The 126,726-nt window shown below is 41.0% G+C and overlaps 1 protein-coding gene across 1 annotated transcript; it reads right to left on the bottom strand.

Moving 5' to 3' along the window:
• Positions 1-19,155: 19,155 nt before the first annotated feature.
• nova2 (NOVA alternative splicing regulator 2) lies at positions 19,156-121,251 on the bottom strand. The gene is made up of 5 exons (XM_050066612.1): positions 120,323-121,251; positions 117,486-117,554; positions 96,944-97,087; positions 53,013-53,179; positions 19,156-29,328 (listed from the first exon to the last, which is right to left on the bottom strand). The coding sequence occupies exons 1-5, from the start codon at positions 120,477-120,479 to the stop codon at positions 28,306-28,308; spliced, it is 1,560 nt and encodes a 519-aa protein (XP_049922569.1). The 5' UTR covers positions 120,480-121,251; the 3' UTR covers positions 19,156-28,305.
• Positions 121,252-126,726: the final 5,475 nt, after the last annotated feature.

A 126,726-nucleotide genomic window follows, 5' to 3' on the forward strand; every position in this document is an offset into this window, starting at 1 on the left:
GTTACCCCCTTTTATGCTAAGCTAGGCTAACTGAATGTTGGCTTTAGCTTTATATTGAGAACAATGTGACATACACGAGAATGCTATTTCCCAAACTGTCTGATGCAGAAAATCCAACTTATCCAATTATCTACAAAGATTTTTGAAGATTTTTTTCCCCCTAAATAATTTAAATCCAGGATGTGTTGTTCAGCATCTGGTAAAAAAGGAGACACTCCCACAAACTGGTTGCTGATTCGCTCTTTTGGTATCATTCAGTGTTTCCCAGCGGAGCAGGAAGAGATCTAAAACATGCAGGACAAGAGGTACTCCAGAAGAGATTTGGGAAACAGACTATTTAAGTTGTAAGCCAGTAAAAGACCTTGCCTACTATTCTGGACATTTCTGCAGCTAAATTCTTAATTCCTAAACGAATGAGTGATGAATTTTTCCCAATGAAATTTGCCTCATTGCATTTTGGATTGAAACCCTTAAATCATGTGTCATGCCAGAGGAATAAAGAAAGCTGCATTTCATCCTCTTTATTTCAAAGCACTTAGCCTGATCAGATTATCATTCAGTTATTAAATGACCCGAGACCGTAATACCCTAAAAGCAGAGTGGAGGAATGCAGAGATATAAGGTTACTTCAAGGTCACTGAAACATTAAATCTGTCTTGAATCCCACTTAGTCCTGATGTTTATTTTCGTTCTTCTGTTGTCCTCCTTTGTCCAATGTTACAATGAAAGAAAGAGCGAGGGCGGAAGAGGGGAAAAGAAGAAGACCGAAGGAAATAACAGAAGGAAGGTAGGAAAGTAGTGAGTAAGGAAGAAAGGCGACAGTTACTTTTTATTATAACCTGACTCTTCTTACTGTTGCTCATGCCAGTGCTGTTTGCTGTACCATCCTCCATATGTGCTTCTCTTTTTGCCATAGCAATCAAGGACTCTATCTCAACTAGGATTTTTATGTTCTCGTTGGTGTTTAAGAGGGGATTCATGTGCTCAGCAGAATCCTTGTTGCTGGCTCAGGTTTTTTTCAGACTTCTTCAAAGAGCAAAGGTTTTACCAGCAAATGCAAGATGAGTTTTAACAGAATATCACCTTTGACTGGTGCTTTCACCTGACACTGATATTGAACATTTTCATAAGAGTTTTGGGTGAAAGGTGGGATCACCTGCACTGTATGTAAAAATAAGAAGCTTTTTTTTTTTTTTGGCTTTTCACTTCATCTCCTTTATTGCTTTTCCACAGTCATGGGTGTCATACTGGCCCCCCAAACCACCTAACAGCATCAGCTCCCCCACCTGTCTGAAGATCAAAAATGTCTTCCTCCAGGATTGATGCAGTCTTCTTGTGAGCTGACGCACTTGTAACCTTGTTTTGACCCCCTGTTTTTGAATCTCAAAGGCTTCAGATTTGCATGATACAAACTGACAAACAGCCAATTGCAGGAAATGCCAAAATACAATACTGAGATGGATGCATGTATGTAAACACACACGCTTGGTTCCATCAGTGTTAGGTTTTGTTTGTCCATCAGTTTCAGTTAGGCAAACAAACGATTGCATCCCTCTTAACCGCTGATGATAAAACAAAACAAGAAGTAAACGTGAGAGAAAGAACTGCCTCGTGTGTGTTTTGTTGTTCCACTGTGACTGTGATGTGTAGCAGCCTGAGGCAGTCAGGACGATCTGCTGTGGCTTCTCTGTTCTCTGGCTGACTTCCACACATCACGAAAAGTCTAATGTCTCCCGACAGAGTTGGCGTGATGTTCTGGGGGTCTCAGAGACAGGTGGATAGTCCACCCCGCTGGGCAGAGCTGAATGTGTCGAGAGGCTGCTACACTGTGATTAAAAATGACTCTGTATAAGCTACCTGCGAGCGGTTCCTCTGGTTACCACAGAGTAAGCCTTTAGTTATAAAAACCCTCCACAAGAAAATGAATTGTGCAGTCTTACTATCAGGGAATGACAGACTTAGTGGTTTGTATTTCTTATTCTTCTAAACTGGGCTTTAACATCGATGCAACATAGAATGTTGGAAAACTAGTCTTCACTTAGCATGGTTAAACTAGAAAACTCAGAAAACCAGTACTTGGTTGTAACCAGTGTTGAGTTAAGCTCTTTGTTCTTTAGGCTTTTCGACTGGCACTTTTGGATGCACTGAGTCAAACATGCTGAGTTGATTTGTGTTTCCATTACCAGTTTAAACACACCCAAGATGGACCATCGCCAGTGTCAGGCCAAAGTGCCCCCGGCCACCTCCAAGTGGGTGACACTGACAGCCGATGAACTTTATAATCATTCAGTGACGATTCAGCGACATGTTCTTCAAAATCCATTTTGTCATCCTGTCTCCATTTTTAAGGTAACACTGTGTCAGACTTAGGTGAATTTAGTGGCACCTAGCAGTGAGGATTATAGATTGCAACCACTTGAAACTTCTTGTTAAAATTCCTTCAGTATTCATCATTCAGGAGGTTTTTAGCAAGAGACCAGTTAATTGCAGAGGTCTAATCTCCAAAACTAACAGACCAAGAGATTAAAACCGATAATAACACATATTAAAGCAGTTTAAATTTACAAATCTGTGTTTTTTTCTGTGCTATTTGGCACATCACAGACAGGTTGCTCGCCTAGCACCTGCTAATGTGTGCACATCTATTTTCTCTGATAATTCAATATGTGCTCACATTATTGCTGATCCAGATGTTTCGGGGTTTTTTTTACCGTGAGACGAATTATCCACAGAGGTCTCTTCCTCTCAGTGATTTTAACTGGTAAAATACAGATCGAAGCATTTTTCACATTAAAAAAATTTGTTTTTCTTTGACAATCTCAATGCAGAGGGGCTGCTGACTGTGGAGGCTGATGCAAAAATGTGAATGGCCCTGTCTAGAGCCAGTGTTTGGTTTGTCTATTCTGGGCTACTGTAGAAACATGGTGGTTCAACATGGCAGACTCTGTGGACCACTCTGTGGACCTGCTCCCTATGTTGATATAAATGGCTCATTCTAAGGTAATGAAAACACAACAATTCTTATTTTGGGGTGATTATACACTACAGAAAACATATTTGTCAAATTATATTCCATCTCTGCCAGTGTATCCCCATAAATACTACACACTGTACCTTTAAGCAATAAGGCGTAGATGCCAAACAAAATTGTAACAACAGCCTGAAAATCCTTGATGATAATTGGCTGGCTACCAACAACTGTTGCACAGTGTAGTGGTACACAGTGCCAAAGAGGGTGCTGCTTTTTAACATTATTGACTCTAGACAAGTGCATCATCAGTTAAAGACAAACCCTAAAGTGGGTTAAGAGTCAAGCCAAGCCAAAACATATGTATGGGAAATGGCTATTAGTGTCCCAGGATTGGCTGAATCTTGACCCATGTCTTTTATGGTACTGCCACTGGGGGGCGCCAGAGTTGGACTATCTCAAATATTATATACCATGCCTTTAATTTAACAATAGAAGATCTTTAGGAATTACAATACAAAATACAAATAGTGGCAGAAATGTATTATTCAAGGTGGTGGGGTTATTCCTATGAAAACAGCAAGAGCCAACATTCAGAAATGCTTTAAAAATGAATGGAACTGAAACAAAAGCTAATTGCTTGCTACCCTCGAGCTGTGCCCCAATTTTCCCCACAAAATTAATTTGTATCTGTCATGTTATTAATCTTTCTGCTAACAACAGGATGGAAAACACATATTAACATCTCACCATCATATGGTTGCTGTACTGGTTTTGCTGGTAGAGAGAGAATGCATTTTATTCATCATATATTTCATATTGGAGTCATATTGGTGACTCAAAGCAACAGTAGAAGTGAAGAGCCAGCAGATCACCATAGTACATTAAACTATTTAGTCTTTTTTTCCACCCTAAGTAGCCTAATGACGAAAGCCCCATTTTGGTCCTCAGAAGAACTGCGTTGTTTTCAGAGTGCAGGATGTGAGTAAGGAGGGCTGCTGCTTCCTCATAAACTGTGGAAAGACTAATGTGTCCTCATGGGTTTTTGTGATCTGCAGGGCCAGGAGCTCAAGCAAGGTCATTACTATATAAATAGAACAACAGCTACTATTATAAACTGTGTTTCTATGCACATATTAGAGCTAGAATGAGACCATGCCTCATGATATGAAGTAAATATGGCCTAACAGGAGCTATAATGTCACATTCATTGAATTTATACAGCAGTATGTCAAGTGTATATATGTATGCTGTAGACACTGGAGCAATCTGGGAGGGAAGCACCACCATCTTGACTGCTCTCCCTTTTAGATGTGTTATACGATCATTCATTTCAGCAGCTGTTGTGCATTTACAAAAAAAAAAGGTGTTTTACTATGGAAAAAAATCAGAGTATGAGTATGTTCAGTTTTCTACTTATGCATTTATTTTCATTCCCCTGGATGCACTGAAGGAATGTACCCATAAGTGTGTGAAAGGCTAGTGTCAATAAACACCTGCCTGCATACTGAATATTCAAATACACAACAATTTGATCCAAGTATGTTTTTGCAAACCACGGCCACTTCACAATTGTGCGTTATTATCTCGCTGAAATGTTGAAACCTTATGCATAAATGACCCTGTGGTTAATGTGTGGTGAGGATTAGGCACCACTTAGTAATAATTAGGAAAAGATCATGTTTTAGTTTAAAATACCTTGATCTGGGGGCACAATCCCTGCTGGAAGGGCAGCAATGTCTCTGTGTAAAACAACCTCTTTTTGTGGCACTATCTCAGCAGGAAATGCAGAGATATCTTGGTAAGGAAAAAAAACACTTTTCATGGCACTACAGGGGCGGCACGGTGGTATAGTGGTTAGCACTGTCGCCTTACAGCAAGAGGGTTCCTGGTTTAATCCCAGGAGGGAACCCTTCTGTGGGGAGTTTGCAAGTTCTCCCTGTGTCAGCGTGGGTTTTCTCCAGGTACTCTGGCTTCCTCCCACAGTCCAAAGACATGCAGGTTAATTGGTGACTCTAAATTGTTCGTAGGTGTGAGTGTGAGCGTGACTGGTTGTCTGTCTCTATGTGTCAGCCCTGTGATAGTCTGGCGACCTGTCCAGGGTGTACCCTGCCTCTCGCCCCATGTCAGCTGGAGGATAAGCGGTTACAAAAATGGATGGATGGATGGCATTACCCCTGGTGGAAAAACAGTGACAGGTCACTACAAAACACCCACATTTGGTGGCTAAGAAGCAACTTGAAAAACAGCAGTGATGACGTGCCAATAAACAACCAGTTTTGTTGTTCTCGAGCTATCATAAGCATGAACACTGTAATTTATTTTAACTCATTCCACATATAGTACGCCATCCACTGCCCCAGATACTCACAATAATACTGATTAATCCACTGCTGAAAAATAGTCCCCAACAAATGCATTATTTATGGGTTTTACCCCGTGATTACTGAGGACAGTTCCTAAAATAGGGCATTCAAAAGTGTTGATTATTGAGAGAGGAGGAAGGACAATCAGGTTTTCGTTCAATTTTGTATAGGATTGGACTAAAATTGAAAAGTGTATCTCTGTTTATAACTAAATGTTTTACCGATGCTCTTTTAAAGGTGTGAACAGCATCATCATTATGAGGTGGAAAGCATTTATATTTAAAGTTACAAAAAGAAAACAATTACTGTGAACACAGGACATTTCATTTTCTAAGTAACAGTGGGTTCTTGAAAAGGACATTAACAAGAATAAAGAACATAATTATTTATTTGAATGTTGGTGGGATACTCTGAGCCAGGCTGAAGATGTGTTAAATTTTAATCAGTTTGTGCATATGCATCTGTGTATGAGCGTTAAATCTCAGGTTGCTGATCAAATTGTTGCTGCAAAATTGATTTATTTGATGTATATATGTGTGTAAATTTGATTTTTAGCTGGTGGTATTGTGTAAATGCTGTTTTTGTTTTCTGTTGGGGTACAGATCTGGATCCTCACACTCTTTAGCTTTCACAGAATCTGTGACAGGTCACTGTGGAAAAGTCTTCTAAATGAGTAATATGTAAATCTAAAACATGCAGACGATCCGTTTCTGCGAGGAAATCTCTGCATCATTAGCATTGAGTTAATTTGGTGGAGATGAATCAGTTCATGTAATGTTTAAAACTTACAGATTAGGCTGGGCCTCAGCCTTTCCCAACTCATGAATAGCATTACAGTGAAAAAATATTTCTTATAACATACATTTCATTGCTGTATTACCACTAATAAACTAAGAGTCACATTAAATAATGAGCTCTCATATAAACACATACATTTGGGATACTTTGCTAATTTCTCTTCCCCATCTTCCTCACATAATCTCATTCACACACAGCTTCATGTGCTGCTCACAGTTTATATGTGTATGTTTACCTATAGAAGCTGCCTATATCCTTATTATGCTAATCTGTCCTTGTCAGCCCACACAGCAGCCCTGGATGGATGCTGCTCTCTGCCTCAGCTGCAAAACAGCATGATTTCTTCTTCCTATTTAAATCAGAGCTCATCCTGTGCTGCAGCTTTGGTGAAATCACAAGCAAGTTAAACAAAAAACTGCACATTTGAAAAGGCAGCCCAGAAACATTATCTGACCGTCAGTATACAGAGCCAGATAAAAAGAGTATTGATGTCCCTTGGTTAAAAAAAGTAGCCTATGTGATCATATGTTAAAGGGATAGTTCAGATTTTTTGAAGTAGGGTTGTATGGGGTATGTATCCACAGACAGTATATAACATACAGTAGATGTCAGTTGGCATGCCCCCAGTTTGGAGACGCAGGCTGGAGTCTGACATGGAAGCTCAGCAATCAGCTTCTGTGGCGGGGTCAGCAATAAAATGTATTTTAGCCACCTTAAAAAGTCCCATCTAAAAAGAAATCAGTATCAGTTTAAGTGTACGCTATGTTGACATTATTTTTTATTGCTTTACCTCAATGTCACACAGTGATTATCAACAGGAAAATTAAGCCTTTATATTGCTGTCTTTAATGCCAGACTCTTGTGAGCTAAACATTGATTAATTTATTCAACATTGCTAAACACAGGAGCTGCTGGTCTATAGCTGCCTTGATCAGTTATTAATTTTATGTTATTGTGTGACTTCGGCCTTTAAAAGGGTTAGTTCAAATTCACCAAAGTCACACAATAACACAGACTAACTAACCGATCGAAGCAGTGGTAGACCAGCAGCTTCTGTGTTCAGCAACTTAAATTACTCTTTTACTCAATGGAGTGGTGGCTGTGACCAGAGCACGGATGGGGAGCTGAAGCTGTTAACAGCTTCCCAGTTGAAATGGGCTGCCTGAAGGAATGGTAGAGCAGTGACAATACTCTCAATATGGCATACCCTTAAACTGATATTAATTTTTTTAGGTGGCTAAAATATGTTTTGTTGCTGACCCCTGTTCACAGTGTACATGGCTGAGCTTCCGTGTCAGACTCCAGCCTGCCTCACCAAGGCGTGTTGACTGACATCTACTGTATGTAATATACTGAATATGAATAAGAACCTCATACAACCCCACTTAAAAAAATCCGAACTATCTAAGTACTACCACTTTATCTTTCATTCAAGAGCTGTGATGTGGGAGGATCCTCAGTGGTAATAATGATACTACATGTTTATAAAATTGCCATCAATTTATTATTATTTTAACCTAATTTCTGATGTGTAGTGTGTATCAAAAAAATGACAATGAGTAAGAGGAAGATGCAGAAGGGGGAAATGCAAGTAACACATTTCAGGACACACGTCTGCATCAGTATTTAAAACGTGGTGAATAAAATTCACCAGAATGCAGATGCTCCAATTTTTCTGGTGCAGGATCCCCCACCCCCCCAATTCATATGTCTCTACTGCAACTAATGATTATTTTCAGTATTGATCAATCAGATAATTATTGTCTGGATTAATTGGTCAATCGTTTTGCCAATAAAATGTTAGAAAATTGTGAGAGATGTCCTTCCAGAGGCCAAGGTGACGCCTTTAGATAATATGTTTTATCTGACCAACAGTCTAAATCTATTCAGTTTATTATCATGCAACAAAGACAGGCATCATATCCTCACATTTAAGAGGCCTGGAACTGGCAAATGTGGCTTCTTTGCTTGAAAAAATCCCAAAATGATTATTCGATGATCAAAATAGTTGCCAATTAAGGTTCTGTCAATGACTAATCATTGCAGCTCTATGTGCCCCCACCCCAGTGCTGAAACAATTCTTACAGCCTTGTTGTGTGTGTGCGTCCACCAGATGAATGTAGGTCCAAAGTTAGCAAAGTTTTGGTCTCCATGACCTCCTGACAAAAATATCTGTCTCTTAAGTTGCCAGATGCTTCACTTTCTTGACCAGCTTGTCCCTTACTTTGTTTACTGTAGAGAAGGAAGTGGGTTTTTTTTAAGGGGTCTCACTGTAAACAGCTGCAACGCTGATGAGTGGGAGTGAAGCAAATCTGTAAAGTCGCAGACTGTAAAATCAAAACAGTAAGTTAAAAGATGCTAAAATACTCTGCAAGGCTGAGGGGAACTGGTAATTCTCTGTGGGTTCGTCACTATGAGCAACCCTTTTTTCACATTACACGCAGTTATATGATTTGTTGTTCTTGTAAAATGTTGATTAGAGCAGCTTTAAGCATTAGCTGTCATCCAGATGTGTCTTACCTTCAGTGCAACATGCTCCATTTTCTTTCCTGCAAACATCACAAGAGGACACAAGCTAGAAATCCGAGAGCAAGAGTAGAAATAGATTAGAATAGAGCTTTAAGTACTGAAATAAGAGGCACACAGAATGTGTAGATAAACTGCATTTTTATGTCACCTGTAAATAAAAAAGACACCAGAAGAAGAAGAAGAAGAAGAAGAAGGAAGCAGAACTTCTTTGCGTTCTGGTTTCGCTGCCACCCACAGCAAGACCAATTAGACACATCAAGCACTGCGTAGGCTTCCCTTTGTACCGTAGAAAATGTATTTATTAAAGCATAGGCTCCAGAACACAATCAAAAGAAAAGGAACAACAGCTGCAAGATTGCAGAACATATTATGTACCATAAAATTGATAAAGAAATCACTGTACACGCTACAGTGCTTTTTAAAATCACAGCTTTTGCAATGCAGTTAATAGAACTGATGGTCTATGTATTATTATTTTCACATATAATAAACATTCAATAAATCTCAAATATGTCTTCTTTTGGGAACATCTAGATTAATGTCAAATAAATGTATATTTGTAAGTTTGAGTTAGAAATGTTATCACAGCAGAACAAACAGCATACAAAAAGTACAATCATTGTTCAGTATTTAGCTCAGCTGACTGTAAATCTGAGAAGAATTATGGATGAAGGACGATGATGAGCAATTTAAAAAAATTAATATTCTGTTGGACCTAAGATTTCTAATGTCTCTTACATGATGCATACATAGTTACTCAAATCTGACCAGTGCAACCACATCGGCCTTTTCTGTTACATATATATGTAAGTGTATGTTCCACTTTTGAGGTCACTTAAAACATTTTGAGGTTTCATTGCAGGAAAATGTGTTACTGTTGGGTGATGCTCGATGAAATGCAGCCTACAAGTGCTGTAACAGAATTTGGGATTAAAGACAGGAGGGAATTTCAATTTGATTTTCACAAACTATCGTAAGATCACTTTTGGCTTAATGACTGCGTGTGACAATTTTACACCTCAGTGAATTTCGCTTTTTTGCTAAAATCTGCAGACTGTATGTATAAAGTCAGAATGTTAAGATGCAGTTCTTCTAAAATACTAGAATTTATCTTTCTTCGTATCTACAAATTGTTTTTAGTTGCCAAAAATATTCATTTTAATTTAAAATTGAATCATCATACAAATGATATACATTTTTAAAAGCCAATATTTTATTAAACTCTGAGAGAATCATTGTTTAAATTTTATATAAAATATATTTCACTACAAAACTGTTTTCTTTGAAGCAAAGGGAGTTTGGCATACGGTATCTCTTCGTTTCTAAAAGATCTAATCTGCTTTATAGCACTTGAAGGGTTTTATTCCAAAATACTAAATAAGCACTTTTATTGCAACTGATTCTGAAATGAATCATCCATTAATCTTTGCCGTTACTAAATATGTTACGTTTTTCCAAAGAGAGAAAAATAGTTGTGCATTCATGCCAACAACGTTTTCTCATGATTGATTTAAAGTAAGGCTCTACTGATATGCTATCAGCCTGACAAAAGAAGCCTCTTCTTTAAAAAATGAAACATTTTGGTGAGCCTGTTGAGAAGTCGCATTTTGAGAGCAATAACAAATTGTGAATCTTTATTCTAATTCCTCTCTCCGCACTGTCTTTAGAAAGACCTGCAGAGCACGGTGATGATAGTATGAAAGAGCAGATAATGTTGTCTGCATCTTCTGCTCACTGACTTACATGTTTCAGATTTGTTGTTTAATTTGTTTCCTCCCCACAAATTTAAATAAAACCCTTTGGAAAGAAACCCTTCGAGCGAACCTCCCTCCCCACTGTGGATTCAATTAGACTGTGTTGCTCAGCATGTGAATTGCAGAGGATTAAGTGATTGTGTATCTTTTAGATTCAAAACATCTGCTGTTTATGCTGGCAAAAGCTCCACCACTCTCATACTGGGATGCAAGGCAGGCTGTCGGAGAGGAGGAGAAAAGAGGTGACAGATAAATACAGGATGAAAATGCAGAGAGCGGCAAGTGGTAGTCATTATTTGGTTAATTGCTATGAACATTACTGATGGAGTATCATCTCAGTAAGGTAGAATATCATTGTTTCGGCCTAAATATTTTGAGATGTGTGTTTTCTTTAATCACACAGTGCAGACATGCAGTATGTTTAGCCCCAGGGGGGTGACAAACATAACCTTAGCAGTGCTCCTATTTGAGCTCTAACTGACCACAGAGTTATAGCAAGTGGGAGGTGACAGTGTATATGTGCACTAACAAGACAGATGTAACTTTTTTCACACACAGTGTTTGTTTGCAATAACTTCCGGGTAGAAAACCCCCACGTCAGGTTCTTAAAGTCAAGTGGTGCTGAGCAAATGCCGCCCGCATTGGTTAGTTTAAGTGTTTGCTATATTTAGAATATGTTCACTGCTTTACCTCACTGTCAGACAGCCCTTTCCAACTGGGAACTGAAGGAGTTACCAAAAAGCCACCAGACTCCACTGACAAAAACAATGATTTTACTAAGTTGATTAAGGGACTCAGTGGGTCTACCGCTGCCTTGACTGGTTTAAGGTGTAAGGTAAAGCAGAAAAAAATATTCTAAATAAAGTGTCCACTGACACTGACATTGATTTTTTAAAGAAGGGTGTCTTTGTACATGCCTAAAATACATTTTGCTGTGGCCCTGTCCACATTGCTTAGCTTCCGTGCCCGTAAGATGCCAGAGATGCTAGCAAAGCAACACAGTACATAAAATAAGCACAGCAGGAATGTCAGATAAGTTGGACCACTGTGTTTAACTATATATCTTTAAATGTTACAGTTATGGCTGAAACAATAACAGAAATAAACAAGTTTGCTGATTTTACCTATCTCAACAATTAAAATCAATGAATAGTTTTCTACCTGGAAGTAATTGTTGTTATTAGTATATGACGTCAAGACAAAAAGAGGCAAGTGAAGAATTTTATCCCCAAATATGATGAATGATATGTCAGCTGTTTAAAAATACAATGCAGATTTGTGGCTTAAAAGCAGCAATCTTGGATACCTTCACTATTTGAGAACACCATAGATTCATAATTTAGCAGCCAGCACCACTTCTTTCTAAAACAGATGTAGGACATGCTTCAACTTTAGATGTGCCACTGTAATATGATATATATTATTAACTTCCCCATAATGAATTAGCTGTAAAGTATGGTGTTGCTTTGTTGACACTGACCTCTCATGCAGCGCTTGAATTGGCATATAGTCTATTGATTGGTTTTCAAATGGCCTCAGCTCATTTGCTGGAGTGCTGTAGTAGTGGCCAGAGCTCTCCCCTTATGATCAAACAACATTCATCCAACAGCATAAATTTAACATCGAAGGATCTGCTGAAGAAGTAGCTGCACTACAAGACTGGTACACAGTCATCCCTCCCTCCTGTATGAGTTAAAGAAGCCACACATCATGAACCTTCTTTACCCTCAACTTTGCTATTAAACACAAAATTGTTGTATTCTTGCTGCTCCATTAGGAGCCATGAATACTCTGAAGGATTCATTACATTACTAATTTAAAATGATTACTATTAAACATTAACAGTTTAGAGGGGATGCTGACATTTCACTTGTTAATGCCGTGGTGCCCTCTGAAACCTTGCATGTCGGTTGTAAACAGGGTCTTCCCAGGGGACAGTGAGGGTGTTCATGGAAGCAGGGCAGAGAGACATCCAGTATTCATGGTCCCACAACATAAATAATTTGCTCTAATGCTCTCTAGGTTCCCCTTCATGCCTGCCTGCATTGTAGAATCATAGAGTTGTAATGCATCAGTATGTTCTGAACACCATGCACTGCAGTTTGCCATACCTGCACTGTTACAATATGGTGTAATTTTCTATGCTTGCTGCAGGCTTTGGTTTAGTTCATATACCCTCTAAACCTGCAAGTGGACAGCTCAAACATTTGGTGCTGTCCTACTTACAAAAGGTGCCACCATGAATGTCCACATTAATCCTCAGAAACAAGGACACAGCTTTATATTCCAATGGGAAAGCTGGAGAACACGATACAAAGCCCATATAGGCCCAGTATGGTTATAGAAATATAGGCTACATGTGCACGGGAAGAACTTTTTTCTCTGCAAGACGTGAACCTATCCAATTTATCTTCATTCCTACTTCCGGCAGACGTTCACAGGAACAACCTGGGAATTCCTGTGAACGTCTCCTTTGGGGTTTTCTGAGATCTATTCTTAGAGTTCAGATGAACGAGGGAACATGCAAAAAAGTGAAAAGTACAGATGAGGAGGGAGGGAAATCAATATGCATCCTCTAAGGGGAGAGGTGCATTGTTAGCGGTAGCAGGTGCTGCGCTAACACTGACAAAGACGGATAACTAACACTAGCTAGCATTAATTAAAGAGTGACTTTAGAAGAAGAGACATTTTTTGGTCAAAATGTTTGGTTTCATCTTCAATCACTCTGACTATCTGTGGTGGCAGGAAAGCAAAAGGTTTTGTGTTTCTGGGAGTTTTTAATAAATGCAGCAGCTGAGCGACAACAGTCGTATCTTGAGCAACACCTGAGCGCCCTAGATTCAGAGTCTTCGATCTATATGTTGGTACGAGGCCTAGAGCAACACAGCTAGTTTATCATGGTAGCTGTCACAGAGGCTCCTCTGTGGCTCACACCGCCGCTGAATCTGTGCAGGCTTTAGACTTCAGCACAAAAGTAGGTCAGCAGTGACTGAAGTACACTGAAACACCTTGAAAACAGTTCTGTCTATTTGTAGATTATTGAATCACACATAACAGTCACTTTAAAAATACACAAGTTGTAGATACCTCCAATTTTACTATGGATAATGTTGAAAAATGTCTATATTACAGGATGGGTGATAAGGCCTGTGGTTGAGAAAAGATAAACAGTTCAAATTACTGAATGATTGAGTCGCGAAATGTCATTTGATGCCAAGAACATGTATGTTTTCCTAATGTACAAAGTGTGTTGTAACACTGGTATGAGGGGCTTTCTTGCTTGTCTTGACTTTTTTCTGTTACAACATTTATCGTTTTTATGATCCCACCTGCTCTCGGAGAGCAACTTTTAAATTCAATTGACTGTCTTTACAGAGGCACAGATTCGCTCTAATTGCTGCTTGCATAAAGCATGGAACACTGACAAAGACAAAATGCAAACAGCAGTGACTTCTGTCAGTTCTTAGATACATCATGTGTCTTTAGCTGTACGTGGTTATGCAGTCATGCTTGTACATAAAAATACCATTTCATCTCTCTTATTGTGGGTTATGAAACCACTCTGAGCAACTTACCTCCTGTATCCTCACAGGCCTTTGTGGTACTGACACAACCTACAGCACCTTTGGGAGCTGATCTAAGGCACATTAACATTCATCACAACACTGGAGTGCATCTCAGTGGACAAATTTGGAACGATTGTTCAGTTTTTCCCTGCATATCTACCTCTTAAGAGGATGTTGACAGTTTGACAGAGAAATGTTTCTTGGAGGCAGAGCTGCTCTGGAGGCAGACGTAGTCTTATTGGTTCAGTTAATACTAAATAGAGCCAAAAAAGATCAGTCAGTGTGTGAGCATTACACACTACCTGGCAGATCAAACTCTTGCTGAAATACAGTGTAACTAAGCATTAAAAAAAGCAATGTTGTATTTTTTTGTCCTTATTCATGACCATAGCTGTCATCATTTGGGAAGTTTGGTGAGGCTAGGAGTCTACATTGGATTTGTCATTTAGCTGCAGTCGAGATGTCACAGACTAAATGACTAAAACCAGGGATCGCAGTCTTAGCCAGTGACATATGTGGACCATCTAATACTTCTTTACCACTGTCTATATTGATACCAGTGTCTGAAGACACAACCAGGTGCGAAGCTAAAGAGGCAGATTATAATAAATGTATGCATTTAGTATATAAAAAACAAAAACTAACAACCCAATTGCCAGAAAAAATGTTGGCATTGTACATTACTGCAAACCACGAAAACAAAACTTTCAACATCACTGTGGTTAATCTCCGGTTAGGGTTAGGCACAAAAGCCACTTGATTATGGTTAGAGAAACATCATGTTGTGATTTAAAATACCTGGTTTGGGGGGCACAATCCCTGCTGGAAACTGCTGGTTAAAAAACACCCACATTTGGCCTAAAAAGCCACTGTGAATGCAGCAATGACTCACTCATGAATAACAACTGATTTTTTTGTCTGCAGCATGGCAGGCGTCTCACCATTCACCATCCTCTTCACCTCCAGATGACAAAGTCAGCTCATATACTAGGTCACTTTGGAGATGTTATTATGATACGTATGAAACATACAAATGTAAAATATTCGTGGTTTGCAGAAACTGTATGAAACTGTAGCAGTTCCACAGTCTTTGGTATTTGCTATCATATTGTTTTCTCCAATTCATTTCAGCTGACTTACAGTTCCCCTGAGTTGACTGGATGGTTATTCAGATCACCTGTTGCACATGGTGTGGGGACCGACTCCTACCTAAGAACTGAGAGTAGCTTGGTGCATTTCCCCTCTGGGCCACTCAGGGTTTGACGATGTCCTTTCTTTGGGCTTAACAGAGGTGGGGAAATGCACACTTACTCTGATCCTCCCTCAACCTAAGGCAGACCTCATGTAAGCAGATATTGTCAGCCAGAAACTCTGGTCTTTACGACCCTTGGGACTTTTTGCTGTCCTGTATGAGGGTACTTTTGTGCAGATTTGTGCACATAATCACCAGTTTGAGATATGTTTCTATAAGTGAATATTTTTTATACTGTGTGGTTGGAATCTGGTTTTCAGGCTTCTTCCTGATCAGCTACAATTTGGGGAATCAGTACTAACACACAATGCCAAAATTTTCTTCTGGCGACTGGGCTGAAACAAAGGAATCTCATCATTTGTGTTTCAGATTTGCGTCTGTGCTCAAACTTCCTTTTGATCAAGAAAACGGGATCATTTATTTTCGAATATAATAATAATCATGATCGCTATGCAGTGCACAGCACAGATGAAGGCACTGTATAGTTTTGCTCCGAGTGTGTAATTGTTATTAGATAGTAAATTAATTTCATTTTACTGGATTTTAATGCTTTGGCTTTAATTTGTTATATTTACAGCAGACTTCATCAACATGCAAAGATTATATGAAGCCCAATAAGGGAACATATTCAGGGGGCCAGATTATTCTGGTGGAGAGCCACATCTGTCTCAAGGCCAACTGTCGTCTCCTTTACTCGCTGCTGACTTGTTCACTGGGCTTCAGCCTTATATGACTGACCCAGAAAAGTGTCACTCTGCAATTTGAGGTTTAAATCAACCAATGAGATTGTTTTTGCTCCCACAGCACTTCAGCCTCTAAGAAAAAAAAAGGTCCAATCTGCTCTATGCTATGTGGAAAATCTCCCTTTTAAATAATATGCTTACAGTCTGAGTACAAAGTGTAGGGATAAACATCTTGGTGTTTCTGTTGTAACAACCTTGCAAATATGCAGTATACATGTGTCATCTAATACATTGTAAAAATGTGTTGTTGTTTTTTTTAAATTTAGGTTACTTTTAGCTACCTGACAGACCCATGCATTTGCTTGTTTGCTGTGACCTAACTTATCAGGAGTAAGTAACATTGTGCATTTTATCATACACACTATAAAACACCACAAAACGCCGTGAACTTCTTGCTGGAAGCCGGAGGAACTTCTTTAGTGGCATATGGAGAAAGGTGTGTGGGAGGAGAGTGACAAGAGGTTGGTCGGACCATGCTGTGAATTGTGACTCCATTTCCCAGGGGGCTTTGCAACAACAGCTCAAAAAGCCACTAGCCGCTTAGCTGATGGCATGGAGAGGGCTGAGACGATTTGGCCAGAAGTCACAGGAGCTGATTGGCTGGTTTGTGGAATCATGGTGGATGCGAGGGTGCAGGTGTTTGTTGATCGGATGACTCTGGTGCACAGGAGGATTGTGGGTAGATGGATATGTCAGAGAGTTGAACCCCACCCCTTCTTAACTGTGATGCCTGTTGAAGGGAGGACGGTAATGTGTGAAAGCGGATCAAACCCTAATTGTCTTTCATTCTTGACCTCCACTAACATGTTGACCCAACTACATCGAGCCCTCCTAGAAAACCTCAGAATATCTGAATAGAAGCACATTACCAGGTGCCATGTTGGATCAGCTTTTACTGTTGAAACTTACCTCATAACAGTGTATCTACTGCATTATCCAAAGCTTTCAAGGTACCGATCTTGGTACTGGCTTTACAAACAAATGTCTGAGGGCTTACTCTTTAAGACTAAAGATGTTAATTTGCTTCAATGGTTTATTTTACCCATAACCATGTACAAATAAACAAAACCTTTACAGCTTTGTATGGTCACACATTTAGCATTCATTGGTCCATAAGCACTCCTCACGGCGACATGAAAACACTGTTATAAGACACCGACATTGATTTCTAGCATCGGCGTCTCAACGTTGCACTGACGTCACAAATGTACCATCCATTCTAACAGTTTCATTGCAAATAAAAATAGTCACATGCAATGATTGAAAAAAATTACATTACCTCATGTCACATAGAAAGTAAGCGAAAAGTTCCATCATTTAGAAATAAGTACTCTTCAGAGATTTGTCTCTCTCTCTCTCTTTTTTTTTTTTTTTTAAGTCCTAGACATTCTTTCAACAGCGTTGTTGGTCTCATTTGGGTTGTAAACATTAGTTACAGTGCCTAGCTTCATTCACCTGGCTGGCTTTGTAGCGTCTCTTAAGAGAATTGGTCAATCAATACTATCAATCAACTGATCGAGAGGAATTGGTCAGTAGTCAATCAATTGAATTTATCATGGAAGGACATGATCGTCTTTGGGCTCAGTTAGGGGCAACAGGACACCAGTGAGAGACTGCAGAACAGACTGAACAGTAGATCAATATAAGACACCCTGAGAATCACAACTACGTCTCTTTCATCTGTCATCCCTCCTCCCTACCCTCTCTCTTCCTCTATCTCTTCTTGTATGGAACGATCATAGTCAGGTGGGCGTGGCCTCGGTGGTTGAGGAAGATGGTTGGTTGGTAGGTTGGTTTGTTGTGGCGGAAGCCGGTTGCCGTGCAACTGGCTCCTTGGTGGTTGGCATGGAGACAGGTTAAGGTGGATTCTGACCTTGTAAGGTAGTATGCAGCACGTACAGTAGTATGAACAGTTGAATGTAATATGCAGCTCTGGAGAAAAATACATGAATTTAAAATGGTGATGCTGAGGAAAAACAAACAGAACAAGTGCACCTTATGAAGATTAAAGGGTCAGTTCATTCAAATTGCATATTTTCTCACTCAACTCTCGTGATATCTAACTATGCACATTTTTAGAGATATCTGTCTCTGACATTTCTGTCACCATCCCCCAAAAGTGGAATTTAGTTTTTTCTTTGGAGCTACTTTCTACAGACAAAACAGTCCCAAAAAAGTGAGGTCTGTTGTTTACCCAGAGCAACAGGGACGCTGTTTCTGGAAAGAAAATTTGCTGTTGTTTCCTCAAATGTATATTTCCAGTGTTTAGGAGTGGAGGCAGAAATGTTAGATGGACATCTCAAAATCTGGACAAACATTCAACTTTTATTTTTGAATGAAATGACCCTTTATAATTCAAACAACTTGAGGTATACTTGTTTTTTTTCTTTTCTTTTAAGAGCAACTAAAGAAGCGCTTTGTTTCATTTGCAAACATGTTATAATGTTGAAGTTGAAAACACCACAAATTAATAAAACAAAACCAAGCACACCTCAAGTTTGAACACTTGAACATCCATTCTAGATGAGTATTTCTCCCCAGATCTGTCAGCATGTAACAGTAGATTGTGACAGTAGTATGTTATCGATGGAGAACATCACATGGGGCTGACGTGGTGTGCAGCAAAGGATGGCGCAGGGGAGGGCGGTAGTGGTGGACAGTGATTGGTTGATTTGGTTGGTCAGGTGACTGAGGGGGTTATGAACAGTCGAGTTGAGTCAGATCACATGATGAGGGTTTGCAGCTATAACGTCAGGAGGTTCCATCAGGAGGTATGGAAGCCTGACAGGTTTTAGCTTTTGGTGGACACTGGACAGAACACCCACCCTGAACCCCACCCTCACATATCCAGCGAGCACTCACACACAGTCACACACAGAAACAGACATGCACTCATACATTCGTGGGCAGACAGACACAGGGACACACACACACACACACACAGACGCATTTACCCACATTTACCATATTTTGCATAGACACACATAAATAAACACACAGGTTTGTTAACTTAAACTCACATGTACATTCATGACAAACAAATGCTTTCACATTTCACACGCACACACACACACACACACACACACACACACACTCTTGCCCACCCCCAGACTTGCGATGTGTTACTGTGATGATGCAGAGTGTGGTGGAAGGTGAAGAATAAGACAACGGAAGACAGGTGATGCTAAAATGAACATTTATAATGACTGCTGTTGCTGTCGCAAAATAAGAATCCTTAAAAAAAGACCTCATATATATTAGCACTAGATTGCCCACTTCACTGGTAATCCACAAGTCAAGAAACACAACTCACTAGGTTTTTTTTCTCTTTACAAACACAATGCTACAATTACATTAAATATTCAATACTCTTTAAGTCAGTTAATGAATGTTGTTAAAAGCAACCACTAAAATACTAAAAATAAAAACAAAACAATACTAATATTAATTCACCTTTTTCCAGTCGTTCCCTTTTTCTTGTTGCGTTGTTATTTATTAATAGTATAATAATAATAATAATAGTCTGAGAAATAAATAGCTCATGTGGTGTTCTCAGGGCAATGGGGCAGGCAGCATAAATCAAGAGTGGAGCTCAGAGCAATGCGATGAAATGGTGGAGTCTAATCTCACGCAGTTAATACTTTCAAAATGTCTCTGATGTACAGGCGAAATATGGAGATATGCCACAAGTTTGGTTCTGCAGGTAGTAGGATGGCTGAGTGGCACCTGCAGAGGTTAATCATCTCTAAACTATCATTCTATGTTATGTAAACTAGGACTGTATTGCACAAAAGTTAGCAGCTCAGCTTCCTCGTTTTGTAGCCCGGGAGGAGCTTAGTTTCTTTTCTTTTCTTTTTTTTTTAAAATTTTGTTCTCGCCACCTCCCTGGGTGTCTTTTTCAAACCTGGAGGAGCCGAGTCGAGCTGTTTTCCACGATGATATGTCTCTAACACGACCAAGCATTTTCAATAACTATGGCTTGATGATAAAAGATACTAGCGCCACTACAACTCACTGTTAGGAAAACATCAACAAATGTACAAAAACAAGCCTACGTTGAGAATGGCTCGGACTACTTCTCAAGGTTAGTATTATTATTCGATGAGCACAGGTATCTAAAGAGTTTGCTAACCAACATGGAAGCTAAACAGCGAATACAGTAGGTAAATCAACACTAATAACAACAGCACAGGTTAACACAGTAGAACTAGCATAGCCGATTATACAGGCAGACCTAACTATCGGATACAGAGGATGAAGTGTAATGATCGTTACCGCGTCCACTAGTACCTCTTTATGCTGCCGGCCCCTTTCTGCTCAACACTTCTCTCTTTACAGCTCGGCAAAAATCTGACAAAAATATTTACAATGAGAGAGAAAAAAAATGAAATTGTGGAGAAACAGTTGTTTAGTGTTTTTTTCTTTTTTTTTGTTTGTCTGCATTTCTTTTTTATGTTTTTTTTCTTCCTTTCATATGTTTTTTTTCTTTTTGTTCTTTTTCGACTTATATCTCAGAGAATTGTCCCCAATGATGAGCAACAAACAAACAAACAAAAAAATCCAATCATATCAGCTAGCATTGCACAGTCTCAGAGAGGTTTTGGGGATGGAATGGAGAGTTATCGTCCAAACAGTTGGATGAACACAGAAGGGGGGTAGGAGGAGGAGGAAGAAGGTCAATAAAGTTCATGAGGGGGTGAAAGTTCAAAAAGTTCAAGAAGACAGAGGATGGCTGCGCAGCTGACGGTGCGTAAACACTCCCCACACCACCACGTGGGGGCGGTGCGTGTGTCGGCGTGCGTGGTTTGGATGTTAAACAACAACAAAAAAAATCATCATTAGAAAATGGAGTTTTTGAATCTTTCCCATCGAGAAAAATCAAATGGAGCGAGAGCGAGAGAGGGAGGGGGGGATAGAAAGAGAGAAAAAGGTGAGGGAGGGGGTAGAAAGAGGGGGAGGTGAGGAGAGTGAAAGGTGCCCCCAACACTATGGCACACAATCAATGAAGTCCCACAGGCTGAAGAGATGACAGAATTAGGAAAGCAGCTGGCATGAGCGGTAGGGCTTTTTTAGGTAGGTTGAGAGGCAGGACAGTAGGTAGGTAGCCAACCTGCAGAAGGGTTAATCCTTGTCGGGTTTAGCTCTGTGGGGGGTGGTGAGGAGGAGGAGGAGGAGTGGTGGTGGTGGGGGGCAAGGTGCTGTTCAGTTGAGGCGTCATGAGCGACATCATGTTATGAGGGCGGAGCATGCTGGCTTCATGGGTGCTTCCAGGATGGATGTCCGACACACAAGAACAACTCAAAGAAACGCTTGGAATGGTAGTTGTTGTTGTTGTTGTTGTCTTTTTTTGTTTTGTTTTTTCCTCTCTGTTCTATTTTGGCACTCGAGAGAAGAGACTCGTGGGAGGCGGAGGAGGAAAGTGTGTGTATGTTTGGGCGAGGAGGAGGAGTGGGCAGTGAAAGTGCAAAAAAGAGGGCATGGAACAGTGTGTGTGTGTGTGTGTGTGTGTGTGTGTGTGTGTGTGGGAGGGGTAAACAGGCTACACACAGAAATGGCATTTTGTTAAAACTGGTCTAGGTTAGACAGAGCATACAGTACAAATCAAAACCAGGAAAAAAATCAACAGAGAAGAAGGAACAGAAAAACAGTGATATGACAAATGCAGTCTACAGTTGCTGGTGCTTCGATGGGGCCCGAGTTGGGGGAGGAAGAGGGGGTGGAAAAGGGGAGGAGCGGGGTCCCATAATATGTCCTAGCAGATGTTTGAAGAGGTGGGAGGGTCAGTGGTGGGTGTGGGTGAGAGTGGGTTTGAGTTTGTGGAGGTGGCGGTGGAGGGGAGGGGCAAAAAAAAACAAGATCTGAGAACTATGTCAAAGAGCCACACCCACTGAGAAGCAATGAGGTCACCTGGCGAGCAGGTGAGAGTTAAGTTTGCATTCCTCTACACATCACAATAAAAACAGAAAGGAAAAGTAACATGACTAGCCGGCTACGTCGCAACACAAGACAGCACGGGCACGGAGCTGGCCTAAAGCAGACAAACTCAGAGAGAGGGAGAGAGAGAGAGAGAGAGAGAGAAGAGCATGCACATCTTAATACACTGCTGGATAAACACCTACAGTAAGGCTACACATCTACAGTAGTCTCGCACACTGACCCCCACCTTCAGCTCGGCCTGCCATGCACAGTAACAGCAGAGAGTTTAGTGCAAACATGTCGCTAGGAGCAGAAATGGAAATTTTTCTTTTTTTTTTTTCTTTTGGGGAGTTTTGTAGGAAGCGGGCCATCTCCCATGACAACATCTGTCAGGATACAAAACATGACCGCACTGGAAATACTCTGGTTGCATAATAAGGAGAGAGAGAGGGAGAGAGGTGGACAGACTTTGGCAAAATTTCTTTTTTTTTTCTGTTTGACACTGAAGCCAATAAAGCATCCAATTGAAGTGAGCTGGGAAAATAGAGAGAGAGAAAGAGACAGAAAACACACTGGCAATGTTCAGTGTTGTTTCTCTCCCCGAGATCAGAGCTTTGGATTGCATATTAAGGAAGTGAAAACACAATCTGTCCCAAATTCTGCAGCGAGGCACCCGAGGGAGACCGAGAGTGCAGCAGACAGACTTGTGTGTGTGTTTTTTTTAAAGGGGGGATTTGTAGGTGAGGGAGGGGAGTTTTCACCTCTCTTTCTCACACACTCTTTACCACTCTCTTCCAACCCCACTGAAATGCACTGGGCGGGTCGAGAGATGCTCCATGTCATATTTGAGGTCAATAAGGTGCATATCAATGACAAGACAAGCCAGAGCTCAGAGTGTGGGGGTTGTAAAAGGACAGACAACAGAGTTATACTAAGAGCTCAACACAGTGTGTCGAGGGTTAGTAATGTTAGAATACAAAAACACACGAAAACACACGTAAGCCTCTACTGCACGTCAATGGTCAGAGGAGTGATATGCAAACTTATGCAGAGGTGAGTACATTCATGGACAATCTCAGTCTTGATTTGAAATTAAATCCTGATTTCTTTCTGTCTAAAGTTAGGCAGCAACTGAGAACTTTTTAGTACAAGCTCGCTTAGCAAGTAGCAAAATAGTCTTAGGTTTGTTCGAGAGATTTATTTGTATCCCTCTGAGGATGGTTAGACAACTTAACGACAAAATACTCATTCTGTTGTAACGTCAAAATCAAACATTTTGTTCACCTTTGTTCCGGTGGACCAGGACTCAAACAACAAACATTTGAACGCGTGTAAAACAATATCAAAATGCTCTACCCTTATCGGCATGCAAAGATTTGTCTCCGAAAAAATGAATGACACACACTGCCTAATTTTTTTTTATCACTTCTTTTTTGTTTCTTTGATTTTTTTTTTCCTTTTTTAGTCCACGCTTCACTTTGATATCATGCAATATAGACGTGCAAAAAAGATAACATCTATTTCCACAAAATACATTTTCATTGTAACTATAAAAGGCTGTATTTAAGAATGCTATCAAGTCACATTTTTTATTTAGCATAATTATGCTAACCTATCGCTATATTGATTTGTCTAGCCCCAGAGTCATAGTGCTGTTGCATTCTGGGACGTGTAGTTCCCAGAGGACTGGCTAACACTTTGCTAACATGGCGGTGCGTCCTCTTGTGGCAGGAACAGAGAGGGCTTAAACAAACTGCTATACTGAGGCGCTTTGACAGTCTACTTAGTTCTTAAAAAGTGTCACATGGACTATTCCCTTCCTACGTAAATTATAAATATGGTTCATTTGGCACTTTTCACATTTTCTTAATATAAAAGTATGTCTCCTCTTATCTAATGTGATTTAAATCAACACATTTACAGTTTCACTCTGCAAATACCTATTTTGGCACAGGTTTAACTTGTTCAGGTTAGAATTACACTATTATTAACTTATCGTCAGCTTATAATAGAGCTTGTATTACACTGCCACTTGAGACTAGGCTCTCCAGCTAAAGGACAGATTTCGATATGTTTTAACCTTGTATTTTTAGTACATCAGTTATTATTAAATAGCAGCATTTTCCACAAATTAAAAAAAATTGTACTCATGTAAACCTACTCAACATCTAAATCCAAAGCTCCTACGGCAGACAGAGGATAAAGGACAGGACGACATGCCACTACGTGTATTGCTTCCAGTACTCATCACATTTTATCTCGATCCCCTAACATTAAGATAACTGAAGAGATTGGCCGCTGTGTAAAAGACAGACCAGGAAAAGATGTTTTCTAAGGTTGAATTAATGAGATGAAAAAGAAATCCGTCAAGTATAAATCAGCTCAACTGGCACCTGTTTTTCCACTGTAAACACACTGTGCTGCATCCAAAGTAATCTAGCAATGAGACTAATTGGACAACAAACTAAAAATGCTGTGTTTTTGACAAAGAATCTCAAACCAATGATTTACCATAGAAGCAGGTTTGTCCAAGGAATTAATTTTCAATTCAGTATTAATCTTTAAAATATTAATTTAAATGAATTCAATATTTAAGTCCTGTACAATTTTAGAAAAAAAGTATAAAATGCCTGTCACATGTTCCCAGAAAAGTCTACAAATTGTTTTTTTGTGTCTGACGAACAGTCCGAAACCCAAACATATTCAATTGATGATACAATGATACAAGCAGCAGATCGTCACATTTGGAAAGCTGTAATCAGTAAATGTTTGCCATTTTTGCTTTATAAATGATAGTTTGCCTGCTCATACTTGACCTAACATGCTAACTAAATATAAACTGTAAAATCATTACTCACTGCTTACAGCACAGTACAGTTCTACAGTGGAACAACAGCACACTATCTACTACTACAACAATCTCCCTATGGTCTCATGAGGTTTTTGCCACAAAATATCAAACATAAATCCAGTCAAACCCCATCAATGACAAAATATTCCCTCATGATATGTGTATGTTTTATGTTTGTGCAGCAAGGTATTCCAAATGTTTCTCTTCAGTATTATGAAATAAAACGCACTGATCCAAACTACAGCTAAGAGTGTTTGTACACTGTGCCCTGCCAGCCTCAACTCTAACTTCCTCTGCAGGTGTGGTCATTTTCTGATGGTGGTGCATCAGGGCGTCTCCGAGCCTCAGCCGCCCGAGGAGGCAAAGCGAAGAGAGACTCAATCTGTGGTGTTTGTCAGGGCAAGCAGCAGACATGCATTGATCGTAACACCAGACATAGTCACCCATGGAGCGATGTAGTAGGAGGAGAGGGGGTGTCAGGATGGGAGTGCACTGGAGGACTGAGGACGGGTGGGAGGGAGGGTGAGGAGAGTGTGGATGGTGTTAGATGGGAGTAAAGAAGCCTCCTTACCAAGCTGTGGAGATAAACCCTCACTGGCGCTCCAACAGAGAGTGACACATTCGATAGCACAGTGGAGGATTTTGGATCGGATTGGTTTAAAAAGAATTAAAAGTCTGTTGTTGTTTTTTTAATCTTAGAGGAGTTCCCTCCCCTCACCAGGCTGTTTAGGTCAATAAATCAAATGCACCCCCTCCTCCTTTTGGCATTTCACATTCCGTCACACTTTAACTCCTGTTGGACTTAAATATCTGTCCAGAGATTTGCCCATTGGATGTACAGTACATTATCAATTTCAACTGTTTATGAAAAAGACACAGCTGCGATAGAAAAGTGAATTTATAATTTGTTCCAGTCTCTTTAATCTGCTACTGGACACCTAACACTCCCCCAACATCCCACCCTATAATTACAAAACACTTTTCCAGGACAACAGGTAAGTAGAATCTAATTGATCTCAACTCGTGACCTCAATTGATTGATCCTCTTCATCGACCTAGTCTCTTTCTCCTCCTTCAGTATTCAGATATGACGTACATTTCTGTTGAAGTTCTTCATATGCATTCTACATATATTTCATATATGTGTTTATTTTTCCCTGCCATACAAAAACCATCCAATCGCAATGCCATCTACAGCACACATCCCTGACCTCATAGGCAGGGAGAACCGCTCCCTCGCTTCACAGTGCATTAAGACAAAAAATTCAGTGTACTCCGATTGTAAAAAAAAAAAAAAATAATAATAATAATAACACGACACAAACAAAAAAATTAACAACAAAAGAAACAACAGCATCTTCAGCAGCCTCCTGGGTCTACAGTGGGCAGTAAACCTGTTGCCATGGGAGACCTGCAGTTTGCCAGAGGCAGAAACGAGCTCAACTCCCTGGACATATGTTGAAAATCTCTCATGTCTGCCCTTTTACCTCATCTGCAGTCGGACGGTTGCTTGATAAGGGCAAAGATCAGTGAGGCTATTAATCTCCTTTACTGATATGCATGCCGTCTTACAATAGCAAATCGACTAGTGAGGCTTGCAGACGAAAAATGTTCCCTCGTCATGTTTCAGTGTTACGTTTTTCTCAATGTTTGCATTTCTCAGTAGTACGTTGTGAGTCTTAAGTGCTCTTGCTTGATCTAGCCTGTGGTTTGGGTTCATCTAAAGAGGACCACAGGCTGAGCAGTAACAGTTCATCTGAGAATTTGTCTCAGCTCAACTCAATTATTCATTTCAGTTACAATTTTACATTGTAGGCAAACTGTAACAGGGCATTTTACTACAGATTTAGAACAGCGGGGATATTTTGGAGCATGAGCTAGGATAGCCGAGCATGATGACCAGGCGTTTCAGGATAATATAGCTGCTAAGACGCTGCACTGCAGCCTGTGGTGTGAGTGGTTTACAGATATTTCCTTGCTAATCTAGAGGTCTCACTGCAGTCTGCATCATAGATATGGTGAATTCCCTTTTCTAGCACCAAATATGGCATCATAGTGTTTTGTTTCAGTGTGTGTGCATGTGTGTATGTGTGTTCCCTGTTCTGCTCGTTGACTGGATATATAAGTTGATCCTTCACTGTATGATATTAATGCCTGGGGCGGCTTTCTTACTGGACTTAAATAAGACATATATTACACTATGTGACATTACTATTCATCTTCAATCCACTTAAATTAAAACAAAAAGATTCAAATCAAAAATAGTCTCATTTACATTCATGTCAACCTGAATTCACAGATAAAAAAAAAACGAAACAACTGAGCTTTTTATGGGTGAACTCATTAATAAATAATGACGATGGTGATGATTCCTATCGTAATAATCATGACAATATCATTAACAGAATTATCACAGCAGACTGCAAAAAATGCCATAGATCCTGTGTGTTTGCCGCAGCTTGCACAGTATCACTCTCGTCGGTTTCGCACTACGTGAGGTCATCAGCGTGCGCCTCGGCATTCTATCTCAAACACTAGAGCTGCGTATGGGGGGGCGCTATGTGCCGTAACACCCCTGCGGCGCTGCACTGCTTGTGGGATACATCACAGGGTATACAGGGGGTTGGTGTGCAAATGAAGAAACGCCCAGCTGATTCTCTCCCCCCACACCCCTCCCCAATTTCACTTTACCCTTCCTTCATCCTCCAGAAAGAAGGGAGGAGGGGGGAGGTGAGATCATAGGCAGGGAGGGGGAGAATGAAAGGGGCTGGGGGGATTTGAGGACGCTTCTTCTCTCACACACCAGGTTTAAGTTTGCAGTCTTGCTCATTATAAAACCCTTGTAAAATGGGGAAAAGGGGTGAGGGCGGGGCAAGGCTGTGGGCAAGTAGTGAGAGAGGCTTTGGGAGGAGGTGGGGAAAGGGGCTGAGGGGCAAATCAAAACTCGAAGAAAAACAAAAACCCTACGGGAAGGTGACGGGTGTGGGCTGCAGGGGGAGGGAGGGGTGAGGCTTGTTTCCATAAGGGATTTTGGGTAGGGGGGGTGGAGGGTTGTACCCTGTAAATGCAAACCCTCACCCCCTCTGCGCCCATGCCCTTCCCTCCCTCCCCCTACTTCCTGTAGCCTCTCAGGCAGTCGGCCTGTCTACATGGCATTCAGCTTTGTCCACACAATACACAAACGGACAAACAGACAGCTTAATTTACTAAACAAAACAAAACAAAAAAACAATAAAACAAAACAATAAAAAATCCCGAAAGGTCAAGACGTTAAGTAATAAAACCTTATTTACATGTTACACATTTTTTTCTTGGTTTTTCAGCGTGATAACTCGCTCCTCTCCCTCCTCGTCTTCTCAGCACATTTTTGCTTCGCGTCAAAAAATTTTTTTTAATAGAGAATACTGAAAACACGCAGAAGAAAACGGCGTGGACGATTCCTTCTGACATTCTTGCTCTCCTCTCCTTTTTCCATTCTCACTCTCACTTTTTTATACTCCTCCCCCAAGCCCCCACTCTTTTTTTTCCTCTTTTCCTCCTCGTTTCTCATTGGCTGTCAGGTTTAGCCCACCTTCTGTGGGTTGGTGGCGCGTACCCCCTGCTCATAGGTGATTCGCTGGCTGATCAGGTACTGTGCAGCCTGCGTGGCAGCCTGGGAACCCGTGATGGTCACCTTCCTGTTCCGAGTTCCGGGGATGAACTCGCCTTTCTTGGAGATCTGGATCCTGGCGCCAGTCAGCTCCTGGTACTCCACTAGCGTCTTCCCTCCTTTTCCCAAGATGGCTCCTACCAGGTTTTCTGGCACGGCAATCTCGACCACTTCCTTTGCTCCCTCTGCTAGCTTCTCTGTGGCCAGTAGAGATGATGCCACCAGGGGCGATGCAGCACTTAAGTAGCCATTGGTGGCCCCCGTAGCAGCAGCAAGGGATCCCAGGGAGAAGCCTCCGAGACCTGCCGCTGGATGAGCTGCACTTGTGGACGCATCACTTGCGTAGGATGCTAACAAATTAGCTGCAGCAGCTGCTGCTGGGTTAGCATTAGCTGCTACAGCTGCTAACACCCCTGAGGCTGCAGCGGGATTCAGCCCCAAGCCCAGGGAGTTGGTGTTGTAGCCGTAGCTGGCCAGGGTGTTGAGGGCAGAGGTGATGGCCAGTAGGTCATTGCCTGAGAGGCTTGACATGGTCGTAGGGAAGGCCCCGACCCCAGCCAGGCTGGCCTGGCCGAGCAGAGAGGAAGCTGTGGCTGCTGCAGCAGCTGCTGCGGCCGGCATGACCTCTGTTGAGTTGGCATATGGGGAGCCAGTGGGGTTGGAGTTGGCAACAGGCCCTGTGATGTTGGAGTAGGAGATGTTGAGGCAGGAGGAGCTCTGTGGATCCTCCTGGATCTTCTGGACAATGATCTCCACAGCTTTGCGGTTCTGCTCAGGCTCCCCACTGATGGTGACCACACGTTCCTGCAGGTTGATGCCCTCTGGCTTTTGGGATAACTGAACCCATGCCCCAGACTGCTCCATCACTGCCTTGACTGTCGCTCCACCTTTACCGATGATCAGCCCTGCCGTGCTGTTGGGGACGATCAGCTTGGCCTGGTGGGAGGGACAGGGAGGTTGGAGAAAAAGAGAAAATATATACAGATTATTGCTGTGTGACAGATACAGTACAAAATGAAATCAACTAAGTGAAGGGAAGATGTACAAGAAGGAGCAAGAGTGATAGACAGCTGTTTCTTATGTTTTCTATACTGCATATATTCAATAGAGAGAGACACAAATGTCACACCTGACTAAACATGTATGATAACAACGCTTCTTTAATTCAAAATACAGTGAAATGAGAAACAAGAATTATGCAATGGAGATTGGCGATGAAAAATCTTTCTTTTGTCATGCAAAACACGATCAAATGGTGCACACATCGTTTGGCTCAAGAGTAGACATTAAAGGCAAGGTCAGTGCTGAAAAGGACTTTGTCAGGGACTGCTTTTCAGAGGTGTCCTCGAGAAGGACGGGAGACAAAAGAGCGAAAGAAAAGACGCAGAGGGAGAGAGACTGAACCACTTTGGAATACAGAGAGAGGAGGAAGGAGAGAGAGCTCCTGATGTACTGTGTGTGTGTGTGTGTGTGTGTGTGTGTCAGCAGTGTATGGACGTCCTGAAGGACAAAGATCTGAGACAGACATAAAACATTATGGATTGAGCAATGACCGTTTCTCCACCACCTGAACATGTAAGTAATAAAGCGTGTTTTTTTCCATTTCTTTGGTACATAACGGAGAGAAAAGAAGAGAAAGAGATAAAGTGCAAGTCGGTGAGAGAACAGGTGATGAAGAGGTAGAGAGAGGTACATAGAGTGGGAGGGAAGGATGCATGAGAGAGAGAGAGAGAGAGAGAGAGAGAGAGAGAGAGAGAGAGAGAGAGAGAGAGACAGAGAGACAGAGAGAGAGAGAGGGAGGAATTCTAAAGAGGCTACTTGTGTGAAAAAAATAACATTGACTCCCAGGGGTCAGTGTTGCCATGGAAACACAGCTCCAGCATTCAAAGGGTAGTGAAAGGGAGTGAGGCGATGACACACACACACACACACACACACACACACACACACACACACACACACACACACACTCTTTCCATGTCCAAACCCAGCACAGCATATTTAATTTCACATATTTGCATGTAGGCTACAAATGATGTATCCTTGTTGTTATACTATTCTTTGTGATGCACTTAAATTTTTTAGTTACTGAGAAATTGTTACATAGTATACTAATTGTCTATGGAAGACTGTAACTGTAACATAAACCTAAGCATGCAACTGGGGTGCAACAAATTATTTTTTTATGACTGATTAATATGTTGATTTTGATAATTAATCTTTTGAATAGTCTACAAAATGGCAGAAAAAAAGTGAAAAGTGCCCATTATCATTTACAATAATATAAACACTTGTTAAGCTACAGTTGTTTTCTTGAGAAGAAAAAGATGAACCAATGAAACAATCATTATTAGTTAATTTTGCCCAGCTGTCCAACAAGAACTCTCTGAATGAATTAGATAAAAAAGGGTAGAAAAAAATATGGTTCTCATTTCCAAAATACATTTCAATATTATTGCTCTAAATAATGAAGGGTATGTGTCCCCTGTGTACCCCCTGAAATCTATACTTATAGGTGCAATACTTTGTTTTCTACCGTTTTCTCAATTTTAAATGAGTGAGTGAAAGCAAATAGCGATCTGTTCAGGTTGGCTGCAGTACCATCATCGCCGTATCTCTCAATACTCAGCGATCAGCAAGAATCTTTAATATCAAGGGAGATGGGGCACATTGTCTAACACTGTGTTGCGAAAAGATGAGCACTAAACCTGACTCAATCCAAGAAACTATAGTTTTTCCCATGGGCAACCAAACTAAAGTTGAACCCTGATGTCTATATTTCTCTGTTGCATCATATCTTATGTCTATAGGTCTGACCTGAGGTCTGAATGAACCTGTTTATGAAGGGTTCGCTGTTGTTCCGTTGACGTAAGCATTGAGTGACGCATCGCACTCTGCTGCAGCACTGAGCTCCATGCACAATGAAAGCATCACTCTGCTGAATGGAAACAGAGCAGAGGAAAGTGTGAGACGAAAAAACTTCTGCTGCAGCTTCTGTTACTTTGCTCTTCAAAACAAACTAAATGATAGAAATTGTTGCAGTGAAGTCGTTTTTCACAAACAAGGACACCTGCAGGAGATGTTATCGACTTCTGCAGCACATTAGCCGCATCGCAAATAAATGTGGGTGTGTGTACAAGTGGCGCGCTTTCTCCTCTTAGCATTGATCCCACTATCTGCAGAGCAAACTACCACTGCTATCTGCTGTCTGTCTGAACGTCGAATATTCATATTGAGAGCAGAAAGAGAGAGTGTGGGCCATAGGAGCAGGAAGAGGGAGGGCTGAAGAGATAAAAAGACTTGGCCTTGATAAAGAAAAGAGGACAATAAAACAAAAGAGACAGAGAGAGAGAGAGAGAGAGGGAGGGGTGATCGATTTAGTGAACTGAGAGAGAAGAAGACGAGATGCGCAATTTTTTTTATTTTCCGTCTTTCCATGCAGAGAGAAATAAAGGAAAGTGAAAGGGAGAGAGGGAAAAAGAAAAATGCTAAGAGAAAGGAATCAATTCAACTTACAATACAAAAAATGCGAAGGCCATTCCAATTACCTCCCGTCTCACCCTCTCCTTTATCCCTCCTCCCTCCCTACTTCCCTCCCTCCCTCTGCTTGCTGCAGTTTTAAGCCAACCTACATCTGCGTGGCAGCAGCCTCGATGCAGCGCTCTGTTGCCACGCCACATTCCACAGCTCGCTCTCTGCATCGCAGGTTTCCGCGAGGAGGAAGATGAATTTACATAGAAATAGAAAATTAGTAAGAGGCATGCAGGTGGGAGCCGATAATATGAGCGACTTCAAAACTGCAGACAGCGTCAAATATTCACTTCTCGCTGCTTTGTGTTTAATATTTGAGAATTATCTTTCCCCCGCTAGTGTTTGTTTGTGAGTTGTCAGTGTGTCGCTCGGTGGGATTAACAGGTGCCATTTTTCCTTTTTGTTCATTCATCTTTTCTCTCAGAACGAGTGGCAGTTTGTAGCCCGTTTCTATTGATTACTGTGAGGCACGTACACAGCAAGGCTCCTTCAACATGTCTGTTTACGTCCTGCTGCTATCAGAGACTCAGCTACAATCTGCTGTCCTGTGTAGATTAATGAGAAGAGCAACGTGCTAACAAAGTGTGAACACTGCTGGGGCTGAGCCACTCTATTTTCTGTTTGTTAAGCTCTGAGGATTGGCTCCAACGTCAAGCTACCTTTTATACAAAGCGAATGTACTCAAAATCACATAGAAAATAATCCACTTTATCAATCCAATTAACTGTTATGCATTACATGACACCAAACTCTTAAAATCTGTACATCAAAACCTTTAATAATTACTGTTATTCATTCATTTGGAGACAAGTTAAAATAGCAGTGTGTAGGATTGTGTGCCATCTAGAGGTGAGGATTGCAGATTGCAACCAGCTGAAACTTCTCCCATGTGCCAAGCGTTAACTCCCAGATAGGATTCCCTCAGTGTTTTTACCAGGAACCGAATCATCCGCAGAGATCTCCTCCTCTCCAGAACAAATGACTAAATCTGGTAAAAACACTGATTAAAGCAGTTTCATGTTACAAATCAGTGTTTCTTCATCACCGTGTGGCTCATTGCAGACAGGCCACTAACCCAGCACCTGCTAACGTGTGCACTCCCTTTTTTTTGAAGATCAAGACGTTCAGGATTTTTTTTTTACCAAAAGCCGGTGATGTATAAACTCTTCAGACAAAAATTTGCCGATCATTTGTCGACTGCAAACATAATGCAACATCTGAAACATGTAAGTAGCTACATGCCCATTAGCCACTTAGCACAATAATTACTGCTTTGCCGACAGCGTCATTAACAGGCTCAGTGTGTGACGTGCACTTGTAGATTAAATACAGGCCTATATTAATGAAGGTTCATTAGTATGGTTTTGTATTTCTCTGTAATGTAGCACAGTGTTAACAATATTACTTAAGCATTACTTTCTCAGACCTTGAACCCAAACCATTGTGTTGCCCCACTCAAAATAAGTAATTGCAACTAAAGGCCCTAAATGTTGACTATTGGATGACTAGGAAAATTCTTAGTCAGGGGCAGCCCTACATAGTTATTATATTATACTACATTTCTGCCAGTACATCCCCTAAATCCTACACACTGGACCTTAAACTACTGTACTTGAAGTACATTAACACAATATGGTCAAATCATCATACATCTGCACAATCCTCTACATGCATTATTCTAATGACTGAAAATGTTTTGTATATTGGTCAACATCTGCAACAAATTATGCAATTCACATCAATGCATACAACAAAAGCAAATGACGCCATGGGAATGTGCACACCTCATGCAACAGATGGAAATATTCCCCCTTGATTTTTTATTATGGCAGGATATCAGTTTCAGCTGTAAAAGGTCTGCACAGGTTTCAACTACTTGGCGTTGCAGCTGAAGTCTAATTTTGCATTCAATCACATTTTTATTTAAGTGGCGACATTTTGTGGATGGTTGTTTTCACAGTGATGAGCGAGTGGTGGTGGGGGTAAAAATGGAGACGAGAGATAAAAGAAGTGACAGGCAGCAAGAAAGCGAGAGAGTGAGGGAGGGAGCCAAAAAGATTTTACCCATGAACCCTTTCATCCTCTGCACTGAAACATTCTCGCACACACATGCACAGAGTGTTGGTGGGAGGATAAACAGTGGCGTACAGTGATGTCTGATCCCTCCTGGCCCTAATGATCACATCTACCATCTTTATATCCAACTGATTCTCTGCTAATGAGCTTCTCCGTTTGCCTCCACTCCTCCTCCTCCGCCTGCTCGGCTTTCTTTCCTCACGTTTCTCTCTTTCCATATTGTCATTTTTCTCTCCTTCCATCTAATTTTTGCAGATTTAAAGAGGTTTTTAAACCTCTTCTTACAAGGTCAAACACACACACTCCCACACACACAATCCGAAGAGCATTTTATTGTGAAATCATCATTTTCATCCTGGTTTTATTTAGCTGATGCTGTTGGTTCGGCTCGCTCTAATGGCCGACTCAGCCAGCCAGCCTCCTACCTACCCACAATCCTCTGCTCCCAGCACCTTTCTGCATAGCCGCCACAAAGAAGAAGATTATGTGACAGTTGGCAGCATTCAGGCAGTCGCTCCAACAGTGACGGCTCTTTCATGTTTTTTTTTTCCCTCAGCTGTTCTGATTTAATGCTTTTTTTTGTGAAGTTTTCAGGGTTTTTTTTTCTACATTTTCTCATCTCTGGTGTCTCCCTTTTTGTTTTTTCTCCTTGAAGAGCTTTCTATCTGTTGGGAGAAACTTTTCCACAGAGGAGAGGAGAGGAGAGGAGGGTTTGGCATCCATCCAGCTGCTGACTAGAACGTCCTGTTGCTGCAGCTGCTGGGTTGAGGTCGAAGGTCAAAGCCAATCTCCTGTTCATGAATACACTCAGGCAAACACTGTGAAGGAGCAGGGATGGGAAGTGTTGACTTCAGCAGGGATGCCGGCTTAGCAGATAAGCCCAAATCAATGTCAACAGCAGAGTGGGGTGATTTGATTCAAGATCAATTTGGAACAAGTTCAGGGTTGGACTGTTGGTGGTTTGTCAATGCCAAAACTGTCAAACTGCTAATAGTTTATACTTTGAGCCAACAGTGTTTAAAGGTCCAGTGTGTAGAATACAGGGGGGCGGGGGTATATTGGCAGAAAACAAGAATCATCGTGTCTTAATTAACTTATCATGAGCCGTTTAAATTTACATAGGGGTCATCATCCACACAGTCCACCATGTTACACCGCCATGTTTCTACAGTAGCCCAGAACAAACAAACCAAACACTGGCTCTAGATGGGGTCATTTTCACACTGGGCACAGTAATTAGCAGCCCCTCTGTGATGAGCAGTGTCAAAAAAACACAGTTCTTACAGGAAACTGCTTTCCTCAGTGTTTTTACCAGTTTCAATCACCTACTTTGTCTGTTTGGAGAAGAAGAGACCTCTGCGAATAATTTGGCTCATAGTAAAAACTTCCTGACCAATGAACACCAAAGGAATTCCTAACGGAAGGAGTTTCAGCTAGTTAGAATCTGCACTCCTCACTACGAGATGCCACTACATCTTACATACTGCTCCTTTAAATGTGCCTGTTTTTATTGAAACAAATTTTGACACTAATTTGTCTTTGCTTGTTTTGACCTGACGGGGCTCAGTTGCCATATTCTTGGGTTTTGGGTGTCATCTAAATTAGTTTGCGTGAGCATGAGTCAAGGTTGTTCCAGTTAAAAGTTCTGTATGTAACTCTGGAGAAAGATATTTGATTGTTGAGTCTTATCCACAGGTTGTCAAATACTGAAGCTTTGGGTTAGTGGTTTGATCCAACTACCAACCCAAAGTGTTGGTATTTGCAGCCTGTTCTCGTTCCGAACTTGTCACATACCGCCGCTTTGTCAGTGACTTCAGCAACAGACACCTGATGCCAAGAGCAACCTTTCACAGTGGTATGATACGCCCTAGGGTGGCGTCAGTTGGCAATGCGGCCACATAGAACCTTTTGCAGTGTTATGATACGCTGCTGGTCAGGCATACGGCACCTGCTGCGGCAGTATGATGTGTGGACGGGTGGCATCAGTTCATAACACAGCCAGACGGCAGCTGTTGCTGCAGTATGACACACTGCTGCTCAAGTTAATATATTGCCAGTAACGACATAATATAAGGAGCAGGAAAATTCGTATAGGGCAGGTGGGAGGGGTGATGGATGGGTCCAACAACCCTGGGCTTTCAGAACCTAATCATGTGCTTTTGCTGACGTCCCAGCATTGGTAGCGGCGTCCAGGAATGTCAATAGCATAGGCAGAAGAATATGCGTGATATGTAGATGTAAAAGGCAACTGACAAAGCCACAGCATGTGACAACTTGGGATGAAAATGCATTGGAATTTGACAACCTGTGAATAAGACAACAATCAAAAAACATTTTAGTTCACTGAAATAATAAAAACTAGACTTCAGAAAAAAAGAAAAATAGGCTAACTGAAGAAAAATTGTGTACGTACAAAACTAAGTAAAAAAAAATGCATAAAATAGTATAAAAAATAATTTTAAAAAACTAATACTAAAACCAATAAAAACTAAACTTAAACGATTTTTAGATATAGAAACTGAACTTAAACAAGCAAACCCACTCTGGAAACTAACTGAAACTAAACTGAAGTTAAAAAACAAAACAAAATTAAAAACAAAATTAAAATAAAAACTTATACCAAAATACCAACAAATACTAACCCTAGCCTGAATCCACCTTAAACTGGTCAAAGCATGCAGCAAATAGAACTTTTACACGGCAGACACTTTGATATACCGTAGTAGGAAAAGCACAGGTGCATTCAATACCATTTGAGATAGTTACATTCCACTTAGGGCAGGCTGTGGTATTGTGCATGCTGGCTCACTGGAAAAGCTCACTACAACACTTAATATGACTGAGCCATTGTTGATGTTATCAGTTTCACCTGTGCTTTTCCTACTATGACAGGTCAAAATGTCTGCTGTGAAAATGTCATTTAGTTTAAATTCAAAGTATTGCAGCTGCTTCCTGTCATCAGAATAAGGAACGTTTAATTCCTTGTGTGCAGCTGTGTGCTTCCCATCTACTACTGTGACCTTTCTCCCTGCATTCAGCAGACTGAGTCACTGACCCTCATGCTGTATTTTTGTTGAATGAACGTCATGGTATGATGAATGAACAAGCCAGACCTCTATTTGTCCCTTTTAATACTACACTATCATTAATTTGTTTTCTTCAACATCATCCACAACTCCATTTTGCTCCATGATTGGTTCAGCTTCTGGTGCAGCTGAAGTCAACCTTCTTCAATCCAGTGGTTGGGATTTCTAAATGAATAATCAATGTACAGAAAAGCAACGTAACTGAACAATTAAAAATCTTTCATCCTTAGACAATAATTCTCTGATACATTGGTGATCTGCTTCGCTTAATATTACCAGGTAGATCAGCCATATCGAAATCCAATCTGATTTTCTTAAAGGTATACTTTGCTGATTTTCAACCTGTATCATTTCAATGTGGGTAGTATGTGTAAATGAACTGTGGTAAACTTCCCTCCATCTTACACCCAGATCACCCTGCTCATTTCTCAGCTCAGACTGCTGGCTGTACAGCTGCTGCTGGAACCACAGATTGCTCACTGTAGGCCTACTTCAGCATTTTCGTATGCACGCCACGCCACCAAAGACATAAAGAGTATAGAGGCAAATTGAGAGAGACCCACCTCTTTCTCTCACTCTCTCAAACTCTGATCAAACTGTAAAACTAGGCAGTGCTGATCAAATATAAATCAAGATTATGTTACTGCATTGTCTATTTCTCACCTAAAATACCTGTATAATAGAATGAAGACTGAAAATACTGAGATCAAACGGTAAAGCTCAGCAGTGTTGATGAAGTCTGACCCAAGATTCTGTTAGCGATGGTAGTTCCAGGTTTTCTACCTTTGAGCAAGAGCAAATGTCACAGCCCTTTTCCTCTGTTTTTTTGTTTGTTTCTGAAGCAAAGTCAAAAGTATTTTCAACTTTCAATTGCATACACAGACTTACGAAGTTTTATGAAAATGCCATCTTTCAAGCAGTCAAATACTTCCTTGAGTCCTGGCAAAAAAACTTTATTCTACTCTGAAAATGACAGCCTTTTTCTTTGAGCCATGTTCTGATTAACACAACTTTTATAAGGCCTCCATCACGCCTTCTTTCTTTACTGTCATCATGTTGAGAAACAACCATTGCTACTGCATGCAACACACATGCTGCTGGCATAGTGAAGACAAAATATTGGGGAAAAAAAATTGCAACTGAACTGGAAAGATGGAACATACATTCATTGCCTAACAAAGTTGCAGTAAAGTCTTTCTGTTGTCCTGAAGCTGACCTGTTGTCCTCACAGCCTGTAAGCAGACAGACAGGCGAAGCAGAGGGGGGCAAATGTCTGCTTCGCTTCATCAACCAAAGCATGTAAGTCATTTTGTGTATCTGTAAGTTTGTGTGTGTGTGTGTGTGTGTGTGTTGCATAGCCAAGTAGTAGTGATAAGCTAACAGGGTGCTGAGGTCACCGAAGCATGGGAATCGGAGAGAACAATGTCTCATTTAACAAATGAGGAAACATGCAAACTGTTAACAAACATGGCAGCATACACATACATGCATAGACACACACACACACACACACACACACACACACACACACACACACACACACACACACACACACACACACACACACACACACACACAGTATGTTGCAGTAGTTTGTCAGGGTTTAACCTTGACATGCAGATGTATTCACACAGCTTCAGTCCGCTGCCTCCCTGGCGTCTCTCCTTTCTGTCTGTGTCCTAATTTTATGAAACACAAATCTGGGCAGAAAAAGCTGAATTCAGTAAAACCTTCTGAGCGCTGACAGAAAAGATTTTTCCGTTCTCTGAAGGCTGGAAGTGTTTCAGTTGGCGGAGACATTGTGTGACAAATAGCAATCGAAAATAAATTTGTTGAATGCATAATGGCACAGCCTCTACATGATAAATCGCTCAGTTTTATTGGTAAACACTCTGAAGAGTTTTCACTTAAAGCTTATTCACCTTCAGATAAAATATAACCGCCATGAGCTAAAAAACAATAACTTGATGGGGTTCAATCAGGGTTGTGTTGATGTTTTCATTTGAGAGTTTTGCTTGTGCATCATCCCACCTCAAAGAGTAACAAAAATCTGTAAATACATTTAGAGTGCATAAAAGTTTACATGCCTGAATGAAATAAACCCCACAGATAGATATTTTTCAACTGTGTGAGATAAGAATAATTTGACTTCCTTTAGACTCACCCGTACTTGTAATCAACCTGCCGCAGTGACTTCCTGCTGCAACAGCCACAGAAAATAACAACACCACTGCACTTTTGAATAGGTCCTGTCAAAAAACACTGCCGGACGGTTCAGTTGTCAAGTCAAAAGTAATATGCACCTTGTGTCAAACTGAATTAAAATATCACCAAAGTACTTTGAGTTTGAGCTACCACCTATGAGCGAAGCATACAGGTGCAGCTAAGCAGATTGATGTCAGCAGGCAGCTGCATCACCAAAGCCGGCAAAGCACCATTTTAGAATGTTTATTGCCATACACCTGTGGATGAAACTATATCAAACTACTAAGTTATTTAACACTACAGTACTTGCTAGATGGGCGGCAACTGACTACAGACCAGTCAACACCGTGGAAGACTTGGGTCTAAGGGACGTCCTCAGGTTGGCACGTTGTCACAGCAGGTAACACTAGTGCCACGCATACAGGACCTGTACAGAGAAAGTAAACTGAACCCCCTGAAAAGTGCTGTCACATTGACCAATCTAAAAGTCAAGATCATAAAATATATTCTTTTGCATTTATTTGATTCCCAATCAAGACACTCTGGCAATAACTGCTTTTACGTTGTTGTATGGACTTCAAAACTGCTTTTAAATGCATAATAATGGAATTTTAATGACTGATTAATGATTGAAATTTGGGGATTAATCGCAATTAAAAAATGTAATTGTTTGACAGCCTTAATTAAATGAATTCGTATTTTATTTTCACATATTCTGGCATGTTTATATATGTCTGAAAATGTTTTTCTTGTAGGTCAAAGCAGTTCAATCTTGATTTACTCGTATATTTGTAACCTGTTCCATACTATTAATTAGAAATAGTCAAAATTGTGATTATATGCTCCGTTGCGGAGTACTAATGCACATACCTGCTTCCTGAAAGTTAAAACTCTTCTATTTCCCTCTAATTCTCTATATTTTTTTCCTCCCTTTTCCTCATGTTTCATCCCTCCTTCATCCCTCCATCCTTCCATTCTTTCCTTTCCTCATCTGTCTCTCACTATGTCAGAGCTGTGTTGGTGGTGATGACGAGTCTCTTCTCGTCCAAACTTTGTGTCGCGTTCCATCCAGGTCACAAGGCCGTCTGTCAGTGCTGTCACTACAGGCCAACACACACACACACACACACCTACAAACACACACATATGTGTGCAAAGATGCACACACGCAAAGACACACATTCATTCACAATTTCATTCCTACCTGAAAAAGGTGCCTACAATCCCACGTGTAAAGATAAACAGATAAAAACATACATAAAACAACACACAGATACACACGCTGGGATGTAAGTGCACACCTACATACACACACACACACACACACACACAGCAACTAGAGGACAGCAGACAACTGTTGAGGCTGCAGGAGTTTGAACTTTGAAGTCTTAAGCAGGGGACTTTAGCTTAATCTGCCTCCTCCTGATCCACAGGCTTAGTCGCCTCTCTCTCCTCCTCTGCCTCTACCTCGCTCTCGCTCTGTCTCTCTCTCTCTCCCTCATCACCCTGTCATCCGTCTTTTTCTGTCTCTCTCGCCGTCTTTCTTCTTCCATTCTCTGGCCTGTCCAGGAGCACAGAAACCCCCCTGCAGGTTAAAAATAACAGCAGGACAGAAGAGCTGGGGTACAATGACTGACAGCGAGGGGACATAGTGTTAACTCGGATAAGAACATTCATGTATACATGCGCACACATCCACAAATAAATCCACACACCTTTATATATAGTGCTCATACCACACAGAGATTTCAGGGCTCTTTTCTGACTTCTTAACCAGGATTTTGGAACATTTTGTTCCTGGTATGCAAACAATACACACATGAACACACACAATATATAGTCTGTGTACATAGCAGGCACACATGGGGAAGGTTAGGGCTGGCTTACGTCCTGTAATGTTTCAGTTTGAGTGATCTCCTGGACAGATTTTCCTCTCCTGAGAACATTAAACTGTCATCATGCGCTTATAGATGCACACACACTCGACATGAAATGTTAAAAAAATTATTTTACTGTATGTGATTTTTCTTGCCTTAATAAGTTCAAATGTAAAAGCAGCCAAAGAAGCAGGTCAATTTCAACACACTGTTTACAAAGCAAAAACTAAATATATTTGTGCTTCAATAATTCAAAACACAACTGCTTGAATCATTAAACATGCTCCTGATTTGTAAATTAAAATTAAGCATTAATGAACGACTGCCAGTTGCCGCTTCAGACTGTGAATCACTTTTTTGGAAACTGTTAAACATTGTGTGTGTTTCCTTTAACGGGCTAGACCCTCTGCTGGCTCCATCATTACATGCATGGTGTGCAGCCAAGACTCGCTCAAACCCACAGGACCCAAAGTTTCCAGAGATACAAAACATGTCCTGCTGAACATCGGGGATGAGTGCAGACTTTGAATTGATGCATAATAAATCTAGAATATTTCCACTTGATGCTGAATATGAAGTAAATATCATGTGTTGTAACTTCAGTGAAGTATACGAAGAAGCACATGATAATGATGGGTGAGCTTTCTGTTTAAGCGGATGTAAAGGTCACTAGCTTCTTACATCATTTGTAGAGAACACCATGCTGCAGGTACTTACAGATAGTGTACAAGGGTATTAAAATCTCTCTTTAAAAGACATAAAATCTGTTTGTGTAATGAACTGTGAAATAATACAATGTCCCATCTTTGTCTCCTTTCTCCCTTCCTTCTTTCCCCCTTTCTGTTCTTGGTCTTTACATAATCTCCTCCCCTCCCATATCCCTCTCTTCTTCTGAAACTTTATTGCGAAAATTGCACAGTTGACTGCACCAGGTATGACAGGCAAAGCTGACGTGGCACAAGTAAGGAAGCAGACAAATAAAACCCGCTGTAGCAGCTTCAGATAATGGATAAGCATGAAGATAACGACATCAAATGAAAATAGGTGACCTAAGGCATCTCTCTCTCTCTCTCTGTCTCTCTTTATGTATCATTTTTGTCATATGGATTACTGTTAATTTATTATGTTGATTTGTTCTGTACGACATCTATTGCACATCTGTCCGTCCTGGTTTCTACCATTTTTTTCCCCCTGTTAAAGGGGTGTTTTTGGGGAGTTTTTCCTTATCCGCTGTGAGGGTCCAAAGGACAGAGGGATGTTGTATGATGTAAAGCCCTGTGAGGCAAACTGTGATTTGTGATATTGGGCTTTATAAATACAGCTGAAACTGAAGGCATCTATTGGCACCAACCATGTCATGCTATTCTGTCAGCAAGGGGCTTAATAACTCTCCATAGTTAGGCTAAGTGTTGGCGAGGGGAAAAAGTGGCATTGCCAATTTTCAAAATGGTGTTTTTGCATAGTTGTGCATACTGGACTCCCTAAATAGTTTTGGAATTGCATAAATTAGCACATTATAAACACAAGTTTTGAAAATGGTGATGCATTTGTTCACTCACGATTTGATATTATGGTTTAATGCCTTGCAGTGATTTCTTCAATCAGTGTTTGATGCTTACTTTTCTTCATTCATTCATCTGAGAACATTTTATTTCTCTCCTGGTTTTGTTTCAAGGGTAAAGGAGGAACATAATTGTTACAGTCTGATTGAAAGATTTTTTCTCTGTGTTTTGAAATAAATGACCTCACCTCTAGTGTTTTGTAATCATATTGACTATATGTATGCAAAACGAGCACAGCCGGGATGACTCTATAATACAGGATTTGGTAAGGGTGGCTGGAGATATTAGCCAGGAGCTTATTTGAAATTGCTCATTTTGGTATCACAGCTCCTCTAAGAGTGGATTGTTGAGGGTGGTGCTGGAGTGGGTGAGGATGGATTTGGAAAATTTTGTCCCCCTGTCCATAATGCATAATGATTGGCCTGGCTGAAACCACTCTTAAATGAGGCATATTCACCACACCGGCTAATTTCTCACCACTTTTCTTGTGCATCCCCCCCAAATAAATATGTCTCAAAGAAAAACACATCAAAACTACAACAAAACAACAGGAAACAAAGAAGAGAATGACAGGAAGTGAAAGAACAAACAAGATGTCACATCTGAACTTGATTTTTCTGTGTGTGGTGTTCATGTGTGTAAAACAGTGCAGTAAAATATAGCAGAGATAATATAATGCAGACACACACACACACACACACACACAGAGAATGTTATTCTGCTGACTCAGCAGCGAGGCAGAGACTACAAATCACAGAACTGACAGGGAGATAAAATGTTACGAAAGAAGGCAAGAAAGACACTGTAAAAGACTGCTCACGTGTGTAAACCCTGATAACAAGTCAACAAAACACAGAGGAACAGAACAGATGTATGGGTGAGTTTTAGTTATTTATAACTTTAGTGACTTATAGATGTTAAGATCTGAGCCCAAATGGATTTGAAAGGATTCAGATTCAATAAAATGCTATCAAACCCCAACCTTGTTCTTTCATTCACTGATCAGCAACAACAACACAGAACTAATCCTGACTGTTGGTGTGTTTGACTCATTTTTTGGCTGAGGCTGAATTATTTCCTTCTCGCCAGCTAAGCGCAGAGTCTTACACTCCCACCTCTTCATCATCTGACACAAAGTGAGCCAGACTCTACGTTTTCCTGACATTTATGGCGAACTTCCTGTGTAGGGATTCAAAAACAGGAAGTAGGAAACAGGTGTTCATGCTGGAGGTGAAAGTTCACAGGAAACGGCCCCTCTCTCCTGCAGGAAGTGGCTGGAGGGTGTGGCAAGGACAACAACCAGACGAGAGTGTAAATGCTCGTATGTATGTGTTCACCGTTCAGCGAAACAACGTCAAAGTACTTCTGCAGTTTTTAGTCTGAATAAAGGCCAGCAGGGCCAAATATAGCCCCAGAATAATACCACAACAAAACCACAGGCCATTTACAGCTGATCTCACAGGGGACGCAGCTCCAGCTCTGCAGCTCACTTCCAAGCACCATAATGCAACAATAACAGACGAGAGAGCATGTTTTACTGCCAATATGAATACAATATTGATGCAGTAAGTAGGTGATGCCTCACTACATTACACATAAACACAGTAAGGGAGGTCTCCAGAGTGCTTTGGCTTTTATGGAACGATTGTTGATGTTTGTGTGCTGTTTTGCTTCAAAGACTGAATTTACAGAACACCAAAACAACAGCAGGTAAACAGGGATGGATCAAAACTAGCTGCCTGGTTACCTGAAACATGGTCCTGGTGTCTGTGACGTCACACAGGTTAGAATTTGGATTCACTGCCTGCCCACAGCTTGTCTGTTGTTTGAAACCAGAATAGAGGAAAGCCAAAGAGCAAACTGTTACACTTATGTCCATGTTACACTTATGGCGGCAGTAGCTCAGTCCATAGGGACTTGAACAGGCGACCCTCCGGTTCCCAACCCAAGTCCCTGTCCGGACCAAATATGGAGCGTGGACTGGTAGCTTGAGAAGTGCACAGAACCCCCCCAACCACTCGGGGCGCCTGACATCTCTCCACTTTGTGCATGTATAGGTCCTGTTTGTGCATGTGTGTGTCTTTCGGACCTGTGTGTAATTGACATGTCATGGAACACATCATAAGTGAGGTTTCCATCAAAAAACATAATCAAATCTAACCTATAATATATATAATAGTGATATTTCATCTAAATTGCTTTATTCTACATGTCTCATTTGAAATGTCACCCATAAAAGACCATTTGCACCAGATCCTGCAAAATAAATCCTTTTAAAAAAAGCTAATAATGGCCACTGTGCCAAGTTACTGTTGTGTACGGTTTATTTGGGAAAATGGTCAATATGCATATTGCAAATTTAGTGTGAATATACAAAAATATGGTTATTTCTTTTTCAGAAGTCATGTAAGAAGATTTTGGTGTCAGACGCCTGACACCAAAAGTCACCTTTCACGGCAGTATGATATGCCGCTGGGTGGCATCAGTTTGTAATGGAGTCTGGCATAACCGTTCACAGAGAAATACAGCTGGTCAGCCGGATGGCCCCTGTCGCGGCAGTATGATACGCTGCTGGAGTGGTGTCAGGTTGAAACACTGCAGGTAGCGACACAATAGGAGCTGGAAAGCCCCTATAGGATGGGTCCAACACAAGCCGAACTTTCACCCAGGAGCCTGGTTTTTGTTTGCTTCCAGTGTGACTGTAGCGCCAAACCATGACATTTTATTCTTATCCTAACCATGTGCTTCTGTTGATGTCCCATCATTGATAGCAGCATCCCAGAATGTCTACAGCAGACGCAGGGGGATACCTAGTGTGTAATATGTACACGCGGAAGTCAATATGGCAACATGTGACGACTCCGGATGAGAACGTGTTGTTATATATGGTTGATGGGGGTCATGCATTTTTCCCCCAGGCACACAGAAAAGCTTTAGGAGAAATATTTGTAGCTTTTGGGAAGGTTAAGATTTAAAAAAAAAGGCCCTAACAATAGCCACCATAAGCTACTGGTCATACCAGACCAAGTAAAGTAAATTCAACTTTTCCTTTCTAAGAGGGTTGGATTGTTAATCAAAAGGTTACACAGTCTCAATTTAAGCCTGAACATCATAGTAATGGAACAATAGTTTTAGAAAATCTGCAACACAAACATGTCAGAACAAAATTAACCATTGAGACCCTATTTTTGGGTGAAAAATAACAATTTATTTGCATTTTGTAATTGTATAGATTAGTTTGAATTCATTTTAAAACCAAGTCGGCCTCTGGTGGCCATTAGAGGAACTGCACGTGTAAACAGATGTCCATTAAGTTTCAAGTGAATATTATATCTGTCACTACATCACATCACACTTGCTGTCATTTCCCTTTTCCAATTCATTTAAGATGAATGTCACAATTCCCCAAAGCTGTCTCTCAGCCCCTTTGAAACTGTTCTGCTGTTCTGTTTAAGGGTGATTTAGTGCATTTGGAAACCTGGGTGTAGGGAATGTTAAAGAGCACCTTTCCACTAGAATACCTACATCAGTGCAGGTCTTTGTGTTTCTCTGCAAGAGCTTTGCTTGCATAACAACTGCCCACAGGCTTTATTTTGTTATGTTTGTTTACTGATTTATTTTCATTTATACCCAATATAACCCCTAATCCCTTATTTAAACATTTGTTTACTATTATAATTATTGTATTTTTGTTAATGAATATAAAAACGAACCTGAAATCAAAGTTATCAGTGTATTTTGGGACACTGAAGTCCAGTCTATCATTCAGTACTGCACCACGATGCCTATTTAACAGAGGAAGAACAGTCCCTAACTTATTTTTAAGTATTGAAAATCCTTTGTAACATTTTGTGCGATTTTTTGAGAGCACTTTTCATTCCTGGCAAACTATATCAACTATAACTATTATAGTTCATTTGAAGTGTAACATATGCCACAGTGAGAACAGAGTGGTGTGATGTTTTTAGAGAGCGTACTTGGGGGGGCGTAAATAAAAGCAAACAGAATAATAAAAGTCATAAAATCTCTCAATAAATTCTCCTCATCCATATGTCATGTCAGACCTCATTAGAGGCTGTTAAAGAATGTATTCAGCTCATAAATCTTCTTCACTGCTCTGTTGTCCTGCTATGTGGCCTTGAAGCACAGTGTGTTGCCTTTCGGTGTCGTCGCTGCTCTGTTTTTCTTTCTATCAGCAGCTGCTTCTTCCAGCGAAGCTCTCTGTCACTCTGCAGCTGTCGGCTAACAAGAGTTCAGATCTGCTTCCAGCTTTCAGTCACCCACTCAGCCAGCCAGACTCTTGTTTTTGGCTCACTTTGTCTTCTCTCTCTCTGTCTGTCTATCTTCATGTCATCTTCTACACTCTCCGTCTCCCCATCATCCTCCCAGTCGCTCGTTACAATTCTTTTCCTCTTTTCCATTTTCACAATATCACAAACAACCTTCAGATATTTCTCTTCTCTCTCCTACCCTCTACCCTCCTTTTCATCTCTCGGTCAGTCCCAGGGGTTAACCAGTAAGGCCACCAGCACATGCTGCAACAGCCGCACTCTTGACAAGAAGAAGAACACATTTTGTTCACAACCCGAAATAGTAGACAATGGACACCAATTCATCTTTCAGGGTCACACATGTGTATGATTGTGTGTGTGTGTGTGTGTGTGTGTGTGTGTGTGTGTGTGCGCGCAACTGTGTGTATCTGTGTGTGTTGGGAGTAATGTGTTATTATAGTTTGTGGTGACTGACTATAGAACAACCCTGATTCCAAAAAGTTTGGACGCTGTGTGAAACGCACATAAAAACAAAATGCAAATCCTTTTCAACACAGAATTCAACATGTCATGTTTTTTCCTTTACACACCAATGCAGCAATTCGGATTCATTTTAAAGCAGTAAAACTACACTGATAAGGAAACATATAACATTGCAATCCTTACCATAATGTATTATTATTATTATTATTATTATTATTATTACTACTATTCAACATGTTATGGTAATGCAACACAATATGCTCAAAATCAGCTTTTTGTACCTAATGTTATTATTTCCTCATAAAGTAGAAAAAACAATTTACACCGCATTAAAATGCCATGATGATATTCTTCTTATATAAAATGTTATTACATAAATGATTATATCTATAAAAATACTTATGCTTGTTGTGGTTGTTCTATTACCTAAAATTAGGTGTGCTTATAAAATCAAAATAAAAATAATAAAATTTTATCCACATCTTGTTTCCTTCAAATTCCTGCGACATCTTAACCAAACTTTAAAATCAGGTCCTTTGGGTTTATGTGATGCACGACTGCATGAACTCTCTTTGAGAGGTTTGGGCATCTATGTGTCCACCACAGTTGGTCGAAGAGGTTATTTTGGTGTGGGGATGTCTGTCTGTGTTTGTGTGTGTGTGTGTGAACATGAGTGTATCTGTGTCGTCAAATGCTGCACAAATCCATTTAGTCGCCTCTCCGACATGGTATAAATAGCCTGAAGAGCAACAGGGGGATTCGCCCTCTATTATAAGGGGCTAAATATCAGCAGCTATTAGCCTGCTCGTCTCCCCACGGCTGCTCGCCTCGTCCCAAACAGCATTACTCAACTGTCAGTCAGCCTCAGGCTCAGACGCTCGTGATGCAGAAGATACAAACTGAATGAAAAAAAAAAAAAACAAACATCACACATGTTACGGCTGGTACTCTCAGTCTGGTTAAAGAAATAGATTGCATTTATTGCACATCTGCACTTATAGAGTAATATCACTCTCACGCCTGTAGGCTAAATGAAGCTACTGCGAGAGGCTGCTTAGCTTAGCACTAAGAGAGGAACAGGGTAAAATAGCCAGCCTGGCTCTGTCCAGGGGGGGTGGGAATCACCAGAAACCAACACTTTAACACACTTTACAACACTTTACAACAAGTTACAATATTATCCTGACTTTAAACATATATTGTGATATATTCAATTTTTTCAACTGCAAATTTTGTCAACATCTGTTTACTCTAATAAGGTAAATGTTTTCAGTCTGTTAATCTCACATAATCATTTTCATTGCAGTAAAATGTATCTTGTGGACTGACAAATAAATAGATTTTATTGTTCTAGTGTGCTACCAAAAATTTGATTTGTATTTGCAATATCTATAATCTATTTAAAATTGTTCTTATTTCTAATTTATACAAATCAATACTTGGCATTCGCGTATGGATAAAATATTTCCATACAAAATATTGTGATACTATGCTGAACTGATATTTCCCCTCATCCCTACTGTCCAATAGAATCATAATTCACCAACCAGCACATCTTCAGATGTTATGGACACCTTATATCTGATTTGTTAAATCTATATAAAAACTGAAATATAAAAACAACTATTCACCATTTTATAGAGGTTATTTGCTGCATGATTTTTTTTGGCTCTACGCAGTAACTTCCTGGATTTTCCACTGGTTGCCTGGCAACTACAACCTGAGTTTGGTGTGGAAAAACCTGATCGTTCTGCACAGAGACCTGACCTCAACCACATCCAACACTTCTGGGATGGACTGCTGACCACAAGCCAGGCCTTATCGCCCAAGACCAGCGATCGAATCACTGAGGCTCTTGTGGTCCGATGGGATGCTCAGGAAGGGGATGTGAAACAATTACAGCTGCAACAGTCAGGTGTGCACATACGTTTGGCTAAATAATATATCCTCCCAGCCTGACAAGAATAACATTAAGAGCAATGTTTTAAGAATTAAAATTAGAGTTTGCAAACACACAAAAAGTCACCATATGTGCAAGCACAATCCAATACTGTTATCTGCATGAGCCTTAAAGAGCTTGTTGGAGTTCAACTGTGCAGAGTGTGTGTGGGCTGGAGAATTGAGTGTTGGTGAGTAAGTGAATGTGTGTGTGTGTGTGTGTGTGTGTGTGTGTGTGTGTGTGTGTGTGTGTGTGTGTGTGNGTGTGTGTGTGTGTGTGTGTGTGTGTGTGTGTGTGTGTGTGTGTGTGTGTACCCAGTATTGATTAATTATGCATAAAATTCTCTTCATAACTGCACCTCAGAATTGTGTGCTCTGCAAAAGAACGCTATCTCCGAGGGCTCTGCGTGTGTGTTTGTGTGTGTGTGCACAGAAGTCTGATAACTATAATTATTCACGACTATCAAGGCGTAGCACTCCTTCCCCTCCCCAGACCCCGAAATCTGCTTATGACAGAGAATGAGAAATCACAGCAGGGAAAACGTACGTAACACTAATGCAACAGCAGAGCGCAGAGACGAGGAGGAAAAAGAGAAACTTCTGGGGACATTTAAAAAATGTATATTTCCTTCTTCACTCTGCAGCAGATGCTATCTTTCCATTTCCCCCCCTATGATTACCTCTTCTATTTATTTATTTAGTTATACTGCTGTTAATTTTTTTTTACCTTGTTCTTTAAAGTCAATAATAATATATTGACTAAAAGTCTGAGTCGTCTAGTCAACATATTATTTTTCTAAAAGCCACTGCATTGTACGTGTGTGTGTGTGTGTGTGTGTGTGTGTGTGTGTGCCCGGTTGACTGCATTGTCTGGCAGGCATGAACAGTCAATAGATGGAAACAATGCCAGACCTGACTAATCAATAGTGAGCAATCATGAAGAGAGAATGATGATTATCACTTAAACAGATTGGGATCATAATCAATGGCTGAACTAATTGTCCTCCATTACACAGCTGGTATCGGCACTCACATTTAGCTGTACAATCAGCAGTGGAATGAGCTTCATGTGAACGATTAAAATTTAACAAAGTTTCTGAGCAAACACCAATCCAACAGTAGCTCAGTCCGTGGGGACTTGCCTTAGCAACTGGAGGGCCGCCGGTTCAACTTGTTGTACGAACGTAAGTACAGAGTTTGGACTGGAAGCTGTAGAGGTGATACTTTGCCTTCTGGGCTCTGCTGAGGAGCTCCTAGGCAAAGGCACCGAACCTCCAACTGCAAGCCTATCCCTCACTCTGACATCTATGAGTGAATGTGTATAGATCCTGTTTGTGCAAGTGTGCGTGTTTTGGGCCTGTATGTGTAAAAATAACAATAATATATCAAACTGAATTTGCTTTCGATCCATAAAACATGTCTTCTTTATCTTCTTCTTCATCATTGTGACATCATTTATCAAAAGTTTTTGCTGTAAGTTAAGTCAGTAAGTTTGCTCCAAGTTTCTTTGGAAACATGACATGTTGGTTTCATGTGCACATTCTAAGCTTTACGAGTATCAACTACTGTTCCGAAGTAAAATAATGGGAAAGCCTCAGGGGGGCTGCTCTTGTTAAATTCTAACAAAACAATTCCATTTTTTAATCTTTGTTGAAGTCACCGTGTGGTGCAAATTGAACAATTTTGATATTTACACTTGGTGTAATTTATCAAAGCATATGAACACAAAACACCAGCATCATGTTTCAGCTTTTCAGAGTGGCAGATTAATTTTTATTTTTTTTGGTTAATTACTGTAAAGACATTATAACATTAGAAAACTTTCACGTTTGATGCCCCCTAGTGGTGTTAGTACACCCTCCCACATCTGACAGTGGTCAAAAGAGTTTTTAAATTTCTTTTAAGGAGCATAAGAATCTCTTTGCGGCTAAAAGGTTAAACAGCTATGTGACAAAAGACAGAGCTACAAACACGTATATAGTTGTAAAACTGCTTGAATAATATAAATGGTTGAGTGCTTTGTGAGGATAACAAAACAATGTTAAGAGGACACACTCAGTTTGGGGATTTTGGGCTACTTTGCTTCCATAACATGTTTTTTTTTTTTTTTCAGAATAGTGAAAGGAAAATATCTAACATGCACACTTCGGTGTTTATTTCAGTTCAGATTTCTGTTCTGGAACGGAATGCAAATTAGTGCGTATTCAATTAGATAATGCTTTATTTGCATATTTAAAACTAAAATTCCAGAAAACTTGTAATACAAATAAATAACCGCCATAGCCTGATTTATGGAACATTTTATTCCTACAAACATGACGAAAATTGATTTCTTTTGTAAATGGCTAACAGCATTGTCTGATTTATGAAGTGATAAAAAGAGATATTGACCTGTTCTGATTTCTTCTGGAGGTGTATGTTAATTAGTGCATATTTAATTAGATCATGCATCATTTACATATTAAAAAACCCCCCAATAATTTCAGAAAACTTGTAATACCAACTAATTGCCTTAAAGTAAGTAATCAACTGGAGAAGTTTCATGATGATATCTATCACTTTAAAGTTCTACCAACTTCTGTAGTGTCTCCCCTTAAATAATCATCACGAAAACACTCCTACAACAATCCTAATTTACTTAGTAGGATCAGTAACAACAACTCAGCCTCCAACTCTGAAACTCACAAGGACCGAAGTCCAAGTAGGGACAGAGAGGAGTGAATGAAAAATAATGAATACTACAGGAAGTCTGTGGGATGGAGAGTTGAAGCTCCATGTTTTTCATTAAGGCATGTCTTACACTACTTGATATGTGTGTGTGTGTGTGTGTGTGTGTGTGTGTGTGTGTGAGTGAGAGTGACAGACAGAGTGATCAGGACACTCGCTCACACTTCCTCTCTCAGCAGGAAACTGTTTCCAGTTGGCATGTGGATGTTTAGGTTACTGGGTTGGTTTGTCAGAGTGTGTGTGTGTGTGTGTGTGTGTGTGTATGTGTGTGTGTGTGTGTGCGTCATTGCCTACAGCTCATGTCACATGTGGAGTTTACATGTTAACACCTCACACACTGCATCATGTTTAAGAGGATGTCATCTCTCTCTGCACTCTCTTTTTCTTTTCTTTCCTGCTTTCCTTTTTTTTAGTATCTTCTTTTCTCCCTCACTCTGTCTTTACCTCTTTCTTTTTCATTCTTGTCTCCTTGACGCTCCTTTCCCCTTATTTTTTTCATTTTTCACTCCCTCTCTCACTTCCTCCCTCATCTGTCTACATCTCTGTATGGTCGCATGTTGTTTTTCTTTTTTTTCTGCCTCATTCAGTTCCACTCAAACAGAAAATCACAACTTGACCACAGAACAGAAACACACACAGTTTGTGGTTCCAAAGGCAAACACTTCCCCTCACTCTCTTGCTCATACACCTGAAGAGGAGCTCTCTCTCACACACACACACACACACACACACACACACACACACACACACACATACAAACCTACTAATAAACACACACACACAATTGTAGGGATAGCCTCAGCTGCTCTGTGATTTCCTGGGATAAGACAGAATAAATAGAACAGAATAGATGGTCGGACTGACCTGTTTGACGCGGTCGGGGTTGACGGTGGTCTGTGGCTGCAGGATGCTGACCGGCTCTGTCTTCTGGGTGCTCTGAGGCATCTCCCTCACCTTCTCAGCGATGAAGTCATGGACGCCGTTCAGCGCCTCCACTGTCCCCTGGATCAGACACACCCGCTCTGTCGTCCCTGCACACACATAGACAGACAGGTCAGTGTAAGAGTTTAACTGATGACAAACAGTACTCTAAGAGGATACAGGAATCATCTTAAGCAACTGGGGAGAAGATTATACCAACGTGTTTTCCATCAGCAGTACTTGTAAAGTCTTCACTGAATTTTATTGCTGCTCCAAATTTGTGTCACTTTGACGAATGTGTTTCCAGTGTCCAAGCATGTAATGGAAAGTGGCAGCACTAGAAATGAAGCATGAAGAATGCTGTTCTTCTGTATCAATATGCCAACTTTTACACAAAAAATAGTTTGCTAAATTTAGGATTTTTTTTCAAAAAGTGTTCTGTTCCATTCATGTTTCCTCATGTAAAGATCCAAACATGTTCCCACAGGTGGGTGGAAACTCACAGAGGGCAGGTAAAGGTTTGATGTTGTGCAGGATGCTGTCCTGATTTGGATTTGAACACTCAGAATTTTCTATTTTCATCATTTTTCATTTTTATGTGCAGTTGAATGGAAATGAAACCAACCCTGGCTCATGCTGCTTTTCAAAAAATAACAACTGTGAGATAAGAAAAGATACCAGGAAACTGTAATGACCCCCGCTGGGAAATTACACTGCTGCAGCAGCTAGAAGTAACAGCGGAGAGGGGAAAAAAAACAAAAAAACGCTGAATTAGAAATCGAATTGAAGCACAGAAAAAGGAAATGGGTAGATAGATAGATAGATAGATAGATAGATAGATAGATAGATAGATAGATAGATAGAGATTGTGGCGGAGAAGCAGTCAATCAGTGCAAGACAAAAATAAAGTGGAGAAATACAGGTGACACAAAGTCAGTCTGGAGAAAAACTAAGCTGAGAAAAATTGCTGTTCTTGACCTCACATGTAGAATCCAACATTCAGAAAACATCTGAGTTCATGTTTCCACTTCTCGTCTTCTCCTGAACATAACAGTAACTTTAAGTTTGTTTCCAGGACCTGGTCCAATCAGGAAATAAATTCCCCGGTCACATGAAAAATAAAACAGGCTGCTGTGATTTCTAATCGTCTGCTGCAGTTTGGGCACAACATGTGCGTAAACATTATCAGCGATATCTTTAAGATCTAGCTCCACATCAGCCCCACATTAACTGCCTTAACTGTATTACCCAAATCAAAGAGCTGCAGGTTAGGAGGATTTACGCTCCACGTCCTCAGCAGGAGAAACTGAGATTTATGCTTATTATGAAAACACAGCTGAACATTTGCGGTGAATATAAGAAACATATGGGGGAAAAAATTGTGTTTGCATTCGCTGTTTTACATGTTTGTGTGTGAGCATGAATATACTATGTTATAGCTTATGTACTTCCTGTTTCTCATTTTACCCAGGAAAGTGTGACCACACACCCAATGTGTACAACAGTGGAACCTGTAGAAAATCAGACATTATAAACACACAGTCTGTGGTCGCACAATGACACATTTTTTGTTGTCTAATGCTGAAAATGAAGTTTGGACTTGAGTTTTTACGATGTTTGCATTAGTGATGTGCACATTTATTAAAAAGTCAAATACATGTCACTGCCCTCAGTAATGATGACCAGATAAGAAGTCAGTTATACATATTATTAAAGCTTTTATGCAGTGTTCATAATGCTTGATGCAAAGTGCAATACATTTCAGCAGCATTTAAAATATTATCAATGAAAAATGTGGTTGATGATTTCAACTGGCTCTTATAATATATGCAATATTTTTTTTTTGGAAAATATTGAACCTTATAGATGAACTTGTGCTCAATTTTGACTTTTTTTCTGTGTGTTTTCTTACTTTTGGACTAGTTGACTAATTTAAGTTTAAACTTCTCTTTAAACGTCAAGGAACTTAGTTGTTATGAATATGCCCAGTTTGCATCCACAAAACATTAACAGTGTAGGGATCATAGTTTATACAAAGTCCCCAAATTTTGGAACGAGCAAAAGTAAATGGCTGTTTAGAAAATTTATAGAATTAAGGGGTACAAGTACTTATGTGTTCACCAAATGCTCATGTGAACACCCTAAAAACCTTTCCATGCCGCTGTGTTCAGAGGTTTAGATGTTTTTCCTGACATTTTCAACCAGCTCCAGGCAGCAGCTGGTTTCCATTCATAAGGTCTCTATTAATTTTTGTCAAAGTTATATCATCGCTGTGCAGTAATGCAGTTTAAGTGCAAGTTGAATTAAAAAGTCTTCACTGCATTACCTCATAAAAATACTGCTTCTTTGTGAAAAAGTAATGCAGTCTCACACAACTCCATCAAGCTTTATAAGTTCCTTGATTTACTGAATAATAAATAAAACCAACGGCTTCATGTCTAAAATACAACATTTTGCAAAATCATTAGCTGTGATGTTAAATATATGTGACTTGTAGTAAGTAGGCTAAAATATGCTGAACCACAAGTGTGGTCCTCAACAGCTGGAAATCAGCACATTAACTTCAGAGTAAGTGTTTGAGCCAAAACAATGACAAGCGTCTCACTGTCCAAATACTTTATGACTTCACTGTTTATGAAAATATCGCAGGTCAATACTCAGAGAGAATTAATACATCAGGGCTGCATCCAAAGAGGAGGGACGGTGTTGACAGATAGACAGACAGACAGACAGAGGAGAATCTAGGCCAATGCAAAGCCTCTCAGTCCTCTGTATCTCAACAACACACAGAGTAAATCTCTGTTTGGCTCTCTCTCTCTGTCTCTCTCACCCTTTTAACCTTTATTCTCTCCCTCTCTTTTTCCCTTTCCATCTTGCTCTCTCTCTCTCTTCCTAACTCTCCTTTCTGTCTTCCCTCTCTAACTCGCTTTTATCTTCTTTTTATTTCCCCCATTTCCTCCTCTTCCTCTCCCTCCTCCATCTCTCACTCTCTCTCCCTTGACTCCAGTATTTAGTGGGATCTGCTCTTATCTCGGCTCAGCAGCGTGTCAGTTTGCGCTTCCTGTCTCCTCCCTCTCCCTGCATTGTTGGACTGGCTCGGTTTGGCCCGGCTTGGCCCTCTGTGGCTGCACTGGGAGCAGATCGAGGGAATGAGGGACAGAAGCTGCACGTGTGTGTGGGGGTTGGAAACTGATGGTACATCAGTGTAAGGGTTAGACTTCAAGAAGCTAAATCAAAGACCTTTTAAATGCTGCCTGGCGTTCAGTAAATTTCTGAAACACTGCTGGTCAAAGCAGATTGAAGGATCCCTCTGTACACAGACATGTTACGTTTATGAAACTAAAAAGATACATGGAAACATAAAATCGTGAGTAGATGTCGACGGCATGTTTTGCATTAACAAAAATTCTGCACAAATAAAACTTCATAAATGTTCTTTCTCATGACTGATTTAAAATATGGACTTGAGGATTCTTGCACACTGTGTAGACAAAGAGTTGAGGGTGTACAGGGTTGAAACAACAGGAGCTAAAAATAAAGCACACATATTACACTCAGGCATTTGCAACATTTGGCTACCTGGCTATGCTGGACCTTTGTAATGCCTGTTACCATTACAGGCATATTAATTCCCGCTCCTATTTTTACAGTCTGTCGACAGCAGTGACAAACAGTTCCTGTTGACAGCAGCTGAATGCCTCAGTTTGGCCGAGTGAGCGTAACGTCAAGCTAACACAAACACAGGCTAGTTAGCATGAGATATCGGGTGAAGCCACATGCTAACACTTTGTTGGTGAATATTTCAACCTCATTCTGCATCTAATTCAGCATTAGTGAGTGACAGTGTGTGTTTGTGTGGGTGTGTCTGTGCGTGTGTGTGTGTGCTGATACTGAGGAAACTGGGCTTCGCCTCTCCCTGACAGCTGGTGCCCTCTGGGTAATCTGGACTCGTCCAATCACAAGCAAGGATTAGCAGGCCATTGTCTTGGCATGAGCGTGTGATTGTTTCTATGTGTAGCTTGTGATCGTGTGTGCATGCATTTGTCTGTGTGTATGTGTGTGTGTGTGTGTGTATGATGAGTGTGATTGTAGCGGCAAAGGCCACTCTGTCAGTAGAGATCACACTGAAACTGCTGTACAGCTGTGCCACTGCAGCAGAGACCTGCTTCATTTCATTACAAAATATGTCTGTAAAGATCACTTAATACTCATATAATAAACAACTGATTCTATCTAAGGTGCTTAATGTATCCCGAGTGCAGACATGGGTATTTAAATGCCTGAACTCTGCAGTGATAAGGTGATATTATGGTCCATCTAGGTGTTGCAGTGGTACAACGGTAGGTTCATGCAGGAGTGGAAATGATTTATTGGACATTAGCCGCCCTGATGTCTTCTTTATCATGCAGCATACACACAGACATCCATGCCAAACCAGCGACAACACCACGGAATTTACACGTCCCTTAGCGATTGAGACTGAGCTCGGTTGGCAGTAACTTTGGTACTGGTCCCACTGGTGCAAGACATCACTGTGTGTGTGTGTGTGTGTGTGTGTGTGTATTTGGATGTAACTTTTGCATTTCCCTTGTAAAATGAACCTCATCATTTGACATTTTAACGGTTGGAAACCTTTTTTCCGAGCCTGACGCGCTGCAGCTGCTGAGGCAATATCTGTTGAGTGTTGTTCAGACTGCGTTTACATAACCAGTTTGTGAGACATTTTTAATGTTGCTTGTGTAGATGCCAGAACATTGCAAGCAGAACAACATTACGCTGTATATTCACCATTGCTATTCAAAACATGTATGAACAAAGTCAACTCATGCCTTTCTTCCACAAACGGCAGAAGCCAGGATCGCCAGACAAATTAAAGGAACAGCAAGAGACTGTTGTTTATGACCAAATTACAAACAGGCTACGTGACTGTGGTGTAATCCCCATCATGTCCTGCGTCCTGCTCTACCCAGGCGCCATTCCTTACCTAGACCACAAAGGGTATTTCCAGTAGGTGAGAATGCTTCTGAAACAGACAATCTCCTGTTGTGTGCTACATGTGAAAGGGAAACACAGCACAACAACCAGACCTGATTCTCCAGACATTGCCTGGAGTCCATTTGAGAGAACAGATACCAATTTAAAATTCAAGATACTTTCAGGTGAATCTAGCAGTGCTGTCAATCCTGATTGGTCAAGCATATGTGTGGTTACATAGTAACAAGGATTACTACAACAAACACAAAACAACAACACAGGCTAATCAATACCACTGAGATGTGTATTTCAAACAAACATGTCTGACTCATGTAAGGCATTCTTAGTAAGGAAGACAGAGTGAAGACACAAACCAGAGTGTACACAATGTTTGGGAAAACTGGAGATGTATTGGAGGGATAAATGATACAGGGCTGGGGAAAACATTACAAAAATGAAACAAGATTATGAGAACACCACAAATTAAGGACCACAGCATAGAGAGTGGAGCAAACCACATAATAACAAGAGTCAAGATTTGTAAAAGATACAAATACAAAGAAATAGGCTCCAAAATCTCACAAGCTCTAAAATATTAAGATGGAAAGTTTCAGGTCAGAAGGTCGTTAAGTTTCTGAGATGAAACACCTACGACATTGTCAGCAAGGGACCAATAAAGGCAGCGGTTTGACTTCCACTGAGTCACAGATATCAGTAAAATCATCATGGTACTGCAAAACAGTTTCAGTTAGTAATTGGCAAATGTTTGGTAAGTAGTTTACTGGATGCAGTTTGCAGTGTCAGACAAATCTGCAGCGTTGAGTGCAAACAGTACAAGAGGTTCAATTACTGGAGTTATCATTTCTATCAGAGGACGACCACGATTACAAATAAAAAGCAGGAGTGTGAGATTCACACCAGATGCAAACTTCAGTTCGCAATTTCCACAGTGACCAAGTGACCCAACACCACTTTATTCGACACTAGAACACTCATCATCATCATCCTCATCATCGTGATCCAGGCAGTGGACCCTGGCAGTTGTTTTTATTAAAGTCTAACTAGCATGACTCACTCCTTCCTCCTCTGCTCTCCTCCTCCTCCTCCTCCTCCTCCTCTCCCCGATGATCAGAAAGGCACCGGAGGCAGCAGACAGAGAGCACAGCAAGCTGCTTCTCCTCTGATTTCTGACTCACAGGAACACACACCAACATATGCACGCTCAGTATGACGACGCATACTGATGCTGCTGGATAAACTGCAGGATGAGCGACAGTAGATTGTCCCTCGGTGCTAAAAATCAAACACAGAGAGCTGCATGTTAACATGTCAGAGATCAAAGCAACTTGATTCTGCAGTGGGAGGGGACGCATTCGCCCTCTGCTGCTTGAAGCATGAAACACTTCAGAGAGGAAGGACAGAGGGAAGATGCATAATGTTTGAAAAGCAACTTGCATTTCCAGCCTTTGTTACAGCATTACAAGACAGTTATCTAACAACAGCAGAACTGTCCTGAGAGTGTTGTCGTTACAGTGGCTCTTCGCTCTAAAGATGGCTCGGTGTCTCTCGGCCTGCTAATTGCAATAGAGCAGTCAACCTGCAGCCAGCAGCCGTGATTCACTCCCTCCAGATGGGGGTGGAGAGAGCTGGCTGCTCTGGGCTACCGCCGCTGACAATAAAGGCACATCACACTGCCCTGAAATGTCACACTAATTTCTAGTGCTTTAAATGTCAAAAGCCAGGATGTAGATTTTAGACTTAGTGGTATTAAACCCCAGAATGCACAAATTAAAGAGGCACTACACCAATTTTACACATAAAGTTCAGGTTGCTCGTCGTGGACAGTAATACGCAGCCTGTGGAGACAGTGGTATAATGTCTTCTGTGGATCTGCAGGGACTTTTTTTAAAGTAAGAGAATAAGCGCTTAGTGATGTCATCGTTTGCTGACTTCAAATTTATAACAGAAAGCTTGACTTACATACTGTGAGTGTTTGAAATATGTGGACATTAACCAAGCAGAGCAAGCCTGATGCTATTTAGTTGCATTATGGGAAATGTAGAATACAGCATGTTTGGACTTTGAATTAAACTAGTGACTAAAAGTTGTGATTTTTACCATTTCTTTCAAGCCTCCCAACTTTGGGGAATTCCAAAGACCCCTTCAAATCAGACCTTATTGGTAAAAAATGTCATAATATCAGATTATATAGTACATAACATTGCCAGGCTTATTTATTGCATTTTTTTCCCTAAAAATATTTTAGACATTTGTCATTGTGTAGAATACTTAATGTACATCTTTGCAAGTACATGATATATTTGTTTTGTATTCTAACAGAGTATAACTACAACTTGAAAAAATAAAGGATAATTCTAGCCTTTGTATATTAGTATGAGTGGGAAAAATGTTCTGATCCTGTGAATTAAAAGATAAGTTCAGGAAGAGATTTGAGTGTTGACAACCTGCAGCCACAAACAAGGCCACTAAGAAGTCCCCTTTATGTAAACACATTTACAGGCCTTGATGTAAAACTTCTGTGACTTTCCTCAAGAAAGTCAGAGAGCTTCCATGACCTGAAAAAATGTTATTCCTTCGTGGTTTATTAATGCTGTTTTTCTGCTTAGGCATCTAAAGGCATAAACAGTCTGTTTGTTGGGCTGAAAACCGCCAGCTAGTGCAACTATTGTGTGAAACAAGTTCTATTTTGGTAAATTCCTGCAAGAACAAAAAAAAAAAATCGTAAATTTTCCCCTGAGAGTCCTTTAAAGATCCCCAAAGTTCCCTGTTGGGAGTGAGTTTCTTAAACTTTTTTAATATTTGAGAAATGTCAGCAGAGAATGGACGAGAAGAGGAGACAAGATGTGACAGCATCGCCAGAGGTCTTGTGTTCACAGGTACATGATGTTCATCCCCTGCTGTGCTGAGATGTACAGCTTTTTTACTTCTAGCACCACTCTGATGGAAATAACATCAGCAGGAGAGAGAGAGACAACTGATAGAAACAGATAGAGAGGTTCACACGACTTCTGTCACATCCGAACACCATCAAGCGAGGGGCAGGGAGAAGGAAAGACAGAAAAATGGACAGAAACACAGAGAGGGAGAGGCAGATCGGCACAGAGTCACGATAGTAATGTCAAAATGGAGTGACACCAGAGAAAGAGGGAGACAAACAGAGACGAGCAGAGAGACAGACAGAGTGGGATGCACCGAGAGAAACCTTTGTGAAACCTGTCACAACAAAGTAACATCAGAAAAACAGAGAGGAAGAGAGACGAAAAAGACATGGTGATTCTGCGAGATGTATACAGAAATGTAGGCACAGAAAGATAAACACATACATGTAGTGTTGGACATCACAGAGACCCTTTCTAGACACTTTCACTATATTGGGTGAAAATATTGTACTGTAGCAACATATATATATATATGTCTCTGAAGAAGATAAAGCTGTCAAGCTAAAAGTCATAATGCTTTTATAAGAGATCTGAAGGTTCTCAGATTAATGTATATACAGAAAAATATGTCATGAGCAACATACATGGTTGCTGTTATTTATTTATTCTTATATTTTCTATCTCTGCCATTTTTTCCTCCTTTCCATCTACTGGATTATTTGGTGCCACAAGCTGAAACTGTGTGTGAAACAGATGCAGAAAAAATACTACTGTAAAGAGACATAAAGAGACAAAGACAGAGGGATAGATGGAAAGACAGAAAACATTATGAAGATGAAAATTAAATCCAGGCTAAGGAATACGGAGAGGGAGAAATAACTTTGATTTACATTAAAATAGAAAAATCCATCTCGTAGTATAAAATAAACTCTGAGGCTCCATCCGAGCTGATTGGAAGCACAGTGAGACGTGGCGGCTGGTTTAATGTAAGCTCATTAAACAGATCTCCTTAGGCTGCAGATAAGCTCAGGTTAACGGGCTACCTTTGATCAGATCTGTTGGATTAGCCAGCTGTTAGAGGTGTAGCTCAACACCTGGTTGTTCCGGAGGGTTAAAGAGTATATAAAATGGCTTATAGGACTACAGACAGAAGGGAACTGACTGAAGTTGAGGAGATGAAGGTCAGCTGGAGATCCTGATGTCAGCGTATCATGTGTCTGTTCGTCACAGGCTCATTAAGTTTCCACCAAGCTGAATATTTCACTTTCACCTGCCTCTCTTGCGAAAAGGTTCACTTTAGGGTTGAGTTTAAAATCAAAAAAGTAAACTTTTCCAGCACTTAAAACTTCAAAAATTAAACAGAAGATTGGTGCAAAAAGTGGGACATGTCCTTGTACTGACATTATGAGTCAGTGTTTCACGTTTCAAGTCTCATTCAAATGCAGTCATTTAAGACTACTGAAATTATTTAGCAACTAGCGGCGTGCCATATAATATCATTCACGATAATACGGGTATAAGTTTTAATATGACATGAAAAATTCACATCATGATACTCACAATATTTCAACTTGTTTACATATTGACATCATTCTACGCATGACAACAAGAGGCATGGCTAAAAGCGAAATTATTACAGACTCCGCGGTGGTTCCAAAAAGAGGCGCAGCTTCAGTAGTGTGGAATAAACTGTGGCGTCATTAGGCCTGGGCGACCTGATTTATGAACAGCTCAGGACTTCTCAGACTCTTTTAGCGACTTTAACGCTCAGAGGGAACTCATTCAACGGCTCCTCCGGCAGCAGCACAGTTTCTCTCCCTCTCCCCTCTCGTCGTGTGCGCACGGCTGCAATTCTTTGTTGTTAAATTAAATTAAGAATTTACCTTATTGCTTATTATAAGGTTGATTGTCAGAATTTACCATACCATCAACAATATTGTTATTGCAAAAATACCCTGAAATATTGTGATATTATCTTAGGGCCATATCTCCCACCCCCATTAGCAACCAATATTATGTGTGCCAAGGGACGTTATTACCGAGATAAACCAATATCTATCTATTATTAGCTCTGAGACAGAATCAATTTTCCTCAACAACAAAACAGCAAAGGTTTAATGACAAACATTTTAACTGAGCTTTGTCAGCTACATGCAACATTTGGTTTCTCTTGACATTACTGTGAGACTACACTGGTTCATTCCAACTGTAAAGGGAGTTATTTCCTGTTTTGTGCCGCAAAGCCGCAAAGCACAATTCCCACAAGAAGCTGTTCTGTTGCACACAGATAAAGATTTAAGACAGAGGGCTGAGGAGGCTGACAATCTCCTCCTCTATAGCCTAAAGTTCTAAAATGTATATTCCAATGATTTATTGATGTTTCAATGCTACATGTGATACCTCTAAATCCACAAATCATGACCTAATATTTCCTGGTGTCACACGATAAAGAGCCCTTTTCAAACTCTGCTCTACAATGAAATTGCCTAAGATTCACTGCAGCCCCTCGTAATGTGGAAAAAAGTGCTGACGATGACCAGTAGGCCTCCATCAGTGAGAGATGGATGGATTCATTGACTGACACCCCAATAAGCCAATGGAAACGACCGCAAAGACCTCAGTATCCAATTAAAAAGGTTATTTGGCCTAATGAGCAGCCCCAGCTGTGGGAACAAAAGCAGAGGCGGTTAACCGTACAGACAGAAGGAGGGATAAAGACAGAGAAAAGAAAAGAAAGAGAAAGTAGTGTGATTTATTCTTTTCACTCTTACTGACTGTTAGAAAATTGAAGACTGGTGACGATTGATATACTTAAAGATAGATAGATTCATAATATTTGTTGCATAACTGCTTCTGCAAAGTTTTGCCTGCAACTGTAAAGCAGCGGAGGAGGCGGTCAGTCTCCCCTTGACTGATTCTGCTCAGTTACCTTGGCAACTGACAGTCTCACCCCCTAACCAAGCATCCACACTTGCACACAATTGTGACTATACACCAAACACACACTCTTTCATGCAGCTGGGCAGCTGTTGGTGATGTCATGAGTTGTTCTTCCAAAAGGAGAGGGAGAGAGAGAGGGAGCATGACTGCATGTGCTGATGTAATCAGGAGCAGTAAGGAAACTTGGACCTGTCCACTGCTGCAGCCGACCAAGTCCTCATCAGGGAGATAAGAGGGAGAGGAGGAAATGAAGGGAGGGAAATAGGAAAAATGGGAAAAGGAAGGATGGGTAGATGGAAGAAATAATGATTAAAAAGAAGGAAGGAAGGAAGGCAAAACAAAAATGTAAAGAAAAAGAAATGAAAGAACAAAGAGAAATCAGAGCGTAGTCCAACACTGCAGCTTATGTGGATGAAAATGTGATGGTTGCTTTGTAACAGGCTGGCAGTGAGTTCAGTTCGTCTCCCCCGAGTGCTACAGGGCTGTAATACACACTCTCCCACTGGCTTCCACATCATTTACACCAGACAAAATCACGGTCAATTAGGGGAAAATGTATTAAATCCTGGAGTTACTGTGGTCAGCTGGCACAGGACGCGGCTTTGACTGGTCTTTACTGATTTTTTAATGACTTTAAAAACAACAAAAAAAGAAAAATAAAAGTTTCAACAGTCTGCGGTGCACACAGTCTCAACATTAAAGGCCCTCTATGTTTCCAGAACATTGCTTCTAATACAGCTGAATGTTACTTTTTGATAAGAAAAACCATTTCGAAGGCATTTGTTGTAAACCATGCACGCGCTATGTGCTTTATACACTACAACACTATAAACACTTTAATGGTCCAGTGTGTAGGTTTTAGAGGGATATATTGGCAGAAATGGAATATAGCATGATAAGTATGTTTTCTTTAGTGCATTATCACAAGGAAATCAGAACTGTTGGGTGTTAGTTACCGTTAAATTAACCATTTATTATCTACATAGAGAGGGGGTCCTTGTCTACAGAGTATGCAATGAGCCAAACAGCAAGAAGCACTGATTTGTAACGTTAAATTGCTTTATTCAGTGTTTTTAAATCTCTGGGTCTGTTTGTTTTGGAGAGGAAGAGACCTCTACGGGTAATTCCTTCCTCCCAAACAATGAACACTAAAGGAATTCTAACCGGGAGAAGTTTCAGCTGGTTGCAATCTGCAGTCTTCACAGCTAGATGTCACTAAAGCTCCCTAAATGTTATAAAATGTTCCTTTAAAAGGGATGACAACACACTAATCAGCAGTGTTTAAGGATAATGAGACACAAAGATGCACAGTACAATGAAAACCCCAAAAGTGCCTGTAACGTATGTCTCAATCCAAAAATTGCTATGAGAAGTTCCAAAGAAGTCTCCAAAAGCTAAACACCAAGTATCCCAAAGAGTGCCACAAAAAAAAAAAAAATTGTGCAAATTATTTTGGTACCAAGAAAACCCCCCTGAAAATATCACAATTAACCTGCAACTTCCACAATATGCCACAAAATACCACAATAAAACTACAACTGTATATATTTATAACAAACTTATGCGCAGCTTTCTTGGTGAAACATGCTCTCAGAGAGTTGTGTTTAACAATAACGTTATGTTATGCATCACTTCCCGTTTCCTCTTAATGTTATGTTACCCGCCACTTCCTGTTTCCTCTTGTTAATTCCGCTCTCTTCTTCTCCTCGTTATTTTTTTAAATCACTTTTTGAAGCAGCACCAGGAACAGTTTCCTGTCAGCCTGCCCTCCCTCACCTACCCTCAGTGTTTCTGCTCACTCATTCTCCCCTTGTCTCTCCCCTCTCCTCCACCTCACCTCCGCCCCCTTCCCTCCTTCTCCTCCTTTATCTGTCCTGAGCTCCGGCAGTGACGGAGCACTCGATGAGAAGAATAAGGCAAAGCTCTCTAAAGAATAACAAAAGAAGCTGGAAGAAAAAGCAGGAATTCCACTGCTGTGATGTAATGCTTTTCACTTGGAGAGCCCTGCTGCTCTCCATCCAGTCTCCACCTCCATGTCCTTCACTTCTCCAACCCATAAAGTCCCTTTGCTGGGCATCTGAACGCTTCATAAAAATCCACTTCTTACATTCGAGGTTTGAAGCTATCTGGAAGTAATCGCAATTTTGAAGGAAAATTTCAGAAACAATGCTAAAATCAATCAAGATATCTGATAAAATAGATGTAGAGCACTGTAAAATCATAGATTATATCAAGAAAAAGGATTTCAACACACGTAAAAGAGTCTTTTAATGTAATGATAAAGTTATGCTAACAGCAGCAGCCATGCACTGGCTGCAATGGGGATTTGAATGTGACCTTCTTTACGGGAAACATTCCTTACTTCCCCACTTGCTCCTAACTTCATGTTCCACTACATGCATTATTTTCAACTTATTTATATGTTCAGTTTGGGTAATTTGGGACTGTTCTGCAGTAGTTCCTGATTCTGTGTTCGTGATTTGTTTTTCATTTCACCAAAATAAAAGAGGGGATGATCATTTCCCTGTGACAAACAGCCTATTCTCACAATGTCTCTGCACTATCCACCCTCTGCTCAGCTTTCCTCCCGTTTCCCATCATCCTCCCCCGCCTCCTCGCATCTCTCCCTCCCTCTCTTTCTTGTCTTTCTTTCTTTGGCAGCAGGATTGGTGTTGCCCAAGTGACCCGACCCATGCCGAACAAACAGCTGAAAAGATGCCATGACTGCCTCTCCTCTCCTCCCCTCTCCTCTCCTCTCCTCTCCTCTCCTCTCCTCTCCTCTCCTCTCCTCTCCTCCTTTTGGCGTCTTCTACCTGTTCTTACACTTCTTCTCACAACTTAATTGTCTATAATCTCCTACCACCACTTCCACCTCAACCCCTTTCTCTTCCTCCTCCTCCTCCTCCTTTCTTTCTCTCTCCTTCCATCACTCTGTTCAACCTGCTGTCACATTCATCTGAGCGCTGCCAACCTGCCCACAGCAACAAGTAGAAAACAGAGAATAAAATAAAGCAGAGAGGAAAACAAAAGGAGCTCAGGAACAGTTTGAACCTTTCAGACACTTACAGAGAAAAATCTGTTGCAGAGGAGGAAGAAAAAAATCAGACCCCACTCTAACGCTTCCCCTAAAAACGAGTTAGTGGAGCCCAAACTGATGTCTTAGAATTGGATGGTTTGTTTGTATCATACATAACACTTTCTCACTCCCTACTCATGTCATATCACTGCTAGAAGGTGCCTTGGTGCTTTGGTATCTGATTCCGAGGGCCAGTGACCAAGCGTTGGTAAAATTTGTGGATATGGATGAAACAGAGCAGTACCGCCAGAAATCGTGGGGGCAGTGTAGCGCAATTCAATTGAGGTACAAACACAGAACACAAGAAAAATGGTAAAAATGGCGGAAAGGTACTCATTGGTAATATAGTGAAAAGGTTCTCTTTACACATGTAACACTGTATGTAAAGGACTCACAAACCTCCACCATCTACAACGCTACTAAGTACAGTAACAACTTCCTCCACTGTTGCCATGGTTGTTGCTTTGTCAAACTTGTGACTCTGCTCTCTAGCGCCATCTAGTGGATGTATCTATACCAACATAAAGGATGCATGAAGTTAGGTGGGCAGTCATGTTTACAATGTTTAAAATGTTTGAAATATGTTTTTGTACATAAAGGGAGTCGAAATGAGCCTTTAGAGTTAGTAACAATCTACAGCTAACGATGAAGTTACACTACAGAGACTTACACTAACATTAACCATAACCATAACGCCCTTTTTACACAAGACACACCAGACTCAGGAGCAATATAGTCACATGTCCTCTGACGTGCAGGAGCAAAAACCTGGCAACAGCTTTTCACACTGCTGTGTTCTGTTCAGGCTCAACAACTTCAGCATACTTCAAACTAAATGCAGGAGAAGCTAAATTTTGGAATCAGCAGCTTTACAATCCCCTCCAGGTGAAACAAAATGTTACAACCAGGACACAGGAAGTGATGAGAACAGACAGCTGTAATAACGTCTTCCACTGGGTCTTCCCCTTAGACCAACACACACATACACACACAAAGACACAAACACATATATTCTTGTCTCAAGTCATTAAATGGCAACACTGCAGGAACTCCTCTACACACTCGAACACATTCATGGAAAGAACGTGGACGCACTCACACATACTCAGCTCTCAGCTCTCCGGCTCTCTAGAAAGTCACACATCTCACTATGTAACCACAGACAACTATATATACACACCTAATCACCCGCGTACTCATCTGTCGTCCACACACACACATACACACACACACGCACGCACACACACACACACACACACAGCTCATTTGTGTCCTCGGAGGGCCTGCATGGTAACTGGACCTCGTGTGAATTCTTGGTCGACTCAAACGAGTTCAACACTGTTCTGATTTTACTCACACCCTCTCTCTCTCTCTCTCTCTCTCTCTCTCTCTCTCTCTCTCTCTCTCTCTCTCTCTCTCTCCCTCTCTCTCTCTCTCTCTCTCTCTCTCTCTCTCTCACACACACACACACACACACACGCACTCACACATGCACACACACACATGCACACTAAGTGACTAAGAGTCACTGAATAATGAAGTGACAGAAAGAGAGAATTTCTTGCTTCCCTCTCGCTCTTTTCTGACCCCAGGTTCTTCTCTCCCTTTCTGTCCCTTTGCATTTCTTTTCCCCTCCTCTAGTCCGTCTCATTCTTTCTTTTTTCTTTCTTTCTTTTTGCCCTCTTCGTTCTCTTTCTCTCTGCCTCTATAATTTCTTTCCTCTACTTCTTCTTCTTCAGAAGCTAAAACTTATTCTAATGCATACATGTTTGTGCTTCCACTGCATCTGAAGAACCAAGATGACTGAGCCAATTAGAATGATAATGGATTGTGTTTGAGACATCATTTCTGAACATGACAAGAAGACAACCACAGAGTCACTGTGTTGATCTCTGTAATTTGTGTGCTGTGCTATCGTTTTTTTTTTCTTCTGTTACTACGATGAAGGAATTAACTAATTAAGTGGTTCCATCCAATGAAAGTTAGCTTCATTTAATGTTGAGTATCTGCGATTTCAAGTCCCAATCTGGGACTATATTCCTGGATAATTAGCTGCGCAGTGGAAACTTCAAGTACTTCTTGGGCTATCAGAAAGTGGCTTTTTGGGTCTGGAGACCTGAAATAAGTTCCTGCAGTAGAAACAAAGGTAAAGTTCATGAGTTCCTGAGGAACTACCACATACCACACTGACCTTCTGCACAGCTCTGAGTGAGTGTGTGTGTGTGTGTGTGTGTGTGTGTGTGTTTGTGTGTATGTGTGTGTGTTTGGTTTCTTTGGCATAATGTACGTGGTTACACACACGCACACTCACACAGACACACATTATAGCTCTGATACTCTGTGTCTTCAACTCGTTGAGTGTATCTCCCCTGTCGGTATCTGGTGTCACACAACTGCCTTGATGGAGCCACACCTGTCTTCTTGCCCAACACACACACACACACACACACACACACACACGCACACACACACACACACACACATACCCCTCCTTCTACTCATGCCCACGCTGCCCGGCATCCCAAAGACTAAAAGTTATCTAAACATTCCCCACCAACCTCTGCTGGAGTGTGTGCCTGCATGTGCATGTGTGTGTGTGTGTGTGCATGTGTGTTGTGTTCCTGTGCGTTTATGTGAGCATTTGCCATTTCAGGGCTTAAAGCCAAGATCTGCGTTCATTATTGTATTTTTGTCTTATTAGTATGCGTATATCTGTCTATCTTTGGCTTGTGTGTGTGTGTGTGCCTGTATGATGTGGACAGTGTCAGCTGGCCTAAGCCTCCTTGTCCCCACCCTCCTATAGCCTCAAATCCCCCCAAATCCATCTCTGCTCCCCATGTGACTACAACTGCCCCTTTACCCCGTCAGCTGCCTCAACACTGCTGTCAGCCTCTCTCTCTCTCACACAACAGACACACTCATACACCTTTCTTTGCTTTGTCATGTCTGCCCCTTAGAGACCATTTCCTTTCTTAGTTGGAAGATCATTTATAGATTAAAGTTTAAGTCCTTCAACCCTTTCTAAGGTTTCATTTCATTTCACATTTCATTGGTTGGAAGAAAAGCCAAAGTGTGTGTCTTAATTAAGTACTCAATGCTTTTTCCAACTGTGTTCTAATGATGGTGCACAGATACTTTTCACAGTATCAGCTGATACATGTAAATGTATTGAACATTTTGAATTTTGATACTTGTTGCAAAACATGAATGACAGTCTTGACACCTTGACACTCCGTTACAGTAAATACACTTTTGACAGTTGCCCGCCCCACGACACTTCTCTTCAGTACATTACCAGCCATCATGTTTAAGTTTATATTAATAAAGATAAAATATTCATTTTTAACGCACAAATTCAGCATCCCACTTGTAGGTCACCTATCAGTCCCTCCAGGATCTCGCAGCCAAAAACCCTTGAATTTGCAATTTTTTTTGTGATATTTGCGTAAAATTCCGGCAAATGACAAAAATTGCAGCTAATGACAAAATGAGAAAAAAAATGTGATTTTTTTTTAATTACTACCTCAAACAAAACAAGTTGTGTAATCACTTGCTATAATAATCATACTGAATATTACAAAAATAACTGCAAATGTTTTTTATAGTTCTCTTCTTTAGTTTTATTTAATTATTTTTCAAACATGGACTCCAATAATGTTGCAAAAAATCCTGAGTGAATATTGTAGCTCTCAAACCAGACAATGTGACTGTCATGTACATGTAAGCTGCATCTTCTGTAAACATAACATTTTAATACATTCAACACGTATTGTATGCATTTAAATAATGCAAATTCTTATGTTAGTACAGAGCGTTTCTCCATACTGCAATGCCATTAGCGCATTTGATGACGTGTCTGATGACATTTCAAATGACACCGCATGCACGCCGACTTCCGGTCGGCCGGAAAATGTGGAAAAACGCAGAAAAATCGCGGGACTTTTGAAGAACTGCAAGCCCCTGCAAATATTGCGGACTTTCGTTGAATTTGCATTGATTATTGCAATCGCAAGATCGTGATTTTCTGGAGGGACTGACCTATGTAAGCTCAATATGATGTTACAGAAATGTCACTGACAAAGGATCAGTTCATCTTTGAAGCAGAAGTAGCCTACGTCCCAGTTACCTCTACAGGCTTGTGCTGTATTCATGTGGTGTCAGAATAATCCGAAAGTTTCCGATCATATTTCATGGCTCTGACTAGTTTCTTTAACTCTTTGTAATCATCAACGTGTTGTTTAAATGCTCTGAGCAACATGTTCTTTTGTAGCATCCAGGGTGCTTCCACATTACAACTTCAAGCTAATCCACACCGGAGGAGGAGGGCCTAATTGCACCATTGGCTTTAGCTGGCGGAGGTCTCAACTCCAGTCTCATTTACTTGGTCCTTGCTCGTTCACTCATTGCCACTGCTGCACTACGTTGCAACGTTTTCGGGAGATGATTTGTTTGTTCATTTTTGTCCATGTTTTGAGGAAAAGAGCCTTACAGTATTAAGGACAAAATTAGCTTTACTTCAAAGAGTAGCACACTCTCCTGAGCACAAGGATTTTTTACGAAGGAACTAGAAAGGAAGTGCTAGACTTTTGTCCCTAATAGGGCCCAAGCACCAAACCCCACAGGTCCTTAAAATCAACATCACTGCATAAAGCCTAGTGTATACATGATAGTATATGTGTGTAGTATGGAATTGGGACCAGGGTACAGTTTATAAAAGTATATGTGTACTGGAAAATTAAATTTCACAACTGTCCAAAATATAACACACAGTCAATAAAGTTATTTTGTGTCTTACATGATCTTTGAAGTTCAACAGTAAAACAAAAAGAAACAACAGCACGTCTTCATGCATTGTGGTAAATACATGTTGACATTTGTGTACATGGTCGAGAAAGAAGAAAACACTAACATCTCTCTCTCCATCTTCATCATCTCTCTATCATTCCACATTCCTCTTACTTCCTCTCATTTCCTTCCACTCTCTCTTTCTGTCTGAACACACCCATTGTCTCATGACTCATGCTACTCGGAAACTCACACACACACACACACACACACACACACACACACACACACACACACACACACTCACACATACAGTATGTAGCCGTCAGTGTGTCTGTGGAGTCGAGCTGTGTTGTTTTATGAGAATCACTTTATCGGCGTTTTCACAACTTTGCAGAGCTCCGGCTGTTTAAACCCGACCCTCCATACAATCCTCTCTCCCCTTAACACCCATATCATGACATCACGTACGCCATGCAGGGAGATAATGGAGGCCCTAACTCTACTAATGTTAGTGCTGTGCTTTGCTCATTGAGTTTTACTGGACCACATAATAATGACAAGAAACTCCACAGCCTGGTTTGCCCTGTGGGAAGCAACAGATAAGTGCCTCTAATTTCCAAAGTCAACATCCATAAAACCTGTGATGACTCTAGTGTTAAGGCCCATTCAGTACATTTCAAACACACAAATCTGAGGTATATTGACATACTTTACATAACTGAAGAATTATTTAACTGCAGGCCTATTTACTCCTATTGTACAAATACTATAGATGTAAACAAACCTTACACGGACAACATAAATAATTTTTTAAAATACATTAGATTTACCCCAATACTCTCTGCAAGGACTTTAGTTTTGTCCAAAAGTTGCAAAAACACACACATCAAATAAAGATAATCTCTTTTTAAAGTTGCATTCTGTACTCTTCTTCTGAACAGAGAAAGAGAGAAAAAGGACAATGAAGGAAACACTCTCTCACCCCCACACGCCTGTTTGTGATTGGCTGCAGCACCATATGATGTATTCTACAGGGAACCAAAGCAAGGGCTGCTTAACAGCTCATGGCACGTGGATCAGGGTTTGACCCCTCTGGATACACACACACACCAGCACGCACACACACACCCAACATTTACTCAACAAAGCTCGTCAACCATGGAGACCAGCATGCCTGGTCTTTTACATCATCATCACCATCATACACAATCTGGTCCCCATTTGTTACAGCTGGGACTGTGTGTGCGTGCACATGTCTTTGACTATGTTTTTGTGCATCTGAGATCATGTATGCCCGTGTGTGTGTATGTGTGTGAGCTGGGACTTGGCTCAACAGTGAGGACACGTAGCCTGAGAAAGTGAAAACTGTGCAGAGCCTCACACACCAAAACATGCTCAACTATACTTGAACTTGGCCGGCTCGTTCCTCCGTGCACTGCTAGTAAAACCACCTAAGAATTTACACTCAGATACACACTTCTCTTCCAACATGACATAAATCCACATTGGGAAAGCAAATAAAACTCTGTGGATCTGGCTGAGGTGAAGGACTTGTACTGTAACTAAAACCCAACTTTTACACTGTGAGAAACTTGATTAACAAGTGAGCAGAAGTGGGATTGTTTCCTCTCAGTCTGTGTGAAGAAGGAATCTGACTGTCAGTGAGACTGTTGGCCAAGAAAAGCTGTCTCTTGACTTTTGTCTGATGTCGTCTCATGTCACCAACAATAATTTTGAATGGCTTCGGCTAATTTTCAGTTTCATTTTCTCTCTAACACAAAGACTAACAAGTAGTGTCACCTGCTGTGATCCTGATCGGTTTACAGCACACTTCTTGTTGCATTTAAGCAGCTTAATTATCCAGCTGCAGATCAACCAGCTCATTAAAATCATCTAATGGCATGAAGGCTATACTGAGAGATATGGATGAAATCAAGTAATCAATATAGAGCTATTATATAATCTTGAAAGGTTATTATGTTTCTTTATCTCATCTCATGCAAAACAAAGTTACATTTGCCACATGAATATATCACGTATTACATAGTGGAAGTGCCTCCACTCGAGCCTGGCTCCAGAAATGATTGAATCCCCATAGACACCCCATGTTAAAATGCCCAACTTCACAACAGAAATAAACATGTTTATAGCCGGAGGTGGTGGGGGCGGGGGTTCATATAACCCACCCATTTACATTTTATTAAGGCTTAAAGTTACACATATCTAAGGGCGGGGCCACGTAAGTGACAGGCTGTGTGCAAGGCATTGCTGCAGTGTGCAAGTCAGATCCACCCCTCACTCATCCACAGCTCCACCCTCTCATCTAAATAATCCCAAATGTCAAACAGGAGTCCACAAACCAGTGGGTGACATCACAATGGCTACGTCCATTATTTTATACAGTGTATGCACTCCACCAACAGTTTATCAGTTGACCACACATTTGAACTATTGTGGACATTTGACTTAAACCTGTACATGTATCAGTCCCTCTTCCTAAACCGAAGTGGCAGATTCAGTCGCTCATGTTCACCTGCTTTTATGATATTTTTTCAGTCTGAGAACATACAAAGTGTTTCCTCTGCAACCCTCCTTCTCAGATTCTGTAAAGCGGAGCCCAGCGGCCAAACTGTAACACAAAACCACCCAGAGAAACACTGCCAGGTCACTGTGTGCACCCTCTGACAGAAGAACATAAAAAAAAACAGATTTACAGACTGTAAAAGTGCAACAGTAATCTCAGCCAGAGTTATAGAGATGATTCATTCTGCTGCTGGTCAGTCATCAGAACCATGTTTTAGCTTAAGAGTGCTGGATCAGGACGAGGAAAGGAGAGACACGAGGTCAGACTCCCTACACGTTTCTGTGTGCAGACATGAAAACATGATGGACATGTCTGTAATTAGAGGTAAATGACAAGAGTTTCTGGTGAAAACTGGGGTAAAAGATGCTCTCTCTATTTCTTTCTTTCTCTCTCTGTCTCTCTCTCTCAGTGTTGTGTGTAAGTAGGCGGAAGAAAGTGGTAATTAACAATCAGCTAAAACACTAATTAGCTCCCTCTCTCCCTCTATCTTATATGCCCCACTCTCTACAGAGTATCAGTGCGGCTGTGCATGTGTGTATCTGCACGGTTGCATGTGTGCTTGTGTACTTCTTCATGAGTGTGTGTGCACCATAATGTTGTCTGCATTCAAGTGTGCATGTGAGCGTGGAGGGTGGGGCCTGACTGGAAGTGTGACCTCATCTTTATTAATGACAACCATATGGAACGTGATTGTATGATTTACAGCATGATGTAGAGAACAACAGCCGGCTGCAGGCTGGAGAAAGATGAAAGCAGAGTTCTGCAGAACGTGGCTCAAGTTTATTGATGAGGGGACACACATGAAGGGATTGATGGCTGTTGGGAAACACTCTGGCTGTGAACAGACAAGAAAAAAAAATGTGGCAGAGTGGTGTTCTTTAGGGAGAAATCTGCAAAAAGATGTTTTTTTGGTGCTCAAATGATTATTTTTGTGCTTCGCTGTTATCATCACTTGCTGTTATTTTGTAGAAATAATGAGCTATTGTTTGCGAAAGCACAGTTTGTAGCCTAATTATTGTTCTCTTCTCTTTTGCTGTGATCATTAAGAAATGAGGACTGTATTGACTGTGCTATTAATTTGTCGACATTCGTGCCTCTTTGAATGTAAGAAAAGACTGAAACAGACAAAAAGAAGTAAGCAAGCAAAAAAAAGAATTAAAGGAACAGTGTGTGACATTTAGGGGGATTTACTGGCATCTAGGGGTGAAGACTGCAGATTGCAACCAGCTGAAACTTCCCCTGGTTAGAATAATGTTATAAATCAGTGTTTCACCCATGCTGTTTGGCTCGTCACAGAGTGGCTGCTAGCTCAGCACCTGCTAATGTGTGCTCATCTTATTTCTGATCCAGACCTTCAGGGCGTTTTTATGGGAGCCGAATTACCCACAGAGGTCTTTTCCCTCCAAAACAAACGTACCCTATGATTTAAACCAGTAAAAACACTGAATAAAGCAGTGTCACATTACAAGTCAGTGTTTCTGTGATGCTCTCATCGAGAACAATTACGATGGCTGATGCAAAACATGAGTGGCCCAATATAGAGCCAGTGTTTGTTTTGTCCAATCTCGGCTACTGTAGAAACGTGGCAGTGCAACATATACGAGGACCTGCTCCCTATGTAGATATGAACGGTTCATTCTAAGGTAACAAAAACACAACAAATCTTATTTTCTGTTAATTATAAACTTAAAAAAACATACTTATTATATTATATTCCATTTCTGCCAATATATTCCCCTAAATCCTACACACTGGACCTTCAAAGAAAAAAAGGACAAAATGGAAAGAACAAAAGTAAAAAAAAAAAAAAAAAATACAAAACAATTAAAAAATACAATTAAAAAGGAAGACAGGAAAAACAAAGGAAGAAAAGAGGCCGTCAGATGTTAGACAGAAATAGTATCAACCTGTCATCACTGCTAGGTCGAAGGTCATGAACCCCATCAGCCAATCAGCACCTTTCTCTGTGGGAAACCATGTGACCAACACTGAATCCTGTTTGTCCGTCTGTCTGACCATAAACATACACACTGTCACATCTGTATAATCCATGTAGCTATGCACTCTTGACACTGGACAGAACACACGTATGCTGACATGCCAAAACACACACACACACACACACACACGCACACACACACAGTAATCAGGCTCAGAGCTTCATAATTAAAGTAAGAGTCCAGCCGGTGTGTCAGAGAGACGATACGACAGCTGNGTGGGATGGGGGACTCGGGGCAGCTGTGGAACCAGCTCTTTTGTGAGGGAGGGGTGTGTTTGTGTGCATGTGTGTATGTGTGTGAGACAGAGGGGTTAAGGGGTCCCAGAGGGCTACCTTTGTCCCCTTGCCAGAGATTGGGGGTCTGTAAAGATGAAAAAAATGCAATTTCACAACTGGTTCTCTCTCTCTTTCTCTCTCTCATCAATGAGGCTCTTTGTTTGCCGCACTCACCTTCCTCCTCCTTAAAGGGAATGCCACTCCTGCATAAAGCAGGACTCTATAGTGAAGGAACCTGCTCCTTTAAGAGCACACTGCACAAACACACAAACACACACATCTGTGTTAGCGAGTGTGTGTTTCTGTGTGTGTGTGTGTGTGTGTGTGTTTCTGTGTGAGAGGTACTCAAAGACATTAGCAGATTTAGACCTTTTAGATCTGACCCCTTTTGTGCAACTGGAGGGATGTTGCCATGACAACCACCAATGCTAAGTGTCATTGTTATGGAGGGCCAATCAAGATGGAGCACATATGTCGCTGTGGGTGTGTATGAGAGTGTGTTTGACTAGCATTGCATTTGATCTCATCTCAAATGTTTTGCTAATAGATAAGTTTCAATGTTGTATCAATACTTATTCAAACTTCTACACGTTGTGTTTTTCCTGCACAATCCTGTGATGTTGTCTGGTAGTTTGCTCAAATAATTTCGTATTATGCCCCGTGAGAAGCTCTTCCTGAAAAGCTTTACTCATTATTCCTCTGCATACACAATTTAGGATGTTATTAAAAGCTGACACACAAATTACAGCCTCAACTTCCTACCAGCGCTGCTTATTTCAGCAACTCTCAAGGACAGAAGGCGAGAGGATCTGGAAGCCAACCAAGACGGGAAGAAAGACATCTCTCTGTCTCTGTCGCTCTCTTACACCTGCTAGGGAGGAGAGAGGGAGTCTGAAAGGAGGTGGGGTGGGGGGTGGTCCTCCTCGAGGAGAGCTGTCACTTTGATTCTCATCACCAAGGCAACGGGTGTGCAGTCCCACAATCCTCTGCTTTGTCCGGTGGGGGTGGGTATGTGTGTGTGTGTGTGTGTGTGTGTGTGTGTGTGGTAGCTGCCGTGCTGTGCCTCTACAAACCTGCATTACACACACATACATGCGCACACACACACACACACACACACACACACACTCCAAGGCCTGGCACTATCGTCATTGCAGGTCGTGAAAGCAGCAAATCGCCATGGTGACACAAAGACAANTACAAACCTGCATTACACACACATACATGCGCACACACACACACACACACACACACACACACACACACACACTCCAAGGCCTGGCACTATCGTCATTGCAGGTCGTGAAAGCAGCAAATCGCCATGGTGACACAAAGACAAATCTAGCTATGTCTGCTATTTATGGGAAAAGAGAGAGAGCAGGCAATATTGTGCAGCCAAACTAGCTGAAATTGCACTGTGTGTGTGTGTGTGTGTGTGTGTGTGTCTGCACATGATAAAGATGTTTTATGAAGAGGGCCGAGCCACGTTGCTTAGCCAAGCTCCTCATAGAGAGCAGCTTTGTCATAAGAACTGACAGATTCGAGTAGCTGGTTGACAACACACAGAGAGAGAGAGAGAGAGAGAGAGAGAGAGAGACATCCATCAGTTAAAGTCTGCTGACTTAGACTCAGCCCGCGGCGTTGTTTTTCAAAGTCTGGGTCGCAAACCCACTGCTGGGTTGTGAAACATTTTGAAGGGTCGTCGAGGGGTCACAACGAAAACAATATTAACCAATTATTGTCATCTATCTCCCAGTCAAACAACTTTCCTGCATTCCCCACTGTAGCTTTAACATCTAATTGCTGCTTTTAATTTAAGAAAGCATGTTTATTATCCTCAAGGTCCGATACAGTCAAATAAGAATTCCCAGTCACAGCATCAGCAGGCTGTGTCATTGCTGATCAACAATAATCATATCAGTAGTTTTACATTTAATTAAAGTTAATATAAGCATGCGGAAGTAAATACTCTAAATGTGTAAAAAAAATGAGTAGGAGGGGTGTATCAATCCATCAATCTTGATTGATGTAACAAGGCTGAAAAATCAGTGACTTAAACCAACAGTGAATGGGAAAAAGTATAAATAATAAATGTAATTTTAATTTTAAGCTATGGTCAGAGGAAACGTCTGCTAGCTGCTAGACTAACTTATGCACTGTAAAAGTGCTAAGGCTAACAACACTGTGGGTGACTAGCAAAAAAAAAAAAGACTATGAATGTATGTATTTATGTTAATACTGGGCCAAATTTTATACTTTTGTAAAATGATCTTGTTTTGATCACTCATGTTTTATGGCTGTTGGGAGAAGTTCGCCTTCAGGGTTTTAAGAAAAAGATGATAATTTGGGTTCAAATGAAAAGATTTCTTTCAGCAAGGTCTTTTTGGCAGAAAGCCATGTTAACTCATCCCATGTGGGATTTTATGTGTGTTAGTGGAGTCAATTTAAAGTCAACTTTACTTACCTTAACCTGTTACAGTTATTTATATTATTTATGTGTTGTTTTTATCTTTTATGGCCAAAAGCAAAAAAAGGGAAAGGGGTGGAAGCTTATCCTGTAACTAATTGTTGGGGTTATGATATTGTCTCATATCGATCGCAGACCCCTGATTTATGTGGAATCGAATTCACATACTAATATCACAACATCATGGCAGATGTTGCAAGTATCCTATCTAAAGAAGTGACACAATATCATAGCGTGATGAAACTATTTTGATCCCTACAGGGTAGAGTACTTCAGGTGGCCCAGAAAAAGCAATATGAATGGTAAACCACTGACCCACACTGCCCTATGTCACTGCTTTCTGCTGCCATCAGGAATGTGTTTTAGATTGTGTGTCCTGAGTGTGCTGCAATTGCATTTTATAAAAATGTGTTGTTGTTTTTTTGACAAAATGTGCCTTTGTTGTGTTTGCATTTGACATTTTCCAACTCACTTGCCTCAAACGGCCCCTTGAGGGATGAATAAAGTATTTAAAATGATATTGAATAAAGGCATGATCATACTGACCAATAAGCTAAACTGGTGATTTTGTTAAATTTGGATTTCAGTGTTAAACAAATAGGCTACACTCTGCATGGTCAGTGCAGGTTCCAAACTACGTGCTGCTAATATCTGTATGGTTGGTGCATCTGTTTATAATGAATGCAGTAAAGACTCAAATTTGCACAAGTGAATCAAAGCATATTAATTTTATGCATCTTAAAGAGAGGCAACAGCAGCTCCAGTTTTCTGTCTGTGTGCACCACATACACAGCAACATGCAGATTTAACAATGACACAGTTTCGCACACAGATTGCAGAGTACAGCTGTACACACACACACACACACACACACACTCTCGCTTCTGAGGCAGATGGGGACACCCTCTCTCCCTACCCTCCCCCGTCCTCCCCCCTGCTAGCTTGACCGGGGTCAAAGAGCCTATTGTCATACAGAGCGCCTTGCCTCCACCTATTGTCTGCGACAGTTGGAAACCCTCAGAGCTCATACAAACCTCTGTACACTCAACTGCTCCTCCTCCTCCTGCTGCCCTCTCCTTTCTCCTCTTTATTTCACTCTCTCTTTTGCTCTCTCCTTCCCCTTCTTCCTCCCCCTTCCTCCTCCTCCTCCTCCTCCTCCACCCCCCCTCCTCTCTATGTGCTGACTGGACTCTTCAATCTGTCTCACACATGCACACAGCTGGACCGATGCAGACAGACACACAGGAACAAATGAACAAATGATCAGCTGTGCTTTACTTAGTTTACTCAACCTCGCAGTAACTTCTAAGATTTGTTTTTCATATTTTCAGCATGTATTGAACTTATAGCTCTTATTGATGTTGCAGGCATTCAGTCAGATGATTAGATTAGATCACATGAATCATTAATGATCCTTGTGGGAAAAGTGGGTTGCAAGACATAATAATGACTGTGAAGCAAGTAAGAATAAAATTTAAGTAAAGGTAGAAAATGTCAAGAGAGTGACTAAAAGCCACTGACAAACATATTGACAAAAGTGAAATATACAGAAGAACTGTATAAAAATGAAATTATAATAGAAGGTTTGAACATAAGATCAAATGCACACAAACCACAGTTCTTATTCAAATCACGCTTACATGCAGCCTAAGCCCTGATTAGAGTTTATCATCCGTCTGACAATCAGAACATGTGCAGTGTCCCTTTTTTGTGAATGCAACATCTAGGTCATGGTGTCTGGTGACCTTTGTCCACCACAGCTTGAAAAATAAAGCAAATCTGATGCATTTGTACACCCCGACAAATCAAAAATATTGAGCTGAAATACTGACATATAGAGCACAGTTTTTATTTAAAATTGGGGAGAGGGACATGTAGGAAGCAGAGGGTTTGAGGTCCTCCACCAGGGAAATTTTGAGCATCGAACACTTAATCTTCGTTGTGGTGGTTGAAATGTCTTAAATTCTGTCCCTATAAAAGACCTCTGCTACATGTTTTATCTGCTGTCATGTTTTATTGTGTGGGGCGAATGCATATGTTCTACATATATAGGAAGATGTGCATCCTGCATCCCCCCTGAAATCTATCCTAATTTTACCTTATGCGTAAACGTATTGCTAAATCAGACTGAAATTGAAACATTGACACAGTGCTCATGGAAACAAACTCAGTTTCAAACTCTGATTAGTCTTCTTGTTGGAAATGATTTTTCCACATCTTGAACAGACCAAGTGACTCACTGCTGAATGTCTTTGACAGCTTTAAACAGGAGTCCAGCTGTGTGTGAGCTGTGTGTCCTGTCAGGCTGGAGGCCTCGGTACTGCTGCCGTTTGAACAGCAGGAATATGGCCGGCCTTTGCAATGACACTGCAGTTTGAGTGGCTGCAAGGCGCCATGATGCTGTGAGTGGCAGGTGGAATCTCTTTAAGTCTATATCCCTCTCTCTCTCACACACACATTAACACACACATTGCTGGATTCTCACTTCAGTCCCGCACAGGGAGGCTACATGTTTCTCTTCTACTCCTCCTCTCACTTACATAAGCAAAAAAACGAGTCCCTTCTCTCATCGCAGACGACAAAAATGCTGTCCCCGTTTTTTATGCTGAGCGGAATCCTCTTCAGTGTGCCTTCATTTTTTTGTTTTGTTTTCTGTCTGTTTCAGAGCTGACTGAGATGGCTCCAAGCCGACATTTGCTGCCATCGCAATTTTGAAAAGAATGCTGCTTTTGCTTTGCTCCCAACACTGGTGATTTGGGAATTTTTCAGTTTATTGTAGCAGTGCATACGAGCATCTGCTAAATGCTCAAGATGCGAAAAGGAGAAAAAAGAAAGTCTTTCACCAAGTAATAGGAAAACAATTCTCTTAGTGCAGCGAAGGACGTGCTTTGTTTGTTACAACAGTACAAGATAAAAGCAATTTGAAATCCACATTTTGTTCAGGTTTGTTCTGACATCATTAAAACAGATGACTTCTTCTGTTGGGCTGTGAGCTGGGGCTTGCAGATAGCTGCTGGTCTGTCTGTGTGTATCTAATATTAAAGGATAAGGCTTATGGATGTGAATCCAAGTGAATCCCATTCATCACAACAGCTCTCAGCCTGGGGGGGGCAGCACAATGATTTATGGAGTGAGAAGAGGAAGAAGAAATAGACCCAATAAATTTGCAGGGTTTAATATAGTGATGATATATTTTCTGATAAAATAATTTTATTTTATCAATTAATTGTATTTATTTATTTAACCTACATGTAACCAGGGGAGTCCCAATGAGGTTACAAATCTCTTTTTCAAGGGAGACCTGGCCAAGAAAGGCAGCAACATGAATAAAAACTCATAGCTACAGACAGAAAAGACAAACAACACCAAGAGTGACTTAATAAAAGGGACGTAAAGCAAAAGAACCTCTTAACTCAAATGAGAAGTTTAAAAGAGTTGATTTCATAACCAGGCAATTAAAAACATTGACATCATCAAAGAATCTACCTCAAGTTCTGACTAAAATTTCGCAATAACTAGAAGTGCATCTGCTCAAGGGTTCACAATCAATTCTGCAATGTCAAGACGACAAATCTTAATTTTACTTTTCATTATTAATACGAAAAGGAAATTCTTTAATTTTGTTTTAATTTTTTATGATATTTAAAACCAATTTTGCCAACACAATCTTCTTCACATTTTCTGGCGGTTAAATCTAAAACGAACGGTAGTCTCACTGGGGTTTGTTTGATACATGTACTTCACCTCCTGCTCCCCTACGTGGACTTTCTTGCTATTTAAACTACAGCAGCTTGGAGCATCAAAAAAAGCCACCACTCGATGCATCTCATACTGTCACTAAAGGGTGCCTCTGTTGGCATCTCATGCCAAGGGCCACTGACCAAGTGTCAGGATTTGACAAGTTGGGAGTGAGACCGAGTTGTAAAAAACACATAATTGTTGTTACTTGCTAGAAAAGACCTATGAAACAGCTCTTAACATAAAAGTTTTCATGGCTGAGTTAATCAATGCAGTGCTACCTAAAGTTAAAAAGGTGTGAAATAGTCCTTTAAAGTCATATTTAGTATACTGATCACTGTTCAAGAACTTTTACTCCTGCCAGACCTGACGTCATGTCCTCTTGTCCTCAACACCACAAATGAGATTCAGGTTGTCCAGAATTGTCTCAGAAAGACACACACACACATGCACGCGCGCGCGCACACACACACACACACACAGACCTGCAGTGATGATCAATATCCCAAAGATATGACTGTGTAAGTAAGTGTGTGTGTGTGTGTGAGAGAGAGAGATGTGTGTGTGCACTGTGGGAGTGATGAGAGGCAGTGAAAGTGTTTGAGAGGGTTTATGACAGTCGTATTTCACTGGCAGACTGCATTATCCTACCACTTCCCAAGGACACACACACACACTCTCACACCTTCACTCTCACTCACACACACACATTCTCAATCTTACCCATACCCACACACTCACACGCACTCAGTGCGGCATTGATCTGCGGGCTGGCCGGCCATATTCCTGCTGTTCTATTTATGGTTTGCCTCGCTGGGACCCTCAACACTCCTTTATTAAAAGTCTTAACATGACGGCAGCAAATGGAGAGAGTGAGAGAGGGAGCACTGAGGTGAAGGAAAAACAATATTGATTACCAGATTCTTCTCTAATTATCATTTCTGCTGTTTTGACTCCTGCAGGCCACCATAGACAGAGACAGAATAACAGATGGGGAGGAAGCAAAGGAAATCTAAGAAGGCAGAGTTACGGAAAACAGAAAATGGAAATGCAAGCTTCATTAAAGCAGGTGGGTGTATCCTGACGCCCTATCTCAGCCGTCAGTGTGGCAGATGTGGTGCAGATCGATTAGTCATGCCTGTCTGCCGGCAGCAGAGGACTGACTGATGCAGCCTGCCTGAGAGCTGCAGAGGTGGAGGAGGAGGGTCGAGAGGGCCCAAAGTGGCTGCTCTGCATCTGACAATCACGCTCCACCTGCTCTGTCTGACATCGGCATGTTACTGAGGTACATGTAAAGGGGGCAGATAATTAACATTAGATTTACCTTCCAGAGCTCAAGCTAACTACGGGAACAAAAATGTGGGCTGCCAGGGCCGAGTCGCTCATGACCTGGGCCTATCTACTTGAAAGAGCCGGTTAGCATCATGGATAAGCTAATATTAGCATTTAGCAGACGCTTGGAGCGCCTGGCACAGTATAGCCAATTGGAGGCATTAACCCATCCACTGACTTCTGACAGATGACTTTAAAGGTTTGTTTATTTCACTGCAGCACGTTACACTATTGATAAATGAGAGTAAATATATAAATAAAAATTTTAAATAGATAAATACATGAGTGAATTAATTAACAAATAAATTGATTCATGTACAAATTAATAATAAATAAATACACAAATGTATAAATACATAAATATATTTAATGTCTCATTAAATTTGTTATTATTTATCTATGGTTATGGTATGATAATTAAGCATTAACTTACATAATTATAAATGTATTACTTTTTTTCACTTAATTATATGATTTTTTATTAATTTAAGTATTTAATCACATAATTATTTATGTATTTATATATTTAGTTGTGGCCCTTAAAAACCTCTATATTTACACAGCTTATGGGTTTTTGAAAATGGCAGTTGCCAGCACTGCATTGGCGCATGTGTTCGACCAATCACCTTATACTCACATCATTCAAGGGGCCTCTTATGCCGGGAGAGTATCTACTCTAAAATAGGAGCTAAAAAAGGCCCTCAAAATGGCATTCTGAGAACCACAATCGTACCTAGTTCTTGCAGTGTGGACACAATAAACGGGTAGTTGCAGAACAATGAAAAAGTTCCTCCAGTCTGTAAACGCCTCATATAATAAGACAAGCATATATTATAGTATATCATCAGTAGCCTGTAGCTCCTCGTGCTTCAAAGGTTGAGTCTTTGAGGTGTCTGACAGAGCTGTATGTCAATGCCGTATTAACCTTGCTGGGACTGAGGGGTCTCATTCTGCTCGAGTTCATGTTGGAGAACATCAGTGACCCTGCCAGGGTTCAGGGTTCAGCTCCCACCGGAGTCTCCGAACACAGAAACACACTCAGAAAGGCACTTTAGAGGGAAGCAACAAGCTTCCGCCACTTTTAATTTGACCTTTTCAACTACAGAGTTCCTCTTCTCCAAACTGTGGGTCTATAGAGGAAAAAAAGAATTCATCATCTGAAGGTTATTATTCAATTTCTTAAAAAATGGAGCAGATAATCGAAAATGGGATCTAAAAAATAAGTGCTTCAAGGTCTTGGTCTTGGTATTTCATTGCTATATCAAATAAAAGATCATATCACAGAACAAAATTAGAAACTGATAATACAGTCTGTTCATTGCAGCAGATAACATCAGCAACAGACTGCTTACTTTCCTTTGAAATAAAACGTTAATAGTTATTCTCTCATGTTTTTATTTTATACAAGCTACAGTTTTCAAACATTGCAGATCAACACTCCAACCTCCTCTTAAAAAGCTGCTGTTTTATGAATCCATTATGTAATCTGTGTCTCTTATGGCGGCCTGTGAGGGCAATGGAAGTGTCAAAGCTGCAGTCTGACTCTCTCTGAGTGCTGTGATCTGTCCGTCAGCCTGCATGGCACGGACTGGTACTGAGGCATTACTCAGCCTGTCTGCCTGCTGGCTGACGTCACACACCCTAACAAATATATAAAAAAGGGTGCTGGTGTCAGTGTATCATTTCTTAAGCTTCAGCTAACTTTTACATTCTATACATACAGCAATAAAAGCTAACTGATCCCTCTGGCCTTATGAAAATGGAAAGTCGTCTCTTCAAAAAAAAGTATTAAAAGTGAAAATGTCAAAGACTGTGACTTAAGCTTCTCAAATGTGAGGATTTCTCTCTGTTTTATGTCATTGTAAACCCAAATTATATTTGAGCTATGAACTATAAATTAGACAAAGGGGGACAGTTAAAGATTATCAGCATTTCTCTGTATTTTCTACAACAAATGGTTGATTGATTTAAAAAGCACTTTGGAGACTGCATTTTTTTAAATCTATTTTAGAGTTGCAATAATTGATGGATGACTCCATTAGCCTAGTTGTCAACTATTAAGTTAATCACCAACTAATTTGATAATCGATTAACAGTAAAAAACAAACAAACAAACAAACAAAAAAAAAAACAGTAATAACTCTCTGATTCCACTGTGAATATTTTCTGTTTTCTTTCCTCCCGTGGACAAAAGAAAACCCTTCAGGGCATCATCTTGGGCTGTGGGAAACACCAATTGATATTGTTCACCATTTTCTGACATTTTATAGAGAAAACAACTAATCTAATAATCAAGAAAATAATTGACAAATAAATCGACAATGAAAATAATCCTTAGTTTCAGCCCTAATCTCAATATCTCAATAATAATCAAGGACAGTGCACATTAATTGACATCAGTATGATGTAATTTTCAACAAACTGGTACTTTTCATCAGCAGTCCCTAAACAAGTTGATTATGTAAGTTAAAAACAAAGGAAACAAAACACTGATAATAACCATACCCTGAATCAGAGAAGTCATTTTCCTGACACAGTGAGGGGTTTCCATTTTGGCTGAGCCCTGATCAGCTGTGACGCCCGCGCTCAGACAGACAGCAGACACTTTAACTGGTGTCAATTTGCCGCAATAATTTGACATATTCAGACGGAACCAAAATAGGAATCTAATTTGGTGGAAATCATCTCGTTATAACTGATAAACAGCAGACATTTGTAATGAATAAGTCGCTTAATGAAGAGAGGAAATGGCTAACAAACAGGAAATTCATTACAGTTGCATTTGTGTGAGTGTGTGCGTATATGAGTGTGTGTGAGAAGTAATGTTGCAGTTTTCCATCTCTCAGTCTGAAAGCTCAGAGCTGTGTAAGAGGCTTAGAGCGCTGAAATCAGTAATGTTGATAAAGGTTGGGGGCAGCGTGTGGGTGGGTGTGTTTGTGTTTGTGTGTTTGTGTGTGTGTGTGTGTGTGTGTGTGAGTCAGGTGTGTGTTAGTATGTTAGGTCATGTGGCCTTTTGCGACAGATGTGTGCTGGTTTTGTGTGTGTGTGTGTGTGTGTGTGTGTGTGTGCAGATGGGATATTTAATACTGAAAACTGCAATCATGGTGTGGGATTAAAGACAAAGCTCTAAAATGGTGGCACGCTGAGACAGAGGACAGACAGAGGAGACAGAGAGATGGACTGTAGAGAAAGAAGAAGAGAAGAAGAAAGGATTGTCAAATGGAGCGAGAGAGAGTGAGCGAGGTAGAGTTAGAGGCAAATGGACGACAAAAGTTTGTGGAGACTCACAGTTTCAGTTTATTATTTGAATGTCCACATGCTTGTGATCGTACAGTATAGAACACTACCATGTGACTGACTTCATCAACTATCTATTATTTTCACATGTGACTCAGTGGAGCTGCACTGTTGTCTCAGCTGCTAATGAGAAACTAATGGTCTCTGTCTTCTCTGCAGTCGTGTGAATGTGAGTCAAATGGGAGTATGTGGTCGTCGTCTTTCAGGGCGTCTCATTAACAATCAGATTCAGTTTGGATCGGGCTCACTAAAGTGGGTTATATGTGGTGGTGAAGTCACCGCTGCAGGAATGTGACTGCTCTAGGACAGCTACAAATAGAAAGTGATATTATTGTCCACACGAACACAGACAACAAACATACAGAGAGAAAAGATTACATTCCTCTCAGGTATTTGGACTCTAATGATGACATCAGGTCTCTTTGTCTCGTTGTTTACAGAGTGAGAAGTGAAGTTTATAAAGACTGATGATTTTACAACGGACACTTTTACTGGATGTTTTGGGAACTTGTCGTCCTGTGAGCTCAGAGGATTAGTTAGTTTATTTTAGCTCAGCTCAGTGAGAACTGCACTCATAAGGCTTAAGGCTTATCAGTTTGAGTTTTTATGGATTTTCGTGGACAAATATTTTCATGCGTTCCCAGTAAAAAATATGTTTTAAAACTTCAGTTTTCACCTGGATTTTTGTATTTTTTAAAGGTCCAGTGTGTGGGACATACTGTCAGAAATACAATGTAATAAGTTTGTTTTCTTTAGCATATAATTACCTGAAAATAAAAATAGTCGTCTACACAGGGAGCAGGTCCTCGTCCATCGAGATCACCATGTAGCACCACCATGTTTCTACAGTAGCCCAGAATGGACAAACCAAACACTGGCTCTAGATTGGACTATTTTCATTTTTGCTATGGCCACTGTAGTTAAAAGCTCCTCCTCAAATGCAGGAAAGTGTCAGAAAAACTTTTTTTTATGAGAAATTGCTTTTTTCAGTATTTTACCATTTTAAATCACCGGGGCCATTTGTTTTGTAGAGGAAGAAACCTCTGAGTATTTCTGTTCCTGGTAAAAATCCCCCGAATGTCTGGATCTTAAGTTATCAGAGACAAAAGGTGAGCACACATTAGCAGGTGCTGGGCTAGTGGCCCATCTGCGAAGAGCTGAAGAGGGAAAAACATTGATTTGTCACATGAAACTGCTTTATTCAGTATTTTTACTAGTTTTAATCACCTGGTCTGTTTCTTTTGGAGAGAAAGAGACCTTTGCGGATAATTAGGCTCTCGATAAAAACCTGCGGGAGTTCACGCTTGGCACATTGGAGAACTTTCAGCTGCTTTCAATCTCCAATCCCAGATGCCTTAAGTCCTACACGCCGCTCCTATTAATTTTTAAATCAGATTTTCCTTAATCATGTAATATTCAGCGTAAACACTGATACATTCCCAGATTTTCTTCAAACCTTAATTATATTGGTCTCAGCTCTGACAGCAAGAGGAATGGAATGAATATATTTGCTGCTTTATGGTTCTTGTAACGGCTCCAGAATGTTCTCATTTTTTAACAAGTAATGGAGTTTTTTTTTTTGTGAGCAGGATTCAGACCTGCTTTATCAAGTGTCCCAGTGAGACAGTCAGACCAACTGAGCGCAGTCCAGATGTCAGATAAATGTCTCCCTACATGATTGGTATGAAGGAATTCTTGCAAATATTTTGCACAAAACATTACTGCTGAAAAAACTTCCAGTTTCAGTGTAACCTTAAAAAAATCCTGCAGAATGTGCCCTCCTCTCTGCTCTCCAACATCAGTCACAGTTTCTAAAAACTTTCGTCACCATTCACATCATTATCCCAGCATCTGTCTGCTGTAACACTCAGTGAGACACTCGGCCCCGAGGCACTAAAACGGAGCTGTAGCCATAAAACTGCAACAGGACAGAAGAAGGAAACTTTGACGGCATCGATACTAATTCATTTCCAGCTTTTAGTTTGTCTTTATGGCTTTGCCTCCGTGTCTGACCAGAGGTCAATATCTCAGTGGCGGAGGAGAAGCAGAGGAGGAAAGCGGGTCGATTCTAATTATAAAACAGGTGTCGTGAATGAATATTTTATGTGGAACGGCAGCGGCTGTGTTTGTTCTCTTCGCAAACTGATGAACCAACGGATGCAGCCGTCGCGCAAGTTTCATCTTAGCTGGCTGCTTGCTGAGCAAATGCACTTAGGAAATGAAAATGAACTTTTTTTTTCATATGTTAGCAGAAGCCAGGAGAAATAAAGACTCACATCGTAATATTACATCACTTAAAATGACGCAGGCACACATTTAGTATGTGTTTTACAAGTAATTAATGCTGTTACAGATAATTAGCTGATGAGTCACTGAAACCTGTTAAAGGAATAGTTCAACATTTTGAGAAACACATCCTGAATCCAGCTCTGTGATTAACACAAATACATGAGACTGATATCCACCTTTGTTTCTCACCCTCATGAAGAAGGCAAATAAGTGAGTGTTTCCTGAACTGTTTTTATATTAGGAGTTTAACTGTTCATTTTTTTCATTATAGATCCGTTTCCCACAGTGTTGAATAATTTCTCAGAAATGAGAACGTACAGAGATAATACAGCTTCTCTATTGTCTGGGCTTGTTAACACACACATAAACATACACAGACATACAATCCTTGTTTTTAAATGTTTTTTAATGCTTTTTTGCTCTCGTTTTTCACCGTCTCTTGCTGATTGCAGCTCTACAGACGCAACGTTGTCATAACATTCTGTTATGTCCCTTTGTATCCAGTTAGCCCAGAGAGAGAGAGAAAGCGAGACAGAGAGAAGCTATATTTAGGAGCGGCACTGCCTTGTACTGTATGGGTATGTAATAAATCTGTTGTGCCATAATAGTGAATGGTGGGTCGCACTGCACAGTGTGTGTGTGTGTGTGTGTGTGTGAGGATGAATGGTGGCCTGTCTCGTCCCCCCGTACTGCTGCTCCTTGCTACTGTAATTGGTCGTCGGCTTAAGTGCTGCTGCTGCACTATTCTCCAGATAGATGGGATGGAGGGAGCGACGGAGGGAAGGAGGGGGAGAGGAAGGAGGGAGAGGAGGCAAAGGGAGGGAGGAGGTGAAGGAATAATGCAGCCAGGAGAGGGGGGGGGGGGAGAAATGATTGATCGGCGGGATGGAGCTGTATCGAAGGATGCATGAATAAAAAGGGATGTGAGGTCGGGAGAGAAGGAAAAGAGGGATGGAGGGAGAACAGTGTGATATATGAGCGGAGGAATGTAGGCTGAGAAAGAAGAACAGGGTTCATGTGAGTTTCACACATTCTCTTCATGATTTTTCCACCCGTACTTCGTAGTCTGTCGCATCTGTTCAGTCTATAATTATGAATTAAACAAACTAAAAGTACTATGGGGGAGAATCTATCTTCTTCCATGTGCTTATTTACTCCCCATGTATCTGTTTGAAATGCTTGTTTTGACCTCACAGTTGTTTACATCCTGTTACCTTGCTTTTCATTGTCTCTGCTACTCCTTGGATTTTCTATTTTTTGCCTCATGTTGTGTTTTTCTTTTCCACACAGCGTCCTCTCTTGTCACATTAACTTTGCTACTGCAACAACTAAATTCCCCCTGGGGACAATTATTGAGTTAATTTGAAAAATATTATGATACTGTCTATATTTAATATAAAAATCCAAATTTTGTTTTTATCTTAACTTAATCTTTGTTTCTGGTTCTAATTTGTAGGATCCTGCTTAAGATTTTGCCAAGTTTCTGCTCTTGAAAATGCTGCCAAACACTGTAAGAGTTTTGTGATACAGAATTTGTGTGTTTGAGCCAGAGGTGCTTTATTTTAGCTGAAAATGATGATCTCATTTTGGAATCACGTCTGTGTTGAAATGTAAGTTTTTCTTCATCTTGTTTTGGCTCGATGCAACTTCTGCTCCGTGGGACTTAGGCAAAATTCTCAACATCCCTTTAACTGAGTTCATATCATTCCTTTAAAGTCTCCAGACGAGCGTACATCTGATTGCATCAATCAAGCCTATGAAGTTTATTTTGAAAAGAGAATGGTATAAGTGTTGACATTTTGGCCAAGCATAAATCTTGCAATGACAAATCTACACTGATTTCTTAGGTTATTTAAAGTTCAGATTTTCTGTAGTGGTGTTGTATGGAGTGCTTATCCAAAGTCAGTGTATTACATACAGTAGATGTCTGGCAACATGCCCCGAGTTTGGATAAGCATGCTGGAGTCTGACATGGAAACTAAGAAATGTATTGCTGTGAAGGGGTCAGTAAGTTAGCATATAGCTACCTAAGCCACCTAGCCACTGAGAAAAACACTGTCAGTTTAAGTGCATGCTATATTTAGGATATTTTCGCTGCTTTATTGTAATGTCAGACAGCGATTTACATTGGAAAAATGAAGCTGTTATATCTTCCTTTTCAAAGCCAGACTCCATTGAGAAAAACTGTGATTTAATATTGCTGAACACAGGAGCTGCTGCTTTACCGCTGCCTTAATTTGTATCTTGGTTTTGGTGTTTAAAAGGTTTAGTTTGGATTTACCAAGTCACATAATAACAAACTAACTAACTGATTGAAGCAACGGTTGACCAACAGCTCCTGTGTTGGGCAAGCTAAAATCATTGCTTTTGTCAATGGAGTCTGGTGGCTTTTACAAGAGCACAGATGGGGAACTGAAGCTGTTAAGAGCTTTCCTGTTGGAATGGGCTGTCAAACGAAAAGGTAAAGTGGTGAAAATACTCTCGATACAGAGTACACTTAAACTGATAACAATTTTTTTAGGTGGCCAAAATATGTTTTGTTACTGACCCCTTCACACCAGTACATTGCTTAACTTCTGCGTCAAACTGGGGGCATGTTGACTGACATCTACTGTATGTAATACACTGATTACAGATAAGAGCCCCATACAACCCCACTTCAAAAAATCTGAACTATCCCATTAATACCCCCAGGAACATTAAGATGAAATTTCCCAAAACTTCAATGACCTCTGCCAGGCTTTCCATGACAGCTGGGACTGGGGTGGGGGGTGGGGGGGGTGGGGGGGGTGTACGCATGTTGGGGAGTAGAGGGGGAGGAAAGGAGGGCGACTAATGTCTTCCGAGGAGAGAGGACAGGAATGAGACGCTTTGGCCAAGACACAGCAGTAACTCTCTACTCTCATTAGACTGGCCCTGTTATTCCCAACACACACACACACACACACACACACACACACACACATGCACACAGACGGACCCTTGCAGCAGGTGGGCCTTTTGATTTGTCACCCAGGAAGAACCGTGTCTCATTTACATACAGATGCCCCCTTCAGTGCTTAGGAAGGGTGCACACACGCACACACACACACACACACACACACACACACACACACACACGCGCATACACACACACACACAGATTCTCCCTTCTTCCCCTCTAGACTGAGCCTCATACAACCCTCTCTTTCTTTCTTTTTCCTTTCTTTCTTTCACTTGTCTCCCTTCCTCTCCTCCCTCTCATCAGTTCTTCTCAGGTCTGCAGTAATTTTGATGAAATAAAACCCCAGGAGATTGCATACCATGTCTGCATGTGTATGTGTGCCTGCATGAATGTTTTTGTAGATTTATATGTACTTCCTCTGGGGAGGAATGCAAACTCCATGGATTAACTGTATGTGCTCATGCAAGTTTTTTACTGTATGTGTTTGTAGTTCTGTCAGTGAATTCATCATTTGGTTCAAATGCCTTTACATGTGTTTGTATGCGTGTGTGTGTGTGTGTGTGTGTGTGTGTGTGTAAGTGTGTGTACATGTGTGTGTGTCTCTGTGTGTGTCAGTGTGCGTGTGTGCATCTCGGAGGCTCTTGCACCTTGCATCTGTTCTAGCTGGCAGAGCTTTCAGGAGTCTTGTGAGCCGGTGTCAAACAACGGCGGCTTGTTTGCAGACCCCAACACTGAACTGATACACACATTCACACACTCTAACACACACGCACACACACACACACACACACACACACACACACACACACACACCAAGACAACAAGAATGAGAACTGAATTTCTAACCAGATAAATACTTCACGGTGGAGTTAAAAGTAGAGGGGGAAAGAGAGCGTATATGCAGCTGGGCTGAACAGAAGACAGAATGCTTTTAAATGAAGCTTCACAGGAAAATTATTCACAATGCTGAGTGACTGTTATTTCCAAAATGCATCGTACTGGAATTCGTGTTTCAGATAGCCAAAAACTTTGGATGTTTCACTTAATTCAAAGTAAAAGTGAAGCACCAGAACTAAATCTTTGCTTGTTGAAGCAAAAAAAGTTGCAAAAAAGTGGCATTTTCTTGTGTGAACACCTCGAGTGAAGCTACAACTTGTATCTAGGTGTTGCTAATTGTATTATTTCTTTACTTTTCACATTTTCTGTTTCTTGTTAAACTTCTCATCAGGATTGTCTCTTGAGAGTCCTGGCCAAAACTGCACCAAAATTACATTACACAAACCAGCACATTTTGTGTCATTAAGGTGAGAAACAACAGATATAAAAACGCTTCCTTTATCCTCTGTCTCATTAAAATATGCATCCAGCAGCTCCGTGCGTCCCTTTGCACGCAGAAACCAACATGAATTTGTGACATGATTCCCGGGCTCAAGCTCTAAGACGTATTTCAGAGCAGCACACTGTGTGTCCAACAAGTCTCTAGCAGAGCTGGAGAAACCTCATGCTGTGATTGGCTCAGGGGCAGTGATTACATCAGAGGCTCCGTAGGCGCTACGACAACACTGAGAAGTCTCTGGGAGTTGAACTGGAGGTGTAATTGTAAAGCACGACTGCTGACGCCTTATTTCAGAATGTGATTTTACCTCCGGAGGTTGTTTTACTTTTAACAACAAAGCTGGGGGTTGCAAATAATATTTCAAAGAGAACAGTATGAATGGTAGTAATACATTTGGGTCATATAAATGTGTTTCACCACACTGAATCATTCTGCCACCTGCGACTGAGTGCATACTGCATAAGAAGGCCCTGAAATCTTAACACAATTGTTTTTCCACATGGTTTGAGATGCAAGGTTGAGGCAGAGAAGGAGTCAAACCACAGAAAGACACATGGATGTTAAAATTTACTTTTTATCGGTCGTGGAAATGCAGTTTTCTGGATGATTTTCTGTGTTCAGGTGTGTTAAAAACTGGCCAGCCTACAACCCACAAAACCTTCACTCTCGACATGTTTCATTGATTTTACAACATCCACTCATGGCATAAAGCCTGGCTTAGTTAAGGTTAGGAAAGGATTGCTTTATGACTATTAAAAAAGTCGATGCTGACTTGAAGCAAAAGATGGAATGCACTTGCTTATTTAATGTTTAACCAAACCATCATCTTTCCCTAACCCTAACAAGAGTTTTAGCAGCCTAGCCCTAATCCAACCCAACTTCCTCCCAATTACTTCAGTGATTTATAAAGACCACAAGGAAGCCCTTGATTGCAAATAAATACAGCCAAGGAATATGAATTAGATTTTTAAAAAAAAACATATTTTGCAGAGCATATAAATGTATTTTATAGCACACAGGGTTGCATTTGTAGCACTTTTATGAGTGTTTTGAACATACATGGTACAGTCCACTTTGTCTCTTTGGGCCCTGACACACCAAGCCAACAGTCGGCCTTCGGTCAATGCTGGGATGTCGATGAGCGTCTGTGGCCCTAGTTTTTGCAGCCTGTCCAACATCCTTGACACTAGTTGGCCTTTGTCACATGTTTTTTAGCCGATTCAAAATGTTACAGCGGGCTGGGAAATCAGTCTGATTGGCAGTAGCCATTGAGCTCTTAAGCAGAAATGGTCTGTAATTGTTGGCGCTGTTGTTTGCTATGGCATGGTAAATATCATCAGGTTGTGTTGTTAATGTGCCAACTGGCTAACTAGCATGTTGAATCCATCTTATTTGTCCTCCAGTTTCCCTTTTTTAATGACGAATACCGATTACCGTACGTGCTTCTTGGCTGTTAGCTGTAGTCTTTGCGGTATGTTCAGGTGCAACTTTCTGGCCGAGACACAGGTAACATGAAGCGATGCAACAGTTGGTCTTCTTTGCTACTCAGTCTTTGATGTCAGTTTGGTGTCCCTAGGCCTTTCCACAGTGCAACTAAGCAACCCAAACCGTCGACTCACAGGACAGTATGAGCAGGGTGACAAACACACACACACGCACGCACGCACGCACGCACGCACACACACACACACACACACACACACACACACACACACACACACACACACACAGGAGCAACGTAGCCTTTATAAATCCATAAATTTCTCCTGCAGCATTGAAATGAGGCTCTAACTGTCAATGCCTGAGCATAACGATAAGCAGGAGGTCAGCAGTTCTGATCTGAGGGAAACTTGGAAACTCACTAAGATGCCACTCAGCAGTACAACTCACAGTACACACATATATACAGTACACACACACACACACACACACATATATACATATATATATATATATGTGTGTGTGTGTGTTTTAAAATCATGGAAAACTGATGGATGAAGACAGAGACAATGTGCTGTTTTCTTATTTTCTTAATGGGTCAAAGCACTTTGTACTGATCCATCTATTAATACCAGCACACTCCTTTCATCCTTCACTACCTTTGTGAGGAAAAATAGATAGTCCTACATGCCTCTCCATTATCCATCCATCCATCCATCCATCCATCCATCCATCCATCCATCCATCCATCCATTTTTCCTTTCCAGTTCATTGGCTGTTTCCAATGTTTCTCATCCATTCACCCTTTGACCCCATTCATCCATCTATCACTGTTCAAATTGTTCTGCTGATGAAGCAAAACTCCACCTTATAACACCTCAACACTGTTAGAAAAGGCAATGGTGATCCATCTTACGTGTTTGTGCAGGTATTTAAGAATGCCTATAGAAAATGAATACTTAAAGGAGCAGTGTGTAGGATTTAGTGGCATCTAGGTGAGGATTGCACATTGCAACCAATTTCTCCTCTGTGCCAAGCATGAACTCCTGGTTAGAATTGCTGGGTTCATTGTTCATTGTGCTCGTCGCGGACTACCATCGCTAATTACGGTTGCCAAGGCAAAAACATGAATGGCCTTATCTAAAGCCAGTGTTTGGTTTGTCCATTCTGGGCTACTGTAGAAACATGTTGGTGCCACATGGCAGACTCGGTGGACAGGGATCCACTCCCTTTGTGGATCTAAACAGCCATTCTAAGGTATCGAAAACTCACCAACTCGTATTTTCAGGTGACACTAAAGTAAACATACTTTTTATTTTATATTCCACTTTTGCTTATATATCCCCTTTAATCCTACACACTGGGCCTTAAAAAGATTACAAAAAGAGTAAATGAACAGTGTATAAGTATTTAAGGATGAAGTTTTGCTTTACTTTCCCAGCTCCATCACTTATGCATTTATCCGCAGCAGCAGTAGCAGTGGTGGTGTCTTACCGGGGTAGAAGTCTTTGGATTTGGACAGTTTGATGGTGGCTCCAGTCTCTTTCTGCAGCTGGACGATGGTCTGACCTCCCTTACCGATGATAGAACCCGCCGCATAGCTGGGAATCAAAACCTTCAGGAAGTACTCGCCTTCCTCTGTAGCAGAAAACAGGAAACAGGAAGTCAAAGAGAGCTACTGCAGTTCATGTTGTTTCTACTTCAAATAAAGCTGAAAAAGAAAAATATTATAGAAAGCTACAATATGCACAATCAGTCTGTTTGAACTTTTACCCTCATGCTTGCCCTTTGTTTCTAGATTTTTGCATGTAAGGCAATTCTCAGCAAGTTTACAAATGTCGAAGGAAAAGCAAAATGCAGAAGAAAAAAAACTCATCCAATACAGGGATCATCTTGTTTGAATGAGTGTAAACTGTGAAGTGGAAGCAAAGTGTTTGTCAGTAATCACAGTCTGACAGAACAGATGCAAGCCGGTGCCGCATCACTACGCCAAAGCAGAATAATTTGTCTTTCTATGCATACCCCTACACTCCACCCCCCCCCCCCCCCCCCCCCCCGCTCAACCGACCATCCAGAGCTTCCTCAAGCTGCATAAATCCATCCAATCACATCAAACGATGACTGATATCCATGACAACTAATTATTTCCATAATCTGATGATTCCGTTATCTCTCCCCTTTTCTCTGCACGTCCATTTGTGCTAGCCTCTAAACACTCTCTCCAGATTGGTCTGATCTAATTTCAGCATCGGGCCCAAAGAATCTGGTCCTCGTCACCGCCTTGGCACGGGGGGAGGGGGGCGGCGCTGAGGAATATGCTGCTTGCCGCTTTTGTTATTAAAGCTAATCAGATTCAACCAACGCTTGTGGGTGCTTCGCCTCGTGAATGCATAACACCACATGCCCGCCACGACACACGTGCACTTATGAACATGTGCAGATAAGGCCACATAAACAAACATAAAGCAGACGAGCACAGATTCATGGTGCTGCACCTGCACTGAGGAATATAGTGTAAACTGTGGATATGAAAGGAAGATGTTGGTTGTTTCATGTGGCCTTGTGTTGACTGTTTTCAGCACTGAGCTCAGTTAATTGCCCTGATGGGATAAAGATGTCTTTGAGCGTCCTCACAAGCTGAAGCTGCAGTCAGATCTTTATGGAAAAATACATTTGTCTAATCAGCCTGATGGAGGAAAAGGAGGCAGCCTTGCAACAGAAGAGACAAGCTTTTTTTCCCTTCAAAGACTGACAAACTTTCACCCATTTCACCCCCATTTGCTCAAATCAAGTTTTACAGACGAATAAGTTCACTTTTTTTCTTCTCTCTTGCTCTCCATTAAAAGTGTGACTTGAAACGTAGGTCACTTTCACACTTGTTCAAACTGACTTATTAAAAACAAACTAAAAGGTGTAAGCATCAAGCTATAAGGACTGACAGATAACTCACTCATCCTCCATCATCAACACTACAAGGAACCATGAAGGAAAATCACATACTGGTGACTGACCAACGCTAGGGCTGGGCAATATGGCTTAAAAATAATATTGCAATATTTTTAGGCTATATCGCAATGCACAATGTATATTGTATTTGTGTATTTTATAGTACTGTAGACAACTAAAATACAAAATGATGAAATGAACTACAGTTGAATAAAGTAGCTACTGCCTTACCAAAGTTAAAGTACTGTTATGATAAATTTAAATAAAATATTTTTGAAATTAAATAAAGCAAAGCAGAACCACTCGTGCTCATCGCAGGCTTGATGTGTTGATGTTTTTGCTGTTAACTTGGAGCTCCCAGTCACCAGTTGTTGTTATTAGCAGTTAGCACAAAGTTAAATTGTTAGCGCTGTGCCTTTAAATGTATGGATTTATTAATTGTGAGCTGGAAGCACACTAATAGCGCTCCAGTTCATATATTAATAGTATCTGCAATTGTATTTGAAAGTTGCACTAGTGCTCCATAGTTGCAAAATGTGACCAAATAGTCGCGATCTGGAGCCTTGCAGGTATAGACTCAAGTTGCCTCTGCTCACGCAGTTGTCAATCTCATTAAGTTGAAGTTAAACAAAGTGCAGGAGTTTGGCAACATACTTCAGGTTCTTGTTCAGAGGCAACAATAGCACTTTGGTTAAGGTCAGGGAAAGATCATGGTTTTGGTTAAATGTTAACATTAAGGGTATAAAAAATTGCTGCAGTCATTATGAGTTAATACTGCACTGCAGGATTACCTATTGTGGCAAAAAACTGAAATATGTTGTCACTGAACATTTAATTGTTAACTAAGATAGGTTTGCTACTTGCCAGATATGCTAATTAGCAAGATTTCCTCATTATGTTCATAGAAATGTGATTTGCTTGACTTCCCTCAAAACTTGCTTTAAATTAGGCGTATGCAGTATAACTGTAGGAGACAGGGCTGGACTGACAGCTTGCTGCATGTAACTGTACCTTATAAGCTCATTTCCATATTCTGAAGGTCATTAAGGACTCTCAAAGAAATAACGGATTATGAGCATCATTAGTCAACCCCATACTGTACAATCCACCCAGCTTAGTAAACTTGAGTGTGTTCTGTGCAGTTAAGCAATGCAGGTGAATCTCGAGGTCACCACACTGAAAAGCTTTAACAAAAACCTCCTGTGACTCTCTGTTGTATTTGCATGTGAATTGAAAACAACCTTGACTACAGGTGTGTCGACTGACTTAATAAGGTCTGACAATCTCAAGGTAATGTTTGTTTTTTGTAATTTGCAATAGAGTGCAGGAACAAACAGCTTCAGTGCTCTTGTGCCTCAGTGTTAGTGAAAAATTACGTAGCAGAGCCAATGGGGAATAAACCAAAAGGTCAAAGCGCATTTTAATCATCTTGGGTTCATTCATAGCGGGGACAATTTCAGTGGCTTCACTCGGTGACACGTTGACCCGAAGCAAGACTGGGACTGAACCTACGACCTGTTGGCTGTAGCCTGCATCTTCTTTGACAATGCAATGAGAGAGAGAAAACTGACTGAACCTCACAGGTCACCACACGTCCCTTCCTCCCACTGTCTCTTTCAGGAATGACCACTGACCTGCCTGTCGGTACAGAATCACATACAATAAAAGAGATGTGGAGGCGTTGTGTCAGAGATGCATCGGCAGAGATCTGTGTATGTGTGTGTGTGTGTGTGTGTGTGTGTGTGTGTGTGTGTGTGTGTGTGTGTATGTGTGTGCGTTCAAGTCTGCAAGAGCAGGACTAAGTTGATAAGAACAAATCCTTCCTTTTCTAAAACAGATGTGCCTTTGTTACCATGGCGATGATATCAACAAGCTGTAGGTCAACTAAAGAGTAGCACCACCTCACACTCACTTCCTCATTCCTTCCTGTTTAAAGGGCTGTTTCACCCAAATACCTCTGTTTAACAAGAAACTTTGATTTGGAAACAGTCAGTCGCCATATTGCAATTGCAAAATAATTCTTTAAGTTTAAGGACATGAACTCAGTTTGCATGGTTACATCTCCCTCACACACCTCAATGTACTGTATTTGTCTAATAAAATATATTCAATCCATGCAAATTGCAGAGAGACACCGCATTTTTTCAAAAATAATTTTTCAGCAAAACCAGATTCCATTCACCTACACTGTATCGTTAGTAATATCAATATCTCATAACCTTGACAAACCAAACCAAATCTATCTGCAAAGCAAGACAGGTTTCAGTCAGAAAATGTTTGTTGACCTGGCCCTTTAAAGTCTAAATCTTCGACAAAATCATAATTTGTTTCATTATTTTATCACTATGTCGCTAGTTTGGAAAAAAATCCACATTAACTTCATCAGTCAGTATTTATAATCAAACGCTGAATCATCAAAAAATAGATTAAAATAAAATAAAGATCGACTACGCCTTATATTTATAGGGACTCGAAAAGAACTTCACAATTTTGCCTTCACGTCAGCAATAATATACATATAAAAAGTAGGTTTAATTCTTTCATATAATTCTATAAAGAAACCCTTCAAAATCTTTTGAGGTTGTGAATCTAATAACAACTGCTCTACGCATGGTTTCTAACATGGTTTTGCAGTGTGATGTCTCTTTAAATTGCCACTGATTCAATGATTCTCAGCTTCCCTCCCTGGCAGCATTCTTCATATTTGATAATCCGGGACACAAAACCTCAGGAGGCAGATTAAAATAGGATTATTATTACAGGGGCACACTTTCTCACAAGGGCGACGCACCTTCTAACACCGCTGTTCTCTGTGCGCCACTCAACTGTAAGAAATACACATCCATACAAAATATGAGAATATCCTGCTTTGATTGTGAGGTGGACAGACCAGGTATAACCACATGGAAGATTCATGATCCCACATGGTTATACTGAGTATTATTAAATGCCTTTTAATAGCTGTAACTCACTTTAAATCCCTTTAACACCTCAGGACCAGACACATCAAACCAACATCAAAGAACAAGGGGAGATGAAGGCCGACTGTTGTGTCGCCTCATGTCACCTGTGTGCTGGACAAAAAGTTGCATATGACCACACCACAAAGACTAGGCTGGCTGTATTTGTCATTGAAAAAGGGAAACCAGAAGACCGACAGGACAGATTCAAGACACTAGTCAGCCATTTAGGACATTAACAGCACAACCTGATGATCAACTTTAGCTGTTTGAATGCTTTCCTCACTTGTATTTCTCTTCTCGTGCACTGACCTGAACTGCCAGTCAGAGTTATTTCAGTCACCGACGGACTCCACCATCTCCGACGCCGATTCAACATGCTGAATTGGCCACAAACCAGCTGACAATGGTCGACTAGTGCCAAAAGTGAGGGAGACCCTCAATGACAGCTCTGTATTTTGGTGTGTCAGGGCCTTTACACTGTGTGGTCTACTCATGATATCCAACAAAATGATTTATAATTAACATGTGCTCCTTCACACCTCATGATAGACAGAGGAAGTGGTACATAATATGCAATATGTCATTTCCAGCGCCATGTATTCCACAGAGTAAATAACGTCTAAGTTATGTGCACAGTGTTCAACGTATGTGGAAATGCATGACCATGTTGACTTTGACCCAACAACACCCTGAAGTGCGGGAAAGTGTGAAGGCCCGTTCACTACTGTTTTGAGTATGTGATGTTTTCACACTGGGAACACTGCAAAAGAATGGATTGTGGATGACGGTGAGAGAACTCAATCAAGATTTTGAAAACACAACAAAGTATAAAATCTCTTTGTAAAGTTTAATTGGCGGTGGCTTCCCAAAATTTTAGTTTTGTTGATGTGGAACAGCCCACATGATTCCTTATTTGCTGTTATTACTAAACAGTAAACTACACTAGTGTCTTGTACACTAATCCAAAAACGTACGCTATGAGCATTAGTACTTGACACCGGGGCACAATTAAAACTTGTCTAAATTTTTTGATTTTCCTTCCATCTACCAAACGTTTGTGCTGTGTGTAAAGGGACTGTAGTAGTACAGTGTTCATAGTGTTAAAAACTGGGTGGGCACTGTTCTCATCTCTGAATGTTCAGCCAAACCATGAGCACACAGACAGGAAACCTGACACTCCCCTGCCCTTCCTCAGCTCTGCTAGTGATGAAATACAAACTGCAGGGAGCTCAGACATGGATGTAGAGGAGAAAAAAACCTAACTCACTTTTTCATTCGTCAAAGACGGTTCGGCCTCCTTTGTGTTAATCAGAATTCCCTGATGTGCTTGAGCAAGCCAGGTGTTTTCACTGAGTTTGATTCTGATTTTGTTTTAATTAAATGCTCTTCCCTTCGGACTTCTTGCTAACTGAAGCGCCAACTGGAAGTTTCCAAAATAAAAACACCTACATGATTATGATCTTCAACCGTCACTCTTCTTCCTCCTCCTCCTCTACTGTCCTACAACTCACCCTGCTATCATCTAGCTGCTTGTTCCCTCTCTCATTCTCCCAACTTAAGTTGTAGTACTAAAAACATTTCTCAGAAGCAGAGCCACTTGAGATGCTTAAATGATCTAATTACGTACTGAAGCTGAATGTAGCGAGAGTAACAGCTAGCAGACTTAACAAAGATGTAGGTCTGATCAGAATACCAAATCATAGCAGAACATACAGCCAGTGTTCACTATCAAACTGATATAACAGGCTAATTTATTCAGATTTATTTAGAAGCAAGATTAAACCTTATAATGACAGCTTCCTGCACAACCTCCTGTCATTTCCACAAAATATAACGTTGACGTTTCCCATCAGGATTTTGATATGGTTATCAAGTCAATACATAGCCTAATAGTTAATTTATTTTTAGGCACAAAGTATACATCTTGATGCACTATCTTTATGTAAATGTCCCCTACTGTTAATGGGGTCTCTATTATTGAGCTTTTATTAGAAGCCTTCTTGAGCATGTTACTACTTCCAGATATAAATATAGATGATTACACTTAAAAGGGAACAGTGGGATATAATTTTTACCTCATAATTTTACAAATCTAAATAAAATCAAGGGGTTTCTATTTGAGATTATACACAGTAGTACCCAGTTAAAGCAGCAATTTCGTCCCAAATTTTTTGATTTACAGCGGAACAAGCATTTTATATATAACTCATTTTAACAATCCCAATTTTTTGGGCTGATGAAAAGTATATAATTAACTTGATTGCTACTTTAGCAAAATAATATACAAATAACATAATTTGGATTAACTAACCTCCTTTACTTAAAAAACAAAACAAAACAAAACATTTATCCCACTTTCAAAATGCACTTGACTGCTATTAAATATTTAAAATTCAAAAATTATAGATTGGCAAAAACTATTAAATTACATTTGTGTTTTACTCAATTTTGGTTAGTCCTACATTTTAATTTATTTATTTTTTTATTTTAGTTCTTGTTGTACAATTATATTTATTTTTCCATTATTTCTATGTTATGAATGTATTTTCTACAACTTTTATTTTGAAAAAAAAAAAAAAAGCCCATTCTGTTTGTTGAAACTGCTTCACCTCTTTTTTCAGTTATTTCCAGCTGTAGATTGGCAGCAGACGTGCTCCTCCTGCAAACCTTGTGTTTTGGATGGATGTAGCGTGTTACAGTGCTCGGCCCTGAGCACTTCAAGTCAAGCTTCAGCTGCACTGTGGCACGTCACCGCCCTCTCACAGTTTGCTGATGAGAAACATGAACTTAATCTCGGGACAGGGTCCACATCCTAATTTTTTACAAGCATGACAAGTAACTTTCTCTCGTCGATCTTTATGTTTTCCTTTCAGTCAAGCTGGTCACCGCTAGTGACAAAAATGAAGTGACATGTATTGTGCAGATAAAGTTCTTGCTCTCTGATATTAACAATCTTCAAAGCAGCATTGTGTTTTAAGCATGAAGCACGTGATTGATGCCTGAAACTGTCTGTCGTCTGTCTCCTTCTCATGACCTTTCTCTCCTTCTTTCTTCCTCCTCTTTTCCTTCCTCTCCCCTACTTTCCTCTGTCCTTTCTTTTCTTTTAACATCCTCCTCTTGTTTCCTCTCCTCTCCTCTCCTCTCCTCTCCTCTCCTCTCCTCTCCTCTCCTCAGTGCACTGCAGTGACCCACTTTGAGTATGAAGCCTCGGACTGACCTGCTTTAGATGGAGGCTAGCTAATTATAACCAGCCTGTATTAATAAGGCAGGGGAATTGGTAAATATGAAACACACACACGTGTATGCATGCACACACAAATACAAAAGTGCGTCTGCAGTGAAAAACAGATACAAGCACACATACACAAACACACACACTCCCTCCACAAACAGACCGCTACCGACGTCTCATAAACAAGCCTCCACACCTCGGCAACATGACTCATCATGTATATAAGAGGATGTAATGAGTGAGTCATATTCATCACTTGTATCTGTTGAATGGTAACACTTGTACGTGTTACCATGGCAAACATTAAAAAATGTATTTATACTTGCAGCATAGATCTGTCCTAGAACAAGATATCCACAATCTGAATTACACACAAAAAAATAACCGACTCAAATTATTTAAAAAAGACTATGTACCCTACATCCTGCCAACATGTGCATGCTATAAAAAAGCTTCATCTTTAATGTTTTGCATCCTGATCATGAATTATTTTGCATACAGAAAATATTTGGGGAACACTTATGTGCTGCACTAGCAAGGCATAAAATACAAACATATTACTGAACTCATCTGTGTCATCCAACAGCACTGCAGATCTCCAGTGTTGAGTTTGTTAACGGGGTTATGTAACACAGATTGAATTACACTTTGGAAATAAGCTTTTAGCAGGTTTGATAACTGCCATGACTCAATTTTCATAAATATGAACTTCCAGATATAAAAAAAATACTTGAAAACTGTGCTGCACTATCTGCCTCTTCCTCCCACACTGCACCATGCTGAATGATACTGTTTACAGAAAAGTTTTATCAACATTCCTCCACTTTTATCAGCTTTATCTGCTCTTTTTAAAAGCCTCTGACTTATGACAGCCTGAGCTTTAAGAGTGATGCATCTTTCCGTCCAGCCTTTTTTAAAGATTTTTCTGGTTTCAAAGTAAAAGCTCTCGCATTACCACATCTAAAAGCCTCTTGTACATCTAAGACACATTAGCAGCCTCTTCTGTACATAAGGATGTGATGTCTTGTCTCTGTGTGCACTTAATAAAGCACTTTGTTACAAACCAGTTTACTAAAAACACTCCATAAATCAATACATTCTAGATTTTCAATCAAATGTGAGTATTAGATTCCTAATAATATTCTTAAGTAATATCAAAAAGAGAAGAGAGAAAATCAAAGAGTACAGCTCTCCACCTGACGGCCAAGCAGCAGTCTAGTTTTGATGGAGCCATGGCATGTTGCATTGAGCAGACAAAGTCCTCCTGCTAACAGGCACTTCATGTGATATATAGATTCAATATAATTATGTGGATTAATTTATTTTTGATTATTAAAACACAGTCACAGTCTTTGATCAATGTTGTTCATAAAAGGATTTTAACAAAATCTGCAAGTCTACAAAATCAGAGAAGCAAAAAGTTTTGCTTCTCTTTGTGTTGTATGATGTTGGGCATAGGACGGAACAAAACCAGATTCCAGTCGGACGGGGCGCAGCTGGGCACGGTGAAATTGTCCCTCCCAGCTCCCTTCAAGTCAAGATGGCAGTGACGATAACAAAAATAACTGACTTAATTATCTCATACTGTGCCTAACTATAGTGGATCCGAACATACTGGGGTGGAATTAATCTGCAGACGCTCCAATTCAAAATGAGACCAGACTCTTCAATTGATGTCAGTTTTTGAGCCATGATGGTCAATATACAGCGTGCAACAGACGTTGTTGTTGTTGTTGTTGTTATTGCTGTTGTTGTTATTTTCAGCGGATTTTTTGAAAACTTTAGCGGATGGTAAAGAGGAGTGAGGAGTCAGCGGTCCATAACGGTAAACAGTCAAAAAATATGTTTTTCCATAATTCTAAATCACCACAGCTGCAAGAGGTCCTTGAGCAGACAACCATAAATGTGCACACGTATTATGAGGCTGATTGGTCCAGTAGTTTGTGAGATTAGCTGCGAACAGACAAATACACACACTCTCACACACATGCACACACTCGACCGAACGCACAATTCTATCCAGGTTTATGCATGGCGAAGATAAAAATTAGAGCGAAAGCTAAATGCATGATAACTAAAACATGAATTAAAAAAATCCCACTTAATTTATTAACAGAGTTTTGTGAGTCTGTTGGGTTACGCGAAGATCAACCTCAAAGAAATTCATGAAATGACCCCGACTTCAACATTGCATTATGCGGTGGTGGCACATATTGTGTTGGAAAGAGTGCCAATGGAAAATCAATTAGGATCTGTTGTCGTGATGGACACAGAAATTCCCTGGTTCAACGGCATCATGCAGTGGGTAGTGGTTAATGTTATAACCCCATAGGTAGTGTAAAGAGCAAGAAAGTCTTGGGTGGTGGATGGGTCGGCAAACACCTGACATGTAGTGTTGGTGCCAAAGCCAAACTGTGCCATCACAACATAGTGCGGTGTTCAGAGGTTGTGGTCTTTTCACATATTTCTGTGAGATTAGGTTGGAGAAAATAATGCAAATTATAAGAGTAAAGAAACAGGCCTATGTGATGAAATAGTTTATAAATGAAACTGAGAGCATGCTTTAGTAACCTAACTGAAAAATGATATTTAACTTCATTCTGCAGAGAAGCTGCTTACTGAAACAGCTTGTTTACTGTTTTGCCCCAACTGTTGCCTCATTTTCTTCACTGTGGAGAACACAAAGGTAAATCCTAAATTTGTGAAATTATCTCCACTCATGTCAATGATGTCATCCTGATCCAGAGTGGTCCCGCCCTCAAAGAGCAAAGAGCATAGTTTGGTTACATTTTTACCACACTTTCGGAAAAGCCAAGCCTCATTTATCTACCTGCCACAGTTGCAAACTCTAATTATGTGTAATTATACCCCACGCTCTCTTCAGTGTGTCATCCCACGTCCCAGGGGTGCAGGTGATACTCATGCATGCCAATCTAGCCAAGCATAATAAGCAGCTGGAGGCACTGCTCGCCACGTCTGACCCATCAGTGTCGACACTAACCTCAAAATTCGATAAAGGTCATGTAACGCTCACCCACACCATATTCCTCTCACAGCTCAGCAAATTAAAAGTGATGGTAGAAACTTCTCCTCTCGTGGGTGTTGGAGCAAAATGTCTTGAAATTTCCTGAAATAATTTATTCTTTGGAAAAGGGGATTAAAAAAACCTTCTGGAAACATAAAATGAACTTTTACAAGAATCCAACAACAACCGCTCATTGATGAACCTCAGATATTCTAAATTCATTTCAAAATGTGCCCCCACAGTGGAGATATGACAGAGGTTACCCTAAAACACGGAAATCAAACCCATTGAGGTTCATGGCTACTTGTGCTGTTAAAACAACACAAATAACATGCTGGTGGTGAGTGGCAGTGTGTTGAGAGAACCTGATGTCTCAGCATGATGTCAGGCTCATTGTTCTCTGCTGCTATTTTCCGCACTTGTTGATATGAAGCATCATCAAATATCTAGCGTCTCAGCCTCCTGTGTGCAGCGACTCTTTCACGCTGACAACATAATGAGCATCTAAACTTTCAGTCCAAATAAGAACAAGAAAAACACCATAATTACAGATGTGGTGATTGTTACTGATTACGTCTTAACATTTTAGCTGTCAGAAACTATGGAGGGGGTATTTTGTGGTGCTCCTAAAAGGATGCAAGACACTTTAGGATACAACACTGACCTTAATGTCATGTATAGAGCAGCAGGCATCGCACACGCTATGCATAAGTTCTGGAGTCAAGATCTCACTATACTTTAAATAAATGTTTGTTGTTTGTCTACCTTAAAGGTCCAGTGTGTAGGATTTAGAAGGATATATTGGCAGAAATAGAACATAACATAGAAAGTATGTTTTCTTTGGTGTATAATAACCTGGAAAAAAAGAATTGTTGTGTTTTAGTTACCTTAAAATGAGCCATTTATGTCTACATAGGAAGTAGGAGTTGCCCAGACTGGACAAACCAAACTCTGGCTCTAGATAGGGCTATTCACATTTTTGTGTTGCCCACTGTAGTTAGCAGCTCCTTCATGACGAGGAGCACACACAAAAAAAACAGCTTTCTTTTTAAAATGTGAAACTGCTTTATTCTGTGTTTTTACCAGTGTTAGTCATTTGGTCCGTTTGTTTTGGAGAGGAGGAGACCTCTGTGGATAATTTGTTTCCTATTAAAAACCTCCTGTGCAATAAACACTGGTGAAATTCTAACTAGGTTTCAGCTGGTTGCAATCTGCAATCCTCACCCTCTAAATCTTACACACTGGACTGTTAAAAAAACTATTTCCAACAACAGAATCACTCGAGGGCTGTCTGAAATGATTAGGAAGAAAAGGTGAGTGCAGATTAGCAGGTGCTAGGCTAGCAGACCCTCTATGATACGCCAAGCAGCATCAGTGAAACACTTACTTGTAACGTGAAACTGCTTTATTCAGTGTGTTTACCAGCTTTAATCACACAGTGCATTCGCTTGGAGAGGTAGGGAGTTATCCAGATAATTCAACTCCTGGTACAAACCTCCTAAACAATGAATGCTGAAGGAATTCTAACCAGGGGATGTTTCAGCTGATTGCAAGCTGCAGTCCTCACCGCTATGTGCCACAACATGTTACACTCTGGACTTTTAAACAACCCTTTCCAAAAACAGAATCACTTGAGGGCTGTCTGACATTTTTTGTAATTTTCTAATAAAAAAAAAAAAAAAAAAAAAAAAAAAAAAAAGACAATTGACTGGGTGTGCTGAGGATTCAATTTCGGGAGGGTCTGAATCTTTCTACCACCGTCGCGTGTTCAACGCTCTCTTTTTTAATATCAATTGTAGTTGTAGCCAGTTGTAAGTATCTAACAGTAGTTTCTTTCTGCCATCTTTACTGAATATTGCTCCAGATGAAACACCCTGCCTGTGCTCAGTTTACATTCATATACTCTCCACGTGTTGCTTTACTCACAGCTACCTTAAAATAGATGCTAATAACATCCCATTAACGTCATGTATATTGTATTCTATTGTTTTTCCATTTAAAACAAAGAAGATGCTTATGGAGGGAAATCTGTACTTGTCCTCGCATAGTCTTCCCTTCTGATTTACTGGAAACTTTCCAGTCGTCTAATTGAACCTCAACACACACTGCAAACACACTGAGAGAGATTAAATAAAGAAATAACACATCTGATCTCAAAAGAAATGGAGGGATTACAATTTCAAACCATTGACGATATCATAGTGCAGGTAATGATGTGTGTGTGTCTCTGTGTGTGTAGATATGGTGTGTCTGCAGCTGTGTAACTACAGGGTTCCCTACTGGTTGCTGTGATGAGGGTCTTTGTTTTCACTACTCTAAGCAACACACACACACACATACACACACATTCCTGCAGTTACAACACTCACAGGAAGAACACACACTTCCTTTGACACGTCAAAAGGATTTGATGAAAAACTTTTCTGTGTCTGTTCTGCAAAGTGTGTGTGTGTGTGTGTGTGTGTGTGTGTGTGTGTGTGTGTGTGTGTGTGTGTGTGTGATGAAAATGTGCCTAACCCACCACTCCCAGAAAGTTTATTATGAAGTGAGGTAGCAGCACAAGCGGTAAGGTCAGAGAGCAACCACTTTCCTCCCTGTTGTGTTTTTGTATGTTATGAAAATGTCTTCATAAGTTCATCAGACTGTATGTAAGTATTTCTATGTTTGTGTATGTTTAGGGCGCTGTGGGTCAAGGCCGAGGGATTTGGAATTGGGGGGGTGGGGTTACTTAGAGGTCATTCACAATAAATAATAAATGGTCCTCCACAACGACATAACTGGATAAGTAAACAGTCCAATCTGTTGCTAAGGCCCCTGCGGACCCGCCAGGCCCAGAATAGGCTCTCCATGCTGGGGGATTGGAGGCTCAAATCCTGGGATCTGGTGTCCACTGGCCTGCAGGGGCGGGGCGGGGGGGCTAAAGATCACAAATCCTTTCTCATGTTCTGTTACTTTTCCTCTCACACTTCACTCTGACAAACATATCTAGAGTCACCTGTTCATAGCAGACACAGAGGATATGCTCTGAGTACGCTGAGTTTTTCTGGACCCAGGTTACAGTGTTTTTTGTAGTTGTCTTATCTTTATCTTAGAAAATCAAGCAATTCTGTCCACTACAACCTCCCAAATAAATATTTAAAATATTGTAACAGTACCTTGTACCCCACACCCCCTGAGTACACAGAACTGTCACGCTCACACTGATCTGGACGACACATAAAAACAGAAAAGAACTTGGCAGTGGGTAGTGAGCTCTACTTAAGTCTTCCTGAACAAGTATGGTGGAAATCCAGATGTTACACACCACCTGTGGCAGTCATTCAGGATTCAGATCACTATAGTAATATAAGTAACCAGTGTGGAGTCATAATCTATAAAGAAATCAATAGGAAGTGTAGTTTGTGTAGCTTCACAGTTACACATTTGTGAAATACACAAGTTAAAACTGGCTGTTAAATTGCTCTCCAGAGGCCCAGACACATCAAATGGACATCAGAGAACTGGTGGCGATGAAGGCAGATTGTTGCGTCACCTCACATCGCCTGTGTTTTGGTCAAAGGGTTGTAAACACTGCAAAGACTACAGCCGACAGCCAGCTAGCATATATACGTTCTGTGTCTACGTAAGAGGAAACAACTCTTCATACCAGCATTCACCGACAGGGTTCACCGTCTCCGATGTTGATCCAGCCAACATTGGTCTCTTACTAAATCAGAAAGCGGCAGGTCATCATACTTCTGATGAAGTGGATTTGTTGCCAGTTTTATCATAATTAGTGAAACAATACAATGCAGTAATACAATATTGGTTCTGTATATGAAGCATTAATTTAGAATTCACACATAATAAAACTTATCTTGGTATTTTAGTGTTTCATGATGGTCTTTTTGGTACTTTCCCACCTTGATGACACTATAAATCTGAGGAAACCCCTGAAAATTTAAAAGCGGATATTAACAAATATCAGAAATCAGTTCTACATACGGGCCATCAGTTATTTAATTCCGAAACCAACACAATCTGTATTTACAAACCAAAGTAGGTCAAATGAACCTAAGCGGTCCAGACCAGAATCTTGAGCAGCTTTGTGAAGAAACATCAGATGTGAGTGCCACATTGGGGGGAAGTGGGGGGGTAGCAGTGTGAACACAGCCTGATGAAGGGGGGCTCTGAGCTCTGAGCACTTGGAAAATATTCATCTCCCCAAAGCAGGGAGAGTTAAGGGGGGCAGGCTTTGTCTAACACCCCCCCTTCAGTCCTCTGCTCTTTTGTTGGGAGGTAGCACACACACACACACACACACACACACACACACATGTAAAGCTCTCCAGCAGTGAGGCTTTGACCAGCTGTCTTCGATCTGAAAGATGGCCATCGTCGCTCATAAACACAGAGAGCTCGCAGAGGAAGGAGAGCAGAAGGAAATATCTCTTTCTCTTCTCTGCAGCATCTGAATGTTTCACTTTTCTCACGTCATTTATTCAATTTAGATTTGACATTTTAGGCGGTGACTTTCAGCATGCAGAAGGAGCTCCTATTTCTTAATCATTAGATTCAGAAACTGCCAGCAATCGCCATAAAGCCCTCTGAACAATCACAACAAAACAACAAAAGAAAATTCCTTAAGTCTAATTCTTAGATGCAGGTGCAGCACTGCTTGAAGTGACTGCTGAGGGATTGAATTCCTATATATATCTATATTCTGAAAGCTTTATTTTTTCATCTAAATTTTGAAGCCAGTGTCACCGAATCAAAACCGAGTATGCTCTTAAAAAGGAGCTTTTTTTTCTCTTAAAGGTATCAAGATGACTCATAGCACCAGCAGCACATTATACTGTGTTTTGCTTTCATGCCAGAAATCATTTTCATAGAGAGGCTGTTTTTAAAATGGAGGCCATTACAATTTGAATATGACGCACAACTCTTTATAAAGAAAAATAATAAATGGCTCATGTTTTGAAAACAGTATGCAGCAAAAATCGGAATAAATTACGGAATTCTAAAACATGACAGATGGAAAGAAGTCATTTTCAGATGAGGTTTTCTAACAGTTGCAGAATTGTGAAATAGAAGTCCTAGTCGGTGACAGACAGGGTAATACCTCCATCTATTTATCATCAATAGAGACAGACAGAGTAATCTCATAGAAGAACAGCATTCTGCCACACATATTCAGTTTGAATAGAGGTTAAGGGAGAACCAATCAAATGCTCCCAAACTGAAACGATTCCTATCATCAGGGCGTCTGCGTAGAAATCGAAGCAGACATGGTGGCTACGCTAACAAAGATAACTGAAGCAGCCTCCTTTCTCTGCCCTCAGTGTGTGTGTGTGTATGTGTGTGTGTGTGTGTGTGTGTGTGTGAAAACCGGTGTGTATTGTTCATGGACCAAGGCTATTTCAGAGGAGGGGGCCATTCCAGTCGTCCTCGCTGCATCGGCCCTTTCATCGCTCCCTTATCCATATTCATCGCCGCCCCGCTCTCCTCACCTATCAGCGACCGGCTAGCTGTGACCGACGTCTCGCTCCACCAATCGCTCGCCTGCCTTTGTGGGAATATTCCCACCTCTCAGCGCCTTCACCCCACCCTGTACAATGGCTTCCTTTTTTTTTTTTTTTTTACTTTGACGCAGTGGCTTGAAAAAAAAACGAAGAGGAGAGGGTGGAGGAGAAGGAGAGTCGCAGCTACCACTGGCAGAGTCCTGCCGACGGCGGCTGCGAATCGATCGACAGCCTCGGAAACGGTTGCCTGAGCAAGCGTCGTCAATGGCAGCCTGCGATTGATGAAGGGGGTGGGTGGAGGACGGAATGATGGGAGGACGAGGGTGAAGGAGGACAGGAGGAGGAGGGTGCAGTCGTGATGGTCTGAAGTAGAGCATGATTAGTATGGATGAGGAGGAGAGGAAGATGGAGAGAATGGAAGAGGATGAGAGGCTCGTAAGTGTACCAAAACAGGCGTGCCGCAGAGGAGAACGCCGTGTTCTACAAGATACCGTGTATAAAGCAGATTGTGTTTTAAAAAAATAGTGCTTGGTATTTAACACTCAATATATGAAAACTATAAATCTGTATATTTTGTACAAAGCAGCTGAACCGTTCTGTTAACTTCTCATTTTAGTTTAAAAAATGAACGTATTACTATGTATTCTGGCTCACACTGTTGCAGTCTTGGTCGTTTCTAGGTCTGAACCCCCTCTGCCTGCTGTCTATTTTCGAGTGCACAACGCCAAATGTGGGGCTTCTTCCTCTTCAGCCCGGACAGCTGATCAATGCGAAGAAGGCAGCTCTCCTTTGTGTGGACGTCCCCCCCCAAAAAAAAGATGCTCCGCTCAGCTCCAGGAGCAACAGAAAACACTCCGATCAATAGCATCAAAGGCTCATACAGCCCAGGCTCACTACACATCATGCATGTGTGCGTGTGTTGAGTAAGTGCGTGCATGTGCGTCCATCTACAGCGCAATACATCATTTACACACCCCTTCATCTCTCTCATTAAACTTCATCTCTGCTTCTTGCGACTTAAGTTGGACAGCAAACACAAGGACAACTCCGCACACACACACACACACACACACAAACAGAAATCTTCCGGCGCACTGCTAGTCCCCTAATGTCACTTGGCAAGGGCATTTCAAGGCCCCCCACCCTCCTCCTTCCCAGCCCTGGCTTGCCAGTCCATCCATTTACTAAATGAATGTATTACATCTTACAGACAGGAGAGACTGTAGCATAGAGTGATGAAGGGACTGAAAAGTCTGTACGTCCAGGTCAGCAAACTTTTCCCTGACTGTTAAACCTGTAGGCGTCCCCACTCACATGTTCATTTTCTGACCACCTACATGAAAATCGAAAAGAAAAAAAACAAAACATCCAATTTATTTTGTTTGTGCTTACATAAGACTTCTTAATGGCTTATACAAGCAGGTTTTTTCCATGAAAGCTGCATTTGTTTTTGAATGGACTGAATCTGAGTCATTTCTATTAGACTGAGAGGCTGCTGTATCAGTATTTGTTATATACAGTGCCCTGAACAAATAACCAAAATGACTATAAACTCCAGCCTCCTGTCTGGTTACATTTACAGAGGTTCAGTGATATGAAAGGCTCCGCCATCTCATATATAAAATTAGCACCTGCACAATTCAAGAAAGCTGTAAAAGGTTTGTTTTTGTCTCCCCACTCTTATCCCTATCCTTATGGATTACCTACTGCTCACTAATAATTAGCCATTTTAATTTTATATTTTACTTTGTGAACTTGCATATATGGACACTTGCTATTGTGTGCAGTCTTATCTTTTGTCTTTCTCTCTTTCCCAGCCTTGTAATATTTTTCTTTATTGTCTAATGGATGACATATACCTAGGAGTTTGCCTTGATCAAGCCCCTCTGAGGGATCACCTCTCCATTGCATTTCTGTGGCTTAAATACTCATTTGTATTTTTTGCATTATGTGTGAACCAGCTAACTAATATCAGTCCGTAGTGTCAGTGGAGATTTTAGGTTATAGCCTCTTTTGGTCTGGATGTTGTTTGAGACTGAAATTTGTGATGAATTCAGCAAAGTATTTTCATTTTGAGGCTCATAATGCTGAAGTTTTCATATTAAAATTTTCAACATATTTTGAGTACAAAATAGTGCAAAGCATGCCCAGTCCAGTACATTTAAGATAAAGAATGCTTTAACCTTTCAACCTGTGTGTGTCATAAAAACTGTGACTTAATCTCCCCTGTTGATGCATCCCTGCACTGAAGCCACTAAGGTACTTCTCCCACCAAATCTGGCAGGTGTAAGCAGGTTTTTCAATGCAGGAAAACATATTAAAAATAGGTGATAGACTGCTTTCCCTTTGCCGGTGCAGGAGACAAATATGCCTTTCTGTTTTGTTTGGTTTTGTTTTTCTGGTGTGTCACATTCTATGTTACGGAATGGCTGGAAAACAGGTTAGTAAACAGTATGAAGCAGCATTTGGGCCAGTGAAAATGTACCGCTGTATGTAGGCTACTTCCTTTTTCACATCTGTCACTTATTCAGTATGTCTATCAAACTCAGTGTTGCCTAATTTTGAACGATATTTGAGTGCTGCTCGGACTGAAACAGACAGTATTTTGTGGCGTCATTGCATCACAAAAGCCAAGGGGCTAAAATCACCGTGTCCACTTGGGTGTGGAAGCCATTTGGAGCTGGAGCCGATAAATAACTGTGACTACTGCAGAGTCATTGTCCCAGGAGAGAATGGCGATTGTAACCTTTCCCATTAAATAGCAGTTAGTGGTTTCTAGTGGGTTTTTTGTCCAGTGGGAAAAGGGCTTAGGGTACTTTTTTGTTTGGTTTAGTTGTTAAGCAACATATTTAAGGTGATTTAATTTCTTATCTCCAACTTTTCAACTCCTTATTTGGACTACCTTATAAAGCATTTAACTCAACACTAGCACTGTTGCTGTGAACTCTGCTGAAGGCTCAATGATATTCTGATTATCTTGTCAAATTATGCTACTTTACACAAAAAAATACATTCTTCGTGATTTTTTTCCTCCAAATAAAGGTAGTCTTGGTTAAAATTTAAAAGTCTACATAAAGCCCTGAACCCTGATTGGCCGACAGCAACTGATCCTTGAATAATGAAATGACTGGAAGATTTTTACTCATTTAGCCAATCATGATGAAGACTGGCTTTGAAAACGATCCAAGTTTAAACATCTAAAACTAAATCAAATATTAACAATGAGCTCATTAAACGGCTCTGATCATATATGTACATGATTAGAAGGAAGTCAGAGTTCCTTTAATGTAGGGGGTGGCTGTTGGTTGGGGGTGAGGGCAGGGGAGGTGTAGAGATGAGAATGGGTTTGGGTGGGTGGATTAGAGGGCTGGTGGGGGTGGGCGGCTGTGAACAGCAGCTACTGCAGCTACTCATTGATCTTTTCGTCTTTAAGACCTTCAGCTTTTATAAGATGGAGCTGTGATTTATGACCCTCGGGGTTATAGTGGTCCCACGTCGTCTTGTACCTCTACTCTCTGACAGCTGACCACCTCTCTCTCTCTAATGTTGCTTATCATTTTCCTCACACACACGTTTGCTTAAACCCTGGACATAAACCAGCCGGAAATTCAGTAAGAAAAAAAAAGTGCATCTTTTCTTGTCTTTTTTGAACTGAAAACACTTTGCACAGGCATTACACCTCACATCTCAATGTATATCTTTGCTGCAGTTTTGGAGAAAAATAACATGACTAAAAAATGATTATTTTCCTCTGTGATGAAGAGAAATATTTCTGATTTAAACACTTTTAGAACTCTTCACATTAAGTTTCAATCTACCTGTGAAAAAAGAAAAAGGTTAAAAGAAACATGTGGTTTTTACTCAACAGCAGTTGCACAGTGCGCACAGAAGCCATGACATATCACACTTAAAGCACTTTCAGTGAGTAAGCATTTCAGCAGTACATCAGCAGTCATAAACCCATATGCTTTGATGACATGGCTAGCATGAGGTCAAAGGTCATCAGAATCTGTGCAGTAATGTTGGGTATCATGGCAAAAGAAATACTGAATTTGTATAAAAAGCATGAGAATGGATGTTATGGAACTGGTAACATACAATATAAACAATATCAGCATGCATTATCCTGGATCATGAGTAGAATATGAGGATGCTACATGTTACTTTAAATCCTATTTAAATGCCAGGCAGCAGTTAGACCTTGTCATTGAAATGCCCTAAAATTTAGATTTCACTCTGCAGAATTTGACCTTCAAAAACACAACATGTACATGTTGTCACTGCTGAATCAGTCCTGCATTGAAGAAGGTTACAGTAAAGATTAGGAAAAAAAAAACAGGTAGAAGATCAAAATCAAAGTCTCTCTTACCATGAGTCTCAGTTTCTTGGTGAGGGAATACAATGCCTTCAGTTTCAAATAGGGGCTGCAGGAAGGCCACTACAGAGAGAGGAAGCACAGGGGTGGGGGGTGTGTGGCGTAAGCTAATCATACAGAGAAACAACCATTGTTATGATCTCTTAGCAGCACTTTGACCTCTATAACTTTAAAACTGCAGCCTGAGTGCATCTTAAAAATATAAATACAAAAACATACTCTCAGTGAAAATAAATGGTTTTATTCTGCATCTTAATATTAGTAAAGTAAAAGAATAATTTAGGCTATTCTCATCTGTGTCATCTGATTGGTTCAAGCTGTCAATAGCAGTCATAATTACAACCAAATTCTTCGACCATGTCATTGGAACAAAGAGACATCTTTTAAAAACAGAACTGAATTTACTGTCAGTGCAAAATTTTCACACAAGACCTGCAACCAAGCTCTGATTCCTCTTCTCTGATTCTCTGAAGTGTGTGTGGGAGCGACTCGTTCATTTTCAACCAAATGTCATCTGATCGTCAGCCTGATGCTGCCGGCTGAGGGAGTGTTGACCTGGCTGCACCGTGGCCATCCTCTCTGCCTGAGTAAAAGCCTGGTCGGCCATGCTCATCATCATCATCATCATCGTTCCAACCATTTCATTTGTCTAAATGGACGAGCTGGCTGACTGTTACACAGGCAGGAGGATGGTCCCCTGAGGGGGAGCCTTGGGTTTTTACATACAGTGAGGAGGAGCCTTTAGTGCTGCGAGCGCATCGATCTGCAGTTAAACAACGCTCACTAACCTGCAGCTCACCCCTCCACAGCCGGACACTCTCTCTGTCTAATTATTACTCCTGAGGACGGCTGTCATGTTTTCTGATGGGAGCTGAAGAAACTGAAAAATCACTGTCTTGTTCTTTTCTGTCATCGCTGTTAAGGGTCAGGTCACCCAAAAATCTACAAAAAGATAAAAACGTATTGATCCTCAATGGGTCGCCACTGAGACTGTCATTTTGCACTAAAAGGGACAGACTGCTTAAACTCTTAGGTTCAGAGTTAAGATTTAAGTTAAAACATTATAGTAACTCTCACACCTGCTTGCACAAAATTAGTAGATCACCCACAATGTAGAGCTTTGTGAGAGAAATCTTGTGGCCTTTTCAATAAGAGACTGATAAATCAGGCCAGTAGCAGGGTAATTATCAGTCATGCTGACCACCTTTAAAATGATGAGTGTTCTACTCTGATCAGACCTGCAGAAAACACCTGCTGTGAAATCATATTTTCTTTGCAGATTTTATGTAACACTTAATATTTTTTAACACACACACATTTCACTTGTAGTTCACTTGGCATTTGTCATTTGACTTTAATAATACACTAATACATTTCATTCATGTGTGTTTCTGTGGAGAGTTTTAATGTTCCATGAAGGTCTAATGCTGTTTTAGAGACTTTTCTGCCCTCATAGGAAAAAAATGGGGGCAAAACTGTTTTTGTTTTTTTAAGTTATAAATAGTAAAATTTAAACACATGGCATATAAGCTGCATGCAACTAAATATGATCATAGCTTTAGAAATACAGGTGACCTAATATGTATTTTTTTCTTTTCAAAATCTTAATGACCATCTTGTCCCAGATTTGACTTTAAAGGCTTGCTCTCCAAACACCTCTGCCACTTTATACTGAAATATCTGTCACTCTTGCTAATGACATATTTCTCTTTGACACCTAAAGGAACAGGCGTCCGTAATATTATTTCATGTTCACATTGACAGTCTGCAATGTACAGACTTTTTTAAAGGTGTCTTTGACATTTAAAATCCTTAGATGCATATAAAGCATCTCCCAAATCTTCAGCAGCTCCTTGGTGAGTGCACGCGGCACTTCGGTGTTGTGTAAATAACACATTTAAAGGTGTAGTGTATGTCCAAATGTCCATGATGGGGTGCATGGCCAGGATAGGCTACTGATGGTTGTAATGCCGGGTGATGGGAATGCTTGGCGCATGACAGCATGTAAACAAAAACCAAATATGGTGATTACCATGGTGACATATCCATATTTCATCCAACCAGAGAATAATGAAGAAACATGATTGGACAATTTAGAGAAAAAAATTTCTCCCTTCCAGTTGCAGGTTATTATAATCAGGACAGCAAAGCATGATCAAAATATACAGGCACTGACATGCTGCAATAACACAGAGACACTGTCGCATTCTGAGCTGCTCTGGGTTCCCCTTGTTCTTTCTGGCTCGCCACAGGCCTGCTGTTAATGTGAGTCCGCTTGTTTATCCGCTTGTGTAATTGTACACAAAGCGGCGATGGAGGCTGATGTGTGAGATTATCACAAGGTCATCCGTCGACGGGATGAGAGTCTGCGATCACGCACCAGCCTGATCTGGCTTTCACTTGTTTACATCCTTATTTTGGCTCCAGCATGGCCGCTGTGGCTGCGCGTAAATCTTAAGACGCAATAAAAACACCCAATTCGGCTGATCTAAAGAGGCTAAAACAGTCAGGATGTGAGCGAGGGGAACCGGCGGATTCCCTCCAAATCCCCCCTCAGTCCCTCTCATTGTTTCCTTTCCACCAAAAGCGGCGGCCCATCATTATTCTACTGCTGATGGAAAATGACTGTCGCTCATTAGAAAGCGGATAAAAATGGAGCTCTCTATATTTATATCACTGCGTAACTGAGACACATATCTCTGAATCTGAGCTGTAGCATGTGTACGTGGAGAATCAGATCAACCTGCTCCCCTTTCTCTCTGCCTGCCTCAGGACGAAGCAACATTCACCGAAACCCGAACAGCTCCCCGCATCCCCATCGCTGCTCTTACCTCCCGTGTTTGTGCGTTTGGTGCTGCTGGCCTCCGTCGGAGTCTCCAGGGGTCTTTTACGTGAGTCCGGGGGATCGGACTCCATGTGTGGTTGTTGATTGTGATGGTGAGGATTTGAAAAAATCCCGTTTTGCTGTACTGCTCCGCCGGCCATCATTTTCGAGCTTGCTCTTGGATGCTTGGGCTGCGTTTGCGTTTAAATCCCCCCTTTTCCCGTTTTTTTACGCAGCGTAGCCGTGCAGATGAGTCCTTGGAGAAGGCGAAAGCGATTTGGGAATTGGAAAATACGCCTGTTTCTTGCGGACGGGGAAGGTTAGCTGCGCGTTTCTCCGTGGTGCGCCGTGCGTACAGAGATGCTGCGCAGTGTCAGAAAGAAAGAAACGCTGGAGCGGCGGATGGTCGAGTCAGAGGAGGGAAAAATCCGAAACCTCTGCGGATGGAGAATGAGCTAGGCTACTGAAAACGTGCAAGTGGAACGTCAATCTTCCATCAACCGTCTGATATGCGGGCTAGGATATGTGTGTCATTCCGCTGCAACCACATAAAAGAGCATACTCATGTCAGGCAGTGCAGGATGGTGGCGCTCCTCTGCAACGGCCAGCGAAACCGAACAATAAATAAAACAAAACAAAACAAAAAAACAATGCCGAAAGACAAAGACGCAAAATCAGCCGAAGAGAGAAGAAAGAAAGAAAAGGTCGGTGAGGCAATGATAATACAAAAAAATCCGATGCGTTATTGGTAGGCTATTATAATTTCTTTCTTCTTATCCTGTCCTGGCTCCGAGCATGAAGACACCCAGGGGTGACGGGGTGGGTGAAGAGGGTCCGGAGACGCGGAGCTGGAGGAACACACAGAGAAAGAGACGTTTTTTCCTGCTCGTTCTCTCGGTGAAGATGCTGCAGTCTTGCGTTCAGAGCATCCCTTCTCTGACTGGCTGCTAGAGGGAGCGCAGGGGAGCGGCTGACGTCACAGGGCCTCCCGATGCCTTCAGTGGCATCCCGTGAACTCGGGTTTCCCAGAGTTTAATGCAAGTGCGACTTGTCTCTGTGTTGTAGTGCTTTTTTTTAAAGGAAAAAAAGCCTTGCAAAGTCACTCAGGGAACTTTATAGTCTAGTTTTACGCGTGTTTCCTTTTGTTCACATGATCGAGCTATATTGTAGTGAAGGAAAAAAGAGGTCGTTTGATTAGATCAACTTACATTACATGAAATCAGTGGTCTTTAACCATCTCATGGCCCCGATACTCTTCATGTTTTCATGCAAAGCACAATGAAACAAATGACATGTTTACGAGTCGTCTCTTGGGCTCAATTAAAGCATACAATCCCGGCTTTGCCATGTGGTAGCCGCAGAAATGAGAATCAACCCTTGCATTTCTTATTTTCGACGTTCCCTGAAGGCATCATAAGAGAGAAAGCGAGAAAATGAGGGAGAGAGACGCCTCAGTCGAGACACTATTGGCCGAGGCTGCATTTCTCCGGCAAAACGAAAAGGACACAGATATATTCGCCCGGTGGGGTCACATGACGGAGAGGAAAGGATGCGGCGGCGGGTTTTTACTCCGTTACAGTCCCGGCAAATGCAATTAAGGTTGAACCGGAGCCTGAAGGTCCCGCTGCGGCTGTTTGAAGGTCTGAAGCTGCCAGTCAGCAGGCCAAGGAAGCCTCCAACTCACCTGGAGATCTGCAGGAGGAGAGCTCGCCCACAGTTTCCTGGCTTAAATTTAAATACTAGAATTCAGCAAGTGAATTAAACTGGTAACAATTTAAAGAGAGTGTTTGTATTCAAGTGGAAAAGGCACAAATTAGTAGCATTTTCAAAATTTTAATACATTTTTTGTGATTATCTGTTGTTGTTTTCCTCATTGTGATCCTCACAATCTCAAATTTTACAGATTTTTGTTTCCAAAGCACCTGACCAGCACTGATGACCCTTAGGCCAGACTGCAGGCCTGTTCAGCCTCTACCTGCACCAAAAAACAAAACCAAATTTGACGTTTGGTAGTTTTGCATGACATCAATGCAGTTCTGAATCTGAAAACATCCCTACGATCGAGGAAGCATGAAACCTGAGCACCGGCCTGTCTCACCTGTCCCCTCAGCTGCTGTGTGACCCACCTGTGTGTGCTGCGTCTGACATCTCTGCGTCGCTCTGCCTGGATGTGAAGAGGGATCCTCCAGCACTGTGAGCTGTCTGAGAGAGCTATACCCGCCTCAGTCTTTCTCTCTCTCACACACACACACTCACACATTTGGCATATTCTCACACACGCTCCGAGAGACACGCAAATACCTTCTACTCCCTCTCTCCTCCTCTGTCCAGTGCCGTACAGATGCGGTGCGCCCTCATTGCCTCCTGTAGATTGTAGTCAAGGTGACATTGTGCTGCCTGTGCACACGCACGCACACACAAGCACACACAGACAGAGTCGCAGAGAGCAGCTATCTCACACTATTTCACATCGCCATGAGAAATGCACCGGTGAGCCAGTCTCCTGCTCTGGATATACGTGGCAAATCTGAGGCAGATGGATCCCAGGCTGCAGTCTGAAACAGATTTTGCACCACAAATAGCATGCGCTGCTCAGAGGGACAAAAGGCCTGGACGCCGGCACCTAATTGTATGAGTTACTCTGCACAGCCTGTGTAGTGTAGCACAGTTTCAGCTGGACACATCCATTTATGCATTTGGAGCAGAGACAAAATCTGTTGGAAGCCGAACTGTGAGGGTCCCACACTGCCAGACCGTCCAAGCTGCTTCTGCAGCATATGGAAAAAGTGAAGTAGCTCCATGAGCAGTAAAGCACACAGACTAGCAGCATTCTTGAGTTTTTATTAGGCTGGGGCTATGAGCAGATGTTAGTGAGATGGTTTTCAGAGATTTGGTTCTGAAAACTCCTGTTCAGCTTGAACAGACAGACAGACAGTGACCCCAAACACTTAAAGCAGCTTTCTGAAACACCGCATGCAGTTTGGAAGAAGCAAGGTTGCAGTAATAACTCAGTTTTTCCCACTATGTCATAATCTGAATGCAAAAGCATAGCCAACAGTAAATGTTATTCAGTTTTACTCTCATGGAATCAGTCAGGAAGAGCTGATTTTCCAGAGATGGATTTTTCATTTTGGAACCAAAGTCTGAAATTCCCAGTTATGTGACAAAAATGTTTGGTAGTGAGTCAAAAGCAAAAGGGAAGAAGAGCCGAGACACGAGCCAGCTGCAGCGTCAACTCCTCTAGAGATAGTAAAAAGGTTCTTAGATCTGACCCGGTGCATAAAATGAGATTAACATTCACGCAAACATTTTATCATAAGGTCATTATGAGCTCTAATTTAAAAAAATGTTACGATTAATTTACCCTCCAATAATTCAAATAAAGTCTTGTGAAATGAGCTTTCCTCTAAGAACAAGGTCATCCTCAGCAGGTGTGACCTGCTCGCAGCTGTTTTCCCTGCAGGGTTTAGTACTGTACATACAGTATTCTGGCTGTTTCTCCAACACTGGGTCAAGGCTGACTGCAGCTGAATGGATATTCAGGATGTAAAATCAGCTGTGTTGCTCACAGATGCTGGGCCTCTGCTGCCCCCTGCTTTCAGCCTGGTAGAAGAGCAGCACATAGTTTGCAAACATTTACTCCAGTTTCTGTTTCACAGTCATTATCCTCCTTTGAATTTCACTGGTGCAGCTTACTTATGTCTCATTCATGTATTTTTTCTGTCCTTATCACTCATACGTGGCCAAATAAGACAGTTGTAGCAGAAAGGGTCCATCAATTTATACACATTTCACTGTAGCTGGGTCTGACATTCTCAATAATAATTTGAGCTAACACTCATCTGTAATGAGTGACCAAACAGTGGGTGCTGTAGGGTAGAAATGGTTAAATAAATAGGTTTTAATCCAGTGCAATCCGTCCATGCTGTTACTCTACTAAAGCATGCTGCAATTATAGTTTACATCCTGACATTTCTCTAGGTTGCAGTCAGGAGTCTTCCAGGACAGACAAATGGGATCACAGCCCAGAAACAAGCAGAGAGACTGTTGATTACTTTTCTGAAAGTCATTTTCCCAGCAGGTTGGCCCCAGCCTTTTTGGAGTCATCTAAGTAATTTTTCATCGTATCCTCCCCTCTAATAATTTCTCCACTGACATCACAGGTACACAATTAACATGTTTTGAAAACCCAATCTCTTTTCATCCCTTATTGTCTTGAAACTGGACACAGGCACAATGGCAAGTAAAAGCACATAAATGTGTTACTTACAATGCATCATCAGAAGGAGCATCATCAGGTGGAGTCGGGCCAGATTCAGTTATGGCCAATCAATCAGTCCAGGCTGTAGACAACTAGAGGTGCAAATTCACAAATAACAAAAGTGCAGATGAAATTCCTGCTTGGGGGGGGGGCACCAAGCAGCAACCTCCGAGGCTGAGAAATGAAGCCTCTGTGGAAGTGCCAAAAACTGCGGTTCTGCCACTTGAGGCTGGCTTAGTAAATCCCCATACACCACCATCTTAAATGGACCAAGTGACCAAATATGGTCACCTCTGGCATCAAAAAAACAAGATGGCCATGGCTGAATGCCGAACTCAAGGCTTCAAAACAGCAGTCCACAAACCAGTGGATGCCTTCATAGTAGCTACGTCCATTGTTTTTACTGTCTCCGCGGGGGCACCCAATAGCTCACCTGGCAGAGCGAGCACCCCATGTCCAAAGGTTGTGTCCTTACAGCAGCGTTTGGGCTTTGATTCCAGCCTGTGGCCCTTTGATGCATGTCATCCTCTCTCTCTCTCTCTCTCTCTCTCTCTCTCTCTCTCTCTCTCTCTCTCTCTCTCTCTCTCTTTCCTGACACTCTTAAGCTTTACTATCACATAAAAGCAAAAAGCCCCAAAGAAAACCTTAAAAAAAGAAATTTGATATGTGTTCAGGACGTCTTTATGTAACAACACTGAAAAAGTTGTTTGGCTACAAGTACACTGACTTGGAGTACAATTAGTGTTCCAGTTAAGTGTTACCAACAGTTCTGGCACTAACGTGATTGAAAGTGTGCTCTATGTGTAGTCATACTTGGGTAGGTTTACATCCATGTACATTAGTGCATGAACTGAGAGCATTATGTTGATGGTGCTGTTGAGTCAGAGGTTTGCCTTTATCTTCATGGTTGTTTTTGAGGCTGCTGTTTGTTCAAACCCTGATATATCAGATTTGAACATTTCTGAATTCTGGTGACTCCTTCTGGGAGAGTTACTCTGGTGGTCTTGGGGTTAAGGTTGGGGTCCAGCCTGGGAAGAGGAACGGGGTACTGCTACATGTCATTTCCCAATGCCCATCTCTCTCTTCCATCATTTCCTGTCCATCTCTCTACTGTCAGCAATCAATAAAGACATATAATGTCCCCAAAACAATAAAAAAGGTAGTAGCAAGCAGTATGTGCCTAATTTAATCAAGTTGTGACAAAAACCATGACTTCATATTCCAGAAATGGGAACACTGCAGAAACTATATGGGATCACAGTCGCCACAATACAGCAATCAGTGGCTTAAATTTGTCACGTAGTGTACCTTGAGTTTGTACAAGAAACCTTGCTTTTCTTGCACACCTCCACAGAAAATGGCAAATGTATTGAGTATGCCATGAGTATAGCCATGAGGGACCATGTTAAACAACAGCAAAACTTTATTAAAACATACATTTAGAAAGTCCAAGTCTCATTCATCCTTTTGTGTGCTCAGTACCTTACAACACATGCATTTTCAAAAGACCCTTTGTAGTGGAGTCTGGCTTTGAAGAGAGCATAGATAAATTTCAGTCTCAGTTCAGTTGTAAATAGTAAGGTTTTTGTGAACATGCACGTTTGGGGAAGTACTGAGCATACGACTAGATACACGAGATGTGGATTATACTGCAGGAGTTGTGTGGGAGTGAGTTAAAGAATATTTTGATGTAGTTCTGCTGTTGTTAAACGTGGACCCTAGTTAATTGATAAATCAGTGTTTTAGTTTTTCTTTATGAATTCAAGGTAACATGGCATGGCTAAATGATTTACAAATGGCCATTCTGATGGTGAAGTATTCCTTCCCTGAAATGAAAGTGAAAGTGTGTGTGTGTGTGTGTGTGTGTGTGTGTGTGTGTGTGTGTGTGTGTGTGTGTGTGTGTGTGTGTGTGTGTGTGTGTGTGCTGGTGGTCCAGGGACACCCACCTTTGAAGTCCGCCTTCATTGTCAATCAATCAATCAATCAATTTTATTTATAAAGCCCAATATCACAAATCACAATTTGCCTCACAGGGCTTTACAGCATACGACATCCCTCTGTCCTTATGACCCTCGCAGCGGATAAGGAAAAACTCCCCAAAAAAACCCCTTTAACGGGGAAAAAAAAACGGTAGAAACCTCAGGAAGAGC

The sequence above is a fragment of the Epinephelus moara genome, chromosome 2 (assembly GCF_006386435.1).
Source record: "Epinephelus moara isolate mb chromosome 2, YSFRI_EMoa_1.0, whole genome shotgun sequence".
Taxonomy (NCBI): domain Eukaryota; kingdom Metazoa; phylum Chordata; class Actinopteri; order Perciformes; family Serranidae; genus Epinephelus; species Epinephelus moara.

Excerpts from the sequence above, each read along its gene's own strand:
- nova2 (XM_050066612.1), bottom strand. The coding sequence starts at position 120,479 with ATGATGGCCGGCGGAGCAGTACAGCAAAACGGGATTTTTTCAAATCCT. Across the intron at positions 117,555-120,322 it reads CAAACGCACAAACACGGGAG|TGGCCTTCCTGCAGCCCCTA; the intron begins GTAAGAGCAGCG and ends CTCTCTCTGTAG. Across the intron at positions 29,329-53,012 it reads ACCCCGACCGCGTCAAACAG|GCCAAGCTGATCGTCCCCAA; the intron begins GTCAGTCCGACC and ends CCCTCCCACCAG.